Here is a 144,179-nt window from a genome sequence, read left to right on the forward strand (position 1 = left end):
CCCACCCCTCTCTCTGACAGCAGAACCCAGCCCTGCAAAATCAGGTGATTGTGCAAAAGCCAAGTAGAAAACATATGGAAAGAATGAAATCAGGGAACCTTGTAAAAAGACTGTATTTAGAAAGATGAAAAACATGGAGAACAACCTGAGAGGCTTAGCCTGAAGCAAAGGCTACGGGTACTGCCAACCTTTTCCTGTGCAAACTGAAACCCTTGACCAAGATTCGAGGTATGAGGTAGTTGTTAGCAATACTATGGCTAACCAATATCAGATTGGTACACCTGCAATATTTCATTTTAGAAGGCCTGGTTTTAAGAAATAGAGTGAAGTTAGACTTCCAGAACTTCTCGCACTTGACAAATACTAATGAAAATAGTTTGGGTTCCTTAAAATTGTTATTCACATTTTTCTCTCCTGTTCCCATCTCTTCACATTCCCATAAGAAAGTGTGGTCTCCTAGGCCGTGTACCAAGAAGAAGCTTCAGCTCACCCCAGATAAACTCTGTCAGGATATTACCTCTCTGTTCCATTTGCTATTGCTCATTCCCTTTATTTGAAGAGAGGAATTGTGTCTTGCCCCAGTGAGTCTCCTCACCACAGTATAGCAAAAAGGAGCACTACACTTGAGCCAGTGCAGGGTGCCTTGCATCTTTTATGGTGATCACAAGCAAAATAAGAGCTGGCAAAGCCAATGTGGTGTTCATGGCATGGCTGCAAGCACTGCCACCGCAAGTGTCCGTGAATGTTTTGATCTGTGTGCATACCGCAAATATGAGTGAAGAAGTTTCTTTCTTTGAATATAATTGTCGGTCATCCTTCAAAGCATAAAAATGCTTTGGGATGGAGTAAATTGTAAGCATGCAATTAATTGAAGTATTTCTTGCGGCTGACCTGCTCATTGGATTTCATCTGTTCTTATACTGCACATGCTTTTTTATTTTGCTTCCTGTTCTGTGCTTGTTTTATGATGTGTAAATACGTCACAGGAAGGCTATTGTCAAGGGATTCATGAAACTAACATTTTCTAATTAATAAACTAAGATTCAATAGTGGGTTACACCTAATCTTTCTGAGATCCAACTTGGAACTTTTAAAATTGGTAACTGTACATCATCAGTGAATAAAGCTAACAATGATTCATCCTCCTTAAATAAATCATGTTTCTCTTCCATAGGCAAATTTAAGAATTTTGCTTATATAACCAAAACTAAGAGAATTTTTTTATGCAAAAAAGATTAATGTTTGATAAAGTAGCACACATAAATTAAACAAACGAAGTGAACAGAACATATGTTAAAAAAACACAGATAAAACCCCCCAAACTATTAAAATTGAAATACCTTGTTCAGGCCAAAATATATTTCAGCCTTGAAAAGGAATGGGTAGTGTCAACATTAAGCTTTCAGCTAGTGCACCTGAAATGCAGTAAATATGTTTTGCTATTATCTGTACCTGTCTGAACTTGTTGTACTATTCCAGGGCTGCTCTCCACACTAGTATGTCTGATGTCTTTGCTTTAAAACAACCAGCCTGTATTGTGGGAAATAAACAGGTCTGTGGCACACCTACTTAATTTTTTTGTTACGCCTGCGTTATCAGAGAAGGAATGTACACATAGCAACCTCTCCTGTTTTCTGTTAAAGTAGAGTGACTATAGAATTCTTTCTGGATTACTCTGCAATCTGCAAGAACAAGCAATTACAGTAGGTACAAGGTATTACCTATCAAACCCAGTGTACTTATCGTGTAAGCAGTGAGTGCTTACATGATAGCCATGGTCTGTAACTTCGTTATCTAAAACCCTGCTAAATGTTTTAAAGACCCTTTCACAGGGTTCCCCACCAGTATGAAAAAAAAAAAAAATATTGTCAGCAGATTATATGTAACAGCTGTGTTTTTAGCAGGTCTGGGCACTGAAAACTGCCAAAGATAATGGTTTATGAGACCCAAACTAATTCTTCACTTAAAAGCACAGTGGGCATTCTATTACTCAATGCAACTAAAACAAAACCTTTTGCTTCAATAACATAATTGAAAACATCAGAAAAAATAAACAAGTTAGTCATCTAAAATGAATGCAAGCCATCTTTGATCCTCGGTTTGACAGTTCCAGGAGCACGTTTCATTCTGATCTAAATTACACTGGGACATCTAAGTTTTTACACTGTAGTGTTTTTTTCAGCTCATTAAAAATAAACATTAATAATCACTTCCCATGTTGAAAGCTGACTATTTCTTCTTGCTTTATAGCCAAATCCTTACCCATGATAGAACTTTAGCGTTTATGCTGTTGCCCCTTTGTTGAATTAATATTACCTCATTACCTTAATAATAAGTATATTTCTCGAAGGGCATTTAATTCTTTATAGGCTATTCCAGGATTTCTATCGGCCACTTATTCAGCAATCATATTTTTGTACATACACTGAGATAAATCTGATAAATTGAGCTTAATTTTCCGTGTGTGTAAGATACAAAAGAGTTGTTTAACCACAGTGGACAGACACCAGGTGTGCATGAGGGTTCGGGCTCTTGTAAAATTACTTTTCAGCTCTCCTAGGAGTTTTCAGAGCCTCTTCCACTTACATTTGTAACCCTTTAGAGCCGGGACTAAATTCAGTCAATAGTACCCAATTTCTCCACATAGGTGAGCCTGTGATTCCCCTGGCAGTGGTGTGCAAGGAGTTCCTCCCAGGTCACCCTTTGCCCACAGAGTGCCCTGAAACCTCCTTTATTTCCTGTGTCAACCAGGCAAGACGACTTTCTCACTCCTCTCCTAACTCCTACAGATGTGCTCTGGGACTGGTGGAGGATTGGGTACAGGGAGCTGAAAGACATTCAGACAGAAGAAAAAGAGCGGGGACAGTTTATCACATTATCAGCAGCTGATGGAGAGCTTGTTCTTGCCCAAGAAGTTATGTGTTCCCTGTAAAGTACAGGCATATTACTAAGTATAATTAAAAAAAAAAACCATATGTATCTTTGCAATGGCATATGATGCATAAACCACCTATTCTTGAGCCTCCATCTCAAAAAATCTTAAGCTCAGCATCTTCCCTGAGATAACATCTGTCCTTCATTATCTTCACATGCAGGCTTCTCTCTGATGTGTTTGTGAATAGCTCTTTTTTTTCTGTGATAACCCTGACATTACAGGACTCTCACTTATATTAGAAAACAAGGGTTCTTTTTGTTGAATTACTAGTACTGAGTCTTTCAGAGTTATGTTTTTAATGAAAGTTTCCATAGATGGTGGATTTTACTTGGATGGCATTATACTTCCATAAAAACAGTAGGTCTTTATTGTTTCCATATATACCTCTTGCAGTTGTTTTTTGAGCTGGTCACAGGAAAAGCTGATGTCATGTAAAGCTTCTATGAAGGGACCCTTCCAAAATTTTTGGATCATTGTCACAGAAATAGAACAGAGAAGAAAAGTGTCTGAAAGACCAGAGAAATTTTTACTAACTCACCTTTCTCATATTGAGGTACAAGGCTCAGCTTAGCTATTCCTGGTCATGCTTACACTCACATGAGCCACAGAAAAACCAGTGAGTGTAGTGCTCTCTCTAGCCATGGTTAATTTCAGTGCTAGGTTTTAATTTCACCTTTAGTGTCTGCACATAAAACTTCCAGACACCTACATATAGTGAATTCTAGGACAGTGTATAGCACTAGCATAACAGATACAAGTCCTATCAACTTCCTATTCCCTTGATTAAACTGAGGATGAATTGTATCTGTAGTTTCAGTTTAACAGTGTCAGGTGTGTAGGATCTCAGGGTCCATGTATCTGGAGAAGATATGAAGGTGCTACTGTTTTCCAAACTTTCTGAAGATACTAAAACAGCTACATGAAATAATTTTGATGCTATTAGGCAAGGGTAAGAATTTCCCATAGTAACTTAGGGAGATGGGCTGGGTTCATCTCATATGACTTTAGGCATGTAAGTAACAGTCTCTGTGTGTAAGCTGGTTGCCTGGGCTTCTTCTGCAGGCACTAGAAAGAGATAAGAACATCTATGGGGCAATTTATCTCACTTGACTTAACAGGCCTCAGCAGCCTTTGGATCTACATAGCGGCCACAGTTTTGGGAATAAAATTGTGGTAGGCACCTTTAAAAATGTACCCATACCAACTATGTTGCCACAAAGCAAGGGAGTCTGTGCTTAGATATACTTAAAAATCCATCCTTCTCATTGGCATCAGTGGATGGATAGCATGATTCACAACATGATGGAATAAGTGACACGAATGAGGCAAGAAGTGAAAGAAATGTTAAGCATATCTTCTCCCTGTGCTTGAGACTGTTATATATACTTCAGCAGCAGTGTGCATGGTACTTTGCAGGCGTAAGAGAGCTCCCAGGGAATTTACCATCTAAGGTTATTTGTCAGTGCTTTACATGAAACTACTAAACTTGGCAGGATCCATATTCTTTTCTGATATTACGAGGGATAAAATAAGCAGCCAGGGATCCCACAGACTGAGTAATGCTGAAAGAAGGTGTTTTATACTGTAAATCTGGCACCCTCCTCTTCTGTATCTTGAAAGTCGAGACGCATCTGGTCTCAAGATGGCCTGGAGTGGAAGTGGACATCATGGTCATGTATAAAATTCCTCTATCTCAGCTTGAGAACTTGGCTGCTCCCGAGCCACAGGTGGTCCTCTGTTGGGGACACCGCCTCTTGCCAGGAGCCCTTAGCCGAGATGGGAGAAAGGAAAGCTCCAGTTTCCTGTTTTTTTGAACTGAAGTGTCAATGACCATTATTTATTAACTGACAAAGGGGCCTTTTTTTCCTCCCTTTTAATTAGAAACTACAACAACTTGCTTTTCAAAGCTGAAAATACTTGAAATGATCCCAAGTCATATTCCAAAACCACTAGCCTAAAGCTGGCAGTTAGAAGCCTAATGAAATCTGATCGACTGGCTGAGCCCTCCTTTTCCTACACACATACTCACATGCACACACACGCTCCCCTTGCCCCAGCACCACAAAAAAGACCCCAGACAAGACGACCACATTCCTTTTGAACAGCCATCTACATTTGTTATGCAGCGGACAACTTGGGATCTATCCATGAGAGATTACACGTACTGCTTTGAGAAGCAAAACCTCCTTCACGAAACCTCCCAAAGCAGACTAAGAAAAGCACATTCATTTCACAGGCTATTTTTAATTTCATTCCAGGCTCATCACAGGGCTTTATAATCCTCTTCTGTGGGGAATATCTTCATAGTTTGAACTCCTCTTTAGCGGGGTAGATTTAGCATTTGCTGTGGGAGGGGAAAGGCTAAATGAAGCTGCACTGAGTTGCAGCAGCTGCTCTATCACAGGCTCTCTCCTTCCCCGTTTTAGCATGATTGCTATTCTAGCAAAGGCCTCTGCAGCACACACACACACCAGCTCACAAGATGTGAGGTTTGTTTTTTTTAATGGCAGAGTTTGACAGACAGCTTGCTGCTGAGGTTCAGCCAGATACAGCTGGTCAAAGCAATGCTGCTCATTTACATCTGTCTCCCATGCACTGAGTTCTGTCAGGTTTTATTTGTCATGGATGGAGTTAATTGCGAAATGGTCGATACTGAGAGAATATGGAAGATACAACATAAAACAAGCATCTGTTCTATGAGAAAAAATGAAATGCTGACACAAAGCTGGCCTAAAGCTCAAGCAGCTTAAATGGCTGCATAGGCCCCATGTGTTTGAGTGCTCCAGGATTATTTAGTCTGTCCCATCTAGTCCTCCTCCTAGCAAGTTCCTCTGCAATAGCCTGGCCACGGAAACAGCTTCTGAGTCTGTTCTTGCACTGTGGCATCACAAAGGGTGCTTGAAGATTGTGGTAGGACACAGATAAGTCAGACTATGCCACAGGGGTATAAACAGTGGTAAGGTTAGAGCTGGTGTACAGCTGAACGGGTTTGAGGAAGAGGGACTTGTGGGGATGGGGAGTAGGCAGAAGGTGGGGAGGTTGGAGGTGCACCAGCCATGAGAAAACATAGAAAAATACTTTCTAAATGTGCAGTAGGGACTTCTTGAATTTTGCTTAAGGCATGCCCCCATCACCTCAAGCCTATCTGGTGTGGATGGCCTATGCTTCTTTTGAACAGGAATGCCTGTCTGCAGTGTGCTTCCTTAAACTGGGGTCAGATAATCTGTGTGTCATCCAGTTGTTCTTCTTCAGCAGGACCACTGTTAGCTGGTCACAGAGCCCTCATCGTATATATGCCACCAAGGGGAAAATAATTTTAAACTTTTCTGAAGACATTATGATGCCCAGAAGTTTCCACAAGGAAAATATTTTATCTGTCTGAAAGCATGGAAAAAACTCTTCTCTATAGACTTTCAGTCAATGACTGCCTCTAGAAAATGATGGTTTGTAGGAATACATAAAAGTGGCATGTGGCACTTCTCACACAGTATAAAGACCTTTTCCAAAAGCACACTATTTATTAGAAATCATGTTTCATTTCCATTTGCACAAAGTTTTATCATGTGTTGTTATATCTATGCTTGATTATATTATGTTTGATGTCTCTGTCCATGAAAACGAGTTTCAAATGAGAAACTTTCAAGGATACCCATATTCTGTATAGTTGGAGTATACTTTTTCCTATGCTAGCCTTTCTATAGGCACAGAACCATCAATGTCTGCAAAATATTCACAACACACCACACAATGCATATGCCAAGGCATACACTTAGATCCTATTGATTCAACTGAGACTTCAGAATTGTAAGTTAAACACACACTTAACCTCTTTGCAAAATGGTGCCTCAAATACTTTTAAAAGCCTACCTCTTTCACACCAAAGGGTCATAATAATTTGGAGCTAGTGATGCCACTTCTGAGTACTTTGATCTGCGTAGCAAACTCCTCCTTGTTGTCTGCTGCACATCTGTTTATCTTCTCACCCCAGTTGCACTCCATGAAAGCCTATGGGCTCTCTGAAGTCCTACTCATTTAGGTGGGATGCAGCAGAAATGCAGTCCTGACCCATCAGAAAAGTGAAAAACATTGACACTCTTGAGTCAGGAGTTAGAAACTGTACCAGATGTGAAGAGGAACAAATTGCAGCTAATTGCAGAAAACTGCCAGCAGTCCACAGAAAGATGCAGAACTCAAACAGGAAATGCCACAAACTTCAGGAACAGAAAAAATTCCTCTAGCCCATGGTGTCTTTACAGCCTTTCTCTAAACCCAACCTCTAGTCCTTTTAATGTCAGGTTAGCTACCCCTTTGCTTCTTTTGTGTGTATCATTCTTTGCTACTTTTTTTCACAATCCCTTTCCCATCACCCTCCTTACCTCCAACAATATACAAGCAAATAAATAAGCAGTGACTGTGACCTCTCTCTGACTTTGTTCTGCTTTCCATAGAAACATGGTACAGGCTGATGCTTGAGCAGAATTCATTATAATTTTAATCCTCTTGAAACAAATATTTCCCTGTTTTTGTCACCTGGAGCCTTAGGATAAATTTAGGATCAAGAATATGCTGTCTATATTTGTTTGCATTGTTTTTAAGATCTTTATGACTATTTGGTTTTATTTGTATATAGTGTATTGTCCACTACCAAAAAGAGAAGGTGGTGTCTCTGTGGAGTCATACCTATCTGTGGTAAATCATTAATTTTTCTGTGCTTCAGAAGTTTGGAATTCTCTCCCATGTTCAGGGAGTCAAACCCCTTCAGCAGATCAGCTTCACCATTTTCCTGAACAGAAGAGGCAATATTGAACCTGCCTCTATCACTAACTGGTTTTTCCTTTGTCTTTGAAGTATCATCATATGGAAGCCTGTACAAACAAAAGATTTTTTTCTTAATTTCCCCATCTTTTTATGGGAGCAATTCTCCACCCTTTCTGTTCATATCATTTCTCTCACATCAGCAGTTCCAGAATAAGAAAATTTGCCCAGTTTGCCAAAGATACGTGAAACTCTGCCACATCCATAGAAGGGCAGCTTTTTCACATCGATAAAGCACTTGACACGTAGTAGGTAGACCGTGTGAAGGGTGTCACACACCAAAACTGCGTGACCGAGCACAGGACTACAAATATTACTATTCCACAGTATTCACAACTCCATTCTAAATGCAATAGGTAACTAGTTTTGGACATTTTGCCAGGTGTTTTCCCAAGGAACTTATGGATTTGCCTGGAAGAAGTGAACTGGATTGCTAGACTATGTCAATTAGTGCTTTTTGAAATCCTGCATTGGACTCCACATAGTGAGTGTGTGCTTGTGGGTTCCACTGTAAGGTAATGGAAGGCCAGGTCTCAGCTTGTCCAGCTGGAAAATGTCAATATTTATACTTCCTTGTCTACATTAGAAATTCATAACACATTAATTTAGAGCACATTAATGTAGGTGCTCAATGTGTACCAATTTATTTGGGCCCATAAATACAATTTCTTGTTTCTAAGAAATCAGAAGAAGGATTAAACAAATAAAAATGAGTAAGTGTACTTTGAATTTTCCCATGCTTTAATAGTGGAAGAAAGAGCTTTAAATGTGTAGTTATTTCTAGGACTTGTAATACCAAGTCTGAGATCAAGCAATTTAAAAGAACATAAAATTTATTGGAACCATGTTTAGCTTGTTCTTAAAAACCAACATTTTGGCTTATAAGCTCAGATCATTTTCATGGGAAATTAATACCTACTGCTAATAGCTGGATTCAATTTCTAAGAAATTACTCCAGAAGCAATCTTCTGATACACAGTTAAAGATCACTTGTGGATTTATCACATGGCCCAGATTTAAATTTGATCAGGTTCCCTAGTGTCTTCATTTGCATTAGTGAGAGCTAATTCCAGAATTAAGGGGCTTAGTTAGTTGCAAATTTTTGAAGGACAGAGATGATGTTGATTATTGCATGAACAAAGCCTAGGATTTTTGAAGAATTTAGGGGAATTAAAGACCCAGCTTGCGGTGGAATGTAGACACCTAAAGCTCCTAAAGCTTATTTATATTATGACTAAAAGATGTTTTGTTACAGAGTTACCTCCTTCCAGAAATGTCATGCTAGCTATTAGTTAAGTTTTGACCAGAGACCTCTATTGTAAGCAGGAACATGAGAAGTGCATGACCTGTATGTAGCACTGTCTTTCTGGGATCTCCAGCCACAACCCATTAACAAAAATGCCAGGCATGGCAGTATGAAGCATTTACCTGTGCCAGGGAAAAGTTCCTTGTTTCACATCATGCTGTCTTAATAGATTATGGGTATGAGCAGAACAGGGACAGCTGAGAAGAGGCAAACTCAAGGTAATGGTCAGTGGGTGCACATCAGCTTCTGCCACCCCAGTAATGGTGTAATGGTCTCAGCTATTAGAACATGTTAGTGATGTTCTCTCCATCCACCAAGAACTGCCTCAACAAAACCTCAGGAAGAGATGGGAGAAAGAAAAATAGTAGTTTAAACATGGGGGAGAGTATCATAGAAAGGCCTTCAACTATCCTTTTTCATTTGACACGCTGCTGCTGAATCCTCAAGCTTCCTTTTAAAGTGTAGCTTTCAGTTGAAAACATGGCACTGTGCAATCCTGTATTTTGGGTATAGAAGAAAAAAGGTGTACCTTAATGCTTATTTTAGCCAGTTTTTAAAAATCAAGCCGTGGTGTTTCTACCTTACATGTTATTGTCTGCAACAGAGTTCTGCATGCCAGTTTGTGATACCATTCACAGCTCTAAACCACCATTCTCCTCAACTGTGCTGGCTGAGGCACTGGGAGCTGTAAGGTCAATTAGGTGCCAGTATTTGAACTTGGTGGTTGCTAGCAGTGCACATGGATGAACAAGATTAAAAGTACTAAGTAGCTCTTTCAGTTGCTCCCCCGAATCCTGGGTAGCCAAGAAGAGCAACTGCTTGGTGAAGTTCAAGGTCAAGCAATATTTCAGTCAAACATGGTGATCTAAAGTAAAGGGGAAAAATGTCTCTGGCAGGAGAATAAGTTTGGTGATGGGGGACAGGAGTGTGAGATGAGTCTTCCCACTGCCATATAGTGCAGTAATTTTTGGGGTGGACAAGCTGTGCAATGTATTGTTTATTGCATTAATTTTATTGGTGAGGTTTAATAGTGTGTCATATGTAAACTCATGGGATTATTCAGCTCACACTGTCCCATAACAAGGGAACTTTTTTAGCTGTAACTAATAATTACAGAGCTGGAGTTCTGGTCCAGATCACAAAGAAATTATTAATATAACATTCACCAGATGAGGGCAAGCTGACCACCCATCTCCACTCAGTCACAGGCGACGGTCAGAAATCCTCAGACACATCAGCATCGTTATGTCCAAGGTGCAAATGTAGAACTGGGAATAAATGCCACAGTAAAGTTGACTCTGGTTACTTTATGTGCCAGCTCAGGCCAGGTTGCTGTGCCAACCATCACAGTGTATTTTCCCTTGACTTGGATCGCTAGCAGTAGCATCTTATGAACTGGTCTGGTCTGTGTTACTGATTGAAAGAACAAATAGGAACCAACAATGTTTTGGACATATTTTTAAATCATGCTTGGTAAAAACCAAAATGGTTAACATACACACTCTCACTTCAGATTATGTTTCAGATTGAGCTGACACCTCTCTCTTTCCATTTACTTTAAAATCAAGTAATAAATCATTGACATGCTTCAAATGAGCAGCTGGCTAGCCCTATTATTTTCCTCGAGATGAAAAAACCCGCAAAACAAAACCTAATAGCCAAAACAGAACTAGTTTAGTTGCAATACAATAGACTAAGTTTTTGGCTGTAAACCCTACTTGTGGTGTACTATAGTGTTAGTTAAGACAAAAATGAATATGGTTGTTTTAAAGCATATACACACAAAAAAGAGCCCCAAACCTTATTCATTTTGGATGTGTTTGTGCTTATCTAACCATAATGGTTAAAACTATTTTGGCAGTGTAACAGTGCATTATATAGTGCATTGCTTTTTGTTTTGGAAAATGAAAACTGCTAAGATATTGTGGTTTGGAAGCTGTCTTCAGAGTGTGTACGGTGTTTCTCACAGCGTACACTTTCACTGCATTTTTGTTTTGTCAATGGATTACAGACTTCTCATACAGTTAGACTTCTATGTACCTTTTTAAAGCCCCTTAAAAAGTGTAGGCAGAGTCTCAACTGGTTTTATTTGAGTCAATCCTCTGATACCAGGAGAGTTATGTATCATACCATAATAAAATTAATAATAGTGTATTATACCAGCCCAGGAGCTGGGGTTTTTTTATTCATTATTATCAAATTTTTTGATTCCTCACTTAATAACTAAATATATATCCCTCACCTTTCCTTAAAGAAGGTTTCCTATCTATAAAAAGATATCTCTTTCTGAGATTTATTGAATAAATAAAAGAGAATTAAATTCCGCAATCTTTTTTTATTGTGTGTAGTGTCTGATGCCAAGACACATACAGAACCAGTAAACAGAGAGAAAGGTGAATAATACAAAGGAATTCAAGGGGAAATGATGAGAGTGGCAGGGCCCGACTCTGATGGGATTGCAACAGCAACAACAAAACCAGGTTTTATACTAGGAAAGGATTGGAATGTCTATAGCACACGGCTTAGGTTATTTTTTCAGCACGTTGAATATACAGAGAGCTATGATGAGGCATAGTGTCAGGATGGAGCTGGAGCCTAACACTTACTTGGGGTTGGGAACACTTTTGAGTAGTTTTATGCATATGGACACTGGGGCCATCAGAGTTGTACCTGAGTCCTGCTTTGCCTGGAGACCTGGAAGGTGGACTGGGGTTACCACTGGGGTGTTGATGGATTGTATGTGCTGTTCTCACCAGTACTTTCAGCTCTTACAGTTGTGTTTTAATTACTTCTCATGTCTTTAAATCAGGATTTATCTTGCACTCAGTGTGCTGGGTGGTGACGGGGAGACTCCTTGTCTGTTTTGTTCAAAATGAATACAAGTGTGGTGAGATTCCACGGATTACTAGGGGAAAAATAAGATGTTTCCATCCAAAGGTTATAGCGAAGGTACGGACCCTGTCAGGTCTCCATGGGCCAGACCTCTTCATTTCCTGGTGTGGTCCCAGTGGTAATCCCTAACTTGGGATACATAAATTTAGTTTGAGGAATGTTTCACGGATTTCTGTATTTCCTCCCCTTCCCAGATAAAATGGCGAGCTGCCATTTAAGCCCATCTCAGTGCCTTTTTCATCCTCTTTTCCTCCCACTTGTTTATCACTATCAGTGGAACAGTGGCTTGAGCAAGAAATAACTGATAACTTCTAAAAGGAATAAAAAAGTTCTTTGTTCATTTTTATCTCAGGACAGAAAGACTGGTGAAAGTACAAGGAAATAAATGACTAACTTATTAAAGCGCTTGTCAAAGAGAATGGGCTCCCATTCTGTATAGTCCAACGTGTGAGTTGAGAGGAAATGTGGAAATATTTTTCTAGTGGAAAAATACTATCTCCAAGACAGTCATTAAAGTGAACAGAGGCCGAGTGGTGCCCAGGTGCCAGCCTCCTCCTGCCGCAGCCGAGTCTCGCAGGCAGCTTGCCTGGCTGTGCCTGGCAGCGCGCTCACCCCCAAGCACGCTGGGGCAGGCACTCTGGATTATGAGCTCCAGTTATGCCTAGGGTCACATCTGCAGGCACACAGTACATGGAGAGGAGTCTGGCCATGAAGAAAGGCTGGTCCAAGTGCGGTGGAGACATGGCCAGAAATTCAGAGCTTGAGGATTGAGTGAGGATACAGGTTTTAAAGACCACAACACATGGGGAATACAGACTGTGTTTCATATGTTGTTAAGTAAAGCATGTGATTAATAACAAAATCAAGCAGCTATCACAGTGACTGTACACAGAGCGGTTGTTATAACACTATTCCTTTGTTATTGCCTTCTGTCACTCTAGCCATGCACTGATGTATGATAAAGATATGCAGGTGAAATAAATATTAGGGTGCTCTCATCTATGGTATGCCACTGAGGGGAGTAAAATCAATAAAGAAGAGATAAAAAAGGAAATAAGTCTTAGAGGGTGAAGCTATAAATCAACATCGTGTAAAGTGCCAGTCATGTTTATTTGGTGCTTTTACTGCAAAAATACGTAACAGGAGGAATTGGCTTGCATGAGACATAATACCAGGTAGGGCTCACAACCGCACCTTTACCTTTGCTGCCAAGGTCTGCGCCTGCCAACACAACTATGCTCTGTCTTACTAAGGGTCTCCTTTTCTATGTTAATCTATCTGCCAGCACCCTGGCATCTGCACCGGGGCTCCCTGGCAGTGCATGGGGGTCACCAGACACCTGGCAATGGGAGCCAGCCTGGCTGGGAGCCAGGAGAGACGTTGACCTCGCAGCAGCGCTTGCAGGCCATGCTGGTTCATCCCAGCTTTCACAAGAGCATCCTCCTCCCTGTCTCTGCCACCATGGTGCAGCCATATGATTCCCCCCAGATCTGTACCAGATACTAGTCCAGGTGGGGCCCACATACTCCTAACAAATTGGATGCAAACGTATTTCCAACACCTCTTCCAGGGACCGTAGCCTGCCTGCTGGCCTGACTAGGAAAGATAAGTGTAGGTCTAGGCTCAGTTCCCAGATCCTGGAGATAGCTGCTGGGGAAACAAAGGTGCTCTTCTGCAGCTTGGGCAAACACTTTAACCCCGCAAGTGTTGCAAAGGGGCCCCTCCACTCCTGGCAGTATTTAAAGGAAAGTGGCAGTCATGAGTGCATTCAGCATGCTTTGCAAATGCCTCTGTGACCATGCCCCTTCAGGGATTTAGGCAGAGGAATGCCTGGTTCTGCAGCTCCCAGCTGCTCAGCCCTGTCAGAAATGGGCCCGCTCTGGGAATGTGCTGAGATGTGAACCCTGGCACCAGGGAATCACAGCAAAAGAGGAAAGTGTCTCTGGTGTTTAGGTGCCTGCAGGCTTATGTGGCAGCTGTGTGGTGGTATGCAGTGTCTTCATTTTGCATTCACCACCCAAATTCTGCTCGAGACTCCTAGCTTGAATCCAGGGGCTGGTTGCATCCGACCCACTTAGAGTGCGTTAACTGGTGCACAGAATCACCCTTTCCCTTTCTAAAATGGGTCTTTGCCTCTCTGTCTGCTTACATTCCTTTATTTCACCTCTTGTTGACTCTGTCCCTTCAGCTGGCCCCTAAGCTAAGCCTCCTCTTCTGGCTTGCAGGCCTGGTCCCACCCTGGCAGATCCCAGTCCTCCCTGCGAGGACCTTGTCCAAACCTGGCCTTTCCTCCCAGTCTCCCTCCTCAGGGCCTTTCCTGGCTCCAGCCACGCACCACACCTGCGGCTGATCTGCCTCAGATTATTCCCCAAATATCTCCCAGTTTTCTCTAAGGCTGCAGTCAGGATCCCTCCATGATCTCCCACTCCCAGCAACAACTGTTACTCTTCCCCAGACCTGTGGAGCAAGCACTAGTTTCCAGAAGAAAGGGCTGATTTTATGTGGGAACTGCAGATTTTTTTGACCTTTTTTCTTTTTTTTATTAAATGTTTCCTTCCTGAAAGTCTTTTCTGTGAAGGGACTGCAGGTAATGCGCGACAGTGTATTGCATAACATGATGCAATTATGTGTTTGCTCTGGTAAACAAACAGGGCGCAGAACCCAGCCAGTTCCCAGATTTCATACTTTCCCCAAATGTTTTCACAGGAAAGAATTCACATTTCACTTCCTCTGTTGTTGCAAAGGTTCAAAGCATTCATACTTGGCATATGGTTTTATTTTATTTTGAGTTTTATTTATCCTTGTTTTCCCTGAATATAGAAGCCACCGTAACTAAACTGTACTGTAATTCAAATACATGCTTAACTACATAGTAAAACAATGAAAAGCAAATTTAAACAAAAAGTAAATGAACTCAGCACTAAACCACAGCATATTTCCAAATGAAACCGTTACTGCCCCGCAGAATCATTACATTGCCTGCATGGTAGGATAAAATGAAAATTACCTCCGTGAACATTTTTCAGCAAAATTACAATGGAAACCATATAAGTATATTTATATATGTATATAAATATTTATGTATAACATAACATTGGCTAATATCATTTGAACTTTATTCCTCTCTGTAATATCCTTGATTACACAATTGTTACCTTTGATTTATGTCAATAGAAGTGAGAGAAGGACCATGCCCTACCACTTACAGGCAATGATATCATCATGTTCTCAAATGCAATCTCTGTAACAAGCATGATTTTCATTACTTCTTTTTCTTCTCATATTGAGAGCTCTAGTTTATATTTATCTCTGTTGTGATTTTTTTCTTCTTAAAAAATGATTCCTTTGTGGGAAGGAGGAATGAACTGACTCAAACAGCTGTTGAAATTTTCAAAAGTAGAAAAAACATTTATTTTCTATTGTTTCTAATACAGGTTTGCACTAAACAGATAACTTTGTCCAAAATTCATATTTCTGAATTGTTTGGAAACAAACTGTACATGGCACAAAAAAACCCAAACAAGATCAGAACACATAATCCTACATTTTATTCCACCTGAGATTCTAAAAAAAAAAAAGAAAAAGGGCAATCTTCTTTCTGTGAAGGAGAGAATTCCATACATTAGGAAGATAATACTTTTCTAGCTAAAATAGCATTAGACATGAGATTTATTAGTGCAGACAGATGTCAGTCATTCATCCTATTTATTACTTCTTTGAAGCCAAATGCTCTATGTAGGTTAATAGAATTCCTACCAGTCACAAAAAACCATTGTTCCAACTGGAGAAGAAAATGTTGGCAAAAATATGGGAGAGTCATAGTTAATCTCACGGAGAACAATGAGTTCTTCAATTAAAAAAATGGGAGTTTCTGCACTGTAGTAATTTTATATCCCCCATTCAAAATGAAATAATGATCAAACAATTTGCTGTGCAGATGCATTCTCATTGCATTAATTGTGGCAGGGTGAACAAGTTCTAACAATATGGTGATTAAAAATGATCATACTTCAATCCAGAGCTAAAAAAGACTGGAAGGTTTCAGTAGATAAGTACTGCAAGACAGCGTCTTTCATCTTTCTATAGCTGGCTTGAAGCAGCCCAGGTCATTAGTAACCAAAAGTTTTTATTGTCCTCGATAAAGATCTTCTGAAGTCTGTTTTCTAAGTGAAATGAAGCAGCAGTTTCAGTTCCACAGACCAGTAAATCTCCTACTGTCGTTAGGGGCTTTGCAGGCTGTCCCAGCACACCGAGCAGGAGCTTAGCATTCAGGACTGTGCACTTACTTCTCACCCCTAGAAATATTCCCCTGAAGGACAGGTTTGGGAAAGCTTGCTGTGGGAATGTCTGAAGGACAGACAACATTAAAGTCGCCCATGCTAAATTAACATGTAAAAAATACAAATTGTTTCAAATAATTATTCTTTTTTATTTGACCTGTTGAGACCTACTACAGACCTCCAGAGCATCTTCAGAGGCTGCAGGAAATGTGCTGTAAGTCACATGCCGAGTGATCTTAACATGAAACCGGAGAGCGTAGGAAGGCTCTGCTTTATCTTCACCTTCTGCACTATTTCTGTTGGTTGGTCTTTTATAAGTGAGTTATATTAACACTCAGTGAGAACCTTACACTGCTTGTTTCTGAATTTGAACCAGTCATGAAAAAGTCTGCATTAAATTTAGAGAGAAAGCTTTGCCTTTGCTCTGAGTCAATACAAACCTCAGAGCTGCAAGACTTACAGGAAATGATAAGTACGCCTCTGCTTTGCATGTAGGAAAAAAAGGTGGGAGGGAAACTCCCTCTAATTTAATTGTATGAATGATAGTATTTCTCTTTTACCATGTTGCACAGTGCTTGAGGTAGTCTTGTTGAGGACCTGATGTTCTAGCTGTGGAAATGACACCGGGTAGTGAATCTAAGTAGATCTACAAAACTGGTGGCAAAGAGAGGAATGGCTGGTGGGAGGGCAGGAGCAGTGCACATCCCTGTGCAAACAGGCGCAGGACTCTTGCCTGAGTAAAAACAGCCTTCAATGCAGTAGACTGGCTGAAACAATTTTTTAACCTCATCCTGAATTGCTCAGCCCTATCTAGATGCTATTCTTCTTACTGAGACCTTCTCTGTGGGACTGCTCAGGCAATAGCTGAGTTAATGAGCTAAATTTGTGAAACTGGAGCGTATAGTTAATGTCACAGAGATATCTCAGATCAGACTCCTCCTGCCTCTTTGAGTAGTCTAGACAGGTATATAAAATCAATTTGGGGTGAGGGAATTATTTACTGATTGTCCTGGAACTATTCAGTTAAATTTTTGGACAGCAGATTGGACTGCATGCCTGATACTCATTTATTCTCTTCTAGGTTCAGATTCTTTAAGTATCTTCCCAGTTGTCCTGGTTTCAGCTGGGACAGAGTTAATTTTCTTCCTAGTAGCTGGTATAAAGTTGTGTTTTGGATTTAGTATGAGAATAATGTTGATAACACACTGATGTTTTTAGTTGTTGCTAAGTAGTGTTTATACAAAGTCAAGGATTTTTCTGCTTCTCATGTCCTGCCAGCAAGAAGGCTGGAGGGGCACAAGAAGTTGGGAGGGGACACAGCAAGAACAGCTGTCCCAAAGTGGCCAAAAGAGTATTCCATACCATCTGACGTCATGTCCAGGATATAAACTGGGGGGAGTGGGGCTGGGAGGGGCAGATCCCTGCTTGAGGACTGGCTGACCATCAGTCAGCAGGTGGTGAGTAATTGCACTGTGCATCATATATCTTTCTTGGGTTATATTTCACTCTCTTTTCGTTATCTTCATTATTATCATTATTATTATTATTATTATTATTATTATTATTATTATTTCAATTATTAAACTGTTCTTATCTCAACGCACGAGTTTTACTTGTTTTCGATTTTCCTCCCCATCCCACCATGGGCTGGGGGGAGGAGGGAGTGAGTGGCTGTGTGGTGCTTAGTTGCTGGCTGGGGTTAAACCACAACGCCAATCAAAACCAGCTCGTATTCCCAGAGATCTCAGGATTCTTTCAAAGAATCACTGAAAACATCACTGGTGGCAAGGATTGCTTATGACCCTCTGCCCTCCAATTACAGACTGAATATGACCCTGCAGGAATTTCCCATGTGCTGAGAAAACCAAAATGTTCTAGGAGCAGACTGGCAACTTGCCCTCTTGCTTTTATGTCCCTGTCACATCATGTACACTGAGGACCAAAAAGAGGGGAGCACATGAAGTTAACTCTGTAACCGATAATGTCTCTTGCAAGTGTCACAGGCAGGAGCCTTACAGATTTTTTCTTTTGCTCTTGAACAGTGGTAACAGAATATGTTTCACAAGGGGATCTGCTTGACTATTTTCAAAGTACAAAATATATTTTTGGAGAGCTAGAAAAATAATAGTAACAATTCCGGATTCAGGAAATTTAATCTTTTAGAGTATGAGCAAAGCCCCGAAAGTCTTGAAAACCAAAGAGGTTTAAGAAAATAAGCCAAATAGATACATAAGCATTTTTCGAACGTTGCTGCTCATGCTACCAAGAAAGATGAGAAAATCAGACAGCCACTTTGCACACATGAAAATGTCACTCTCTAGTCGGAAATTGCAACTCTGTGAAGACTTTTCGCTCTGAAAGCAGGAGCCTGAAGATGCTTTTCTGTGGTGCCCACAAGTAAGCTTAAGCTTGGGCAAGAATGAATTTGTTTATAAGGAAGCTGACTAGCAGGCAACCAGAGAAATTAAAAGGACACACATTAGAAGTGTTCATTCTGCAAATGAACCCCATTTTGAACTCTAATGGATTCTGTTTTGGCTATAGTGTTTTGTGCAAGCTTGATTTGTAATGTTTTATGTACATGTAATGGTAGGTTAAAGTTACATGTTTATTAAAAGAAAAGCTACAGGGCTTAGCCAATATATGATCATCCTAGATAAAAGCTGATTCATTTTGGCCCAAGGGCAGAATCACTGGAATAAATCCTACTAAGCACTAAAATCAGAGAGAATCAAAGCTACAAATCTGGCATGCAAGAGCTTTAATCTAGAAGCACTATATACATTGTATTATACTTTGGATTTTAATGTACTTATTGCTTGAGGAAAAACCATCTGCTTTATATTACGCCTGCGGTGCAGAGTACATTGATTTCATCACATCTCTGTACAGAATAACAATAAATGGACTGTGAACCATTCATCAAATAACTTATTTAAGAATATAACAATTGGCATAATATTTCAAGGTATGAAAACACAAAGAGAATTAAATAGATTAACTGTAAAAATGCACTTTGAGAGCATGTCTCAGAACTGTCTCGGTCATCTTCCATTTATTTTATTCTCCATTTTGACAGTTGGCTATCTTCAGCTGTCACTGAAGAAATTGATTCAAAACTTTCACTTTGTTCCTATTTTAGAGATACTGTATTATATTGGGAAGACATATTGATCTTCTGCAACATGAAAGCTGCAGGACATGTCCCGTGCCTTTTTTTTTTTTTTTAACAAGAAAGTTATTACTGACAACATTAAGGAAAAATTTAGTAGAACTTCAGATTTTCAAGAATAGATTAAGGCAGAAAACATTTGCTAGGCTTTACAAATAGCTGGGTTCAGAAAAAGTGGAAGTCAGGTTCCTTTCTGGAATAGGACTTCCAGAGCAAAATGCAAAAAACAAAAACACAGCGATTGCAAGTGTTTTGCAAAAGAAGTCGGTAGCATGTTTTGACACAGAAGTAAATCTAACTATCTGGGAACTTTCAGAAAAGCAGAATAAATGTGATGATGAGCATAATGTTACACAAGCTATATCATTGTGCAAACATTATCTACAACATAGAGTGACATACATGGTTATTATGGTCACCAGCCAGCACAAAGAAAGTTCAAAGGATGAGAGAAAGTGGTGGAAGTAAATGCAGTCAACAGCACAGTTTTCCACTGCTTTGATGAAGAATGTGTGGTTGCTCCATGCAGTGCAAGGCAATAGTATTACAACAGGAACTCATCCAGAAAAAATTGTCAGATCAAAGCCTGAAACTTCTGTAGTAGTCAAAACAGTACTGAGCTGGGCCTAAGTGACTGCATGATGTGAGGGGCAAGCACTTAACTGCTGTTGTTCTACCACTGTCTGATCTGGATTCCCCTGCTTTGGAAGATAAATAATGATTGACCGACCATGATTAGGCCAGTAATTAGAAAATTTGTCCTAGCCATCAGAAAAATTCAATGGTGCTTGATAGCTTTGTGTGTGGGATGGTAAGACCAGATTACTTTAACACTGAAGGGCTAGCTCTGGTGACACAGAAGTCTTCCTCAACTGGTATTGGAGAGCCGTTCTGTTTACACTAGACCAGATTCCAATACCTGAATCACTCTCCAGACTTCACTGACTGTAGGTCGAGACCTTTCCTGACAGTAACAACTGAAGTACTGACACCAAACTCACATGTAGATTCTAAAATTAGGCGTCTTCACCTGGTGCTGACTCCCCACCCTTTCACTCTGCTGTTGTTTCTGTTGCACTTTTTCAATGGTATGATTCAAGACAGCTAGCTCTAAGTTACAACCATGCAGACTAGCTGGCATGGATCATTCTGATTCATCCATGAATCTGTAAATCAAAAGAAGTTTCAAACGCTCAGTAAAATGGTCTCAGATGCTGCGGTCTGCATACAGGGAATATGAAAAAAATTTTTTAACTCCACCTTAATTAAAATAAAGGGCCTCATATTTAAGTGGGGAACTAGAAAGTAGTTACATTTTATCACTGGGGTAATCTCCAATGCTTTGGGTCAGCCCCGGTACATGACTCAGTGCTTCACAAGAGAGCAACCAGGACTGCAGGTTCCTCATTTCCATCAGGATTTAGTCATAATTATGGGGGGAGGTGAACGGCTCACTCTGGAATGAAATCTGCTCCTGCAAAGGCATTAAAAGAAAAACGAGCAACTTTTTCTGTGGAAGCCCACTCATTCTTCCTGCTCAGACCAGAAAGGTCTAGCAGCGGTGTGGGGTTGCTCAGTGCCTGCGCCATTTCAGGTTGGTAATACCTGCCCCTTCTCTGGCCTGATTTCATGAGATGGCATTGACAATGTCTGCCTATGCAGTCTTGAAAACCAGAAAGTTTAGAAGTAAACTTAAGCAGTCCTGACTTGAGCAACGATGTGCCAGAGATGGGCTACGCTGACTTCTTTGCAAGAGAAAAAAGGGGATGGGGATAGGCAGCGAGAAGGGAATGACACCAGCACACCTGAACACAGATAAGGATTTTTTTCCATTTTTACCAGTCCTCTCTCACCACTCACCTCTGCTCAAAATCTCCTCTTGCTCAAGCACCACAGCACCCCTGCCCCAGTCCTGCTGTACATGTCTTTATAACCACTGTCTCACATGCTTGGCAACTCAACTTCTACCTGTTTTTGGAAGTTCTGCTGCTGTCTTGTGTGCCCTGACTTTACATGTGCTGGCCCATGACTGTCTGTTACTGCTGCCCAGCAGCTTCTCTGGCTAAGCCTGACTCTGTCAGGAGAGAAAGAACCAAAGTACTTCTGTGAGTACACCAAATGAGCTACATTTCTTTGAATCTATTTGGACATATTTGAAGACAGAAAAAGCAGGAAATGTCTAGTAAAAAATGAAATATAGGTAATAGGACCCAAAACTAGTCTACATTTATATTTACTACTTAACATTTTATTTTTAGCCTGGGACTGAAAATGAGGTTGATGCAGGAGATAATAGAATCATAGAATCATGGAATATCTCAAGTTGGAAGGGACCCATAAGGATCATGTTATACCCTAGACCTTCATTTTTCTGTTTTGTGGACATGCACACTTCTTCAACTGCAGTAGGCAGAGGAAGTGACCATACATTTCTAGTTCCCTTTTTGGTACCTAAAAGAAGACTATGAAACGAAATGAAATTATGCTAGCACTTTGCCTGATGTGACATTGTATATATTCTTTTCTTCCTCAACAAAAGTCAGTGGCTCTCAGCAGACAGCAGAATCCAAATAAATGTAATAAATCATGATAAACATACATTCAAATAGAAGAAGAGGCTTTCACAAAACTAATCAAAGCAATGGGGAAAGACTGCTGAGTGAGTCACAGGGATGAAAGTAAAATTTTATGGTAACATTACATTGAACACAAAGAAGGAGTCTGAAGACCTGATCCTACCTAGCATCTGTCAGGACCCAGATGTCAGAATATATCTGTGATGTTGAGAGTCTGGCACACATGGTCAGTGTGGCTGCATAACTTCAAAGGACAGTCATTCTGTGTGTAGGACCCCAAGAAAAACATGTTGTACAAAAAAACCTTAAGTAAATGACCTTTCTGGCAAAGATCATGTTGGTATTTCAGGTAAATCAGACCGTGTTTAAGAAAAAATGCAGTAAAACCTTAATGAATGCCTCTGCATTTGGCATAAAGCCAAAGAAAAATGCTGTGCCACTGCTTTTCCAAGAAAGTGAAGTTATTATTCACTCCATGGGTGTGGGATAGTTATTATGCACTTCTTTGAAGCAAAATTTTTTCAAAGGCAATTTAAAGCATCAGGTAAATTGCATGTGTTTTAAAAATAAAATACCTCTTTTATTGACAATACACACATTTGGCCAGGAGGAAATCTATAAAAGGAGCAGGTTTATTGGAAGAAGTGACAGCAAGGTTTTCTAAAGATTAGGACTCTATAAAATATGATACTTTTTTTTGTGACTCTCACTGCATCTATTCCAGCAAGCTGATTTCAGTGGGAATTTGGTTCCTGTGTGTACATGTGTGCGTGTGTGTGTGTGTTTATATATATACAGATAAAACTGTCAATTCCCCTATGAGCCCATGGCGAGTGGTAGGAGTTCTAAGCCTCATTCACTTCATGGGGGAGATGCAGATTCTCAGTATACTACCTGGAACCTCTCTGCTCATATTTTAATTTTATTTAGAGTAAAATCTTCTCTTGTATAGGTAGTCTGAATGATTCAATCATTTACAACAGCAATATGAGGGCTTACATTATACGTATGTTCCAGGCGAGCCTTTCCACACAGTTCTCTGAGTTTTTGAGTCACAGATCACTCAGTTTGTAAAACTGTGCAGAACTGTCCACAGAATTTTTGGCCTGGTCAGCAAACTTGTCTTTGGCCTATTACCTCATCTGCAAACAGAAAGACTCTTCAGAATAAGAAATAGGAGATAAGAAGGGAGCAGTGATGGCAGAGCTTCTATTGGAGAAGTGGATCCACCATCAATGAAAAATATCCAGCACTGTTCCAGCTAGCTGATACTACCCAGATACATGCAAAGCATCTGCTTGAGGGATCACAATCAGCTTTAAAAGTCTCTCTTCAGAAATGTTCTTCCTCCCTCACCAGGCCAGAGAGCTGGAGGAAGAAGAATTAGCATAGAAAACTGAGCCGAGTGCCAGCAGTTCCAGCAGAGCTGAAGTGCTGTGCTTACTGTATCTGGTTTTCATGTCTGCCTAAGACAGCCTGGACTGATCGCTGTAACACCCAGTGGTATTGGCAAACCGCCTGCACTGTGTCACTGTAAAAGCTTTCTGGTCAACTTTCTTATCCCCTGTCACAGAGAGGGGAACAGGCAAGATGCCACCAGCAGCAGCAAATGGATGATTCCCAAGGTCTTTTGCTCACAGAACACTTACAAGCAGGATGCAACCTAGCTGAATGTGTTGGAGAAGTTATCAGAATGGTTTTATACTGAAGACCAAGCACCAGAGGCCAGAACTGATGTGCAGAACTGATCATGCAGTCATATGTGGACAAAAGCACTGCATTTTCTTTAGTGAGATAAGATTGGCAGGTTTTTGCATATAAAAATGTAAGTTGCTTCTGCAGTCCAGATGCTTTGGTGATACAATTAAGTTTTTTAAATTTTAAAAAGTTTTATCAGTACAATGTTAACCAGTTATGAGCACAAAAGGACTACAACCTAGTGATCGATTAGAAAGATAAGATGTTACTAAATGCAGTTTTGCCCTCCCATTTTCCAGGTTTGTGAGACAGTAGGTAATTCAAACTGCCTATTAATGTGCTAAAGAAATCCACATGTTGATCATGTCAGAATGTAAAAGGGCTGTAATGCTTTACTAATTTTTTTCCTCCTAAGTGTTCCTCAACAATGTGAGGATGCCTCAATGTGGCAGTGATTCATATGCCTGGTGTAGGCATCAGTCTGTTCTGGCCTACCAGCTGCTGCTCTAAAAGGTTGTGAGATTGCTTATGTAGATGCTTTGGATAGCGTATAGCTAAAATGGCACGATAGGCCTGTGTTTAGGTCCCTGAATATCTTCCAGTGTGTCATTCATTGATGTGGGTAGGAGATTGAATTTATGAGTTCAGAATTTCAAGATTTATTTGTGTAACCACCAGCTATGTATACCCTGAGTAATTAAATGGCTGATCTTGATCTTATACCTTACTCATGCTCTTGATATTCTGTAAAATACAGAAGAAAGCTAGATCTAGCATTGCATCTCATAACAGATCCTTTCCCTTTGCAACAGTGAAGTATTTCAAATAGTCACTCTTCATTCCTCAGAGTTAAGAGTAAAATGGATGATGATATTATCGCTGAGCAAGAAGGAAAAGATGCATACCAGTAAGACTGTGTCAGTAAATTGCTAATACAGGAAAGGTTTCAATTTCTCAGTGAAGGGCAGGGATTACATTCTTTGAAACTACACAGATGCTGAGGAGAGGCTGAGTGGCTGAGGAAAAAGAATAGAAGGAAAAACACAAAAGGTGATTTCTCCACCTGTAGAAAAGATAATATTCCGAAAGGTGTTCTGAAAATAAAGTACAAAAATCTTTCTATTGCCTCAACCACTTCAAATAGTATATCATCACTTATGAAAAATATCTGTCTAATGGACCAAGTACTGGCAGGACTGAAAAGTGGAAAGAGCCCTGTTTTTGTTCTAATGTGATATTTTCTATCTCCTCTGTTTTGGTGCCAAAAAGGTTATAGTGTAGATCAGAAAACTAAGGTTAAAAAAAACAGTCAGTGTTTTCCAAGCTTGATCCATATTCATTTTTAAAATGGGCATAAGAGCTTTTCTGTGTTTTATATGAATGACAATTGTCTCCAGCTTCAGAGGCAGTAACCATTACTGCTGGGATGGGAGCAAAATTAGGAGACCCAGAGGTGAAATTCAGAGCCAGAGACTGCCAGAACTGGTTTAGGTGCATGCGGAGAGTATGGTTATTTTCACAAATATGGTCCTTGTTTTTCTACATGGATAGGCAGAAGTGATCTCTTTCCTGAGGCTTATAGTTTCTAAGTAAGCTAGGCCACTTCTAAACTCACCTGTCAGCTTTAAACAAGCTAATTTTCTTACTTTGCAGACTGAACTAAATCCACTGTGACTGGGCCTCCAGGTGAGGAAGAGCAGTCAGGGTACAAACATGGGCAAGAATGGAGGGGAAGACAGAAAGTCAGTGGGTAAATCTATACTGTGTGATTGTTTGTTTGTTTGTTTTTCCTATAGGCCAAAAGGATTCCATAAAACATTGCCAGAAATATTTAGAAGCAGCAAATATAGGATTTACATGCAATTTTCATAAAGAATTTCAGATAACTTATGCTGCAGTTTGTCAAGTTCCACGAGGTAAAACAATATCATGAGCAAAGATGTATGTTCAGCTGCTATGAGAGCATCTTGATGATAGCTGAGAACACCCACTGCAGGCTGAGATATGACACACAAAGGCTGTCAGCTAGGGAGTAAACACCTTCCCTTTCCAATTTTTCTGGATGGATTTTGAAATGTTTGGGTGAGTCACTTCCAAAGGTTTTGTATGGTTTTCAAAAATACATGAAACCAAAAAGAAAAAGCAATTTGGCAGGCAGCTAGGAGCCCTTTAAAAACACACAGGCGAGCATCCACTCTTGGGCTGTGCACACATGTTTTTCCCATATAATGAAAGGCCCCAGTCATGGACTAAGCAGAGTCATGAATAAAAGATGGAAGAAATCCATTAAGTCATATAGATTGTTCCCAGAGTACAAGCTAGCTCAGTCTAGGTCTGAGTGCCCTACACCATGGCACCTTTAACTAACCCCCAAGGGACCATCACTGGATCTCCTATTATGCCCCCAACCTTCCTTAATATTTAGGTCTATCTTTCTTTCACAATTTTATCTAACAGCTCCCTGCTGCATCCTCTTCTGTCAGAACAGTTCTCCCTTTCCTTTTTGTCTTTATTGTTTGGGTAATGCAGACTGTCACCTCTTTCAAAGTACAAAGAAAACAAAGAATTCTTAGTGATGGAGAAAGAGACACTGGATAGGACATTTGACATGAGTTTGCAATATGCTGTTCAGCAAAACCAAACCAATACAAATCTGGCATGCATAAGGAATTTCCTCATATAAAGAAAGAGGCAAGAGATTTTCCCATGTATGTATGTCTCTAATACGATGAACAATTGATTCAACTAATGTCTCTTTGTCCAGCACTGACATAATAGACTGTATTCAGTTTCAGAAAAAAAACGAAAAACAGCCCCCACCACCAAAACCCCAGCTTGTTAAAATGAAAGGATTTTGGAAACACAATAATAAAAATGGGCTTGTGTTACAAGGGAAAGGATTGAGGATTTTTATTGAAGAACTTGCTTTCTTTTCAAGAAAAAATAGTAGCCAGTCACCTGCTACTTCTGCTGGATTGGTCTATTTCTTTTAACTTGTCTCTTCATACCAATTATTTTATTGCATGCTGTATGGAAATACCAGTTCCTGAATACATACTGTTCAACTACAAAATGACTAAAGGTAATAGTCAAGAAATATTTTGTTCTGTGGCTGTCTGGGAGGCTGTATCTTGAGATACCTACATAAAGAGACCAGTAGGAAGAAATGAAGAGCAGGAAAAGACAGGATGAATGAAAGGAAATCTTTCTCCCAGGGAGAGCTTGTATAAGCTGACCACGGTCTTGAGCGAATCGAATTTGCCACAGTTGCCCTAGTCAGACAGACAAAGCTTTTATACGACAAGAAATCCTGTTCTGTTGGTGAGAGGAGAGGGATGATGTAAGAGGTCTTTGCATCATTCTGTGATTCACTAGTAATATTTCTGTTTACTGATGCAGTTGATAAATCAGGTGATGTACTTCTACAAAAGGCTTTGCTGTGAAATAGCAATTTTGAAGGTTCCTGACTGATAAGCAGAGATTAAACAGTCTGATCACAAGCTATAGAAAGCCATAGGTCATAGCTTGTTTATGCAGCTCCCCAGGAAACACTCCAGCAGAACGATGACAAGACTTTACATGAGCAGGGTAATGAGCACAACATAGCTGCAATTCACAGCACTTGAATATTTTTAGTTTCTGATGTGCCTAAAAAGCAGGCTAGGCATTAAGAATCAGAAAAATCAGGACAGGATGTAATTTATCCTGCAAGGCCAAAAATGTTAGTCTAAAGATGTCTTTAATGTGATCTTAATGGCACTGTACTAACATTCATCTGATATGAATGATTCTTTTTAGGCAGACAAACAAACAAAAAATCTTAAAAGCCACAGTGCCTGCATTGTGGTTACAAATGAGCATGATCCCAGAAGCAGATAAGTAGCTGATTTGCTCCCAAATGTGCAGGATCTCAAAATACATTCATGGTGGGTGAGACTTTTTTAATCTCTAGCCAAGAGTTACTATTTTTCCTCCTTCTGCTACTAGGCAAAATGTGCCTGGACATTTTATAGTGTGCCATAAATTAAAGAACACCAAAGGGACCTTTACTCTTTATTATAGCAATCTACACCAAAACCACAGTCTGATTTTATATTGTAAATAAAACAACATATCTGGTTTCTAATTCCAGCAAGCTGAGCAGCTAGTTGTTAATGTGGCTCTGAAAAAGTATTTCATGCATGATTTAGGAAGCTGAGTGTAGATAATTGTATCTAAAATTATACTACTAAAAATATAGTATGGTAAATGGAAGGTCAATAACTGGCTCTTGAGGGATGGAAGGAGGTCCTTCATCAGTTGTTGCATGCTATTTTTAAAGTAGTGTTTCTCAAATTTTGGGTTACAACTAGGAAGTTATAAAAGGCTTCTAAGAGGTAATGGGTGGAAGAAGTATGTAGAAGTTCTATTCCTCTAACATCGGGGGGAGTGACAAGGGAACATGAGTGGGCTGTAATACCTGGCTGGGTATGTTTATCTTAGCCAGGGAATTGCTACCTACCTCTCACTGCTGGCAGCAGCTTGGTTCCTCCCAGGCAGAAGAATTGACTCAGGGCTGAATGAAGACTGACAGGCCAAAAAGTTGAGAAAGACTGCTTCGAGGGAAGACATGACTCAGAAGCGACTGGCAATGAGAGCACTGAACTATCGCCTTGAGTTTGGCACTGGGGTGAGGTCCCTGTTCCCAGCATGCAGGGGGCAGAGGCGGAAGGGTGATGACAAGGGACAGACCCAAGACAGGTATTCTACTTGCCAACTCTGCTGTAAGACTGACGTCCAAGGCCTAAAAAAAAAAAAAAAAAAAAAAAAAAAAAATCAATCTCTCCACTAAAGGTGAATAAAGGACGATTATGCATATTATGCAAAAATTCCCTGTATGTTGCAAAGTAGGAAAAGCTGTTTAAGCTAACACACATAAACATGTATGTTAGATGTCTGTGTTATTTTCAGTGTTGCTTGCTCTGAGTTGCCATAGTTGGAACCACTCACCAATGTGCCATGGTAGAGAGTGGCTGGCAGAGCAAGGCACGGAGAGCAGTAGAAGTTGCAAAGAACAGTAGCAAAGAAGTGTGGCAAAGCTACAAAAAGCAGGTAACACAAGCAACGTAGCAGCTGTTCAAATTGCGTTGCGTTACCCAACAGGTTTTATCAATTGAGGGCTGCTACTTAAGTGATATTGCAAAGTAGACAAGAGTTGACCCAACAGTTGCCACATCAGAGGAAAACAGACTCTAAAATTGTTTGGTATTTGCTTTAGGCATTAGGTGTTACAAATCATCCTGTTTACCCAACTTATTGGAATTTTCTTCCCCTCCTCCCCCCTAAATAACAACTGTAGAGCGATCTGTTTGCAAGCAGGGAAGTCAGCTCATTTTGAGCATCAAGTAATTCAGATCAGTTACTCCAAGTTCCTGGGTGGGAGCTCGACTGGTGTGTTTGTTGCAATGCTCTACGTTTGAATGCAGTCCTTCCGGCTGCCAGTCAAGCCCTGGCAGAAGGGTTGTACTAGAACCATGAGGCTATTGCATAAAAGGGAGTCACCAGTTTCTCCACAATTGTCTCAGACAAGTCTGGTCTAGGAGCTTACAGTCAGCTCTGGGCCCTGTGAGAGCAGTACGTAGCAATACGGATCTCCCCGCAGTGCCTGTGAAGGAGTTAAGAGCCTTCGCAGCAACCCTGAGACATATTTGTCCTTTGCATCTCCTGTTAGTGACTTCAGCTACTGTGCAGCACTGTGGCAAGAGTCTGGCTACCTTGTTCCCCGAGGAAATGGGCAACTGTTCCAGCAATGAAGCAACCGTTCTTGCTACACAGACTCCCATAGGTTATCTAAACTCCTTGTCTGCCTTTGCCAGCTGGGAGCTACCTGCCAAAGTGATTTGAACAGACTTTCATACTATACTTTGGCCCTTTCTGCAGAAGCTACACAGCTAATGAAGATGCCTGTCTTCATTAGGAAGCAGCAGAGGCTACAAACAACATTGATAGCATCTAAATGATAAGCTCAAATTGGTCTTATTCTGCTAGCATCTATTGGAGCAGGTTGTATGCAAGGTTTATATGACTCTTGAGAGCAGGTAGGCAAGCGTGTCCATTAATACACAAATACCCTACTTTTAAAAATAAGTAACAGCAATGAAAAACGTTCCAGTGGTGCATCCACTCAGATCTGGATCTTTTGCCATGTGTTTCACTTCTGTCTAAAGTTTATCATTAGAGAGCAACTGGCATGCTGCCTTCAAAGCTCTTGGAACTTCCACAAGTTTTGAAGTCACAGCTGAATCAGAAAATCTGTATCTTTCTCATCTGCAGCAAGAAACATTTTAAATGCTTAGTTTAGATATCTGCAAAACAAGGAGGGAATGGAAGAAACTTGATGAATATGACTTCACACATCTATATTTGAGGGGAAAGCAAGAGATTAGAAGCACGTTAATGAGGTTTATCTATGTTCTTTTAACTGATCATTTCCATATTTCTGCTGCTTAACAATAATATTCTTGGTCTGAAGTTCCTAACACTATTGTTTTACCTAGAAAACTGAAGCACTAAGTTAGCAAAACTCTTCTTTCCTTTTATTTATTTTATTAAGAACTATTGAGGGACTGAAAATAGACTTGAGCCATAAAGGTAAGTACGTAAAAATTTATGTGCTGATTATAAGTCTAGGTCTGAAGCTTAACACAGATCCTTCTTTATATTGAATGAGGTGTCACAGGCTCTTATTAGCCTTTCAAGGTTTGATTAGATGCCAGTGTAATTAAAACATTCTTTGGCACATGATCATGTGCCTTCATGATCACAGGCTGCTCTGTGTGCATGCATGTGCTTGTTACATACACAACAATGCTACCACCACCCACCAGGGACTCACAAATGCTATACCATTTTGTCCAGTAATTTTACGGACTTCTGCAAGCAAAAGGACTGTTCTATTTTTTATAATGATTGGCACTACTGTGAAGCCCTGACCAGCTCTTAGCATTGTATTAGAAACTCTACTGGTAGAAAGTCATCCTCCTCTTCTCTACAGTTCCATTTATAACTTGGAAGAGCAATTTGCAGCTTCTGTAGAAATGTCTCAGAGACACTGATGATTATAATGTTGATGACAAGTTGAGAACTTGGAAAATATGTGCCTTAAAAACCATATATGGCAGCATGGACAGCTAAAATCAAAGGGAGTAACCTCTCTGATAAGACCATCCATAGCATATTTCAGCTACAGAGATCCTTCATCTACTGCAGATGTAAAACCAAGTATGAAGGTCAGGCTGGGTTTTTTTTTGTTTTGGGGCTTTTATATTTAAACCTCCATCCAGAACTGATGACACTTCTCCCCTCAAGAAAATGAAAAAGATGCTGGTGAGGAGCAAAACAAGTGCCCTAATTGCTAGGCCACAGACTGCCCTGGGCACCCAACACCTCATACTGAAGAATCCAGTTGTCCTAAGTGCATGTCCTAGTTCCTGACTAATGGATACATCCCTTGCTCTCTCACTCTCTCAGTTATTCACGAACTATTTGTTCCAAGTGGAACAATTTAAAGAGGAGAGTTTGTTTCACTTCAGGATATCCTATAAACCATTTTAGAGACCTTGATTTAATTCACATCCTAACTCCAAATAAGGTAGAAGATGGAGCTAATTTGTGTGTTTTGCTTGCCCATTAGTTCGTTTTGATAGAAGACTTTCTAGCTGCTTTCTGTTGGACAAGTTTGTTCAGTATGTTCTGAAACCACTTACTGGTTTGGGCCCCATAGAGATGCAGGAAACACCTGGTATGCAACTTCTCAAGGGCTTGGTAGCCAAGCAGCTTAGTGTTGCCAGGATCTGAGTGGTTATAGAAGAATCAAGGTAGCTGGCAGCTGAGTAGAGACTCTGAAGATTTACATTTTGCTCTTTAAAAAAGTATGGATGATGATTCAGAAACTAGAAAGAATAAAAATATACTCAGACATCTTTCAAGTACATTAAGGGTGAGATCATCCTTTCTCTTCCTGCACTTCCCTCTCAAAACTTCACTGACTAGTGTCAGAAGGTAAATTCAATAGTTTCTTCTAATTTAGCTCTTACTTTTAATAGCAAGGAACCAAATTCCTCTGGCTCATACCACCTACCAACAGATGCCCACTATTCCATGTTAAGGGAAGTCTTCATGTCCATAGTCAGTAAAAAGGGGAAAATTTGATCAAAATTTTTTCTCTTTTCCTTTGTCATTCTGTGAATACAGGAGGAATTGTTACATTCAATATTATTATTACGCAGTATGAAGGATTCCAATTAGTCCCAACATCCCTCAGGCTTCCTCTTCTGTTTCTATAAATTTTTTTTTTTTTTTTTTTTTTAATAATGAAACTTCTCAAACTTATTTGTACGGATCTCAGACATCCAGACAGTTATGATCACACACAACCTTCAAAACAGTGTAAAAAAACCTGCTGAAGTTATTAATTTCTGAAGATTGCTTACACTTTTATTTGCAGCCAGGCTGGATTCAAGAGAAGATAAGAGCCTGTTGGCTTCAGCATAAATTATAAAAAAACACTGTAACTTTAATGTTGAGGAACCTCTCCCTTTCTCAAAGACTGGCTACATTGGAAACTAAATTGTATATAGCTTTGTTTAATGCTAATAACATTGCCTGCTGGACCTTGACTAGAAAGGTTAGGTTATAAAGAAGAAACCTCATTATCCCATAGACTGATCACACCTTCGATTTCACATCTTTGGTTGAATCTTTGAAAATTTTGCACTTAGCTGCTAATGATTATTATGGTCCTTCTTCACTTGTCAGGAAGATCAACTTCAAGAGATAAGAGGATTTATAAAACATATGTTCACCAAAAAAGTCAATGCAGCAGAACTTGCTTGAGAGGAAGAATGGATGCTTTTCTGGACAGCTGGCTCAGATTCCCTGGTTAAGCAATCTAAGTGAATACTGCTCACTGGAGGTAACAGAAATGAAAGGGGGAAAAGTGAACAGTGGCCCATGCTGGAAATCATTAAATGTTCAGATTATGCAGAGTATACAATGGGTGGAATTTCATTATTAGTTTTAGATGTCAATTTGTATTCTGGACGTCTAAAGCTGTTTTGGTCTAGTATTACTTATTTAGCAATAAAAGTGTCAGCTTGCAGAGAAGGATGCCTAGGCAGAGAGGGAAGAAGGCAGGAAGATAATCTGTCAACTTAATCAATGGACAGAATAAAAATATTAAAAGTGGAATCAGGCTCTTATTCTAGATAGTAACTTTAACTGAACTTACTAAGCTAGTTCTCAGGTGAACAAAATCACCCGAGAACAAAACAGCTCTCAGTTTAAGTGTGTGAGTGGGAAACATGGTTCCTCACTAGGAAAATGCATCTCCAAAAGAGCTATTTGGGAAAGCCTTCCTCTTACCGAGCCTTGAGTAAGATAATGACTTCCACCAACAAACTGCCTGAGCTTATGACGCAGTGGCCTACGGCAGGTTAGGTGCCACCATGGTTGTTAACTTTCATGATGAATTAGAAATAGAAGAGCAATTCCATAAATCAAAGAAAATGGCTTAGCCCAGAAGAAAGTATCTCCCTCCTTCAAACAAAACTGGACAGTGAGGTCTTGCACTTCTGGGAACAGGTTGGTAAGTGGCTTGAAGGTATCCTTTTAACAAATGCAACAGACTACAGAAAAGGATGGTTGTGTTGCTTATATTATTGTCTGATTATTTCCAGATGTTACTTCATAGATTTGCAGTCTTGTTGAATTACTCTTGCATCTTAGCTTGTCTTTTTGTGCTAAGCAAGAAGAGTAAACAAGAGGACCTACATACAGAGTTCATAGCCTAGTACCGATTCAGGATAAGACATGTGTCTTCATACATTATAAGATAATAGTGTAGCTGAAACTATTTAAGTTCTTGCCCATCATGTCACTAAACCAAAGAACTATTGTAAGTTTGGTAAAGTGCATAGGGAATTACAGTGAAACATTTCATTCTGCATTACAACTGATTTTAAAAGATTATCATGCAAAGCCAATACAGCACACAGGAAACAGTAATATCAGTAATTAGAAATAAACTAAAAGAATTATTTTCTTAACTTAAAATCACTATTTATGAAATACCAATAAACAGTAAATAGGTTACCAATGGCCAGCTACAAACCTCAAAGGAGAAAATGCTTCTTATTTTCAGCAGCATCTATGCAGAAATCTATTCCTGCCTTAGTACTGCTCAACTGTGAATTTACTGTCACTAAGCAATGAATATAGAAGCCTTCCAACTGCTAATTGTGGCTTACTATTTACAAAGTTTATTTATAAACTCATTTTCATGCAGGTATAAAATACTAATTCCATGGACAAATACACATTTGTTCACCACTCTAAATTATATACATTGTATTTGCATCTAATATTCAGAGAAGTGCAAAGTCCACAGTGACGTAAATAACAACTTTTGTAAACTATTAGATGACGAGCTCTCAAAAGATATTAGTAACTGTATGATCATGTATTTTTTGTATACTGCTGAAATCAAACATTTTTGCAGTAAAAGAACATACATTTCAGCTACATTCAAGTGATTATTTTATTACCATATATTATGTCTTACAAACTTTATTGGAGATGAGCAAGAGCGCAACAAAACCATACCTTAACGCAAGAGGTATATTGCATGGTATGTGCAGGCATAGCAAAGGAGAGATAAGAACTGGAAAGAAAAACAAGCTAAGAAAACTTGTACAAAAATGGATAGTAATACTGACTAACACTGGGATATAATCTTACTTATAACAGACCTGAAGGGCTAATAGAGATCCAATTCAGAAACATCTGTGCACTGTAGCTACAGTTTGGTGCAGATCAAGAGTGCACTAATACAGTCAATGTTGTACGCATAAGATAATGCACAAAATACGCTGATATGCGTATAAACAACTAATTTGTTTACAGTAAGTAGGGCAGCACAGTTGTAGTACTGCATCCTTGGCACTTAGTGATAGGACAACATGTATTTGGTTTAACTAAATTCATAAACAGGATATATACTGGTTTGTAAGATGTAAAACACACATTATCCCTTTGAACCTTCTGGTTTTACAGCATTTTTCTAATTTTCAAGCTCAAATGCAAACATAATACACTAGCTAGAAATGGAAGACGTTTCAGATATTGGCTTAAAACAAGACCTTCAATAAAAAAAGACAGAATCCATAAATTAATTCAAATGATATTAACTAAATCTGTAACTGATGTCTTGTGCTGAAAACAAGATCTGAAACGTTAAAAAAAACCAAAACAACCTTGTAATAAAACCCACAATGTCTTTATGGGCTTTTCCTGAACAGTAATTGCATCCTTAATGTCCCTTTCATATATGGTAATTTCACTTAAAAGAACTGCTGAAGTTATTAATCTGAAAAGTTGTAACTGAATTAGATGTTTGGCCTAGCATATCATATCACACAGAATGGAAGAAAATATGCTCTTCTTCAAAGAAAGCATGTTTCAGCTATGAAAGGATTCCAATTTTAAGTGATTGTCTTTGTATTAAATAATATTAACATCTGTCTAGAGGGAGCCAATTTACTTTTGCCTGTTTTAAACAAACTGGCTAAATTGCCATTTTATATTATATATAACAAATGCACTAAAATTGTTCTTAACATATAATGATGTAACACTTTAACTGGTTTAAAATATTTTACAAAGACATTTTATTACATATGAACTATATAACACACAAGAGTATGAAATATTTTGAACATATACACATTTCTGTATTTTTCATGTAGATTATTATTTTGCACCAAACATTGGTGTCTGCAATTCTAACAATCCTCTCAGATAAAAACAAAACAAAACCCCAGAGTGTTTTCATGGATGTTGGGTTTTTTCTCCTGAAAATAAAACTTATCACAAGGAGAATTTCTCTAATGACTTTTGTCTTTTCCCAATTTTATATTTTGCACAAAGCTTTTAAAATGTTCAACATACATAGAAAGAATAACCTCTCTGTACGTTGCAGTGCAATTTGCTAGGGATAAAGGTTAAACCAAAACTGACCCTTTCCCATTACGAACATTGAAAACTGCAGTCAAAGTAAACATCAATACCAATTGCTATTGAGATTCCTTTCCCCCTTAAAATGCAATCCTTTTCAATATCCATTTTAATGAAAGTATTTGCATAGAGCAGCCTTGTATTATTTCTAAAGAACATTATGAGCGTTTTAACACAAGATAAGGCACATGTTTTTCAGCATTAATAATCTAAAACTAATCCTGAGGATCTGCTCCTCCCCCTCAGCAAAATCTGCTTTTTTTAATATACCCTGTATTACCTGAAGAAAGCAGAAAAGCAGTACAGAATAAACCAAAACTCTTTAGCCGAACTAAATTCAGAGCATTAGTAACTCCTGTTAATAGTGTAACAAATCCACAGATAAAGAATTAAGTAATTCTCTAAACAAATTATCTTCGGGGAAAAAAAAATACAGCCAGTAGCACTGTAGATGTTAGATAAAAGTTCACATAATATGGATGACATTTATAGTGAGTTTTGCTAAAAATAAGCTCCCATCAGAAACAAGGTAGCTAAATTGTGAGGCACTTAAGGTTGACAAGAAAAGGAGGAATGCAAGGGGTCTGTTTCATAGAAAACCTGAAGTTGCATATCATATCCTTGTATTAAGCCTTCTATTAAAGTGCTAGAAATGGAGATTTAAAACAAAAGGATTTAAATATAAGTGATTAAAGAGCTTAGTATGCATTAAAATTAAGTGCTTTTGATTCTCATGAATTCAGAGCTTTTTAATAGTTTTTAAAAAATAAAGTCTGGAAATAATCCACATGTGAAATCATCTTCCCTGTGCCATTGATGCTATTTGTAAAGTGCCCAATTGTTTTCTAAACGACAAAACCATTTGCCTTATCTTATGTTGTATAGCATGACATAGTCTGTAGTACATATGTAATCCATACTGCAATAACACAGTCAATCTGATGGAAAACAGCACAGGCATATTTATATTCAGAAGTTTCAATTCCACCTGTCACTCTAAAAAGCCAGATCTTGGATTACATATCCACCAGTATATAGTGCAACCAACCTCATATTCTCAAAATGTAATTTAGCTGTTAAAGTCCAATGCTCAAAGATAGAATTATCAAGCTTTTCCTCAGAGCAGCCTGACGCCCAGACAAAATCACAGATGGAGGTCTAGGTCTGAATCACATAAATCCACTAGATGCCAAATCTGAGAAGGATCTGGGTTCTGTCGGATGATGAAGAGGCTGAAGATGTGCGGCAGTCTGTGTATTACTGATCACATCTAACTGAGAGGGATATGCTTCATTTACATTTCCTCCATTGAAACCATTTTGGAACTGGCAGGAAAAAAGACAATATAAATGGTTAGTATGGGAAACCAATTTATTTATGAGTTTGTAAAAATCCTCCTAATGACACAGATTGGATGAAAACATCTTAAAATACAATGAATAGCTTTAAAACTTTTTTTTTTTTTTTAATGATGAATGATGAGAGCAGTTAATTTGCATTAAAGTAGGGTCTGAATCATCAGTGAAACTTCCACTGACTTCAACATGGGTGAGTCCTACTTCTGGCTAGAGTAAAGAAACATAGCTATTACCTAAAGCATAATATAGTTTCCATTTGTAGAAAGTACAGTCTGACTGAGCACTCCTAATTTCCACATCCAGCTGTTACATTTTAAAAGCAACCTATTTACATATTTTCATGTCTGCAATGGGATCCAGACTTTACAGCTCTTCCAGGAATGCACATGCAGTCCCATTAGTAAGCTGAAGTGTACTGCATTCAATGTGCAAGCTGAGCTGTCGCAGGGTGGGCTTTTTTGACAAATGGTCTTCATATTGACAACGCCAAGTAAGAGCAATGAATGGCTTTCATCAGTCTTGACATAATTGTTCATAGGATTATTTTAATCATCTGATGTAATGTTTCCTGTCATGCTATGGAAAAGTCACTTTATCTACAAAATGCTCCATTCAGTCACGGAAAGAAAATACAACAAAGTATTTTAAACATTTCCATCATCTCTTCAGGAGTAGCTTATATTGTTAAGTACTCATTCATTCAAGGTTTGTCCTTAAAAATATATATTATACATTCATTCATTCATCAAAATATGCTGGGTTTTGGAAACTTCTTTGTTTTCCTTCTATGCAAACGCTGAAATTTGACTAATTGTGCATAGTTCTTCTAAGTTTTTAACAAGACTATAGCCATGTGAATTATGTTTTTAATCAAAGTTGCCATACTTTTAAAGACAGCTACAATAACATAAGCTAGAATAACTTCTGACAGAAGCAGACTGTTTCAATATTCTTCATTAACAAGATGAGCATGCTCATTAAAACTTCTAAGAAAGTTCTCAACACAGAATCTAATACTTCGCAAGGTTTCTCCTGCTTAATAAAGGAACATAGACCTTAAACAAGCAATCAAATTATCCAAGGCCTTTCTGCCCTTCTCCATCACTGAAAGTGTTTTTAGACTACATTGGCTATGATCCTACTGCAATTACAAGTTAGACAGAAGGTCAAGGCAGATGACCACAATAGACCCTTCTGGCTTTCTAATCCCCTAGTCTTTTCATGTAGAAATCAATGGGAGTTAGAAGGCTGAGGAAAGGATAGCAATCATGGCTTGTCTAGCAACGTCTGTCCTCTCTCCAGACTCCAACCGCTGATAGGGATGTCAGTGTGCTAAATCCAGCTACAAAGACTGCCCTACTTTGGTTTGGCTCTGTGAACGTGGGCTCAGACGGTAGTATCCTATCTGCTTAGTCGCAAGCTTACTGAAGTTACCAATTAGCAATAAAATCAAACCTTAAGTTTATTATCATAAGCAGTGATACATTCTCCCTATTTACAATAAAGAAATATATATTATTTGCCACCTTGGCTTTGGCATAGGTGATATTTTACAAGGTCACTTCAAGTGCAGCAGCTGTACTTCTGACTTACTAGTTCCCATGGGTTCACGTATTTTAAAGTTCGTAACTCCTCTGATACAAGACTAAATACAATCTCTGTAATATAAGCATATATAAATATAGGGTTATCTTTCTCTGGAGCAATGTTCTTTCTAGGTAAAAAAATGTTTCTACGTTAAAACATTTCTCAGCATAGCAACTTTGGTTTTACATAGAGCCTTACTTTGCGTTCAATCTATAAAAATGTTCATTGGCAGATGTGACTAGAGGTCAAAACTGAGTACAGTCTGATACAAGAGATGATTTTTTTTTCATGTGAGCAGTATATAGCAGTATGGCCCGCAAAAGTCAATGCTATTTGGTTTAGGAACAAGCAGTCTCTTCCCATCCCCCACTGCACCCAGTTGGCATACATAAGTTTTGGACTCACAAGGACTCTGAGATAGCTATCAGCTATGTACGATCACTCTTTTACAAAAGGGGTTGGGGGAATAATCCTTCCTTATCTCATCAAGAAGCGTGTTCCTCTTTTAAGCTCATTTGGACAAATGTTCAGCAGTTCTCTTCTGAGGTAAACAGGAGCTAACGTGCACAAGGGTAACATCAGTTCTACTCCAGGCTTCTGCTGATGCAATGCTATCCAGATCCACACAGCATAGGTGTACCATAGCAAGAGGGGCTGAATTTGCTTCTGAACAACTTAAGTAAGGATAAATTTTCACAAAGTGGCCTTTGTTCATTTTTTCAGGACAAGCAAGCTAAACTCAATATTACCATTGCAGCACAGCATTCCAGTAAATATGAAGTAATAGACATATTCATTTATTGCATTCAGAGATGCCGTCATTCGTTAGTCATTAAACTTTTTACAGATAGATGAGAAGAAAAAGTAAGCATGAAAATAACAAAAAGGGGGCATAACAAAAACAATTAAGGCAACATAACAACAAAATAATCTACAAAATAAATGTATTTGAAACCAACCATTAAAAAGAAAGAAATGGAATTGCTTATGCACCAGCTGTTCAAAACTGATGCACCACACCAGTATAGCTTTTGTGAAAAGAATAGTTCTATACTATTATAGGGATGAACTTGGATGACCCTGGAACTGCTTTGCAACCCTATTATCAAGCACTATGGAGGACTAATAACACTGACCACAGCCAGGCAACATACAGCCAAGCACTGTGCAAGCTTGTGCACTGCAGTTTGCCAAAGTCAATTCACGCTATTTCAGCCCTTGGGCACTCAGGCAGAAGCTATTAATCTTGCTGAACTGTCCTACATTTTTAGCTATATTTCTCCTATTCTGCAATTATATTTTTTCCGCTAGTGAAGCAGTTTTGAAAAGGATATGTTTTTTATTTGCATTAAGCATACCGAAAAACTGGGTATGTTCTACTTGCATTCCTCACCTCTGTCTTGTGTAGGTTAAATGCTTATTAATACTTTAATTCTGTAAATGCTTATACATGTGCATAAGCATTTGTAGGATCAGTACTTTAGAACCTTAACTCATTGAGGCAAAAAAAAAAAAAAAAAAAAGAATTGCAGCTCTGTACTTGAGCAGCATTAACACAAATAACTGGTACAATTTAAAGTACTTCAACAAAGGTTATTCAGAATCAGGAACTACCTTAGTAATTGAATTTTTTTTTACTTCTAAGTTAATTTTACCTATGAAGACCTGCGCTTAAAACCGTAGTCTGTGCCTCTCTTCTCTTCTATGGCTTTTATTGTGCATTCTCCTTCGCACAATGCGAAAAAGGTCCAGCTTACCTACTGTGAATATAATTTTTTCCTGCTCTTTTGTCTTCAGCAGAGAATTTAGAGAACAAGCTGACTTTCACTTAGGGTAATATATAAAAATACTTTTGCAGTATCATTGTGTGTAGAAATGCAATAGTTCATAATGTTTCATGCTATTTATGTGGTATTATAATCTGATACTTTAAGCAATCCTAAAATCATCAGAGAAACTGAGTAGCTAGAGAACGCTAACATTTTAAAAACAAGATATTTTTCTGGATCCTTACAACATATTTCATGAAAATGAATGTGCCAGACAATATTACTGACATTTTTCCACTCCTCTAGAAAAGGTATATAAGCAAATTCCAAGCTTTTGACCAATCTGCTTTTCTTTTGCTCCTACTGGGAAAGTTACTGGTAGGCACAACAGACTAGTTCACTCACTCTTGCTTTAATACTGCCAAAGAGAGCTACCAGGCTGCGGATACATGCACAAAAAAACTTTACCAAATGCAACTGATGAATGAATAAAGCAAGGACATTCACACGCTGCTAACCCATTTCAAACTCAGTGATTCAATTATGATAAACTCTGCATCCTGGTAGCCACCTAAAACATTGAAAACATGATTCAAAATGCAAGCAATGTAGCAATGCTGTTTACCTTACCTTGTCCAACAACGTTTGTTGACTTGCCATCATAGGATCGTATTGCATTTGATCCACGCAGCTGGGCTGTGCTTCTTGTGTGCACTGGTACATAGAAACAGCGCCTGCATAGCATGTTTGAGGAGTTAGCATAACCGACTCAGAGTTTATCCCACACTCATGATTTTCAGGGACTTGCTGCAAACAACTGAGAAAATCCTCCAAGTTGGACGAAGCAGAATAGGTCGGTCTGTCAAAACCTGCTACAGGGAAATCCATTTGAGCAAAATTAGAAAGCTGTGGCATCATCGCTGTGGGTTGCTTGTAAGGAATAAACTCTTGCCTACATGCATAAGGGGAAGTATTTACTTCTGATTTGTAAGAGAACTCAGATGTAGTGGCATGCATGCCAGGGAATACATATTGCTGGGGCTGCTGCTGCGAGCAGCTAAGAGGCATGCTGGTGTCAGAGCTCCAATTTGTGAACATCCCATTGACTTGCATATGTTTCATCTTTTGACAAAGCTGCTGCTGCTGCTGTTGCTGCTGCTGTTGCTGCTCCATGAGCTGTTTCTGGTGCTGATGAAGTTGATGTGGATCTAACTCTTGCTGTACCAAGCAACCGTCATTCTGGACCATGGGCTCCTGCTGGTTACAGCCAGAATATAAGAAATCAGACTTATTTAAGGAATCCTGAACATAAGTCAGGATTTCATCAGTTATGTCGATGTCCCCAATATCATCCACACCAGCTAATTCAGTTTTAAAAAACTCCTCATCCTGCTGAATACACTTTAGGTCTTCAAAGTCAATACCCAGATTTTTCATGATGCCGTACAAATCGCTGGTTTTGTTATCTTGAAAGAGTGCTGCACTGTCTTCAGGAAGTGGAATAGTACTGTCCTGGGAACACTCCATTAGTTCCCGTTTGAGAACGTTGTGATTTCCAGCAGGTAGGAGATTATCTGTCCAGCTGCTGCTAACACCACCACCCAGTTCATCCCTGCTGTCTGCAAAGAAGTTCCGCTCAAAGGAAAGTTTATGTGATGCTGGAGGGCAGAGATACACAGACTCATCTTGCCTTAACATGGCACCTAGGAGGGAGTTTGGATCCACAGAATCATTGTGTAGCGTTGCTTTGGCTCCTTTTCCCGTCGTGCTTTTATTCTTCAGCTGAGAGGGATCCACAAGGCTCGACATAGGGAAAGATACCTCATATAACACAGCCTCACCAGTGGCAAACATGAAGGGCAACTTCATGTTACGCTTCCGTAGATGTTCTGCCCCTTCTTCATCTCTGAAAATAAATCAGATATATAGCATAATACTGCAGTACTAAACAGTTACTGTAATCTTTTTGTCCCCTGGAATTAATATTAAAAAAATGAACTATTCTATTTGTAGGCATTTTTCAAATTCCTGGCTATTCCAGCTCAACTTGGCTGAGTTAAACCAAGAGGCAGATTATGAAATAAGGAGCTTATGACTGTAATACCACCTTTACATATTACATTTGTAATTAAATCTAGATAGCATACACCATTCTCTGTGCATTATGAGCTGAAATGAAAAAAGTGGGCTTTGCTCCATGCATTATGTTTCTCTCGGCATAGCAAGTAAATGAACACTTCAATACTGAAGTATCTCTTTTCCTCCATTTTACAGACTCCTTAGCAAAAATTATTTAACCTATATACGTTAACCTATGTATAATAATGCTGAATTCCATATTATGTAGAATTTAGTTCAGCACCATTAAGGACTTATTTTCTTTATGTTATCTGTTGTTTCTTCTACACAACTGCAGTTGGATTTCTTAACTTTTGCTAACAGGGATACTGAATTAAAATAGGTTGGATGGAATAACTTGGTGCTTGTACTGCTGCTCTTATTCTTTATATGAAATCAAAATATCTAAAGTTTTACACATAAAGGACTATGTCACATAAGTAGTGAAATATCAGAATTCTTTTCAATGTTTGCTAGCAAACTGAAAGAGGTTTTCTTTTTGGAGTTCAGGATTTAAAGGGGGTTTGTTTAAAAATAAAGAATTTCTTTCTGAATATAAACAAGCTCAAAACTTTTCAGTTTTTGAAGTATACTACTTTATGCGATGATGACTTACGTAAGAGGTCTTTGCGTAGCAATGATGTAATCCGGTCTTCCATTTTTGTAGACAAGACGTGCATTTGCCTGTACCCAGGCCCATCGATTTTCTTTGGTTAGAAGCCTAAATACAGTCATTCCACTTTCACCTGTCTTCATCACTAGAGTTAAAGAGTAAGCATACCATTTACTGTCCAGTGAACAAAAATAGGAAAACCTGGCATGTCATGAAATAATCCCATTTGTAGAGCAATTTTACAAATCTCATGTCCTCAATCATCCATTGCTGTGTGGCACTAATGTATTCCTAGTGAAACAGGATGACCCATCACTTTAAGATGTCTACTGTAATTTATTGGTAAAATAAAAGCTAAAACTGCAAGCAATTGTAACACACCCACTACAGATTGGCAACATCCTATACTGAGCTTCATCCATTATTTCTGCAATAACAGAAATTAATACATACTAGAACATGTAAATGACAAAAGCCTAAGTCTCTTTTAGATGTGAAAAGTGACTATTACTTAAGAAATTAGAAAACATATTAGCTCTGAATCCACTTCTTTCACATTTTGACTGGTTAATGCAGAGGTACTTCAAAATCTATTATTTTTCACTCACACTATTACTTCACTAGCAATGCTTGATAAACATACTACATTTTTGTTGTACATTGCTGAAGACACTGCATTTCTAGACAGAAAAACTGAATAAAAAAATATTAGGAAAGTTTAAGAATTCTAACCAAGAATAATCTTTGCTACAAGACTTCTTTTTTATCTTAGCATCAGAAATGGAGCAAAACCAGTTTTAAGACAAAGTTTCAAACCAAAATTTCAAACTGAAGTTTCATTCCATTCTATTCTGGAAATATTTTCTTTCTTATTCTTTACCAAACCAACAAAACTACTGATAGGCAACAGTGACTGAGCTATACCTGAAACTGAAAACCTGCTTAATATAGGTTGAGAACTAATCTACTGAGAGGAGTTATTTAATTGTATATAAGGGGACAAAAGAAAAAACAGTTTTTCAAGAGAATTCAGTAGAAAAGAAGCAGCACCAAAATATCCTGAAGATGCTTCTGTAACTTCCAAAGACAAATGCTACAGCTAACAAAAAAGTAAAGTAGTCCACTAAATAGTTACATATCAGATAGCCGATACTTATTTCCTTAGCTTAAAACATTATATTTCTCTCCTTAAGTTGTTACTTAGACCAAATCAAGCTGCCAAGAATCAAAACCAGAAATGTATAGGACACTAGCATGCTAAATCAGAGATTAATTTCTGTTAAAAATCTTACACTCATATCAAAAGAAAAATGCTTTATTTAACTTCCTAACAGGAAAGCTATCTTTGAAATAGTCCCTTTGCCCAAAGGAAGTTGTAGAAATAGCAGAAGTTGGGTTGAGCAGAGAAGGAAGCGAGAAGAACAAGATGTGACAGAAACTGGACTATATAACCTAAAAGGGTCTAGATAGGAATATTAAATATTTCTTCATCCAGTATAAGTTTTTATATGGAGGGAAAGATCACATGAAATGTATAGTGTTCTTTTTGTTAATGACTAGTTTTTTTTCTTTTTTTTAAAGAGCACTTCATAGTATTTTTTCAGTATGAATAAAACCCATGCTTTGATTTTTCAGCCTTTCTTAGGGAATGAAGCTTACTTCGGACATGATTTTCAGCACAATAAAGCATATCAGCTGCATGAACAAACTGGTATCCTGTTCCTCTCATACACAGCTCTGCTTCAGTGTATCCCAGGACAATCTTTCCTCTGGAACATAAAAACAAAAAATTGCAACCCTGCTGATGAACCAACGCACAGAATGAATGCCAAGCAAGTTAATTATGGCTAGAACATTTCAGACGCAAGTGCTAACTACATTTTGTTGCAATATCGATTGTATGCGGAAGCATGACAGTTCTAATAAAAAATACAGGTAACAAAACAAAATTTTTACTATTCCCCCAAGTTGTCTTCAGTGACTAGGAATGGGTTCGCAAAATTATTAGATCATTTAAAAAAAAAAAAAAGAGTTTGTCTACAGTTCAGCTGGACTCTTAATTCCATACTTTTGAATATATTCACTTACAGCAGGCAGCTCCCATTTGTTGCAATGAAAGACACTATTTAGTCCTATTTCACAGCATTTACCTAGAGGTGCTTGCATGTAGAATTAAGTAGGGGCTTAACTTTAGTTATCTAAAGCTTCTCACCTAAATGAGTATTTTTGGTAGCTTAAAATTCAAAACAGGGCGTATCTCAGAACAACATCCCTTTTACTATTGAGTGGTTTGGGACCCCTGAGTTTGCATTTAAGCTAAGGTATGCCTCAGAGGAGTACTGGCAATAGAGTCATATTTGACCCTGGTAGCTAAAATTAGAGTACTTTACTAGAGGTCAGGGAGATGAAGAACTTAACAGCATTTGTGTGAGCACTATGAGATACATGATAGAATGAAGTAGTCAAAAAGAGACTAAAACAGGATTTGGAACAAAGAAATGGAGATCCAAAGATGGGGGTGGGGGTAAAGTTAGGGATGCGGAACAATTACACAGAAGTGTAAAACGTGACAAAAATTGAAGGTTTCGAGTGAAGCATAATGGAAAAAAAAATCAGAGGAAAGAAAGGCTTGTGTTAACATTTTGTTAACTTTTACTTGTATCAGTTTATAGAACCCAAGAAAAACATTTTAGTTTATCAGTAAACAGAATACCAAACAATTTGACTCTACGTTATCCTATCAGTAGGCATGGAAATCCATATGAGAGATTCCACTGAAAATGAGTCTGAAAGCTGAAAGCATTATCAGTGAAAAATAGGAGGGAGGGAAGAAGGAAGGAAGGAGGCCAGAAGCTCTTCTTTTGATAAAGAAGCATCTTAATGGGCTTCTTGCCATGTTGATGCATAGTTACATTATGCTGATCTAGTAATGCAATAGTGTTTCCATTTTTTACATAGGGAAAAGAATGGTTTGGAAATGGGTAAAAGTCATAGTATAAAAAAGGACTTCATTTGTTTATTCTGGAGTAAATAACATTTCCATTGTATTTTCCATCTATTTGAACTGAAGGAGAAAATATGCATGTAGAAAAAAATGAAACACTTGTTCTATCAGTTCTAAAACCAAATTTCAACCAGATTTAAACATTAAACTTCTTCCCTAATCCCTTAGTACTCTGTCTTTTGGGGGGTTTGTTTTGGTTTTGGGGGTTTTGGCTTTTCTTTGTTTTGGTTTGGTTCTTTAATGATTGAGAGTCAGAAAGCAATATGCCCTTTTAAGGAAGTACGGTATGACAATCCCATTTCTCTTTACTTACTAGCAGGGCTGAAGAGAAAAATCCTGAGTTCCTAAACAATCATCAGTATTGACAGAAACAGTAGCCAGCTTTATATTTCAAACACATACTTGAAACTTATCTCATCAGCAAATTATTAGAATATTAATCAGAATAATTTACACTTACTTTGCATCACAGCCAGTAGGTGTGAAATCCAGTTTGTGTTTAGTTCTGAAGATGAAGTTTTTGGTTCGTATCTCAAGGATAGATGGTGGCTGCAGGGGAGTAGCTACTGCAAACAGAGCAAGCTGAGGAGACAATGTAGCACCATCCTTTCCTTTCTTGTTTTGTCCATGGAGAAACTTTAATCGTCCTTGAAAATTCATAGCCTTAGGATGAAGAAAAAAATTGTTATATGTTGGAGATATTTAAGAGTAAGATATTGCTGTTGTTATTAAAAAAAAAATGTTTGTTTTTTAAGACCCATCAGATTCAAGCTTTGTAGCATGCCACACACAAAACTTAGCTAACAAGTACAGAACACTGTTGTTATACCCCTGAGCATGTCACTCCGAGATCTACTAATAAACTCACTGGAAAAAGAACTAATGGGAAGGTTGTTTTGTAAAACAAACCCCAAATATGTAATAGCAAATGCCAGCTGGATCTTCTAATACTCTAGTGAACGTGGCATTAAACATACGTACAATTAACATAACATTATTTCTCTTCCATTTCTGTCAGTCATTAGTATCAGGTATGCAAATGTGTACAATTGCAAAATCCTATATAATCAACTCTATTTGTAAGAAGTCACCTAGAGGGTGATAAACCTGTATTTATTCTAAAATCTACAGCATTGACAAACAAAAAATAAATGTATTAAAAAGAGCAAGCACAGACTTTCCCAAGTAAAGGAAAACTATGGTTCTGTTAATTATGACTTATTGCATCTCAAGATACCCAACAGAAAATAATCATTTTTATCTGCAAATCACACAGTACTTTACAAAAGCAGATGCTTATTCATATTGCACTGAGGAAACTGAGCCATGAGAAATGGGAGAACTTGCACCTGGTTGTAACAACATGTTGAAGGGGACACATTTGGTGTCTCTAACTGAAACATACTGGTTCAAGCAGCTCAGACATCTACGGAGACTTCAGAAATTAAGTTGCTGTACATATTGTAAGGATAATGCAGATTTCCAACTTGCAAGCATATGTGGAAGTTTTTACATAACTCCATACTCACCAGGAACCCAGATGAATTATCCAGGAGGCATCGTAACCTGCAGATGAAATTCCTTTCCATAAAGGAAGAATTCTCTGGAGGAAGTTGGTCTGGGTTATAATAGGTTGCTGGCTGTGAAAAGCCATTATCTCCTACAGGAAAGGATTATTTATAAGGATTATTTTTAGAAGAACACCTAGTGAAGGCTATCTATAACAAATCATCTTCCGTCTCATAAACAAAGCATTAGGTCATGACCCGAGCAAGAACAATGTAAACTGGAAACATCCTCAGAACCTATACTGATTATAATACTAGGTTAAGTATCAGTTCTTCTGATGGAATTATGTTTTACAGGCTATGGTATTAGAAAACAAACTGGATGCAATTTATTTTTTTTTAAGTGGTGCTTTTTGGTGTTTTGTTTTGGGTTTTTGGTTGGTTGGTTTTTTAATTTATTCATTATGTTTGTCAACAATCTAGATTCTGAATCAGTTGCAGAGAGCAAAGTCCTCAGCAGAAAGCACATTTCTGCAATGGCAGGATCTGCAAAAGGCACAGCAACTATAGGAACTGAGTATTCAAACGCTCAGTAGATGGTATCAGACTGTGAAACTGTTACTTTCCAGACAGCCAGGTGAAAGCTGTAGCAGTAAATAAAAAGAAGCATCTTCAAGGAACCACCACAATAAATCAATGTGAGTACTTTCTCTAATGGATGCAACCCCCCCCCGCCACTAAATAGTGAAAATATTTCTGGGCTGTGCTGATCAAGAAAACACCACAGTTACCTCTCCAGAGGAACCTGGAGCACTTCTGTTTTGTTAATTTTGTGGTTTGGGGGGGGGGGGGGGGTGTTGTTGTTTGGTTGGTTTTTTTTTAATTTTTAAACCAAACAAGACTCCAAAACATGATTGACAACTAGGATAACAACATGATATTCTTCTGCCACTTCAAGACAAGCATTTGCTGCTAAGTGGCATTTAGAAAACAGACTTAAACATTTGGAATATAAAGTAAAACCAGAAGGTAAATCAATAAACTTCTGATAGAATACATATGTTCTGCATGAGACTACATATACAGAGATACCAGAGCATGTCTACTTGCAGCAAATTTAGCAAAATGATATTGTTTGTAATACATACAAAAAACCACAAACTGGTAATTCCTAGGAATTCATACACACAGAAACCTAAGAAAAAACAGTGTAAAATGCTATTTTAGAGTGCTAAACCCTCTGTAATTTAAAAAAACAGTCCATATACTCTGAGAGAACCGATTGCCACACACAGACAGAAGAAGAATACAGATTTTAAGGAAGAACCCATATTGACCTTCCAGACTTGGAGATGAAGCCAGGGAGAGCATGTCACTTAATCACACACCACATTATGTTCTCTGGAACATAATTTTGTCTCTTGGACAGCTGGAAAAACTTACAGATAGGCTAGGTGGTTTGTACAATGGCAAATCAAACGCAAAGGAAAACAAATCATGACCAAAAGCCAGTTCAATTTAATCTCCTATTAATTGAAGGGACTGAACTGGAGTCAAATCAGATTGCTGATGGCTCACCAACAGGCCTTGCAACCTAAGGCCATATAAACCCAACAAGAATGCCAAGTTATTCTGCTTTTCAGATAAAATCAGGAGATACCTTTTTTTTTTTTTTCGTAAAAGAACTGCTATGCAAGGTCCATTTATGCTGAACAAACTTCCAGGTATGGAGAAAAAGAAAAAGGGCCCTAGCTGATAGTGTGTATGAAAAGGGATAACCTGAAATTACAGCCATCTACAGTTCTGCAGATTTTCATACACAGTATGGTGGCCAAAGCCACCATTATGAGCCTATCCCACAGGTACAGAAACTCAGATACTTGTAGTCCAAGATAGTTACCACCTAAATTTGTTATTAGAAAATAAAACATTCCCACACTTGCCATATGGATGGTTCTCAACAGACAAAAGCAAACTTACTTCCTTACTTCCTACCGCTGCAGATTTTTTTTTTAATTGCCTAATTGCTGGTGAGAATTTTCAACACTTCTGAAGCGCTGCTTCTTCACGAGGTGCTGAAATGGGTTAGATGCTCTCTGAAGAAGCAATGATTATGAAGAAAGGCTATCAAAAGAAACAGCTTGCAAATCCCAACTCATCTTTCAAAAATGCCAAATATGACATCCTTGAGAATCCCTGCATATATATTACTTGAGGTCTCCTCAAAAAGGTTAATACACTGCATATATCAACATTAGTGTTTCACAAGTATCAGCACCGAGGAAGCCACTAGAATACTTTTTTTTTTCCCCCAAGCAATCCAAATATTTGTGTTCCTTTTCTATTGCCACAACTTTATTCCTGCAAGACCAGCTACTACTGAGAAAGGTACTGGCTAGCGAGACCAAAAGAAAATTGATATCAACAGTTGGCTACTGTCAGGAAAGAGCTGACTGGAATTGCTGCTGGCCAGGCAGGAGCATACTGAGAACACTGAGTAGTTGAGAGTGCCTTAAAGGCCCTGTGTGTGTTCAGTTGATTCTTTCATGGAGATTAAGTGAGACTATGGGCATCTTCTTGGAGGGGATGTAAGGAAGGACTTCAATCATCAGTAGCAGACTCCATGAAGGGCTCTGATTAAGTCCTCCAACTCAGATAAATCTTCTGGCTGAGGAGTGCCTACCAGCTGTAGCTCTAGTATCCAATAAGCAGTGCAAGACTTTCTGCTGGCATTCTTGGCACTGGTAAGCATGTCCTTCAGCATTTCTGCCACAGGAGCAACTTAGTGTTATTCTTTTGGTAAAAACAGAGCTGGAATTTGAATGTAGGTATCTTATCTGGGTTCTTTCAAGTGTCTGTCAACTTCCCTAGTAAAACAGGCAGTTCCCAAGAGTGAACAAGGCTTTGGTGGAAGAAGGAACACCGTCTGTAGCTCATGAGAGGAGTGGAACAGAACTCAAAACTGGAGGGAATGGGCCTCAAGCCCAAGCCTCCTACATTTGTGAAAGGAATACTGCTGTACTTTCCCAGGTAGACAGGAGGCAGAGAGGTTTTAGTGCCAGGATCTTGGAAAAGTGACTCACTGTAAGAAGGCAGAGTCTTACAGAGCATCTGCAGTCCCTGGAACAAAACCACCAGTTAACACTACAGGGGTTAGAACCTGTATCCCTCATGAAGGTCACACTGGATCTCACCAACACCACGGAGCGATGTGCAAAACATGCTGTGCATAAAGTCCTTTTCTTTCTGTTTAAGCTCAAAACCATACATGGTTGCATAGCAAGTGAACTTTAAAAGATAATCCAGACTTAAGGCCCTGAAGCAGATATTTGGGACTGAAAAATCAATTTTGCAAACTTCTCTGGGAAGATGACAGGACTGGGAGGAATGTCTGGGAAGCACAGTAACAGCCGAGGAAACCAGTGGTCTAGCGGCATACCAGAGTATTGAGTGAGAAACAACCAGTACAGGCTAACTGAAGAAGAATTAGTTCACACACTCAGACTGAAATCTGTGCTTAAGCCTGAGCACAATTATAATATGTCTATAAATATCTACATAATGCCAGCTGAATGTATTAAAAAGGAAATGGATTAAATGAGCAAAAATGGAGGGGATCCTTATTATCATAGCATTATCCTTTGTTATAAATCTGAATTCAGTTTAAAAATCCTCAATGTCCAAAGATCTTACACTACTTGAAGCCCAAAAATAATTATCAGCTTTTAGTAAGCTAGGAACACAAGGTACGAAACAAACAATTGTTTGTAATCCTGCTGAGCACTTCTTGTCATTCAGTCAAATCTGATGCCAAGTCAACCTGGCATTGTACTTTTCAAACACAACCTTTTGTAAATTCACATGCACTTGCTTAAGCACTATAGAACACCATTTCACTCTAAAGCAAACAGTAAGCCACCACATAAAAACCTGGTTTCTGAGTGCCAGCAGCTGTTTGCTATACCAAATTGTCATATTAACTAGTTGTATTGCATGTTTTCAACTGGACTGTGTAGATTGACCCATAGATGATATAACAATGTTGACCACTAAATGAAAAATTGAAATTTACTGAGCTGTGAGCTAAACCAGTAAATATAATTTGCTGATTTTTAGTTCTCTATCGAATCATGGCATTTCCATACTCTGAAATATTAAATATGAAATTGTTAGAGTTTTAAGTCAAGTTGCTTTATGAATGGTAGATTTATTAAAAAATAACATGGATTTTTTCTGGATTAAAAAAATAATCTATAATCAAGTAACTCACAGTAACAGAGAGCTTTACCTACATACTTAAACAACTGTTGTGCAAAATGGAGCATTACAGTTGTCTCAACAGTTTTGTTGTCATTATGAGGCAGGGACATGCTTCCCATATTACACATAACTACCTGTACCTACATAATCTCTGTTCCCATATACAAGCAATGTGTTTCTCCTTAGTTGCTTCTCAATATAGCAGGTCACTTCAGCATCAGTCAATAACATGACAATCTGATGCTCTAACAAGCATCCTACTTGGTCTTAAAGGCTCATCTATTTCATCTTTTATTTCTCTTCCCCTTTTATTCCCAAGAGAACTATGTGGCAGCCTGCATATAACGGTGACAGATGTGAAAGTTTTACTCTTTCACGATCAGGAATAGACTATTCCATATATTAACACCATAACTAACACATTCTTAGTCATGGAATGGATTTACCAGCCTGAAGAGCTTACAGAAGCTGTCATACCCAATTGTCTGCTGGCCTTCCTAAGCTAATAAATTTGGTGTAGTGATCTGTAAGCAGGAGTAGCAGATGTAAAAGAGAGATCATTACTTCAGATAAATCACTTTCTCATTCAAACAGTGATTAAAGATGAGCCATATAATTGAGTGAACACAGAAGAATCAAACTTCCTTGTTTCTTATGTCACCAAAAGAAACTGTCCACTTCTGACTGCCCTGTTTGCAACAAAAACACGCAGGATTACCTGCTTTGCGATTTACCACAGACATGCAAGACATTCAGTCATTTATGCTCCAAATTAAAGTCTTCCAATTTAAAGCATAATTAGTATTTTAATGGTGCTGTGCTATGAATAGCAGTGCTTATTTAAAGTGCAAAAAAATTGTAATTCCCACTGTTGGCCAAACATATCCATAAAATTCAAATAAGTTTAAAAGATGTTCTTCCTTCCTGTGTTCATATAAAAGAATCTAACTTTTTTACATACACAAATTAAAAAAACCCCAACTAATCAGACAGGCAAACACATAAGCTGGCTGCATCCTCACCTTGTACACTCGGTCCAGAATCTGCAGACTGGGCAGGATTTAATGCCCAGTGTAGCTGTCGTTGAAACTCAGGTCTGTCTTCTGTGTGAATCAATTCAAATACACTCTGGTGTATAATATCAGACTATATGCAAAAGGTAAAAAGGTGGGTAAGAAAGAGAATAAGAAACTTATATGACAATATGATATAAGTTGTCTGGTTGACAACACTGCTATGGATATAGCAAAATCCATTTTCCTCAGGGATAAAAACATACATTTGCATGCAAGTGGCAAAGCTTCGCAGAAAAATTTTTAGCAGCACAGAGGAGAATGGCAAAGCTACAACAGCCAGGATCAGTGGTTGAAAGAAATTAAGGGGAAAAAAACCCACCCAAGAAAAGCACCAGTCAACTAAGAGGAGTTAATTCCCTGTTTTCTACATGGATCAAAACCCCAACCATTATACAAACAGAAAACATTTAAAATAAAACATAGATCTAAAGAAATTAAGATGAGCTGGCAAAAGCAGAAGCCTAGCTCAAATTTTGCTTTGAAGAATTTCATAAAAGAATCAGTATTTTCCAGAACAAATTGCCAGAAATGCTATTTTTTGTAACTTTAAGACTTTACTTCTATAGCATGCACTTGATTTATTGGCATTACTATAGAAATTTTATGCCCAATTTGTTTTCCAAGCTTTTTTCTTCATTCCCCAACACTGAAAGAATCTGTAACCCCAGGAATAATAATGTTTTGTTTGAAATATTTTCTTTTACACAAACATTCCCCCATCTCTTATCAGTTAGCTAAAACTGCAGACCAAGCAGGGTTTCCCCCTATTTTTAGACAGCAAATGAATCTATCATCATCCAGTACCCAAAGATATAAATTGATAACTATAACTAAGCTTCTATCATCTTAACATAAAATAATCCCAGGAGTTCTCTAAGAAAGGCAACATGTGCCCGCTGGGTCTTGGTCTTTACTACTTTGGTACCTGGCTTGCAAGCCAAAGGAAGTTAGCTATAAGTGATCTGCACCATAAATTGTAAGTAACAAATGCCTGTTTTGAAATAAATAAGAAAATAAAGTAAATATGAGCAAGAGAACACTAAAATTCTAAAAATATTACAATCACTTAGTTGATACTTAAAACCTCAAGGCATATGGAGTTAATTTCGTATGAAAGGTTTCTATTAAAATAATTCCCTTCCCATTGAATTATGTCTCACTCAGCATCATAAACCGGGTAACACCACAGTATAAATTTCAAACAGTTGTTCCAGTAAAGACTAATTAAGTGTGAAAATTTCCTATCTTGCCTAACTCAACTTTGGAAATTATATTCCTGTTGTGTTTGGCCTGAGGTCCCATTTTAGCTATGTAAGCTGATAGAAAAGTAATATGGTTTCAGAGTAATCCAACCCAAAGTACCTAACTGATATTTTTATTACACAAACTATCAGACCCTAAATATGAACACTGATGCCCTCTGAAATTAAGCAAAACCTCTGCAAAAAAATAGAGGAAAAAATAAACTTACTTGTTGGAACCCCAAGTAGTCTTGGATAGTAGAAGAGACGTAAAAAACCAGAGCATCAGCCGTAACAACTAATACAAAACCATTTAATGCCTGGGGAGGAAACACACCAATCTGTCAGCTTCAGAGACAAAATTCCAGATAATTATTGTGGCTGTAAGTCTACCTATACCCTAGTCTCCCAATAAAATGTGCAGCATGCAAAAACATATCATTATCTAACAGCACAAACAGAAGGATTCTTCATTGCGTCTCTACAGTATGCATGGCACAATGAAGAAAACTGCATCTAATGGGAAAAAAAAATTAAAAAAAAAAAAAAATTGTTCTCCTGGAAAATTCAGGGGAGCAGCCAAACCTTGTTGATGACTTTTAATTACTCTTGATTGTAGGAGATGAAGGACAGCAGTATGAACAACTATAAGTTTCTCTAATATCAACCATAGCTCGCAATGCTTGCTTCAGTACGCCCAGTTGCCCGCAGCACAAGTGGGAGCCATGTCACAAACCCATTCCCAAAATCTGTTCTATTCATAGTGCAGACAGGCCTAAGCGGACAGGAAATCAAGTGATCAAGATCCCCTATATAGTCCAAGAAAACATTTTATAGCATACTTAAAATAGAAAACCTCTGCACAAACAGACTGTTGCAAGTAAACAATGTTTTTGAAGAGATTTCCCCCTTCATGAAGCAGCAGACTAAGTGGCTCCTTACTCAAAGTCACGCAAAGGGCATTTATCTGAACTCCCAATCAATACGGTTCATGGCAATTGTTGTGATAGCAAACAGTACATTTGTGACTTGGCAGCTCATCTGAAAGGTGCTGATTTACTTCTATGGATTTCAGTCAACATTTAACAAAAGGCTGTCTCGAGGGACTGGATTAAGTATATTGTACCACTTAATTTTCTCAGCTGCATTCAAAGTCAAATTTGGCCAGCATACCCAAAACACATTTTTTAAAACTCTTTATTATGCAAAATTATTGTAACATAGAAAAATGTAAAGTAAGTGAAGATATCCTATATCTTATTGTAACAACATAATATATTTTTATTATAAACCAGCACCATTCTTCCACAAACATTAACTCCCATAGCCCCACGCTATGGTAACCACCATAGTTGCTTTGCCATATTTTGCAGAGATATGGTTTTACTACTTCTTTTTCTTTTACTAATACGGTCTAATTAAGTCAAGTTAAATATCTGATTAAATGACTGGTCTTTAAATACTGTGAACCACTCCTATTTATTGTGTAGACATCTCTTATCTATTCTCATAAACAGTTGTGAGCTCTATAAAAACTCCTTATGCAAGTTTAGCAAACTTTACCTGAACACAGTATGAGCTAAAAAAAAATTTAATAATAATGTGAAATTAAATAGCATAGCCAATCCAAGAAATCTTAAGTAGTTACATAGAATCTTTGGTTTTGATGAAGTTCACGGTAATTCCAATGGAGCAGAATGCTGCAATGGCAGGTGCTTGTGTCCTCTGCTGACCTATTCTGCAGGGCATTTCAACTCAAGTGGTTGATAGAAAAAGTCTGCAAGATGCACAGTATCTAATTCTGGCCCACATGTTAAAACTGGTTATTCTGCTCTGTTTCATACAAAGCTATGTACAGCTCCTGTACCTGGAATTCAATCACATTTCACAGTGGCACTGGTACGCAGTTCATCTTAAAACAGGATTGTTACTGCAGAAATCAGATGCCTTCAGTAAGCCAAAAATTCTGTAAAATGCAAGTTTTTTGCCCAAAAATCTAGTGCAACAAACTACTGGAAGTTCCTTAAAACATACAGGTATCCAGGGTATACCAATAAATGGGAGATTGGTTCTGATGGAGGTTTTGGCAAAATGCAATCCTAAAATAACTTTCTTTAAAGGCATAATGAAATGTCTCTGTGAGTTTATTATTTTGGACCATTGGAGATAATATTTGTGCTTCTACAAAAATACTTTCAATATTCCTAGTGCAAAGGCAATTACAAAACTGTTCATTACTGGTGAGAATTAAGATGTTTTAAAAATTTCTTAGAGGTCTTCCTTTGACTTGCACTTCATATCATAAACTTGCTTAGACTGTAATAGATTATGTATCTAAAATAAGAATTTGAAATAATATAAATAATTTTAAAGGAGATATAGCTTAATTTTAGGGAAGGCACATCTATGCATTTGCTCTCTACTTCCACAATATATTGAACTGGTAAGGCAGTTTCTATGTTGGAAATTAAAGACACAATCTTCTGTTTGTTCAGAAACAAGAAAAAATATCTGATGAACAAATAAAAACAAATATAAACAATATGGTATATATTCATAACACCTTTGCAAAAAATAGAGAGAAAAATAAAAAGGAAATGTTCATCATAAGTTATAATTTACAGAAACCTGTGTGACACAAAAGACTTCCAAGCTTAGACAGAAGGGAAGGATTTTACCAAAATCTACATCTTACTGATGCTCAGTATCTTCCAGAAAATTCCCACTTTCATCACTCATCATTTCCTATATTCCCTAAGAAAACTCTATCTGCATATTCATTCTCATAAATTTTTTTTTATATATAAAATATTTACTAAACAAATTCATTTAAGAAAATCAGGTCATTTACTTACTTCCCAAGGGGGGCAGAATTTACAGTAACAAACAAGTATATCACCCATTTGACTTTCATACTGGAAAGCAGTTTGCTATAGCAGTTCCCTCATATAACTTCCATTCAGAAGTCATAAAAAATAACTAGATTTCACATCAAATAGATGCCTCCAATATAAACCATATACTGTACCTTTTTAGATAATTTCTGTTTAAAAGAAAGCTGTTCACCTGCAGTAACTCCATAACAGTTCTTTGTCATACTTTATTAAGGTTAGAAAACTACATACATGTCCTAGTTTTTTAGTCAGTTAGGAAACAATTTTCAACTAGCATTAGTTTACAATAATTGTTTTGTGGGATTCTTAGAACCTGTTTTCTTTTTTACCCTTTAAGAAGTTAAATTAATTGTGTTCTAAGCAAACCATTGGTTCTGACCGATCTAATGATTTGCCACTTCTGATAGATGTATCAGTGTGAAACCTGTGTACAAGACAGATTATCAACATATTTCAAATGGAGCTGCAGGTCACAGTAAAATCTATTTTGTGAAACTAATTAGAACATTGGAATACTTATATTAGTAATTTCTTGAGTTTAATCTGGACCTAGTATTATAACATTATATTTCATATGCTTTGACACTCTAGGACATTAAAACAGACTATAAAACAGACTGTATAACTTTAAAAACCCACTGTTTTTCATTAATACTTTCCATTAGTTCACATTGCTAAAAGTTATGAAAGTATTTTAAAATTTGTCCTGAACCTATACTATGAACTCTGGGTTCTTTCAAAACATTCAGAAAGCAAGATATTCCAGCAAGCCCAAGGTCTTTTAAAGAGAAATTGGTTTTTTGACAATTAGTTACCAATCTACAGTCGATGACTAACCTATCTGAACTTTATGAAGATTGTTTCTTTATATGAATATCTTTATTAACAATAGATGCAAAGAGATGGGAAAAAACAACTCTAAGAAATGACTCAAAATGTTAAGAGGACCTTGTAGTCTAACACCCGCTCTTCAGTATCACTACTACCACCAGAGAAAAGTGCAAGAGCTGTATAATATTAACCTAAAGAAAATGAGGAAAGAATTTGACAATAAGAAAACTTCATTTTTCCAATCTCATCAGTGAATAACTAGTATGTTAAATACAATAGAATCTTTTTTTTTTTTTTTTTTTTTTTTTAATTTAAATCTTGGTATAATACGTCCACTGCAAAACATACCTGCAGTAAGAGTTCTCCTTCCAGGATCTGCATCCCTTCTCCACATTTTGCTGTCCTACTGTTTTCCTGAATGCCATTTCTTTCTGGTCTTGTAGAGTTAGAAGATTTTAATGCAACTAGAAAAAAGAAAGAAAAGACTTGAGTGATCTTTGCAAGGCTCACTAAAAAATTATGTGATGATGTGTTATTTTGTGTAAGAAAAAAAATTATATTTCAAAAATGCTTTTAAAGTCAATCTAATGAAAGATTTCTGTTTCAGTGTCAGACTTTTTCCTTACCTTTAGAGATAACACTCAAATTTGTCATCCGTCTCCTTTCTAAACTATAATACTTTCACAACAGAATCAGTATTATTGAAATCAAACCAAATCTCATTATTTCATTCCTTCTTTTTCTTCTCCTTATTTTCACTATACGGCTTACTTTTAGTTTGTCTCCCTTGTTAATAAAGGACATTTTTGTTTTCATACAACCACCTCCTATAACCTGATAACGTCTCTGCCTTAAGGTATGACAACACCTACACTTATTTTTATCCCATCTAATTTCAGACATCAAACTATGGTACCTCAGATATAAGCTTGCTCTAGACCTAAAGCTCCCTTCAGAGAAAGGAAAGAAAGAAACAGGAACCCTAAATGCATATTACACATTAAAGAAAACGAAGAAAGCCATTTCAAACAAAAAGGGTGGGGTTTTTTTTTCTGCCATAGTTAAATTTTAACCATTAAAACAATTAAGCAAACTTTCCAATTTTAGATAAAATACTATAACCATGAATCACCATTATTCAGGTCACAAATATATCCAATTGAAAGAAAAAAAATTACCCAATAAGGGATGAAGAATCAGACCAAATTGCTTCAAAGTACCTGGAAGAGATACTACCTCCCATCTCTGCACCATGTTTTCTAATAAAAAGGACATCGTCAAGTAAAACTAGATACTCAAAGATTGTCCATATCTCAGAATTTATCTACTTTCCACATAGTTCTAAAAAGAAAAAAAAAAGTCTCTAAAGCTGAAATTAGTCTGAGTGGGTCTGTAGCATCTAAACAGCTTAAAATTACTTGAGTAATTGTAGCTTAAACTTTTACCATAAAGCTAAACACCACCACCTGCTCCCGACCCCAAAATTTCTAAGCTGCAAACCAAGGGAAATTTATAGAAACAACTGCATTTCCATAAAATACCAACAGTTTATCTCATAACAATGAGATATTCACCCTAAATTCCAAATGATTTTTCAATCTGCTGAAAGCTTTCATTTTTCAGCTGCTCAGAACTTTAGTCAAGAAACCTGAAGAACTCCTGTTCACTCACATTTCAACTAGGTTAAATGATATTTTACACTAAGTATATTAACTGAAAGATAAATTATGCCTTTCAGGTTTTTTTAAGCTATTACTGCAGCTAACAACTTTCAAGCCAGACAGTTTTCATTAAAATATCCCTCAAAGGCACCGCAGAGGAAAAACATGTTCTAAAAAGACATTAACTGATTAATCAGTCAGGAATTTATCTGAGGGTTTGCTTTGAAATTAAAACCTTAATACTCTTCTTCCTACCAGATAGTCAAAAAGTCCTGTAATAGGCCACACAGAATTGCAATTGCAAATTCATTTTAAATTCTAACACAGCCTAACCACTGGTATGGCTATATTCCTCCTAACTTTCAAAGTGTGCAATAGGTACACCTGAAGTTACATATTTTGCTGAATTGGAACCTACACCTTTTGCAGAAATCAGAACGTGGATGGAATCAAGCTGTTGTAAACTGAGACAGATGGAAAATTGCTGACAATCTGTATTAAAAAAAATGGAAAATACAGTGGAAATTACAGCTGTATACATCATCAGGTGCATACAACTCCTCAGAAAAAAAACAAACCGAATTTACCTTGTTCTGACAGATAAATCATAGGCCAGCTAGTGCCTACTAGAAGCCACCCAAGTCACTGGAGTTTCTGCCTCAACACCCATAGGTAAGGCGAAGAGATCGCACTGCAGGGGACTTCATGTTCTGAGACTTTGGAGATGCATCGCTACGTGACAGCTCTAAAACACTCATGCTTTTAAAGACTAAGTTGGAAAAAGGTTAACTGTTCCATCTATGGAAAGGAAAATTTTTATCATCCCTCTTCTTCATTAATAACAGGGCATCAAAACTGAAGTGCAGATGTTGCTTAGGTAGGTGTGGTCTTCCACTGATTTCATAAAAATTAAATTCCCTTTATTAAATGAATATTAGATTTTGTTTAGCTGGTACTAGAAAAAGCCAATTTCACAAAAATCAAAAGTCAAATCAGCTAGAAGCACATAGTCGCAACAACAAAATTGGTTTCTTTTTAGGTGGAAGTGATAAAAATATAAATAATAATGTAGGAAAAAACCAGGAAAGATGACCAAATATTTCTATTTAATACTTCTGAGAAAAACAAGTGAGATATTCACATTTCATGATGAAAGTCCTTTTAGTCAAACAGAGCTAAACAGAAGTTACTGAATATGGATATTTTAGATCAAAAAGACAGTGATAACAACAAACAAACAAACAAAAAGTGATAAATTTTAGACAAGATTTTAAAAACAGCTTGTTGAATTTCCTGCTGGGGAGATAGGACAATGGAATGGATGATACAGAATTTTGAATAATAAATATTTAAAAGAAAGTAGTATTAACAAAAATAAAAATCAGTATCCAAACCAAGTGTAAGCTTTAATAAAAAAAATTATAAATGTAACTTGTAAAGTTTACAATGCTAATACAATTAAGGTATGGTAATTACCAGCCCTGTGTGATTAAACTTCTTTATCAATACTCTTCAAGCAAGCATTAAAAAAAAATTGGTAGTAAGAAGTTAAGCAAGAGTAACAGAGACAACACAGGTCCCTGACATTGAGCAACCCCAGCTACCTGGTTGCAAACTTGCAATGTGTGGTTCAATACAGTCAAGTGGAAGGCTACCAGATCCCAATAACAAGTTGCCTTACAGTATGGGAGGGCCATCTTGCGAAGCAGTAATTTTGGAAAGACTTAGTCACAGCACACAATGCTGTGGCATCAGAAATACCAGCTAGAGGTATAGTAACAGATGACGATAAGGAGAACTAAAATGCGCAACTCATCCAAAGGTAATATTACAGTCAACATCACCTAGTTTAAAATCAGCCATGAATTCTGCTACTTCTCGTAGTCTATGTTACTCATGTAGTCAGACAAAAAATCCCAACAGTTCATTGCTTCATAATCTTTGAATCTCTGAATTAAGTACAACTTATTTTAGCCTATACCCTCTTAATTTTCAGCCACAGGAAATTAAAACATGACTACTCCCACAGAGTAAAGAGCAAAAATCTGTATACATACTCTAAAATACATGAAAGACACAAGCAAATTGCTTCTCAGAATTTCCCATTAATAACTTTAAAGCAACAAAAATAAGGCAAAGTTGTTTATACCTGTTTAAAAAAAAAAAAAAAAATTCTGCTACGCAACTTTAGTAAGAGGGCTAGATTGTAAGCACTTGTTTTCCAGGTAGGTTAATGATTGTCACTTAATCCTATGTCCAGCAACAAGCATCATTTCCATTGCCCAGACTTTCCTGATTTGAAGTAAAAGCTAAATCCCAAAGACAACAAAACTAGATAGTGACCTTTAATAGTTTTTTTCTAGACAGAGAACAACATTATAGTTTCTGGTACATTTGTTATACAGTTGTGAAGTGCTTTAGCACCCAAACCAGCAAATGTGAAAGATAGTCAGTTTTACATTATATCTACAAGGACAAGTTAAATAACGATGGTAACATCAGTGTTTACCAGCTTCTTATCTCTGGTTTTAACTGTTACATTCAGGTGATGAGAGATTTATACAGAGATGTAGTGTACTTTATTAGGCTAACAGTATGTCTGGAAAAAAGAAAGTAAGTCTGACATACAACTACTTCTTCAGGTCTGGAATAGAATTCAAGCAATTGAGTCCTAACTATTGCCAAAAGCCATCTTTCATTTTAAAACCATGTAAGCATTCATTGAAAAGTTATTTTCAATACCTACAGACAACAGGTATTACGCAGTCTTTCTTCTTTCCAGGGAATAACATGAGAATGACAGGGAATAGTATGAGAAACTGCTTCGGGATATATCCTAAACTGCATGAGTTATAAGCAGTGTGCTGAATCAACTGATATTACATGATAGATTAATTTCATGAACTATCTGTTGAGATATTCAGAAGTTAATCTAATATGAGGAAAATGATTTAAAAAAATCTATCCACCACCTCATTTAATCTCCATGCTATCCCCCAAGAGAGGCCTTAGACCAGGATGAAAAAGGCCTTTTTCACCTTCAAACACTTGATCTCTAGGGTTTCTACTTGGTAGATATGCTCTCCCCAGCTGCAACCCACAGCAACTGGTGTCCTCTTCCTTCCGGGCTGTCACTCCTGTTCTCAGCAAGAACCTTTGCCATCATTGCCTCACTTGACAGCCAGCTGCTTTGAAGTCCCTTCTCCACTATTTCATCCAGTTCAGCTGGCAAAATCAATGACCATGCAGCCATCTGTAGCTACCAGAGCACTTTCAGCAGGAATCCTGTAAATGGTGATTCCTTACTCTGTTTACCAGAAGTGACAACAGCAGAGAATCGCAAAATTGTCACAGAGCAAGAACAAATACACTCTACTGACATACTCGAGGGGGCACTACCTGTACTAATTGTAGCAAGGTTAATAAAGTAACTGGTGATGCAGAGAATTCAGCATAAGGTATATGTCAGGAACTATCTAGCCAACTTTCTGATGGGCATTCATATAGGAGCCTGATTTAACACACAAATACTTGTCTACTTTACTATTACTTTAAGAAAATAATATTGGCAGTTAAACTTCTTAAAGTAATAGAGAGGCATTCAAAAACTGTTTCAGTTCCCATTTCCATGAAAGAAGGGACACACCTACAATATTTGTACAAATATTCAAAAGGAATATTAGTAAAAATGAAATCTAATAAAAATGCCTTTAACCTGCACGTGACTACTGTCTTATGGAATATTTGGTTGTCTGGCCATAGAACAAGAGATGAGCATTCCTAGCAGCGTATATCAGGACACTGGCAATACTCAACTCAGCCAAACCAAGTTCTATTACACTGTTTTCCTCAAATCTAGAAATGACTTCATTTGAAAAAAAGTGCATTTTTGAAAGCATCAGAAAGAACAAAATACACAAGAAAAAAATAAAGGTAATTTTTTCTGTGTTGAGTGAATAAAGAAGTTTTTCTGACATAAATGAAGAAAATATACCACATCTGCTGGTGCTCAGCTGTGGAGTCTGGAGAGATTATTCTCCACTGAAACCTGAGCATTCCCACACCAAATGTCTCATTATTATTAAAGGAGTGAAGAAATGTATGATTAAACAGACTTTCCATCTCAAAATTCGCCTAAACCAGCCACGTGTTATAAGAGTGCTGAATACAAACCGATTCAGTGATTGCTGGCTGAAAAGCTTCACGGAAACCATACCAAGATACTCTGCAGTTAGAACCTTTTCTCTTTCCTACCTCTTCCCTGAAGAAAAAGCATAGCAACAAGTTTTTGAGGAGTCAGGGTAGCTCACCACAGAGAGGTGAGAGAAAGGAATATCAAGACGCCAAATTTTAACTGGGCCTTTTAACATCATACTGAGATACAACAAGTTACTTAAATCAGGCTGGAGATAATTTTTACTTTTAGGTGAATGATCTGTTCAAGCCTAAAACTGTATTGAAGTTAACACTTGCCTAATACCACAAGTATATCGTTAGCACATCAGTCATGCAGTCCTGGAATTTAATCTTAAAGAGCTTCCCAGAACTGCTTTATATCAAATTTTGGCACAGTTCCCACAATTCAGCTGAACAGGTCAAAGTTTGCAGTCAGAGACAACTTAGACTGTTTCATAACCTTTTCAGTAGAATTATAAATTCAACTAGTCTGTTCTAGACTACTTTAAAAAACAACAGTTCTCATGAGGCGGGTGGTCCTACTCGCTTCAGCAACAAATGCTAGCCTCCAACACAAAGTTCACCAGCCAAAGCAAGACAAGGAGGTCACTACTGAGAAAACAGAGTTTAATATTAAACTCTTGCCTAAATCATTAATATACGCTAAACTGTTTATACTGGCAAAAGATCCATTTGAAGTGGGAGAAAATATTATATATATCCACGTATCTATATGAAACCTTAGCTACTTCCATTACTTAAGATTATATGAAACATTTTGCACCCGCTATCTCTGAGACTATAAAAGGAAAAACATTTATGAAAGTTATTGAGTAACACAAAGAAAAGTATGCAATTAATGATTTTTTAGAAAGATAAAACACACATTGATTGCATATTTTGTAAATAACTACACTTCTACTAGATAGCATAAACTGTACATTTCATTAATAAAACTTGCTAAGGATTGCTCTGTACTTAGAGATACAAGAGAAAATAAATACAATTTAGAATTACCGTAACTGTATCTCTAAAGTTTTAGTTATGTTACACAAAGAGGTAAGATAGACTTCTGTGTAGGCTGCATGTACAAGTAAAACATGCTATATACGGGGAAAAAGTTTTGACTGTATTTTGCATACTTAAGTTTTGCATTTCCTATCCCTTCATATATGAATTCTGAATAATTTTCATGACAGCTTTATATTGTTTATTTATATCCTATTAAAAGCTGAGCAAGTATTTATACTAAAGTACTAAAAAAAAAGAAAAGGAAAGGCAACATATGGTAGACACATCCTTGTTTCTAATATTGACAAGTTTTTAATATTCAAGAGTTCCATGTTTTCATTTTTTAATTCCAATATCTTGGCCTCCAATTATTCTTCCATCTATTAACAATTAAATCTGAAAGCTGTGATATGCAGCAGCCTTTTTATTTCTTACATGTCTGAAGAAGAAACAATTTAAGGGCAGTCTTCCTTGTAAGCTCTATTACAACTTACAATACAGCTTGTAAATTACAGTAAACTGTGGATGAAGGGATGTATAAAAACATGTATTTTCCATTACTATCAGAACACCAAATGTAAATACATTAATAAAAATGTAAAAAATACATCACTATTCTGACACAGTCCAGAGCAATATACATAGAAAACAATTTACAGAACTAGTTATGGAAGTTGAATAACCAGATTTTGTACACATAAGCAAAATGAAGGTGAAATTGTACATTTGGGAGTGACTAGTAACAAAGGATACCTTTTTCCTCTTAAGCATGTGAATGACTGAATATGCCAAATTATGACAATACTGGAATTGCTTTCAAAGAGTATACTTTTAAAGCAGAAAAATACCAATAAAACTTATGCAGGAGCTGCCTATATTTTGATATTTCCATAACAAAAGCCAAACAAAGGTTAAAAAACTAGTAACAACCAACCTTCAACCACAGAGGATATGGTGCTTTGATTCATGAGCGTATTTTCAGCTAACGCTGAGACATATAAACATGTTTACACATTTAGGAAAAGCAACTGAAAGAACCTATGAGCCATGGGAGACAGGTATTTCTTGATTTGGCCTCAAAGAAATTATTCATGGTTCAAGAGAGCAAAAATGCCATGAAGCAGCTATCACAAGAGGATAAATCATACCACCATGAATGCTTTCAAAGAAGTATTAGTAGGTTATGGCTGGTGAGGGAAGAAAAAAAGAGACTGAGAGGGAATAACACTTACCAGAACAAGTTTTAACAAGAGAGGTGGAGGGAAAAAAACCCAAAAAGCCGGAAAAAAATTATTTCCACTAATTAAAAAAGGAGAACAGAACAAGGGTAAAAAGTACGTGGTCAGGTTCTTGGAATTTCCTGGGCTTTTGAGAGTCAGTAACTTAACTGCTGTAGAGATACAGATCTCCTGATGTGTACAAATCTCTAGAAATCAAGAATTTCCAGGCATGTGTCTTATTTACAATGCAGATTTTGTGCCAGTGACTCCAACCAGAACCCCTTGGTTCCACAGACCTGCACTGAACATGACGCAAGTTCTGCGCATGTGCACTCCTCAATTTCCAGTCCTCCAGTACTTTCTAGTTTAACCCAAATTCAGACCAACTAAAATACAAACTCATCAGCTATACAATCAGGCACGGCAGAGAGAGCACAAGTCTACCCAGCTGTGAGAATATTCAAGTATACAAGAAATTTTCTTTAAGGGAAGAAGAAATGTAGGATTTGCCCCAGAATGCTTAGGCTAGAGAGAAAACAGAAAAAGGAAATTTTCATCTCTAAAAGTAGGTGTTTCTGAGGTTTAAAAGTGCCTTAATACAAAAGGTTTCAGTAGAAACTATTAGGAACCTTTAGGGGTTGCCACCAAAGCAACTACTACAAGGCCGTATTTGTTTGCTAGACTAAAGAAAACTATTTATACTCTTGGTATAATCAGGATAAAGAATTTCCAATATTAAGGTTCTATTAAGCATCACCCTTGAACGTTTCACAGACCATGGATAAAAACAGACTTACAAACCAAAAATAAACCAGTGAATATATTGTCAGCATTGGACTGAAATTAGTCAAGGTACAGCTCCAGAACTTCCCAAGGGCCCACTGTACTTACACTTCAGACATGTCTTCATACATATTTTACACTCAACAACAGAAAAGCACAGAAGTGGTACACATTACTTTAACCGCTGCAGGAGTCTAAAATATTCTCTTCGTTGCAATCAATATATAACAAATACACACGAGGAATAAAAACAGTACACAACATTTTTCTCAATGCCAAGTACCATGGTTTTTGAATGTGTGGTATTTCAGATTCACCCAACAAAACCCATCTAATTTTAAAATATCCTTGGGCTTCCCCCACTATATAAATAAGGTCCAAAGTGCAAAATATTATTTTCCATTTATCTGTGATCAAATACTACACTTAAATAATTTAGCACAAAAGCTATTTTTGGCAGAAGGAAGTCTGTTGCTTGCCCTTTCAAAATTGACATGTCTCTGAACTCAGACCAGTGCTACTTGGTTTCCAGGTCTATGGCAAGGATACGTTCCCAATGTTCAGAGTTATAAATCATAAGACGGACAAAAACTTGGCAGGAGTATGACCTTTTTTTCCTACCCAAATTTCAATCAAATGTCACTGGCCAAGACTTAAAAGGAGCTGTGAATTTCCCAGAAATTACATTTCTGGATCACAAGATTATTTATGAGACAGTAAATGAGTTTACTGTTCTACAGGATAAAAACCCAAACAACAAACCCACAACTTTTTTTTTTTTTTTTTTAAATCTTATTTTGCTGCTTGGTAAAATTTACCAACATTAACAACAAACAAAAGCAGAAAAAAAACCTTTCAAAAAGTTTCAAAACCCTTCTTTACACCTTTTGTTGATAAACCACCTTATCCTGGAATACCATAACATATTTTAATTCCCCTTTCTTTAGTCTGGTTTTGATATGTTATACTTGAACACAGTATGTATTTGAATATGTATCTTCTATAGAAGAAGATTTTCATTTAAATTTGTCATTTTTGTCATTAAATGGCATAGCTATAGAAAAGATCATACAAATGCACACATTAGCAACTTTTTAAAATGTCTTGAAGTTACACAAGATGAAAAAACAAGTCAGCAACTTATTTGCCATTTTACAGCATGTAAAGTTATGTGTAAATACTAGTAAATACTAAACAGGAGGAAGAAGAAAACCATAAACCCCTTCTTTCTAGCACCTGAAATATGGGAAAGCCTCTATGAAAAACCTCCAGCTCTCCCTGGTATTATTTTTATACTAGCAGAAAGCCTCTTAGAAGAAATGAACCTTAACCTCGCTCTTCTACAGAAAGCTGAATAGGTAACAGCAGGTAACCAGGACAGGAATTAGATCTTACCAAATGAGTTTATTTGTAATGGGCTAAATGTATAGTGAATTCCTGAGCCAGAATTTGGACAAGACACTGGGTTTCCACTGTTATTTTGGAGAAAGGTCACAAACTTCATGGTTAAATATCCTAAAAGAATGATGTTTTAACTGCAACAGTTTCCAAAAGTGACAGCTGTCTTTCCCCACAGCTTCAGTCATGGCAGCCTTTTAAGACAGCAGAACTACATAAATATTAAAATATACCTTAGATACATTACACTGAGTATTAACATACACTTGCTACTGGACAACTAATTTACTAGTCTTTCAGAAAACTAACTGCTCAATTGAGTGGGAAGTGGATGAAGACAGCCACAGTAAAGAGAAAGCAAAAGGCTAGTTTGATTAGTGCATTACCAGGCACAGCTACCAGTTCTCATAAACAGAACCTTTTTTTTCCCTTAAAAATATTTTAACATATGTTTTTAAGATTCAAAATTTAATCTAGAGTTTTACTTATGATTTAAATAATCAGTCCAGTGAAGGCTCTGTTCCCAATAATTCTAAACACTGAAATGATACGTCCCTTTCATAGCACAAGCTTTTCAGTAAACCAAAAACTACATAAAATTGTCTCAATATTTTCAATACTTCCATTCTACTGTTAATAAACTGCCTCAGAAATCAAGATAGATACTCAAACAGTATTCATTAAGCATCACCACTTAATTGACCCACTGATACACATAAACAAAGCAAGCTCCTGCCTTGAGAAGATTGCCCTGGAGGGCAACCACACAAACCCAAAAGATGAGCGATAGTACCTCAGAATTCTAATACAAGTTTTCAGTTTCTTGTTGTAGTTTCACACTTTAGAACTACGTGACTTGTGTGGACTTGCAGAGTTTTTTTGGTTGGGGGCAGGAGGGTTTGGGTTTTTTTGTTTTCTGTTTGTATTGTGGGGTTTGTTTGTTTTCCAAACTATTTAGAAATACAACTTATTGTGAGACTCTGACAGCACAAAGGACCTTTCTAGAGTTGTGACACTACCTGGCCATGGAGCTGATAAGGTACCCATGATGCATTGTTGCAGCATCTTGTATCTCTGGAGTTGACAATTCTACATCACAATTTAAAAGGGATTTCAATCTGTTTCCACAAAACTTTGTTCCACAGTTCTACAGAAAATATGAGACTTTGCTAGGTGCACAGAAAGAACAGCCCATTTCACCGACTCTGTTTCACACATATTCTTTTCTTGTTTGGGAATTCCATATATTCTTATTTCTAAAGAAACATTGACATTTGAAAGGCTGTAGGTAAGTAATTACCATTTCCTCTCAAAATGCCTTTTGAAGCATATTCAACCTTCACTGCAGCTGAAATGCCATTAGAAAGCTAAGCTGGAAGGTGCAATGTCTTAAAGGAGATAAAGCAACATATTCAGTCAGTAACTGCTGTAAGAATTTAAGACTTGAGAGGGACATCACCACAGTAAATATCAAGCTAAATCTTAAGAATACTTAGTCCCTCCTCTTTTTTTTTTTTTTTTTTTTTTAATTCTAGTAAGGCTTATTTTGCTACTAGAAACCTCCAAATCTCCAGTGTACATTTTATCACGTCCAGCTTATTCCTATGTCCTCCTGTGACACCACCACCCATTAACTTCGACAGCTCTTCTCCCTTCTCAGTGTTACCCTACCCAGTACATTCATAGACAGCCATCATAATGCCTAGCCTTCATTTTGCCATGCTAAACATGACAAACTCGGTCATCTCCAGTGATATACAGTCTCTAGGCCTTCTCTGCACCTGTTCCAATTATATTTGCAAGAACCTAACCTGATTTTACAAATTGAATGACATCTCTCTCAGATCTTCTAGAGAATCTCAGCTGTTTTAAACTGGATTTGATAAATGGAATAACCATGCGTTATGGGAACAGACCAACCCATACTATCTCCAAGACTGCTTCAGGAGACTCCACTGAAATGTTCAGAAGGAAGAAACAAAAGACAACTAGTCCAACTTAATGAACAGTCCTCCCCATCACTGTAAGTTCCGCCAGAAAAGCAGGAACAACAACAACTACGAGTTTATAAAAATACTTTTCATCATTATTTATTAACTGTAGCTATTGAAGTGAAAAACATTCTTAACATTTTAGTAGGTGGTTTGAACAGTTGTTGCCTGGCTCCCAGACTTCTGAAAACAGTTACATAATAGGAAATACTTTTTTAACATGTACAATTGTAATAGAGATTGATATGGCTATAGGCCAGAGTACTGTACAACTCAACTCCAGAAGACCAGATCCATATAAAGGACCTGATACATGAAATTTGGGGTTCTATACCCAATATACTATTTAGAAACCTCACAGTCTAAATACCATATGTACTTTAGTTTCCTAAGTTTCACCATAAGCCCCACCATGTATAGCTGCCATACTTCCCTCTGGATGAGAAAAAGGCTTGGTACCCACTTCACCCTGACCACAAGCATGGTGCAGAAACTAGGTGTTCTCCTGACTCTCCCCCATATGGCATAAATCCAGGTTCTTCTGACAGCTGGTAGCCCACTAATTCTTTTATATATCTGGAGAAAATTACATAGTCCTTTCTAACAGTATCAAGATAACCACCCTCATTCCTGCCTCTGCTACATGTGGTTCCCACTCCTTTCTTCTATTGCAGCAGAAGTAACTCTTAAAGCTGGGGATACAGGTAGTACCTACTCTTCCTGTTGAAAAATTTCTATCATACAGAAAAGAATGAATAAAAGTTTCCCAAGCCTGAAAGTCAAAATCAGAAAGCAGATTCCCAGCTGAGGCACTGACCACAAAGGACAAGATCCATCCCCGATCCAGTCCCTGCTGAAAGGGCCATTCCACTCTTTATGGAATGGATGCTTCGTGGGAAATACATAACCTAGTCCAGAAAATTCAGTTTTGGAAGAACTTTAGATCAAGTAAGGTAATTAAGAGAAATCAGAAGTCACTTAACAGGCAGCATACTGAATTAATCTTGACAGCATATTTCTTACAATGTAAAAAGTGTTTTTTATAGATAAGGCTACAACATCAGTAAGGATATCTGCCCACAGAGTGGACACTGCAATGGAGAATTAGCATTCACTAATTTTGGCCTCCACATAGAAAAGAAAAACAGAAACAAGCTTAAAGCCAAAATTTGATGGCAGCTTTATTTATAATGAATGTAATAATGTGCATACATTTGCTTGTGAACACCTGCATGATATTAAACTTGTTTTTACAGTTACATAGATTGTTCAGGTTCTTACCAAGATAAATGTACTTTGGTTTCTTTGCTTCAAAATTTCAGTTAGAAGTTTGTGCCATGCCTTTATCAAGTATATTCAGATTCATATTAGAGTAAGCACAAATCAACTCATATTTTAATGGTGCCATCTGTCTTTTTCTTTTTTTTTTTTTTTTTAAATCTTCTGCCAATACAGCAGAAGATCAAATGAAATAAAATCTAAACATGAGGTTTCACTTACCCTGCCACATGAAATAATGTTCAAGGTGGCAAAGACAGATCTGTTTGATAATTACGTATTTTGTGCTAAATTGTTCCATATGCTTAGAATATTTGGGATTTAGCCAGGAAGAAAAGGCAAAAGCACTTCTGGTAGTTGAGCAGTTCCTCCCCAAAATGTGCATCAAGTTATCTTTGCACAATTGATTCTTAGGTAAAAAGATTTATATTAACTATTTCTGTTCACTGTGTTCACCAGAAAAAACCCCACACAATTCCAGAAATATATACATTTAGTTTAAAATAGGAGAGAAAATTGTGCAAAAATACTTTGAAATACTCTATTGACAATTTCACTCAATTGACTCCATCTGCTTTACTAGGCCTTTTGAATTAACAACATTTATAAATATATTTCTTTGACAACTGTCATTCATTAATGACAAGATATATTTTTATATAAAACAATCCAGTACAGTTGCAAGTATTCACCATCTGTTTAATCTTTTAATAGAAACTAAGTTTTACTCCCATTTTTAAGACACTTGCTTTAGTTCTAAAATTAATCCATCTAATCGAAGATTAGCTTTGATAAAACAAAATGAGAAACTATTATTAGTTTTAATATGTTAGCAAGGGAAATGCAGAGGACAGATTACAAGATGACACGGAGCTCTCCCCAGGATTCAGACAGTGACTGTTACTGATAGGAACCCCACTTTCTTCCTGCATCCCAGGCCTTTGTGCAGGAGGATTCTGAACTCATGAAGACTGTTTTAATTATTGGTTGTAAACTACATCATATTCTGATAGTAATTTTTTTTTTCAAATATACTGCTGCTATGAAGCATTTTGTAGAAATGAGTACTGATTGATTCTGGGCACAGCTTCATACTATCGCCCTGACCTTACAGTACAAAAGAAACAGCAACATGAGAATTTTTAGCAAAAGCTATATTCATCCCCCTTACTGCTTTGCATGTCACCATTTCTGTAACAAAACTGCCAATCATAATTTGAGGAATTAATTTTACCTTTTCATGTAAGTTTATAAAAGGAAATAAAAGAATGTTTCTATTTCTCCAACAGAGATGAAAACTTCTTAGAAGAGTTTGATAGCACTTGCATACAAACACTTTTTTGATACAGTTTATTAACTCTGAAGTTCAGTTTCAGATACCTGCATTCCAAATGAGTATAAAGTTGAATGATCCTCATTCTTATAGCAAAACACAAGTAATAAGATGGAAACAAATGCAACAGTTCAAAGAATGGAAGGGTTTGATTTGTGAAGGTAAGACAGCCATCAAACACTACCCCAGCTTGCTTTCCCACATGAAAGTGGACATTACTAGCTCTACAACTTGGGTAGCTTTAGCAGGGGACATATTTGCCTTTAAGCTACGACAGTTCACAGCATATGGCGTTCATGTAAAACAAAAACAATAGCGCTTCCTTAATATGGTGAGTAGTAGACCCCTGCAACTCAGCATTCACAGCCACCCATCTTTAGTCATTGCTGCAAAGCTTAACTGCTAATGCGAGACAGAAGGATGAATAAAGTTTAATAGAACATATTCAGTAACATCAAGTGCAGCCTCCCAAATTTGTAAGCCTCCTTGGCATACATTAAATGATATTTGCAAATGTGATGGCCAAATATTAAATGTCACTGCATCCAACATTACATTTACCATCAAAGAGAGCAAAAGACCACTACTATCTTTTCTCTACAAATGTTAATATTCCATAAACAGCTTTTAACTCTCTGACCCAAACATATTCAATTAAAACAACTAAGCTGTGCAAAGCTGCTGGAAAAGTTAGTGATTTATGTTATTTTACCAATTTAGGAAAAGTGAAATGAGCCTGTACCTGTTTTGTGGTACAAGTGTATCAACTACTCAGCAAAAAAAAAAAAAAAAAAAAAAAATTTCACCCTGCTAAAAGCATAACTTCTGACTAGTCTCTCAGGTATGTTTAAACACAAAAGTTCAAGTGCAAAAGTAAATTAAAAAGGCATGTTACTGGTGATGACTATACTAATGTGTGAGCAGAGGAAGGTACCAACCTGTAAAAAGCTAAAATAGCAGGTGGGATAGACACAGTCTATTTTGCACAAAGCATATCCAGAACCTCTGAGATGGAACCGATCTTGTTCAGTCTCATAAAAGACAAACACAAAGTTATCAGCCTACTTCTAGCTTTAGCCACAAAAGATATTTTTAAAAAAGTCGTGTCTATAGTATTAGATTTGTTTTCCTGCTGTTCATGCACGGAAGGTTGTGAAAACTACCAATAGTTGCCGCTCTCCTCAAACATAACTGGCATAATTTAAGGGTGAATTATAAATAAACTAGATGGAGTTCAGTAATGTATTTCTTAAGAAAGGAACTATGGGTGTTTAGTCTAGTTAGTACTGTAGTAATTTACAACTTTCTGCTTTTATGTACCAAATGGCATTTCCATCCTTAGATCCTAGTGCCAAAAAATCTACTATTTCATTCCAAACATTTAGCAGTATTACACTGACTACGCATACAAAAATATATAGCTGCCAGCTTTGCAGGATAAATTCAAGTGACAAAATACTTGACATCCAACCTGTTCCCTGGAAGCAACTTACTCCGCAAGCAGAACAGCAAAAGCTTGTGCTATAAACAATCTATCCTGCTCGTAAAACTAAAAAACCAAATTTGGGTATCACAGCTGATTACAACTTCCATTGTTGCATGGCATAAAAATACAAAAATAATCAGCTTTTATAAAATTATTTATTATTTGCATCTCTTAGTTCCATTTATCTTATGCATGTAAACTCCTTATACAAAGCCTTTAAGTGGGGTGACAATTCATCTTTAAATTCAATTTGAGAAACACACACTCAGAAACGAGACAGCAACATTTATTTTCAGAGAAGTACAAGGAAAAGGTGATGCTGTAGCAATGTTATATTCAAACTTACTGCATCAGCTAACAATTTATCAGGGTGAAATTAATTTTTGAGTTACCAGAAATAACACAAGTATCATTTATGTGTAAATCAGTTAAGGCTATTATCAATGTCTTGAGAGGAAGAGAGTTCAGTTTGTGGCCTTAATATATATCTAAATATGGTAAAAATCCCACAATATGGATTTTTTTATTTCCTAGGTTGATTTTTGACAAAAAGTAGCATTTAGTGAAATGTTTTAGTGCTTTGGTTCCTACTGATTGTAATGATGAAATCACAAACAAAAATATAAAGCTATTAAAATACAGAGCTGATTCCCCAGACATCTTACAGATGCTGCCAAATGAGCTACACCCTCTGTTAAGCATTAAGTTTATAATTAAGGGAGATGAAATCCTCCTGTGTCATATCATGGTGGTTTACACTGAAAGCGATAATCTTGAATGCATATCTTCCCAGAGAACCTTCCACATATCTATACACCTGAAGTATGCCTATGAGCATTTAATGGTATGATTTGCATTTTAAAAGTCCCTCGAACATGGAGTTAAATTTCTTGATGCTAAGAAGGGTCGTAATAGCACCTACTGGGTTCTTCCATCAGAGAAGGTGAACAGAAAGGAGTGAATCTGGTCACAACATACAAAGTCAGTAAACACCTATATAAAGACAGGAATTCCCGCCAGGGAAAGATGATGGAGCCCTGGAAGGATGCCTGTAAGAATCATGTAGCTGTGCAGACAGTGCCATCATGAAACCCTGAGTTAGAAAATCTGAAAATGTCTGAAATATAGCTGTGTTCTCATTGTTGTAACTTGCTAAAGAAAAAAAATAAAATGAGAGCGCGCAATTAAGGCAATTCCTCCAAAAGTCTCTTGTACCTTCCATTTAAATTAATATGGCTCTAATCTGACATTTACTTTCATAAGGCTGTGGGTATGGGGCTGGCTAATGAAGCCAAGGAATCTTCAGAATACTTGAAAGATACCTCAAGTATGAAAATATTTATATACAGTGTAGACTCCCATGTTTTATTTTCATCCTGAAAGGAATGTGACCCACTTTACGAAAGAGAGCAACTCTAGGCTTGGCAGCCATTATCAGATCCGAAGGGAGACAAATCTTTTCCTGTACAATTTCACACAGATAAGATCCCGTAAAGTTTCAAGCAGCACATGACTTTGCACAGCACTGAAGGATTCTGCAAAGGCCATTTTCTCTGAGATGGGTTTAAAGCAGAAGTGTTTTCTGAACAGTTATAACCATCTAATAGTGTATCATTTGAATCTGCCCCCTTCCACCTGATATCGCCTTCCCTCCCTGTTAATTTCCATTTATGTTCCTTAATCAGACAAGTCCTCTTCAAGAGATTATAAAGTAATTTACATATTGGTTTCCCAGGAGAGAAGCAGCAAAAATTAACATGGCTATATTCCCTCCTAGGACATTTAGGAGCTTAAACTGGGAAAATAAGGTGAAGGGCTAAAAATGAGGGAGAGCCTTAGCTGTTTATCACTAAGTTAGTCACCAACAGTCAGGTATGAGACCTCAGTTAGGGGAAGGCACAAAAAGACGTCAGATAATCTGTCCCCACTCCTGCACTTCAGATAGTTTTCATTCTGCCTTTTAATGGAGAGAGACACTATCTATAATATGTAATAGCCCTCCCAAAATCATGTCTTTGTATATAGATGTAGCGACTCGTTTGAGCCACACTGTTCCAGAGACGAGATGCATTTCACAATGCGAGCTGCTCCTCAGCACTGCTGCCTGAGCTGATGAATGGAAACATAAGTAACTGGTAGCACCAGAAACACATCTCCTTTGCCTTAGCAAACAGACTGGAATGGATGTTGTAGGTGACAAAATCACAGAAAAGTAATTTGAAGTTGGGAGGTATGGAATAGAAACACTTGCTAAGGTTCCTCTCAAACCCCATTTTGTGCAAGTTTTTTTTGCCATTCTTCTGTTTTGGTCTAATTCAGGCAGATTCAAATCCTGCAAGAAAAAAATCTTACAAGATTCCTCCAGTGTTCTTGTACACATAACAGGTAGAGCCTGATGTCATATCATTTTCAGAAGTTTGCCTCCTCAGGCACTTCTGTCATTAGTATCTCTAATACTTTCTTCTCTTAAGTTAGGAGACGCAGTGTAAGGCTCACCACATTTTTTACATTATTAGTAATCCAACTCTTTGCTTGATTTATTTTTTCCCATATAGCTTATAAGTTATTACAATATTCCACCATTCTATCTTTTCCAGGTGTCCTTATTGCTTAATGTAAAAAGTTGTTCTTTGTTAGTCTTACTATGCTTTTAAACTTTTCTTTTTTATACACAGATTTTATAGCTTTCTCTCTCTTTTACCAGGTGTCTGTCTTATTTAATTCTCTGACCAAGCATCCTAATGATTTTGTAGAAGTGTCCTCTGCTTTTATCCAGTGTTGGCTCCAATTTTTATTTTTTTTTTTTTTTTCCAAGTCTATATTTTACTGGAAAAGCATTTGCTGAAGAGGTTAAAAATACAACTGATCTATTTCAGGCATTCATCACTTCTTGAAATTTTGCCCCAACTTTTGATTCTGAACATACACTAAGTCACATTTTATGAGCAGGCAGCTCAGATCCATTTGGTGAAGGGTGATCTGCTTGCACACACAGGCCCGCTCTCACAAGTATTTTTTACTTCTTTACAATCAAGGCCTTTTATTGTTTACAAAAGTTAACCTTTACTTGGCCTGTAAGGCAAAACAAGATCAGGGTTGCTTGTTTGTTTTTTTTTTTTTTTTTTTTTTAAGCCTGTTCCTACTACTGCAAGCACTTTCAATTAAGCAAGTACAAGTTGTGTCTGAGAAGGAAACCACCTTGCACAACATAGTACTTCAAAAGTCCAGGCAATTAGCTACTTTTTTTTTTTTTTACCATTTTCTCAATCAATGTTTCTTTCTGTATTACTAATGCAAAAAAGTTAAACAGCAACAGAAACACCATAACTTATCATGAACTGAAACTGCCTAGTAACCTTTTCTTCTGATATGGTTTGAGAAGCAAATGTCTATTCTGCTCTTGAATTCTGAAATGAGTTAAATATTTAAGTACTGGTTTTAAAATGTTTTCAAAATATACAAATCAGACTAAATGCAATTGGAAAGCCTGTTGACAGTGTTCTACTAAACTTTTCCTAATTCAGCTCAAATATACAAATCTCAACATCAGCAGTTTATCCTCAAAAACTTATTGACAGATATCTCTTGACTTTTGAGGTACCAGAAATGTCACAAGTCTGAAAAAAACCCCAACATCCTAGTGCTAGACCCAGTAAAATGGAAAACTAGCATGAGCATCAGCAGTTTAACACCTAAGCTCTTACTGTTTTCCCTTCCCACCCCAACAAATCTACAAATTAAATCCCACTCCTGAAGTCACAGCCGCTACTGTCTATAAAATTTACTGCTACTAAACAGTAAAGTTGTATGAGCAACTGCAGAAAAACTATGACCAAAAGTAATGAATTAAGGTTGGGGTTTTTTTCACATCTATAGAATTAATTACATTTTCAGTACCTTGCATGACATTCTAGTACTCCATGTGAGACATCAGAAGCAGGACAGTTTATGAAGTCAGTTACATGGCAGATGATGTTAACCCTACTGGCTTATACAAAAATGCCTGCTGCATGCTTAAAGCAAAATGCTTTGCAAAATATAAGTTGCAGAGTAATTGAATTCTTTACCCTACAATATCACACCCATGCAGTCGGTGTTTCTTTTAAAAGCATTAAGAGTAGCTATGGCATTCTTAAACATGGCTGAAGTTATGACATTGAAGAAACACACTGGATTTAAAAGCACTGTACAGAACAGAGACATTAGATTTCACTAGATTTCCCTAACATATATACCATAAAAGTATAGAATCCTGTTTTAAAACATTCACATAACCCAAGAACTTGAAGTTTAACCAGATTGTGTATATTTTCTTCAACTTTCATAGACTACTTTCTTTTAAGCCATTCTCAAAATGAAGCTCAGCAAGCCCTGAACTGCTTGTTGAAGCAGATTGGTGTTTCTCTTAAGACCATTAAAAGAGTAAAATAAATTAAAAAATCTGTTAAAAATCTGAAAAACCATTATACACCACTGAATTGCTCACAACACAGATTAAAACCATCTCAAGCTCTGCTACACAGGACAGCTAAACTCAGGATATTTTATGTTCTTATCCTTTTTAATGTTGCTTTTTAAAGAAAGAGTAACAGCATTAAGTGTGGAATGTTAAGTGTTTATGCAGTAGTCTTCCTTAAATGGGGGACATATCTTCAGTTGCCACAAAGTGGTACTTAACACGCTGCTGTTTTCTTAAGTAGAAGGAAAAACCAGCAACCAAGTTGTGTATTTTTTTTTCTTTAAGTGACTGAGTGATGCTGAACTTAGTTCACAGCACGCTAATTAATCACTCCAGAAACACCACACTAAGTCAACATGTGCCTACCTCCAAAAATGAGATTTCCATCACTGCATTTGGAAGACTCAAGTCTTTGTTCACAAACACTTGCACTACCTAAAGCAGATGTTCCCAAACTGTGCTATGCAAGACACTTCAGAGTTATTTTATGTGTGTGGTAGGCATCAGGAACCACTGCTCCTGAGCTGGTGGGCGGGAGAAAAAAAGAAGAGGAAAAGAAAGAAAAGAAAAAAGAAAAAAAAAAAGTCAGAAGCTGTCACAACCACTATGCAATAAAAGTTCATTCCCTTAAAGCCTACAAACATGTGTGTGCTTCTTGCTCAGAATACCCCCATCAGGCTCCCAGACTGGGAAAATGTAAAAGGGAGACAGAACAAGATTTATATGGGAGTTGAAAGGCAAGCAGCCATTTTTGAGAGCAAGAAGTAGGCAGAAGGTTACAGGACCATGAAGTGTCAGATCAGCAACAAACTGTTATGCCTTTGTCCGAGAGAGTCAATGGTATCTATATGCTGTCTGGGAATTCCTGAGCTTCTAATACATCAGTGGTAGTTCTCCTCAACTTAAAGTAGAGCCTGGAGTTGAGGAAAAAAAAAAACCTGAAGAATGACTGTACGTGGCATAGCTATGACGCAGCAGACTAGCAATTAGAGTGCAGCACTTTTATGGCTAGCCAGTTGTACTTATTCACCTGATGCCAGAATTTTAGTTCAGGATTATTATTTTTTTTTAAACACACATAGGGAATGTAACTTTACTTTTGCTTTTATCATTTACTTTAAAAGAGAAGAGTAAATCTCAGGAAACATGCAGTTGTTCAAATTTTTCAACTCTCACTTGGGCTTTGAAGCTTAACAACCACATACCAAACCGTATACTGCTTGTGGTTTCAAGACTCAGAGGCAATGAACTCTTGTTCCATAACTATCACAGAGACGACAGTCACCTGCTGAATCACCGAAACCATATCCTGGCACAGCCGCGTTTCCTCTGAAGTATTTCCCATTCAATTGCTTGTCTGGGTACATCTTCCTTGCTTCTACAGAAAAAAGTCAGCGAGAGGTGCATGCTTGTAAATTGTAACTTACCATCAGACCTATTAATATGATACTGCTTTAGCCACAAAAAGGGGAGAAAAAAAGCTTGCTAAATTTTTTTGAGATGAGGGATGAAAAGTCAAAAAAGAAAGTGAAGTGATTTACTTCCTTGTGGAATGAGATCTATGGGAAGTTGAACCTAGATGCACGGAGGTACCTACCAATCATATTTTTGCTTTTTTGAACCTTTGCTTCCTAAAACAGAGTTTTCTTTTCCTATAACTTGATTTTTCCATGCATTAGAACAACACAGAACGTTTACATGCATATAGCTAACCAGACATTACCTATTCCTTAAAAATCATCAACTATATTGTTATGCTTTTGATTTGTAGAAGAGACAGGTTAATACCAAGTAGAAAATGACAGTTAATACCATAGAACTTTTTTAATTAAACCACTAATTCTGAAACAAACGGTTAAACCCTTCACTAAAAAAAATAAAAATTGTAATTACTGAAATAACTGTTCTCTCAGTTTTATACATCAATAGTCATTTTTTATTCTAAAGCCTAGGAATCTAAAGTGATTTTTAAATTCCTTTTACAGTTCACAGTTATTTTCTTACCTATCAGTTTCAGTGAGGAACTCATCTCACTCAAACTTGGACCTGGTACTCAATGATTAACTCAAATCCATTTTGGTTGTTGGTTTTTTTTTCCCTACTGAAACAATGCCTTAACTTTGGCTTCACCCAACTGATGGCTCAACAGCAACGTCATACAATTTTGGGGAATTTCTCTATGATTTTAACTGAAAAAAAGAAACAGTCAATTACATTCCATGTATGAAACAGGACAGTTTAATTATTCTACTAGTAAAGTGCGATGTTGAGTTTTGTCACTGTTACATTAAAAAGTTATGGAGGTGGGTTTGGAAGGTTTCTTTACAAGACCATTCAAGTCCAACCGTTGGTATATAAGGGTATTAATGAATAAACACTTTCTAACAGAAATATCTCTATTTAAATTGAGGAAAAAAACCATACATTCCACCAAAAGAGATGAAGTTGCCTTTTTTATGCCAGCTCAAGGCTCTCCAGCAGTTTAAAAGAAGTCTTTCTGCAATGACTGAAGCATGGTAAGGGAGTCAAGTGGGCTTTTGGAGGGTTGCTTCCTTTCCAGCCCAAGACTATCTTTTCTCTACTTGGGAGATGGGACTTATTCCCAGTTTATTTCACTGACAAGGCCCATGGACGTATCCACATGAATGTCCCCAGTCTGAAAGGCAAGTCTATCCCTTGCAAAAACCTCTAGTCATCCCCTGCACTTCACAGGTTGCCACTGAGGTCACCACAGTCAGACCTCAATTGTACTACACAGAGGGGAAAGAGGAATGGATCAATTGGGACGGAACTGGAGAGGTGCTCCGGGGAGACCCTAACTCACCAGCTTGGTGATATGAAAACAATGAGAGTCAACACTGAAGACCTTGTTAACGTCAAGTGAAACAATATCCACTGCTCTCCCATTGTCCACAAAACCAGGCATCCTTCATAGAAGGCAGTCAGGTTTGTCAGGCATGATTTGCCCATAGTCTACAGATTAATAAGACTACTATTCTCACAGGGTAAAAGCTGAGAAAGAATTTCTTCACTTAACTAAGGCAATAGCCATTTCAGAGTAGTACATCCATGTCACAAGAACACTGAGGGATTCAGGGTAGCTGACGCTCCTTCCTAACACTGAAGGTAGATAACTGCAAGCATTCCAGCAGAGGGCCCGCAGACAGCTAATACAGCTTGAGACACGCAGAGGAAGGGGGGACGCTTTAGAAACACACAGGCTGATACATTCCTAAAAAACTCTTACAGCCACAGGGCTCAAACCCTTCCTGCAAGAGAGTATAAGCCTTGTGTCCTACCTTCAAATGCTGATGGGGTGCCTGAATAGGGGCAACTTTTTTTCCTTCCACATCACTATGTAACTCATCAGAATTTATGCCACCTGATTAACATACTGACTAGGAATTCATATTTGCATTGCTATCCTTCTGAAGTATCAGCTACAGAACACAAAATTATATGTATATGTATTAGGCTCCAACTGTCTACAAAGTTTCCCATTAAATAGGTCAAGAAACTGTATTAACAAAAGCCTTCAGTATCAGTGTACTGTATAATACCAGATGCATTTCAACATCCTTTAGTGTGATCAAATCAACAGCCTGGTGTCTGGTAAGAGACTACATATAGCATCATACAGACCATGATGGTATCAAAGCAAAATTAAGAGCAGTTGTGAGGACGAGAAGGAAAGACTGGGATTGTTTGTTCTAGGCATGTCTCTTACCATTGTCTGATAAAAGCATGCCAAAAAACAAATGGTATAAGCAAGGTGGAGACTGGGGGCTACCCTTATCTTTTCCTCCAAACATGCAAAATATTTAAGTGGCACAGTGGAGAAAAAAAAAAAAAAAAAAAATCAATAAAGGAAAGATATCACCCTTTAGTTTGTAACTCTGATGTAGACACCAAGAGGCAAAAATTAATTCACTGAAACTGAATACTTCAATACCAAAAGCTAGTGTCTCATGCTGGCCCACAGGAATTATACCTCTGAAGATGTGACAATGGAGTCTGATGGGGGAGTCAGAATATTTGACCAGCCAGGCCATGGACTTGCTCCAGTAAATTTATGCAATCAGTTAGAATTTGTCTTGAGGGGCCAAGTATGTATGTCTTTCAGCTTATTAGATGTTACATGATGCCATGCATAAAGTGTGCAGTACTGAGCAATTCAAAAGGCACATGGGCTGAATTTCAAGAGGCAATTATTCAGTGGAAAAAAATGAGCATCTCTTTGTTCAATTAAAACCAGAGTTTAGCATGCATCACTGAGGGCAACTAATTCCTATTTGTACGTCCCCTTTAATGTTCACAGCTGGCAAACAGCAAACCTACATTTTCTTAAGGCTGTTTCAGATAAACTGTAAGAACTAGAATAGAGTTATTTCATTTAAGTTTCTAGAATAACTATGGTAAGTATTATCATTAACATAACACCTTGTTAAAACATACAGCTTGGATAGTCCATCACTGCACTGAAGCACAGGAACTCCCAGGAGGCTTTTCCCAGGAAACATTTATCAATAAATCATCTGAAACTCTGAAGAGCACTTTTGAAATTGGTTATGTCTTTTACCTTTTTCAGATTCTCTTAAAAAGAAATAATAAATTAATCCATTACAACAACCAAGCTCTGGTAACTAGAATTAGCTTCTATTTATCTAGCTAGATTTCGAAAATGATTCACAAAGCAATCATTCTTTAACTACTTAGTGCCCTATCAAAGCATGGATGGAGCAGGAACTCCTTTAACAGAGCTAAAGTTTTTGTTTACTCAGGAAAAATAAACAGTGTTATAACTGGCTAGAACTGTAAACATCTACAGAGATCAATCATACAAGCAAGTCTTATTTCCTTATCAGAATACAGATAAAGTCAAACAGGAAAAGCTAGGGCATTTCTCCTATCAGCAAGCATCACAGGAGGAAAACTGATGAGTCATAAAGGCACACACAGCATTAAAAGCTATTCCAGTATTAACAGATTATTTGTACACATTTTTAAAGTGTATTCATACTGAAGTCTGAAATTACCAGGACATATTTTTAAGGTCATAGTCAAGCAAACTATACTTGTACAAATTCAAATGGATGAATCACGAAGCCCATGGAAGACAAATGTTGAGAGCCTGGTGCTACCTCTAATTACACTTCTCCACTCAAACTGTCTTTGGAGGAAGGATCAACAGTTACTGCGGTTTACACAACAAAAACAAAAAGCTCCAAATCTCATTATCTTTAGGTGCTACAGATAGCAATAAACACATTAACAAAGATTACAAGATTTGGAATACACAGTGTCACAGAAACAGCAGTACTTCCTGAGGCCAGCCTTTTTATCTTGCTACCAATTCTGGGTTTGAATGTCATACTAACCCAAACAATGTCAATCTCCAGAACACTTACATGATCAGCATAAGATAAATTATATTCTAGGCTCTGATCTTGCAAACAAAAGAGCATTCACTGCGACAGGTATCCAGAGCAAAACCCAGAACACCACGCTTAAAACTTATCTCCTTATTAACAAGGGCTATAGAGAAAAGACAAATGCTCTGCATACCAGGACAGGGTTTCCAAGAAATTTTACAACAGCTTTGTGGAATATAAGAGGCTCCTACACTGACTTTCCATGTGCCTTTGATTAAATAATACATATAGTGCAGAGAAGAAGAGATCACCTTTTCTTCCTCTTCCTTGCAAACGGAGTTCTAAGGGCTAACATTAACCACTGAAATACTACAGGAAAACAAAATCTGAAGAACACATAACTATCAGTATTTGTACCCTGCTTCTCCTCTTTATCCTAGAAATATATTGACATATTAAGTTCTTGCTTTGTGATATAAACAGAATTTTCAATTGTAGATGTTTGGTTTAGAGTATATTAAATGGCAGTTATATCCATCTATAGGGGTATAGGGCTGCCTAGCTGCATGACGTGCCTAGTGACACAGCACTCCTAAAAATAAAATGTTTCTGAGCAAGCTAAGAATGAGCAGGTAACAGTGAAAACATACACATTTTGAGATTTAAGGTGATGTCACGGCTACATGGCTCTAATCATCATTTTTGAGGATCAGAATTTAGGACTTCAAAGCCTAAATCCCTACTTATGTTCTGTTACGTAAAATACAGGCTAAAATAGCCTGTAGCAGACAGCCACAAATGCTCAGTATGAATCTTGGGGGATTGAGGGCGGGGGGTGGGGGGGAATATTTAGGGGAGAAAAAAAAAAAAAAAAAAAAAAAAGAAGAAAAAAGACAAGTACAGCAGTGTGGAAGAATAAGCCTGGATTAGGAAATAACCTGAATGGTACGATAGTCTAATACTGAAATAACCATACAATTCCAAGATTCTTACATTATTATTACATTTTGTAATAATTTTAGATTAGGGCTGGGGGAAGACAGTACAAAAGGAAACATAGTTGGTTTGTTTGGGGTTTTTTTCAATTTTTTTTCTTCCTCCAACTCTCAGATAAGATTCAAAGCAGCTCTTTCAAAAATGTGAAAATGAATTCATACGCACGGTAGAAATACTGAATACAGAAAAGAAAATTAGACAAAGAACAATATAACTTTGAAGGCTGGAAACCAAGCAAATTTAAATCTGAGTAATATTTTAACAGGATGATATACCTGTTAGAAGAATCACCAAGAGATGTGGTGGATTGTCCATTTAACTTCTTCACATCAAAATCGGATGGTGTTCTACAAAACCCACAAACAATCTCTCTCAAACTATGGACTGTTTTCTACCTCGGGAGTACAAAAATGGCTCAAGACTGAGTCACAAATCGAATAACACTAGTCAAGCCCACCAGAAGCTGCTGGCAACAGTAAATTCCTATATGGCATCAAGACAAACACTTGAAGCAGCAAGCGCAGCCTGACTCCACCACTCTACCCTTTAGCTTTTCCTGATGTGGGAGTCAGGTGTGTCTATGTATGCAGCAGGAGGAGCAGGGAAAAAGGGTAACATGAAAAGGAAGTCACACTTTCAAAAAATATGAGGAAAGCTGCATTAGACAAACAAGGCAGGTAAATATAGTAACACTCTGAAATAAAAGCAAGTCAGGCCAGATCTGCTGTATTATCCTGGCCTTAACAGGTTGAGTTTTAATCAGTTGTTTTGTACTTTAAGGTTTCTGTTCCAGACCACCACGTAACACCTGGCAGAAAGACTAACTGTATCTGCTAGAATGCAGATATGTTGCAGCCTTTCTCAATGTCACAGAATAAATAGATTGTCTCCCACTTTGCCCGTCTTTCCCATCTGTACATCTTATCGTCAGCTATACTCTCCAGAGCAGGAACCACATGCAGTCTGTTCTCTCCAATACACAGTATGATAGAGCAGCGGGCATCACAGGAAAAATACATTGTATCAAAGAAAATATTTTATGTGGTGACAATGGGTGCGTTGAAAATTTAAGCAATGTTATGCCAAGGAATGTGTGTTAATTATATTACAAAGTAAAATTAGGCAATGCAAACTTACTGGAAAAAATTCTTAATTATTTTGTTATTGCTGTGCTTGCCAGAATCACTTGCATACAACATAAGAAACCAATTCTAAACTAATTTTGAGCAGAAACTTTCTTCTGTAATTGCAGAACACTGTCCAATAAGCAAGAGGGAAAAACACCCACATACTTTAAACCACAGGAATTCTTACTGAAATGGATGAAACGATAATTAATAAGCAACATGCTAATTTTTGTTTCTAATGTACCGATACACACACATAGCACAGCTACTTCATTTTAGATTCTGAAAGCCTCTCCTTAATTCTCAGTATACCCTTAAAAAGAAAAATCATGCCCCTAACATTAAAAATAGCGATCAATCATACAAACTCTACTTTTATCCCTTTAATCTAACCGCTTCACCAAAACTCTGAGAAGACTCATTATAAATGTTCTCCCTTACTGCAGTAAAGTACTCAAATGATTATCAATTCATCATATAAGGACCAAAGCTGGAGGCAAAAGGGCTTTTTCCTTTAGTGTGCATGGGGAACACAGGCTATGCCTAAATGATCGTCCAGTTGTGCTCCAGATACTGAACTCACACTAACCTGCACCCACACAAAGAACTGTTGTCCCGTATTCCACTTTATATTTTTCACCGCTGAATGCACACATGCATGGGCACTTAACATCAAAATGGAGTGAAATAATACCAGGACATCATATAAAGTCCTTCTTTAGTGACTGTCAGCAGACACCTGCCTGATTTATCTTGGTCTCTTAAAAATAAAAAGCTTGCCTTAAGCCACTTTCAGAAAGTATCTTACACGCACAAAATAAATACTCCAGCGGTGATTTACGCTAACCTGCTTGACTTTGAGGACTGCTAATCCACTTCAGTACAGGCAGGTAGCACCACACAGCTGAGAAGCAACACCACCTTAAATCACTTCTTAGCTTTGACTCACCACGCAAGAACTTTGACTTTATAAAGAAACAGACTTGACACACATTATTTTAAGCCACTACTGAAATTTCCTTCTTGACTACAAGGTCAAATTTGTACATATAAGAGTATGCCAGAGTGCTTACATGAGGATACAGAAAGCCTTCTGACACTACTGTGGTCTTGAGACTAACCTGACCACACAGAACTAGTGTATCTGAAGTGTAGTGATACAGAAAGATCACTTAGCAGCACAATAACTTCACTAACAAACTACAACAATCAAACACAACTGCTTAACAGAATAAAATCACCAACAGAAGAAAGAGGTTTTGAGGTTGCAGAAGAGGGAAAATTAAAAAAAAAACCAAAATACATCTATTTCCTACAACCTGAAATATGGTTAGCAAAAACAAGTCTACCATGTTTCAGTCGACACTATGGAAAAACTCATCTGCCTTTAGCTCTGGAGACAATTCTGTACCATCTTAATGACTGGAGGCAGGGGAAGATGCTTTTTGGTTTGTTGGGTTTTGTTTGTTTGTTTTTTAATATATACACTTAGCTTTTAACATAAGAACAAAAAAACCCTGTCAACTTCTAACTGAGGTACATTTATTCAAATTGATGTAACTTCTTGAGATGTCTTTCACAAAACAGTTCTTCCCCCCTCCTCCCCGACTTCCACCTTCACAAAACAGACATTCACTCTGGATTATTTAAACTTGGAAAAATGCAAGTGTTTTCTTTGAAAAAATATCTATTGTTACAGCAAAAACTTGGGTTTCCTTTCAAGCAAGATCATATGATTACGCGTTTATATTTTACTTTCCGCAGGAATTTACACACCCCCCATTTGCATCCTGTTATTCATTTAGCGTTTCCCTTTACTTCAGCATGCTGCGTTAATAAAGTGGACCTGTTGGCTCAGTCCAGGCACTCAAGGTGACAATCAGTACTCACTCTTGCATTTGTCAGATTTTTTCTATAGGGTTTTCCATGTATTTTTAACTGTACAAAACATTCCTTCAAAAAAGCAGTTCTGTGGGAAGCAGTGCATAGGCAGATCGTGAAACTCTAACCTAGGGGTTTTCAGGGTATTTTTGTTAATTCTGTACTTCAAAGCACTAATTTCTCTTTTGGAGGCTAAGTTTCAACTGAAATAGATACCATGTTATTTAAGTGCATTAAAATAGTATAGATCTTATTTTCAATACTGGATCTGTCATAGTCATAGATTGGTTACTCTTATCTTCACTTTAGTCATTGATGTTAGCCTTTAAACACCTTCAGATACATACTGATTACTAACATGATTTGTAGTCCTACAGTTCAAAGACCTGAAAAGAAGTAGCAAAAAGCCTTTTTCTGCTAAAAAAGGTTGACAGCTTCTACTGAAGCTATTCTACCTGAAGGTATAAATTAAATTTGTTTCATCTTGCACTGTTCAAAATGTCTTGCACAAGATAAGCAACATCAAATTATTTATCTTTTACCAGGCATTTTTATTTTATGGAGACTATAGGAAAAATATTCTGCTGTAATGCACCTACTATATGCACTTACTTGGTGCTTGAAAAGTCCTTTCCTACGAGGCAAATCAAAATTTTGCTACTTATTCATTATAACAAAATAAATAGCCTATATTTTACAGCTGTGGCCCACTATGGTAACATTAGCTGCCTATGTTTGTCTGATGTGGATACCATCCTAATACTATGCTGTTGAGTTGAAAACACAGGTTAAGTTTGCTTCAGTTCTGGATCCACAGTAGTTAAATTGCAACCTGAAACGCGAATATAACTTCTCTGCCACTAACGCACATCTAATTCATCACAAACAGGTGAAAGCTACCTTCATGTTCAAATTAGAAACAAGCAACTGATGTAAATTTTGGTGTGAAGTGATTATGGCTGTCTTTACAGCTAAAGCCATGAATTTTTTTCCTGTACAGAAATCATAGCCTTAAACACCTTTATTCCAGGACCCTCAAGTGCAAATTGTCAGGGGGGGAAGAAACAAAAATCAAGCACTTCCATTGCATGAGAAATTGAAATTTACTATTATCACTCCATCCCAAGTAAGGCAAAAAAACTTGCAATCTTGTATTTGTTTCAGAATATATATATATATTTTTTAAAAAAAAAAAGTTTCATTGAGACTAGAATATCCTCTTCAACTCACCAAGAGAGCACAGCCAGCCAAATCATTTGTTTTATGGCAGTCAACCTGAGATAACGTCTCACAAAGACTTTGATGAAACTTATGTGCCAAAAGAACTCTTCTATTTCATGGGAGCAAATATTTTCATTTGAAAAAACACTGCTAGAAATATTTGACCAACTCTAGCCTTGAGTAGATTCCATGTCCTGAACAAATACAGAAAACAAGACACTTGCATATATTCGTCGAGCAATAAAACACAGGATATAAATTTATGAGCATTACTAAACTGAAGCCACTAGACACAATAAATGAAAATAAATATCCAGTATTCCTGCAGGAAAAAGTGGAACTATCTTAGGCAGTTAGGTTCCTTCAGTCCTTTCATCCATGGTATGGAGTCACTATCAAGAGGCTGAAACACTAAATCTTAAACTGATGAGGACAGAGGTTATTTTAATGTCTAAAAAAGTAAAAAAAAAAAAAAAAAAAATTCAATTTAATATCAACTCCATTGCAAGCAAGATTCCTTAGCTACAGATGATCAATATAATTCCATCTTCAGCATAATATTGTAAAACTTCACTGACTCATAAAAAAAAGGACAATTATTTAAATACAAGGTCCCTGCTTTATTTCAGCAATGAAAAGGCCCAGGCTATTTCTGCCTTTGAAGAAACTGGCATGAAGCCAGCCATCGCACCTCACCCTACACAACAGCTCAGGTAGTAAAGGAAAAGGGTAAGATTCCTTGGCCAGCTCTGAGATGAGAACATATGCTTCTGGCCCGATTACTACTCCAAGCACTGCTGTATTAGCCTTGCCAGGGCTGGGGTCAGTGACAACCTGCCCACACAACTGGAGAACCTTAGCTGTTGTCTTAATGCCCCATGCCCTGCATTAATCAGGGCTTGAACACAGGAAAGACTTTGCCTCTATTTCTTTACAAGTCACCTTTCCAATAAACTATAGGAAGAGGCACTAGCAATTACTTTATATCAAAACGAAGTCATTTTTGATGCATCATTAAGCAAAACATACAACTGATGGGAACTCATACGACATGTTTTCAACAGCGACAGTTTTATGAAGGCAATTTTCAGAGAGGAAAAAAAGAAATCTCTTAAGTATCTTTGAAAGTCTAAGGAAAAGGACTGGAACACTCATTAAGGGCAATATTACTTCCAAATGCAAAGCTTTGAAAGACTAGTGATTTAAGTGAAATGTAAGTAGTTACATTTGGTTTTCAAGAAACTGGAAAGCTTACTTTATAGAGGTACATTGTATATACCCATGCAACTGGATGTTCCATTAAAATACAGCTAAATTTAACAGTTTTAAGTACTTAAACAGTTGAAATCAACATACAGTATGAACAGAATTTTAGCAGCAGTCCAAAACCAAATAAATTCCCAACCCTTACCATCAAAAAAACTTTTGGCTCTCAGGTAACTGACGCTAAGCCTAAGCACAGACAGCTTATCCAATTTGGCGATAACATCTTGAGGGAAAGGCAGAAGACTAGCCAAGCGGTCCAACTCCGCATTCAGGCGGTCCCTGTGTCTCTTGGATGGATTGGACTTGACTCCTTCAGCTGGGGATGGCTTTACTCTGTGGCAAAAAACCAAACACAATATAAACGTAAGCTCCTTCCCAAAATGAAGGTAAATATTTGCCAATGTTACAAATTGTCTTTTAAACTTTAACAAGCAAAATGTTTTTCACAAGTGACTTCTGTTTCCCACTGGAAAAAGAAATAATTAATCTAAGATGGTTTAACCCCCCCACACCCAACATACACACTGTTAAATGAAGCAGAGCTACAATAGCCATTTGAACACATAACAAACATTTGAAACCTTTGAGATTCAGCGTTTTTATAAAAAGCTTCCTACACTTTCATTCAATTGTCACTTGAATTCTTCCAAATATTCGTATTACAAATAATTCAACAACTTTCAGTAATATTTGTGTACAAAATTTTTCACAGGTGTCCTTAATTTCTGTCAATGGTTGGAACAGGCTATTGTCAACTGAATACAACAGAAGTTTTAGTAACTTGCTAGACAACGAGGCATCCAAAACTGAACAAGAAAACAAGAGATACAGCTCAGTCAGCAGGTAAAAACCTTCGTGGCTGAACACTACTGAGCTCATCCTTCAAAGTCACCTCTCAGCTGAAGGCATTTCTTTTGAGTACACCATGATGAAGGCATGCCTTTGTACCTTACAAACTACAATTTAAAAAGCTTTCTGTTATGAATTACATAATGAAGTTTTCGTAAACTTGCTATTTTCCATTCATATGCACCCTGAGTTCCAATTCCAGATACTTGGATACTCACACCTTCCCACGTATGCAGAAGCCTAGGAACAGGTTTAAACCCCTACTCATTTGAATTATAATTAGTCATTACAAGCCAATACTGAAACCAAATAATTTATCTGCACAAGCCATAGTAGATTTTATGATATTTATTAAACAGTTTTCTAATTGAAGAGTGATTCCTTCTCACTTTTCCAGTATTGCAGTTCTACTTGAGATCTGCAGCAGTTATCAATTTGTGCTGCTCTTATAGGAACGTTGGTTCTGCAAGATCTATCACTTGCGAAAATACTAAGCGTAAAGACTTTCAGCAGTTAATTTCTTCAGTATTTCATTTAGTCTGCTTCCAAGTTCATCTTTATATCAATTTTACAATGAGAAATTGCAAAAGCTCCAATAGTTATTCTTGCCACTGCTCAAAGTAAACCACACGGAAAAATTATTTCATCTTGTATTTCCAGTCAAATAAGTAGTGATCAAGTGGACATTGCTATTTTTAGCTTGTTTTTACTTTATGTTTCAATTATACTTCTTGTTAGTTTAAATCCAAGCCCTTCTTTTTACAGGCATTGTTTATTCAAGTGTCACTTGTCAAAAACTTGCACTTAAGTCTGGCTGCCTGTTCCCTAGCACTACAGCTGCCCTTTTGCACACTAAAGGAGGCATGCTCCTTATGTGGAGCCTGGAAACTTGAAGATGCCATAATAGAAAATGTTGTTAACACACAGAAATATATCAGCAGCAACTCCCCAGATGGATAAAGTTAAGCTTGCTGCAGGATAAAGATTGTCTAGGACACAGTTCTAGTAGACCTTTATCCTAAAAACACTGGAAGAGTGGAGAAAACAGATGAATCAAGAAATATGAAAATTCTCTCTCTTGGAAAAAATCATAGGTTCATCATCAACTGCAAGGAATGACAAACTAAATATTTGGTTAGATGTGGACTTCGGTCACAAGCCCTGACTTTGAGACCTGCAGCTCACCACATCCTCAAGTGAATATTGAACTTAAAATAATTTAGTAAATCTTTCGTCACATTCTCTTATTCTGGCAGACTATTCACATGTACAAGCCATATGATTAACACAACTTAAATACAACCCTAACAAAATAAAGTTCAAAATCACCAAAATTACCAGTAACATTAAAAGTTACTTAATAAATATTTTTTATATATTAAACTGCCATAAATATAGAGACAGAATAATAAATTCTAAACTTCAGGCAGATAACAGCTGTGTAACAATCAGTGAACAGCTCACTACTATCAAACCAAACAGGTCTGCTTCTGAAAAGTGGAGGTCCCAATGGAAACAGTTCAAAATATGCAATCTTTTCCAAATAAATCAGCACTAAATACCACACTTTTCTATTTTCACAACTGTCCTCAGCTTTGCTTAAAACTTCTGTAAGTAACTTGACAAGTTAGTTGAAACTATATGCAACTGTGCAGTTATCTCATCAAGCTGTTAGTTAGATCTAATTGTTTTTGCTTTGCTTTCTAAGGATTTCTTTCTTTCTTCTAACTAGTTCAAAGCATAAGGATTTTCTAAGTGTAGTATATGACATTTCTGAATATTAAGTTACCAGTATTTGCAGCATAAATCTTACCACGCTCTCTCCCTCTGAATCAAACATTGATTTTCCCTAATCGTCCCCTTCGTCACCGAACTAAAATCCATTATATAAAAATGGATCCTTCAGTGACGAAGGGAATAAGGGTAGAAATGCCAGGGGCATAAGTAGCAAGCTAAACCATTTTACATCCACTTATGTAAACCCTTGATGCTAAAGACAGCCCCAGCTGCATTGCAGAAAATTATCTTCAAGGAAAATTACTTGCTATGTCAAGATTAAATCCATGCACGTGTTTTATTTAAAAGAAAGAAGAAAAAAAAAAGGACTAAAGGAGGGAATGGACTTTAAGCTGATCTTTCAGTTCTTGATCTTTTACCTTTCACAGGAAATTTGAATTCCCTAATCAAAGGCCAGAGGTCTCTGTACACTTAGTGTCTCCGAACTGAGCTAAAATCCTTATCCAATGGCTGCAAGACAAGCAAGCAGTCTTAATTCTTGTTTTAACAATTCTAAAGGATTTTCCATCATAACATTAGCTGACTACTATTTTCACAGGTCTGCTACAGGCTATTTAATCAGAAGTTTTCATTACACATGCTTACCATGTGCGCATTCACAGACATTATCAACACAAAATTATTAAAAAGAAAGTGCACAAGTACCTGAGTCTTAATTATTATCAAAAGGCCAAAATAAGTTTCAATATTTACATGCTAATTTGTATTTTTTAAAGAGAAATGGACGTAGCTCTTTGAGAAAATTAAAAGAAAGCACAAATTTATTTTGTTCAAAATACGACAACAAAAACTTTGAAAAAAAGGAAAAAACCCAACAACCAAGCACTGAAAATCATGATACCTTATTAGCAAGACTGAAGTGTGAAATAAAGTCAGGAGATAAAAGAACGTGCAAGAAGAGCATTAAAGATACAGCAACATGCTAAAAAAACTAATTCTGTTAAAAAACCTAATTAGAAGTTCATCAGAACTCTTTTATTGCTTAAAAAAAAAGCACATGAAGAAGAGCATATATTTCACCTAGCTAATGGATTTAATCTTTCCAACTACATATATTCTTCATCTCATATTTAACAGTACATGCAATAACATGTTATTCTTATGTATATTATTTAATTCAATGAAGGTCAGATATATGAAATGCAAAAATTACCACTAAGCAAGTATTACAATAGGTGACATGCTCCAAAATTCTCTATTTACTTTAGCAACTGGAAAATACTTCTAAGCATTTACTCTTATTTCCCACACCAAATTTACAGTTACTGAAAATTCAGCTGACAATTCCTTTGGAAGCAACAGATATGACACAGACTATCGACCTCTTTGGTCAAAAGTTGTTGTCAACCTATCTTGAAAGGGCATGAGACCCTTTCCAGCGGCTCCTTTAGCAGGCAGTGAAATCAGCAAAGATTTAGGCCACTGAAGGGATAAAGTTGTTTTTACTAAAAAAACCTCAATCAGCAGCACGGTACTCGTCTGATGCTGGGCAACTGTTTGTCCTCCAGCAGTAAGCAGAGTTTTAGTTTGCTCAGGTTGTTTTGGTGTATGAAGGACTCCACCAGAGCAATAGAGACAGCCAGAATACCAACCAAGAATGAAAGCTCCACACTCAGTTTTAACATATTTCATAACTGTTTAAGATGACAAACCAAGGCTATTTGGAAAGAGAAAAAAAAAAAAAAAAAAAAGGTATGTTCCTATCCACCAACCATGTTACCGACATTTGTCTATCACCATTTGCTGCAGATTCTCTTTCTAAAAAGTATACTTCTGCAAGAAGCATTGACCAAAACCCAACCAAACCCAAAATATACAGGTACCCCAAGACTGGCAAGGTTATCATTTATGTATAAGAAGTTTACTCTACATATGATTTATTACCTCCATTTCAAATAAGGGGTGCAAACTGCTGTTTGTAGCAGACACTGCTTTACACAAAGGAATCTTCTAATGATTATTTTTCTTTTCTGATGAACTTTCATTTTGAAAGCTTGTTCTAGCACTTCTTGTTTGCCTTGAAAGAATACATAAGTAGTTTCCTTTTTTAAATTAAAGTATCTTTGCACTGCTTTCTGAAATTACTATGTCTACTCATAATTAAGGATCGACCAGTCAAACATTTTCTCTGGAGCACTTAATATCATAAATACATTTAAGCTAACACAGAACAAGACCATATCATAACTTCTTATTTAGTCTGCTAAAGAAAGATGCCATTATGCTTTTTGCACCTGCATAGTATGAAACATTTAGACCTCCTCACCCCGCTCCTTGTCTATTACATTTATCCAGTTATATAAAACAATTCCTATTGAAACACTGAAAAAAGAAAAACAAGGCAAATCAGAGCTCGTAGGCAGAAAAATATAAAAACTACAGGGTGGAGCTACATTTATATAATATCGTTCACCTAATGTTAGAATCTATCTACAGTAAACCCCACTTCCATAAAAATTGCATTTTATCCTTCCTACTACAATACTAGTACATTAATTCAGCAGTTCAGTTGATAATCACTAGAGAAAAGGAATTCAAGACTTAGAAAAACAAAAAGCAGAAGCCACCCATTGCTCCCCAAGCTTCAGTGGGAAGTAAAACACCCCACAGACCTGCTGCCACCAGGGGGACCCGCAGTGTACAAACATTAAATGGGGAGGAAATTTAAAGACTCCAAGGTTTTAAGAAAGTGATTTCTGGAGCATATTACATGCAATTGGAGTGCACATGGTTTAGCGGGCTTTTTTTTTTTTTTTTTTCCCTCCAGATGACAAGATAACAAGATGAACTGCAGGAACAGTTGCCTATTAAGTTCCCCCATGATTGCTTTTCTTTTTCAGCTGTGATACTGTAATTCCCTACTGAATCAAAAAAGCACATTTCAACACTCGGCACTGTCAGGCAACAGCCCGAGATTCCCTCTCAAGTTCAGTTCTTTACATGGCACATAGTAAAAACGGGGAGTTGCAGGGGGAAAGTTTCATAAACTGGTTTTGAGTTACCACCATGGCTTTATGAGTTATTTGCACCTGAAGCAAGAAGTATTTCTTCTACTTAATTTTTTTCCATGGCAACTATGGCATTATATAAATAGCTTCTTCCGTTTCTATAAATTAGCTGCCTATTGCCACAGGTTACCAATCATCACACTCCATTCAGAGTTACATATATGGCAAATAAAATATTAGAAGAACTATCTACAGAAACACTCTCTTCTATAAAAGATACTAGTCCCAACAATGTATCACCTTTTTTTTTTTTTTTTTTTTAAAAAGTGCTGTGAATTCTACTGGAGGGAGGAAATACAACTTCAAACAGATTAAAATCACAGTAGTGTCAAACCATTATTAACCAGCAGCAAGTACATCTTCACTCCTTCCCCCAATCAGTTACAAAAGCTTATTGCCTCTCTCACTTTTTTTGGCCTAAAGGTATGGTCTGTAATTAGTTATGTGAGAAATTGGAGCCCTCTGACCCACTAGGAGTGTTTTGTAAGGTTGGTCTAACAGAAGAAGCAACCAAAGATCATAGCCATTTTGAGGAGAAAAGAAACACATAAGCATCACATGCAATATAAATTTGTCTTGCATAAAAATAATTTCTAGTAACCCAAGCAGGGTGGGTTTATAATCAGCCTCTACTACAATTTATGGCTAAGCAAGCTATTTTAATATGAATACTTTTATTTTTAAGAAGAAACACTTACTCTCCCTTTGGTCCTAAAGGGCAAAGTCTCTCAATAAGTAAATGGTTCCCATTAGTAATAAAAAAAATGATTAGTTGAACTTGAAGCCGAGAAGCTCAGCCAACTTACGTAAAGAGGAGATAGATGGAAAAGGATTCCTTGCATAGATACTACAGCCATGTAAAAACGACGGTTTCACATCCTCTAACCAAGGCTAACCAGAATTTAATATTAAGCCAGACGTTAAGCGATCTTACCAGCAAGGCTGAACACCTCGCCCTTTCACAGAACTTAAGAATTATTTGCCTTTAGCTACTAATAGTCTACAAACACCGCCAATACATTTTTATTTCTTCATGAAAAAACACACATTTAATTCTTAAAATCCAGATCTACAGCGTGAATTTAATTAGGTACCTCTACATTTTTATTTGGAAATGAATGGTAAAAAAAGCAAATACTGCTATTTTTGTAATGAAAGCATCTTCTAGCAAGGGAATTTTTAATTAAAAAAAAATAGCATTTTTAGACTTTAAATTGTAGGGTGAAAACCCAGCTATGTACATGCATTCATTCTAACAACTCCAACCATAAAGAAGCAAGCACTTAAGCTAATTCCCCTCCCCCCAAGACAGTTGTCTGCTATAAATCTAAAAACATATAATTCACAACAGAATTTCATTAAATATTTGTCATTCTCTCCTTTAATGCTTTTGTAGTCTTGGCAGTTATTTTATATCTACAGAAGTACCTCGCAGAAATATATGGGGATTTTTTGAGCTTTGCTTATTTTTCTTGCAACTCGGCAGTTTAGCTTTGCTACTTTTTATGACCTATAGATTCTTGACTTTCAGTTGAAACTGCAAGTTAAGCATCTCCTCCAGCCTGAAAAATCACTCTCACGAGACCAGCCTTTTAGTGGAGCACGCAAAGCCTAGGACTCAAACCTACAGCAGGTGCATAATATGAAATTGCTCAGGTACTAAACTGTTCCCAGAGTTTTAAGAAGATAAACTAATAAACAAAAAGCCACTATATGGCCAGACTTTTTTTTTCTTGCTTGCTTGCTTTTTGCCTCTTTCGACCCGTCTGCAGCACTTGGGTTTGTTTGGAGCTGAACAAATAAAAACATCTAATGTAATACCGGAGGGTTAAAGCTGGTTCAGCCCTCCCAGATAGACTAAAAATAGCCCTAAACGGCGGGAATCGGCCGAGCCTTTCCCGGCTTCGACCCCGCGCTCCCCGCAGAGACACCTGAGCGCGCCGGCAGCCGCGCAGCGGTGCGGTGCGGAGCGGTGCGGTCCGGGCGCGGCGGGAGCGCGGCAGCCATGGCGCAGGGGGCTCGCCCGGGACGGCGAGGCACCCACCCGCGGGACCCGCTCCGGTGGGGCGAGCACAGCCTCCGCTCGGGAGCCGTCAGTCACCTCAGATGCCTCCCAATCTAGGTCAGCTGGCTGCTCCGCGCTGCGCTTCCACCGCCTCGATCCTCCGCGGCCCGACACGCTTTTTTTTTTTTTTTAAGGAAAAAAAAGAAAAGCTAAAACCAATAAAAATCCTGCCGGCACCCCTAGGCACCCCCTCTCCCGGGCGCCCCTGCACCGCACCGCGCCACCGGCCGCCCCCGCCGGGCCTCCACGGCGCGGTGCGCGGCAGGACGGCGAGCCGCCGGGAAGCCGGTCTCTCCCTCCCTGCCTCTCTCCCCTCCCGCCCCGCGGGGCCGCTTACATTTTCTGCACAGGTTTCCGCCGCTTCCGACTGGCGTAGGTGACATTGGGGTTCATCCTGCCGCGGGTCCAGCGCCCCGCGCCGCAGGCTCCACCGGCCGGGGGCCGCCGCCCTCCTGCCCGCCTCGCCCCGGCTGTCGGGAGGGGGCGAGCCCCACCGGCGCCGCAACCTTCGCCTCGCCTCGCCTCGCTTCGCCCGCGGGCCCCGGCCCTGCTGCCCGCGGCCGACCCGGAGCGCGCTCGGTCGGTCGGTCGCTCGCAGCGGCGGTGGCGCCTTCCCCGGCCGGGCGAGGACGGGAGGCGGAGGCGCTACGGGGCGGGGATCCCAGGTGATCGGCGGCGGCTACACCCACTCGCCGCCCCCGGAGGGCACAGGTGTGGGGGCGGCCGGGGCTTTCCAGCGCCGCTCGCTCCGCGTCTCCCCGCCGAGGCGACGCCGTCTCCCGGCCGGCTCCCTCTGCGGCGGCGGGAGGGTGCGCGGCGGCCTCTGCACCCCGGCGCGGCCGCCGTCTGCTGGCCGAGCGCCTGTCAGTGTGCGCGGCGCCGGGCCCCGCCGCCCCGCCCCGCGCCCGCTCCTCCCGCCGCCGCCGCCGCGCTCCCCCGGCCGGGTCCCGCCCCGCCCGGCTGACAGCCGCCGCCACCGCCCCCTCGCCGAGGAGGCCCCTCGCGGCGGAGGGAGGAGGGGGCGGCCGTGCCGCCATGTTGGGAAGGTCAGGCCAGGAGAGGAGAGGGAGGACCGGCGCGGCGGCGGAGGGGGCGCCCGCCCGGGGGGACCGCGACGGAAGGGCGCGGGGACGGGTTCGGAGAAGGAGAACCCCCAAGCCTGTGGCGGCCGGGGAGGGGTGCGCGGGGTGCCTCCGCGTCAAGTGAGAAGGGAGGTCAGCTCCAAGCGCCCGTGTAGCCCCAATAACGAAAAATAACCGGGGGGGGGGGGGGGGGAATGGCAGCATTCAGTTTCGAAAGACAAACGACACTACCTCAGCGGCACGGTGAGGCCTGTGTCTGTCACCTCCCCGCAGGCCTGCCGCCTCCCCCGCTTCCCGCCTCCCCCGGGCTGAAACCGTCGCGGCCGCAGATCGCCTAGCAGAGAAACCAGAAACAGTACGCGGCCGCCCAAAATAGGGTTGGGGGGAGCCCTGGGTGGGAGTACCCGCGGGGGGCGAGAAGGGGGAAGGCACGGGGCTCCAAGGCTGACAAGGACAGCGGGACACCTGGGGAAAGAAAGGAAGTCGCTGGGGGCAAGGTTGCCACTCGCTAAGCACCGGGAGGACCGACGGGGCTTACTGGGCGAGGACGTGGTTCATACCGCATTAGGGGATAAATCCCCGAGTTATGACACCGGCATTTTAAGCTAAACACGTATTTTAAAGGAGAGGAGCAGCATCGCAAAAAGTAAGAGGTGCTGCCAAACTGCTGACAAATAAAACCATCCAAGAGCAGCCCCGGTGCCGTTCCGACCCGCCGCCGCGTCTGCCGCCCGTTTTCTTCCCCCGTTTCCTTTCGCAGCTGCAGCTGCAGCAGCAGCAGCAGCAGAGCTCTTCCCCCGGAATAACCGCAATAAATTTTGTCTCGACGCTAAACTTGGGAGCCTGGGAGTCGCCCTGTGTAAACACAAGTTGTACGCGGTCACGGCCGAGACGAGAGCCGGGGAGAGCTCCCCTCCCTCCCCCGCCGAGGCACCCGCGTCCCGCGGGGCACGGCCGAGCCCGGCCGCCGGAGCGCGACCGCAGCTGCGGGCTCAGTCCCGGTCCCGCCGTTCGGTGCCCGGCTGCCGGGAGGCTGAGGCAGTGTCCGTGGTGCTGGCGTCTGTCTGCCCGTCCGCGGGGGCTGGCCGGGCTGTCGGCACTGCACCAGCGGCTGGGAGCTCGCACCTTCCCTCGCTGGGTACTGAAGCCCCGCTCGTGCGAGCGTTTCTGCTCCGCTCCGCTCCGCCCTGCTGACGGAGGTGACTAGCGGCGGCCCAGGTATTACCCTACGGCCGAAACCTGGGGTTGTGCAAAGCTCGGCCCCAGCCAACCGGCGGGCTGAGAGCGGCGCCCGCCCCGCAGCACAGCGGCTGCCCCCGGGGCCGGGGCCGGGGCCGGGGCCGGGGCAGCGCTCCGGCGCCGGCAGCCGCTGCCTCCCGCGGGACGCGGAGTCCGCGCCCGGGCCTCCTCCTCCGCCGGCGCTCGCAGCTGGGATTAGGCAGCATAACGCGGGCTTGTTTACCAGCTTAATTGCACGGGTTTAATTGCCTGGGAAGCCATCCCAGATGCAAAGTACGCTGAAGACACAATATGCAGGTAAAATTAATTTGACTAAACCTTAAGCATGCTAGTATGCTTGTTAGTAAGCCAGGAGTTGATCACATGATGCTTCGAAAAACAGGTCTTCAGCAAACAACATTTTTGGAAAAACATAGTAAAAGAGCCATACGCCTTACGAGGTCAGTGCCTTGCAGTCACGTTCCTGCCACATTCCTGGCCAAACACCTGTGTAGAGGATGTCAACTATTTGCTAGCTTCTGTCTCTCCTCAGTCCCTTTCCTCTTCGCTCATCTTCTCTCTTCACAAGATCTTACCACCATCCTGGAAAAAAAGGTAGGCAATACTGTACACCACGTCTTCCTTCTCTCTTCCAGCCCCTTTCTTCTTTCAGTTTTAGGGCTGAAACTGGAAATGAATGTATTTTCTTCACTCCAAACACATTCATCTATTGAAGCACTCCGTTTTTTTCAGCCTAAACTTCCCAGTCCCTTTCAGTACTCTTTTCACCCGTAGCCTCTCCCTGCTCACTGATTTCTTCCTCTGTCAACACAAGTGTGCTGTGATCACTCCATACACAACATAAATTGCTGCTCTGCTTTCATTTTCTTCAGCTACATTATCTTAGTGTTGAAAGCTTACAGGCATTGTTTAAGGCGCCTCTTCTTCTAATTTTTAATTTAATTGCTTCCAGTCTGTCTTTTACTTCCTCAATGAGATTGAACAAAGTCTCTAGCAACTTCTTATTCTTCACTGGACCTCAAGATCTCAACTGTTTCTTGACCTTTTGTGCTACCCAGATACTGTCAGAGACACCCATGCTTATGCTGTCTCATCTGCCAGCTCCAAATCTACTGGGAGCTACATGAAGAAGGAAGTAGGCTTTAGCCTTCCATGGTGAACTTCATTTCATCTCCCAGTTCCCTTCTGGGGCCATAGGAACTTGCATGGCACCGGTGAGGTTACTCTTGAACTCCCTAATTGGGAAATAGAGAGTAAGGAAAATTCATGCTTCTAGGCAGAAACCACATCTTGTAATCCACTGACCGCTGTTGGAAATCCACTCCTACGGGTCAGCCACCTATTTAATAACAAATATGAGATTTCAGATGTTCAGCGCACAGAGAATCACAGAATTCATGGAGAACTTCCTCGTGTGTCACTGGGGCCTTTTAGACACAGTTACCTAAAAATGTCTATATCACATTATCCGCAGCTTCTGCAAATCTGTCCTCACCTGATGTTCCTACTGTCTCTTTGCCTAATCTATTGTCTCAGTTTTTTTTTTTTTCTATTTGATAATTTGGGTACAGTAGAGATCTTGCCTCATATTCAGTGTAAAACAAGCAAAACGTATACAACCATGATTCAGCAATCTTAGAGCCTTCTTTACAGCTTAAGTTTTTTGTTGGGCTTTTCTTCTTTTTATTCTTTTTTAAAGTAATGTTTTGTCAGGTTTAACAACATGTTTGGTCTTGCAAAAGATGACTGTGGCTGATGTCATGTAGACAATTAAAAGGTTTTAACTCCTGTGCAGATCACTTTCGTGTGTATTGTACAGCTCTAACTAGTCTCTTCTCATTTTATCTCTAGGCTACTACCCAGGTGGCTTACTAGGTCTAAAGATCACATCTTCCCTTAATAAATTCTCTCAAACCGTTAGCGATCACTTTTCTCCTCATTGCTCAAATCCAGCACTTTTGCCTTTATAGTCATGAATCGTGATGCCATCCAGTGATGAGATTTTTAAGAAAAATGTGTTTGTGCATCTAGTGAACCATGCCTTTCCCTAGCCCTGGCATGTATGAGGTGCTATGTTAATGAACACATTCTTCTGTATCCAGTATGCTTTGTGGCTATCATCCTCTGAAGCTTCTAGAGCTCTCACTTGTCAGCAGTCACATCTGCTGCCCTAACTCCAAAATGCTATATTCTTTTGCTCCACGCACCTGTTCTGCCCTGTTTCTGCTTCTCCTGCCCTGCACAGTCCCCTCCTCAGCTCTGTCTCCTGGCCCCTCACTCATTTCACAAGGTGGGAGATGTTTGGAAGGAGGGTCTTTTAATAAACAGACAGAAATTCCCAAGTGGGCTGGAGTTTCACAGGATCACCACGAGACCAACAGAAGTCTTGTCATTTGGGAGGAATTTGTAAGAATTATAAGCTTGTTATCTTAGGATCATCTCTGACTCATTTCTAGCCTTTATCCTACTCTTTCTGTCCATGGCCAAAATTTTACTTCCCTCAGCTTAATTCTGTGTGCTGACTTGTTCTAGCCATTTCCAGTGCAAATAACACAGAAGAAATCTGCTTTGGTTTTCTGTGATTTCTTTTCTGCCTCTCTGGAGACGAGAAGAAGAGGAAAGAGGATTGTGATTTAAAATTGTGATTTATGCAGGTCAGATTTTGGGGATATACAGTACTACCGCTGATTTAGGTGTTATTTTCCATGCACCTTTGCTCTGCTAAGAAAGAATATCTATGGTAACTCAGATGACTCTCTTCGTACTCATTTCAGGGAACTAATCATCTAGGGAAGTTGAATTAGAGTCAGTGAATAGCCTATATACTGACTCTTTAGTGTCTGGGAAGGTCACACAAACATTTTACTGTGAGGAACCAGGAATACTGAGGGAAATTCTGCCCCACTTTTTAAAACTTAAACAGAAATAATTATATCTAGAAAAAAGAAACTCGGTAATGGGACTAATAGTACACTGCTTTATGACAACTTTTCTTACAGAAGCCTCATTTGCAGGTACTAGTTGAACAGTATACAGTTTTAATGAGCATTAGATTGATAAGAAACTTTTTTTTCCCCTGCTATTTGTATTTTTGTAAACATAGGACAGAACCAGCACATTCTTTTTCTCTTCTCCCAGCCCTACATCTGGCTCCCCACTCCTACTACCCTTGCAGGTGCTTCTGCTATGCCAGTGTTTAAAATTACACCCAGTTTTCTATTGAATATTTAACCTGGGAAGCATTTCCAGAAGTTGAAGAGCCATATAAAGGATGAAAAATATGGAACATAATTAATATTTGGGCAAGTAGACTATGATCCTCACATAATGTTTAGTGCTGAAAGGTCTTTGTTAGTAATGGTATTTTAATTATTTTAAATTCATTGAATTGCACTAATCCAATGAAAACTGTAGTCTTAATTGTTCCAACAGGGGCCAGAGAAAAATCCCAAGTAGACAAAAAAAACATTTAGAGACAGGGTTCAAGATTTTTCCACTTTGAGAAAATCTGAGAAATTAATAATCATCATCTGTGAGGCAGGATCATGATTCTTCTCAGATCCTATGATATGTAAAATGAAAAGCATGTTTCACCTGTAAGCACAGGAATAAAGGAACAATTTCATTATAGAGTAAGTATGAAAATCAGCACATTGCTTACTATTCTCAGGTTTTCTCTCCTATACGGAAATGAGCAGAAGAGAACAAGTTTATACAGAAACTGCCTCAGTTCAAGAGAATTCTCTTTTTTTAATCTAAACCAAAAAAGTTCTGAAGAGCTATACAGATACAGCAAACAAATTAACCTTGCCTGCCTAAAACATTCAGCAACCCTTTCCCCCCCCACGCATTAAAAGTAAATTTTATTATATAGCTAAAATAATCTTACATTATCATTCCCAATGAGCTTCATGCTTTTGTCCTGAAAAGTAAAGAGCCACTCATTATTTTAATCCAACGTAATCCACTCTTAATCAAGTACTGAGAGCTATAAAGTAACCAGTGGTAACAAGTCATCCCTTCCTGAGGGCAAGTCAGGAGGACCTGGTAGAGCTTCTTAACCAAGACACCAGTAGTCAGACACCTGTATGACCAATTGCCACTCCTTCCTTCTCCCCTCCTTCCTTGTTGAAGGGGTAAATTTATGTTTGTTACCTGAATATACAAGGAGTTATGTCTGCAACTACAAATCCATTTAAAGAAAAATACTGTTTCTGCATATATTTTACGATGTTTGTGACAGTCAAACTATCAGGATCAACAGATACCTTCTGTATCCAGACCCAGGATCCCTCCCTGCCACCGACGCTCACCGGCACACAACGAATCAGATCTATGCTATTATATTTGCTTAGTTTCCAAACTAAGGTGGCTGCATGCAGACTGCAAATGGCCACCCACCTGTGCTAACCTCTCAACTGCCCCTGGAAATAAAGTGGGAACATGCCAAAAGTGTGTAAAGGATGATTCTAACCATTTAAAACTACCGCTGATTGAGTTTTAATGTCCAGGAAGTTCCATGGCACACATTAAATTTACTAGTACAGATATAACCTTAGAGGATATTTCCAATGCTTTTGGCCATAAATGTTACAAACAGCCTACAATTATTAGTACGCAGAAGCAGGAAAGTTTTGGTCACAACAGTAAATCACCATGACAATCAGCAAATGTGGGCAGCATATGATCCAACTGCACCAACATATGATCTTGCTGCACCAAGACCTTCTGTGCTGTTATACACAGAACAAATACATAAAGAGCAGATCGTTTTACTTCTGCTTTAAAAACATTACTGAACTATATTTATTAACAGGGCTTTGTTGCTAAATTGGCTTATAATATTAACAAAACCTGTGGTTTGAGAGGGCCTGAAACAAGCTTACAATTATGATGGCTAACTCAGTAGGCTGCAAGTTCTCTTTCTGCTCTCATTAAGAGGAAAGGGTATACACACAGTAAGACTAATGAGTAAAAAAAATGATCTAAATTAGAAGTGACAATGCAGTTGCCATGCCAGAGTTTGATTTCTGTGCCAACAAACCTGAGCTAATTTTAATAAATATAGCTAGTTGTCATGAATTTTAATTTAACCTTATAAAACCTTTCCATGACTAAGACAAGCTACAGGTATTGTATTAATGGCAATTGTTTTCTTTCCCTTTTTAATGGGACTTCCTATCAAATCTAGTAGGTATACATAGAGAAGAATATGAAAAAATAGCAAATAGATACACAGATGTCTGAATGCCAAAGGCCAAGGCTAAAACCAATACGAAATCTGTATAATTACACAGAGAGTTTCCAAGAACATAACATGTAATTAATAATAAACAGGAACAAACAAACAAACAAGAATGACCAAACACAGTGATTTTAATACCTACTCAGGAAATAGACTGCTTGAGAACAAAAATGTGGTATGTGTTAGTTTCACTCAAACTATTTTCATTGACATGATACAAAATACAGTTGTTCATTGAATCCATAGTTCTCAAAGGCGTAGTGAGCTGTACCTGTGTCACGCCTGATGGCTAATTGCCCTACCCATCATTTACAGCCTTCTGTCACAGGGAGACTACAGCCTCCCAGGGTAACCTGTCCAGGGCTTACTCCTAGAGAGTGTTTCTCAATGAGCAACTGTCATTTTTATAGATTTTGTAATTTAGACCTGTAACATCTTTTCCCAAACAGAGTGACTACAACTTGCCGTCATCCCAACAGTAAATTTTCTTTGGATCAGTTGTGACTGAGACACCTGAGGAAGTGAAGAGAGGAGAGAGGACATCAAGTGTGTTAGGGCAGGAAAGTACCACATTACGTAGAGCAAACAGTAACATGGAGAAAGGGTAACAGGAGCAGGTATCTTTGCTATTGGAAACGCTTGAACAACTTTTATTCTACAAACAGCACTCATGGCATGTTATTTCTTCTCAGCATTACAGGAGAACATGCATGTACTGAAAACTGCCCACAAACCATTTGATATATTGTTTGCTTTATCCTTTCTTTTTTTTCCACATTTACCCTGTTAAGTGTCCTAACCAGACTGTGTTTACATGTATCCTTAAGCAAGCCACAACTGTTGCTAGCTACATATCATCTTTATAGTCCCATTATCTCCAGTTCTCCGAATTCAGTCTGGCCCACAGAGTAACTTGTAGTATTTAACACTTGCTGGTAACGAGTCCTCTGAAAACCTTCCAATCAATGTGCCCTGCATGCAAGATAAATGTTTAGCTCCTCAGTTATAGTGACTTACTTACCTGTTTTCACAACTAGCTGTGTAGCATCAGCTTCAATGTAGAGCCTCAGCTGCTGTCTAAAAGTAAGGTTTTAACAATCTCAGCTATGCAGAAGCTGCCTCTTAAATGTTTGTATATTATAGATATAGAAAAAAACAGACCAATGTCTAGAGTGTTCTTTTCCAGTTCAGAATGTTCTTTAAATATTTTTCTATTTACACTGTCACTGAAGATACTGAATTAGAAGACTATCTGTCCAGTGAAAAAAGCTGTTCTTCTGTTTCTTTTAAAGGAAGTTGCCTTATTTATAATTTGTATTCTATACTATATAAGTAACTTTGTAATGTCCCTGACAAATAATATATTGAAGTGGGAAAAAAGCTATCACATGCATTCTTTGTAATAAAAGATCTTTTAAAAAAGAAGTGTTTATTTTCAGTGTATGTCTTTAATCTTCTAGAAAACAGTAGATAAAAACAGCTTCAAAATCTCCACAGTGCCAGTTTTTATGACTGTCAGTGCTCTTAGCAGTTCTAGTGATCTCAGTACAATAGTGTCCAGAGCTGTTTCTTCAGTGTTTCACACAAATATTCTTACTGCGTCCCTATAGCTACAATAGATTGCATCACCAAGATACCACAAAGCTTTAGAAGTTTATAAGTTCCCCTAAATAGTCAATGGAGCTGCTATCTCGTCTATCTGCCAGAGATTAAAAGTTGCTCATTTCAGAGGTACAAAATATTGCTGGTTTATTTCTGAGGGCATATATCTGGAGCCAGTTTGCAGCTTCTGTCATAAGGAATGCTTACTAAAAGAGATATCCCAGAGGCAACAAGACTCCAGCAAACATGAATTTTTTATCCAGGATTTCTCTTAGAAGAACTCCCTGACTCTATACTTGGTAAGTTTGGATCTGAGCTCTTTCGGATTACAAAATTAAGGGTGAGGTTTCTCTAGTAATGGGCAGCATTATAGATGGTCCTTCAAAAGTAGTTGATAATCCTTTCAAGGAACACATGACAATATTTTGAAGTAGAGTGGGATTTGAAAAGAAACCGAACAATAAGCACAGAAATTGGGTGAGGTGGTCTCATCTATGTTAAGAAAAGAACGAACAGCTGCAAGCTGGTCTACCTGAACCTTTCAGGCTTAAGGTGGCCTGTGGTCTGCATAATGGCCCAAGAATGGTGTGATTTATTTTAAACGTGTTTCCAAAGATGGAAGAAATAATTTCTGATCTTGTTGGTACCTCGACCCTAAAAGAATCAGGAGTTACAGCTGAAGGTTACTTCAGTTATTGAAGTTATCTTATTGAATGAAATGCACAACCTAGTAAACACTCCTACTAAAAATATAAATAGTTGTAACAATATGCAGTGAATTGAGTTTATGTTTCATCCAGTTCCCTAATTCCATCAGATCAGAAAATCTGGCAAATAGTTTTGTGCATGTTAAGTAATAAAAGAACACCATGTTGTTCTTGGTGCAATTGTGCATTTGTTATCTGCTAAAAATAATTAAGCATCTCTATACAATCTTGAGACATTTAATAAAAAAGTCTTGTGGCATTTTATTAGCGCCACAGACCTTTTAAAGTCTTACTCTCTAAAAGTGGGATTCATACAGTACATTCCTAGAAATGCAACCAGAATTGAACAGGAAGATAAAACTGAGGAAAAGGAAAGAGAATAAGCACAGCATAGAAGGAAATCTGGAAATAACAATAAGCCAATATTGAAAACTGGCAATGGCTAAGGAGAAACTTGTGACCAAAAAGAAAACATTTAAAAAAATCTGAAAAAAGGAGATGAAAGAGAAAATCACAGAGTTCCACTAGTAGCTCACAGAACCATGGAAGCTCTTAGTTCCTAATAGTTCATTTAAGAAAGTCACTGTAGGATCTAGTGATCAATAGCTTATTACATTAAAAAGACCTTTCTTAGAGTTTTTCATGGCAGTAGTTACAGTGGCAGAGCGCCATACAAGGAATTCTACAAATTTAACAGTGTATGTATGTCTGAGCTGCAGTATCTGGATCATTGCCCACGTCTAGGGCCTACTTAATTTCCAAGGTAGATGTTGCCTTTTACACCCATGTTCTCAAATCAGCCAGTCCAAGAAATGGACAAAGAAAGGCAAAGATATGGGAATAATCTTTAGCTTGTTCCCACAGAGTCTTCTTGTGGCTTTCTAGCTCCGCAGAGCATCTTGTGAATTTACAATAATTCTTCCTCAGTGAAGCCCTCAGGGGAGGGCATACACAGGGAAACCTCCACCTCCCCCCCCACGCAGTCCTTCTGCAGTAAACTGAAGAAAGAAAGCCTTTCTAAAAGGAGACCTGAAAACAAATTTACTTTGGGATATTAGTCTTCCTGCAGGAACCTCTCTGCAGCCACAATTGTTTCAGCAGTCCAAGTTCCAGAATGTTATGGCTAGATAATGTTTGTTCAAGATGTATTGCTACTTTTGTATAAAATATTTAGGTCATTCCCATAACATTCTTAATATGTCGCAAATATGTATTTCGTGGTCTCCATTGTTTAAGGCCAAAGTTTGAACTAAAGTCATGACAACATTTATAATGGACACAATGAGGCAGTTATTTTGATCAGGGCAGAACCTGGCAATTACCTTGTGTGTGTTTTCCCCTTGTTTTCCTCCCCTTTGTAGCTACACAGATGAGAGAAACACAGCTCAGTGGGGTTTTTTTTGCCCTTCATCTCAAATTTTTCTATTGTAGGCAGAGCAGAATAAAGAAAACTGCCAGTTTGGGATTTCTGGCCTAAAGTGTTACAGTTCCTGATGGTTGGAAATATGGTTACCTTAAAATCATGGCTGCGCGTCACCTGAACTGCTTTTATTAGATGAAAATAACATTAAGTACAAGAATTTCAGGTATGTTCGTGCCATTCTATTCCTGCTACGGTCATTGATGCTCTGACTTTGCTGAGTTTGTTCCTTTAGCATCTATGTACAGTCTACCCACAAGCAGCTGAATAGTTGCTACCGTAACATAATTTCACACAGACATAATTAATGACATTAAACTTGATGATGATGCTGTAGATAGCTTAGGCTTGTGGTGGCTAGAATGACCTACTGTGATCTTCTCCAAGTTTATTACAACTGCAGTCCATAAGCAGCACAAGCTGCATGATATGTATATATGCATCAAACTATCCTACAAAGATTTATATATGCCTAACATACAGTCAGAAAAACAATAATTTCTAACATCAAGCTATATTCAGACTTAGAGCAGAATTTTCTACAAATGAACAAACGATTCTGTTTTAAGCCACAGTGTGTCACAGGGGAGGGAAAGGAGAGAATATGATATCCTTTTTGCTGTTGAATTACTGTTATTAACACTAGGCACTTAATGGAGTTTCTTGGTATTCGCATGGTGTAAGAACAGCCAATATTGTTAATATTTGATATATTGCACTCAGTTAATTGAGCCTCTTTCACACTGATAATATATTTGCATGTATCCAAACAGCAGAGATACTACATGTTTTCAGAAATACTTGATAAGAATGACATAACTTACAGAATAAGCTTTAAATAGTACTCTGTATGCTAAATCACCTGTGCCTTCTTTCTGAAATAAAACATTACTTTTGAGTAGCTAGGTCACTTCCATCTATAAAAAGCACAGAAATCACACTGTTTAGTCTGGTAGTATTTCCCAATCCCTTCAATCTATTTAGCTTAACAGATGTAGAGAGGTACACAGATGGAAAGAAATCAGTCCTTTTCAAGCTTGTCATTCAAGAAAATAATCAGGACAGCAAGCTGCTGACATTATTCCTGTCTTCTGTTGTAACTGAAACTATTGCAATGGTGATATAGGAAGAAAAAGCATATTAATTTCTAGAAAACTATGGCTTCCATGTGGGTTACCTAATATCCAGCCTATCTTATTCCCAGAAATCACTCCAGTTTAAAAGAAGTGGCTCTCCTCATCAACTCTGAGCAGTATGCTGTTTTGCAAGGTCTGCTGAAATTAGTGGTTCATCCAAACTGCAGGTGCTGTTAGTCCCTGAGCCTGGGTGCAGGTGCTGGCTGCATCCTATGGTGGGATGAGGTGAGCTGCAACTGAATCTCATTTTCTCTCTTCCTCTTCCCTTATTTCCTATACTCCATGTTACACTGGAAGAAGAAACACCAATAGGAAGGAAAGTCAGTGCATCCAGGTAGCTGAACTGCAGGATTAATTACAAACTACTCCAGCTCGGTAGTCTAAATGCAATCCAGGGAGAGATAATACTGAATATAAAGTTAACAGAAGCTAACCAATGATGAGTACTTTTGCAATTTCATCATACTTTTCTAAGGAGTGATAGGATTCAGAAAAGAAAAACCAGTGGTGCTCTTTGGTTTGATGAGCAGCCACCTGTACTGCCAGATGTACAGATCCTCAGGCTTTTGTACCTTTCAAGTTGGTATTCTGCAATCCAGTCACTCCGACCAGCAATCAGGTAACAGTCTTAAAAATTCACCATGGCTCACTCAGGAATTTCAGCTGGGATTTGGACCCTACAGGACTTTCCTTGGGGGAACTTGTCACGGCATGTTTGCGCTGACAGAGGGCTTTAGAAACAGAGTAATTTATATTACTTTTTGCAAGGTAAAAAGCCTTTAGGAAAAGTAATAAATAAATAAATCCTCTTTGTGAGCAAATCCCACCACTGAAAAGAAAACAAACAAAAAATCACCTTGTTGTTTTGAACAGATATCAATGGCACATTTTTGATAGTTTCTCCTTTCTCTTCACACTTCCTCCTATTTGAAGGATTCTTGAAATTTTTGGTTTCCCCTGATCTGAGGATTACTGACTTATCCCTGTTGTATTCCTCCCAAGCACTTATGCCAATATACCCAATGTGGAAGCACTTTTCTCTATAGCTTTGAAGAAGTATGGGGAGTTGTACCAGTACCATTATTTTACCTTCCTTTCTCACTTTTTTAGCCTTTCCTTTATTGCTTTCTTTCATCTAACTCTTAGCTGTTGAACAGGCAGGCAACAATACAAAGCTAAATACATTAGTCATTGAAAGTATCTCCATCACCCTTCATCAGAATCTGTTTTGTTTCTTCTGCAGCTGTACACTGCACAAAGACACATTCATGGAACCACACACAACTTTGGTTATTTTGAAGGCAGGGGGAAAACAAGCAAAACAAAAGCAAAACAAGCAAAAGATCCAGAAAGAGAAATTTCCTCTTTAATTGCTTTCTTACCAAAATTAAACTAAATTCTTCAAGAATGAATGCTTAAGGTGTCTAAATTAAATACATGGAAAGTTATTTTAGATATAATTAAAATAAATACTTTTATTTTTTAACAGTTCTTATGGCAATGCTTACATGAAGTTTAACCTACTGTGACTCTTACTGTGTTAGTAAACAAATACAGAGGCTGAAATTAGAAGATATCAATAATACTGACTTGGAAACACAATGGAAATTTACAGGTGTAGCGTGTAAGTTGAGACCTATTCTTATAATGTAGACTCTTTTTTTTTTTTTTTTTCTAGAGACAAAAAAAAGTGGGAGAGAATCAGAAAAATGATTGATTTGGGTTGAACTGAAACAACAATAATTCAGACTTCCTAGAAAAATGAACACTTCTTTATCTCCAAGTTTCTTTTCCAAAAGAAAATTCCTTCATTTAGGCATGGGTTAAGGTTACCAGCCTTTGGAGTAAACATTTTAAAAAGCACTGCAATCTTTTTTTTTCAATGTCAGTTGAAACAAAGTCAGGATTAGTGCTCAGTTGATTTGCTGAAATAAGTGAAGCTCATACACATAATAAATAAACTACTTGGATCCAGCTCTATTCAAAATGGATGCAAATTTTCTTTTTGCTATGGGTTTATACAGTACCATGCACAATGAATCCAACACAATTCAGGCTCAGATTTTGAATGGACTCGCAGGCACACTTTCCTTGTGTTTCCTATTCCATTTGAAGCTAACAAGTTGAAATAAATAGGCATCAGTTTCTATTCTGCATAACAATTAATAAATAGATTTGAATTATCCTGAGAAGTTGAGTCTTGAAAAGTCAGAATTAAATTGAACATCCTGCCTGAAATCTGACAAATACGGAATACTTTACATTCCTTAACATACCATATTACAAATACAAATAACACAATTAACACACAATACAGGTAATAACAAAATGAAAACCAAAACCCAGTACCAATATATTGATGCCCAACTGCCAAATTGCTCCCGAAGAGCTATTGGTATTGGGCGGAAAACAATGCAAAGCAGGAGAAGAGTTCCCAGGGAAATATTTTTAAGGAATTGTTACTCTTAAGTGGTTATGCTGCAAGCAAGCGTATGGATAATAATAACAATACTAATTTAAATAACTAATAAATGAACCTGTTCACTTTCATTCCATATTTTCAGCTTGGAGGGAAACAAAGTCAACCTCCTCTTTCAGTTCCCCCTATAGGACCTCGAGGAATCAGGTGTTTCAAGTTCAATAGAGGCAGTGAGAAAGCATGGGATTTTAGGGGTTGTAAGCAACTTCAGAGGGCAACCACAATATGAAATCCACATTTGTCCTATCAAACACCATAGCAAGCATTTAAAAACTTCTATAGGAGTGAGCTAAGATTAGTAAATCCATATAGCCTTAGTCTTAAGGTGAATTTTTGATGGCTCTGAGATTTCAGCATAAATACTGCAAACAGCCCTATTATTAACAGGTGCTTGTTCACCTCAGTTTGTGAAGAAGGAAAGAGATTATTATTAATATCAGTGTAAATCCATGTTATATGTATGGTACAACTAGCTAGTTACAAAAAAAGTTACAACAATGAAGAGACAGAAAAGTCCTAAAATATAGTGCTGATATGTAATCCTCAGAATCAGGCTATATGGTAGGAATGGGCCAATAAATATTAATATAAATAAATAAAGAAATAGATAGTAATAAATAAATAAAGTATCATGACAATAAAATGGAAAGAGTAGCCTGGAAACAGCACACAAACAGTTTCCAAAATCAAGCAGAACTGATCTAAAGCTTGGAGGCAATGAAGTAGAAGAGAGGTTAATCTGATCATGCAGCAATCCTTATGACCCCTTTATGTTGATAGGATCATTCCTCTTAAGAGGAATTAAAACTTACGAAGGAATAAATATGCTAAATTGTGCTGAGATGAAAATGCTTATCAAATTATATTTTGCTGAAAATAGCTGTGCTGTTGTCGTGGTTTAACCCCAGCCAGCAACTAAGCACCATGCAGCCGCTCACTCACTTCCCCCCTACCCAGTGGGATGGGGGAGAGAATCGGAAAAAAAAAAAAAAGTAAAACTCGTGGGTTGAGATAAAAACAGTTTAATAGAACAGAAAGGAAGAAACTAATAATGCTAATAATAACGATAATAAAATTGCAATAATAATAATAATAATAAAAGGATTGGAAGATACAAGTGATGCACAATGCAATTGCTCACTACCCACCAACCGATGCCCAGTTAGTTCCCGAGCAGCGATTCCCCCCAGGCCAATTGCACCCAGTTTATATACTAGATGTGACGTCACATGGTATGGAATATTCATTTGGCCAGTTTGGGTCAGCTGCCCTGGCTGTGTCCCCTCCCAAGTTCTTGTGCCCCTCCAGCCTTCTTGCTGGCTGGGCATGAGAAGCTGAAAAATCCTTGACTTGGTCTAAACACTACTTAGCAACAACTGAAAACATCAGTGTGTTATCAACATTCTTCTCATACTGAACCCAAAACATAGCACTATACCAGCTACTAGAAAGAAAATTAACTCTATCCCAGCTGAAACCAGGACAGCTGTGAAGGCTGCCCATGAGACATCACTTGCCACCACTGCATCACTACCCGCTTCTGAAGGCAAGGTGCTGATTTTGAATAACCTGCTTTTGCAGGAATCTATTGATTTGCCCAGTGTGTTGCCTCACTGCTTCAGCAGTCTTCTCTCTTCTTCAGCGTTTAGCAGACCACCACAAGGCACCTAGGTTTTCCATTTGCTTAAATTAAAAATAATGCTAGTGAAATATCAACCAGCTTCCATTCATGACTTGTCTAAGTTTGCTGGACTGAAATGAGTAGATGGTACTTAATTTTTGTATCACAATTCATACACAGACCTGGAGATTTCAAGAAAATTTAAATTGAGATGCCTATAATTTAACATTTTGAAAGAAATCCAACAAATCCAGAATTTCTGATACAAATTGTGAACACAACATTGTGTGTAGTGTGTATAAACACTGAAATAAGGTTAGAAAGCTCAATCAACTTTCATGCTTTGAGTCATCTGAAGTCAAATAACGTTTTCACAAGAACAGCAAATGGACCAAATAAAAGGGAAAATAGATTTAAAGAAAGTAGTTAAGCAAATTTTTTTCTTTAATTACAATATATTACTGTTAACAATGTTCACTTCAAGCTTTTAGCTCATTACAGCTATGTCTTCCTTTGGACACAACTAATCAAATTGCCTCAGCATAATTTAATTCTTTTGGGCGTAATAAGCTTAATGCTTTATATAGCAGTGCTAAACCTAACAACTGTACTGAGTCCTGTAGACACGAAGAGTAATTCGTCATCGTATAAACCATCCTGTGCAAATACCCCAGTTTAGACAAAGCTGTAAACTACTTCAGGCAAGATTTCAAAGGTGTCAGTACATGGCATGACATAAAACTATTTGTGCAAGAGACTTTTCCAGGCACTAAAAATATATTTACAGAGCTTGGATACACTTGTTTTTTCCCTTTTGCAAGACTCCATAGCATAGCACAGTATGCACTGCACTCTACACGCACTAAATGCTCAGATGCAGTTTCAGGAATATTTCAATTAAAATAAGTTATCAATGACTTGAAAATAAAAACCCTCAAACAGTTCCTTATGCTCTTCCCACCTGTGAAAATTTCTCAGTAATAATGCTTTCTGGAAGGGAGATGGGGGAAGGAAGACAGCTCATGGATGCTTTTTATCATAATGCTGAAGGCTCTATCTGTAGCTGGTATGCAGTATATAAAAAGATGAAGTATCGGTAGTTCGGTTTCAACCTTTTTTGGTTTGGTTTCAACCTTCAATCTTTTTTGTTAAACCCAAGGTGACTTCTGAGTATATTGACAAATCTCCTGTGAAAAAGCAGCCAGCTTTTTATTTAAAAGGTAGAAATATCTTATATGTATAAATGTGTTTTTAAAACCTTGTTTAACCATAAGGATAAGTATTTGCATTGATATCATACGGTTAAATTAACCATTTCTTTTGGAGTATAGCTACTATTATTAAGATACATGCACAACATCTTTTGAATCTGGATTTCTTTTCCTGAAAGGTTTTCTTAAATTTCCTTAAATTAAGAGTCCCATCTCCTCTCCTACTATAGAAGATCAGTTCCAGTAGGACTATTTCAAATATCAGTAACAAAATTTGCTGCCGATGCTAGGTAGCCATGGTACTTTGGATTATCGGAGATGAAGGTATATTTTTTATTCCAGTGCACCTTCTGCAGGATTTGTTTTCTTTTTTTTTTTCTTTTCTTCTTTTTTTTTTCTTTAAAAATAAATTTTAAAAAGCTGCTTTCTTTGTCTTATACAATAGAAAACACCAGAGCTGTGAACAGACCTGAACATTTCAGGATTTTGTGTCATGATGTAATTGTATAGTTTTGTGTGTGCCTGTGAATTATTCTGCAGAAAAGCGAAACCCGTTTGTATGGTTTTCATGGTTATGCAACTTGGTGAACTGACATTTGAAAAATACATTTGACTCATACTGCCTCCTATTTTGGGGAGAACTTCTGGAGACTCACGGTTCACAAGAGAAGAAACCTATGCAGACCTTTTGAGTTGACTAGGTGGTGTGACCAAGTTCAACCACTTCCTATCTCCAAATAAGACAGCAGTTGTCTCTCCTTTTAGTGCCTTTATAGTGACTGGACAATAAATCTAATTTACAGGGGAAATATTGAGCTTAAAGGTTGTTCCAGACAGAGCAGCAGAGAGATTGATCCCTCTTTGCATTAGACAGTTGGGAAGATATTGAATGAAGGCATGATCAAGGATATAGTCCTAAGGCCAACGTGAGGCTGTAAGGGTGATGTCATGCGTAAGGGTGTCAGCTCTCTTGAGGATTAAAGTCAAAGCAAAGGCTTCCACAATCCTGGGGAATTACCTCTTCTTCAAAGGGAAAATTTTGCCTGTCCCACTTTAGTATCCATCATAATACTTCTGTATTTCATCTAAAGAGACTGTAATGTCAGACAATGCTGCTAATTGTTGTAAGATTTCTGTTCTCTTTACTGCTTTACTTAGCAAGGGAGAGTGGAAAAAGAAAAACAGAGTGTGACTACAAATAGTTATTCCTTCATTCAACTTGATACATTTGCTCATTTTATTATTTTTACCAAAACAAGGGAAATCAAGCAAAGATATATTAAAAAAAAAAAAAAAAAAAAAAAAAGAGGAAGAATAGTGAGGTAAAGTGTTTCCTGGACTTTGTCAGACTTCTTTATTCTCAGAATTTCTTTGTCTTTTTTCACACAGAATCCACAAAGAAACACACTGGCAGTGCTGACAAGTGCACTCAGTTCAGGTTTACTTCCCTTTTCCCCTTAACATAATAAAAATGGTAACAACGATAACAAAGATGTTCCAGTCGACTAGCTTCACAAGAAATTCGGCAAACATCTGTGGCTGCTGTGTACAAAATAAAACAGTGAACAATACACTTTTATATTATAGTCTTTTCCTAACTTTGATAAAATTTCTACTGTAGCTTAGGTGGATCAAGAAGGCCTTTTTCTTTTGTGCAGCAATATGAAACAGTTATTTAGAAAGATGGGAAAAGATGGAAGACTGAGACCTAAACCTACTATTCAAACACTCTCAGGATCTGTGCACATTCAAATCCAGATATGAAAATCCCTGTATGTCTACGTACCATAACCTAAACACTTGCACCAAAGAAGCTGGTATGCAAAACAAAATCTGATGGCTAAGGCCTATCTGTATTTAATTATCATTATTACAGTTTTGAGAATCTAAAACGTTAATCTTTTTGCTTTGCAGGAGACCTTTCTAAAGCTCTGAGTGAGGACAGCACTTCCACTCAGGAATACTGATCATATCCACATTTACCTTTGGGAAAAAAGAAGAATAATAAAAAAAAACCCCAACAGCCACATTTGGACCTATACTTTCCTAAATGGGGATGGATTTCAGAAGACTCAAGAGTTTCTCCAGCAGATACAATGTCTCGATTAGTGTGTCATTTAACTTGTCTGTCATGCCAGGGAATGTGTAAAACAGGCAATTTATTTCTTTAACCACCATGCAAGAGCATTCGGTCTTTTGATAAGAAACAATACAAAGAGGAAGCTGAATTCTCTTTCTCCTCATCTGTGTCCAGAACAACTGGATGTTGTTAATCTTGCAGGGCTGGCAGTGAGAAGACTGGACATCTGTAACCATCCCGTTAGCACTGAGGAAGCTAGGCCCTAAAGCAGAATAGCTAGCATAGAAACTAAAGGAATTTTATTTGATCGTAGTAGTTAGAAACAGGAAGGGCTGATTATAGATTAGAGAAACCAACTCTATGCTAGTGTACAGTATAGTCATCAGACAGAGGTTGTAGCAGATAAAAAAATAAGGTATCTGAGATACTCTAAAATATATTTAATACAGGAAGAGTATCTCCTGTAAAATGAACTGAAATGCAGAAAGGAAAATGAACAATGGTTGTTTTGACAACCTGTACTTTGATCCTTACTTTAGGGATTATTCAATGATTTACCCAGCACAGGTGTGTATGTAAATCACCTATGGGGTTTCTGTGTGTGATTTACATTGTGTAAATATTGTCAAATACAATATCCTGGCCTTTATTTTGTGCTTCTGTGGTGTTCCTGTGACTGGAACAGTGGGAGGGATGACCGAATCCCTAGAGTCTTGCTGTAATCATCACTTCTCCAGAGAAAGCAGGTCCCTGCAAATCAGAAGTGTTCACTCCACTCATGTGCTTTCCCACAAAATCCTTCAGATGGGAGGCTTAAAGTAAGCCCTTAAAGGGATCAGGTTGTGCTCCTGGGGAGTAGTTGCTTTTATGTTCTCTTCTTTCTCTGAGAAAAGGATCAGCAAAACATCTGCTCTAGGGTACAAGGTAGTTAGAAAAAGAGGCTTTTGATAGGTCTAAAGAAGAATGAGGGAGAAGACGAATCCTAGAAAATGGATAAGCAGTATTAACCTGCTGCTTGAATGTAGTTTTGTAAACTACCGAAGATATTTCTGTCATATCTACCATTATTACATACAAAAATATCATAAAATGTAGCTTACTGTAAAGGAAGAAAGTAAAAAGTCTAGGATTTACCATAGTCTGAGAAACCTTAAATCTTCCTTCTTATGTAATTCTTGAGAGGTCAGAATAAACATAGAGTGCTATGGAATTAGCTAGAACGGGATCATGTAATTGAAGACAGTATTGTAATAGGTATATACAAGTGCAGCGTAAGACTGCTGGTATCTTTTCCTGCACTATAAAGCTTGTCTTCTAGACTCAGTAGTGTGTAGCATTTTACACTAAGCAGTCCTATCTTCATACGTTTCAGTTCTATAACACATAAAACTTGGGATAGCCCTCAAACTGTCAGCTGTAAGACACCTCAACTATGGAGCAACTTTGCAACTGTGATGTAGTTTTATGCATGTTTTCATCTTCTGAGAAAAAATGCCAAGAGGCATAATAGGGTAGGCAAGCAAAATTAATTCCCATGGAATATGCCTATAGTGTCACATATGTTTAAATAATGTCTGGGAAAAAAATGCTAAAAGAATGTTACTTAGGATGTAGAAGCAGCTGTTGAAATGTAGCTCTCAGAGATTATGAAAGTGACACTTCAGTTCTGCAGCAAGTTCTGGGTTCCACAATTACCTACCGCTACTGAGTTTTGGTTTCTCACCCTTAGAAGTTCCAGCAAAAATACATGAGGAAGAGAATATATCGAGATTTTTTTCAAAAGTTTTGTGACAGTAGTCACTGATGTCTGGGACTGTTTCCAGTAACAACTGCCCTGAGGAAACAGCACAATCAGCAGCTAGGAAGTCCAAAAATTAGAAATTAGGTTGGCATAGAAATCAGTAATTTTGAGGAAAGGAGCCAAGTGAAGAGCATTTTATGCATCTGTCATTTGGAGAATAACTGCTCTGTATGGCACAGAATGATATTGTGGGCAAAGATTTGAAACAAACTGGAAACAAGTGGCTTAAAACCAAGCCTTCTGGGGACTGAGAAAGATTCTGTGTTGATAACAATGTGGAAAAGCTAAAAAATGAGACTCCTGGGAAAAGGGTGAACAACAAAAGAGGCATTGCTAGGGATATGAACAGAACCTAGCATCATTTTCCAAAGCCTTAGTATGCAGATAAGCCAAAACCACATCTTAGTAAAGATAACAACTGAGATTATTAATATATTATTATTACAAGTAGGAAAAAAAAAGTTATTTTTAATTTGCTAGAAATATGAATGTTAACCTGTCAGTTCTTAAAATGAGCCATTTTCAGTGTGAGTAGGAAACATGGAACTGGGATCTACAATACTAAAGTGACTCTGAATAATGATTTAATGTAGGGCTTTGTCTAGTGTTATATGAAAGAAGGCTGTGAATAAACTAATCTTCTTTAAGCCCTAATGGGATTAAGGCGGCAACATGATGCAATTTGATTAATCTTTCCAATAAGAAGTTGAATGCATTTGGTTTTCACTGCCATAAAAGAATCACGCTTTTCTAAGTGTTTTTTAGTTTGATGGGGTATCCAATATAACATGATGTGGATCAGCTTAAAGGCAGTTGTGTTTGATTATTTTCCTCTCTTCGTTTATTATGTTCCTACTGTTATTTTAAATAAAAGGATCTCTGCAATGCTGAGGAGAACAGATTCAAAAGCTGTAATTAACAAACTGTAGACATGGGCGACTCTAAATGTATACAAATACAAAGGAAGTCTTGAGCCAAATCTGAGCATGATGAGTAAATTATTCTAAGAACCATTACTTAAGTATCATCAGCAATGCCAGACTGCAAGGAACAAATTGTAAATTGAAAACATGACCTTATATTTTCCCTAATTGCAGGCACTGAAAATGTACAGAGCCTGACCTGCTTTTAGCTGTGAGCTCCTAAATCTCTGTTAAGAGAACCTTTGACCTGGGGCACCAGACTAGGTCCACGATTCCCTTTTGTAAATCCTGTAGCCACATTGGTTTTGGGTTTCTTCCCCGCCACACTGCACAGGGTGATGCACATGTAACTGTGGCCTACCAAATAAGCCTGCAAGACTCCTTTGGCCTTTAGCAAGAGCAAGTTCTCTGCCCTCTTGCCTTCCAGTTCTTTCATCAGCTTAGCCTCTGATTTTAGCGTTAGCCTTTTAACCAAATGATCACTCATGTTTTCTTTGTCTGGTCAGCTTCTCATGGAAAGGTCTCCTACATTCATCAGCAGGCACTGAACATTAGCACATTAACATTCTCCTGCATGTTTGTACTGAATAGGTCTTTATGTTCATCTCAGAAGTCCACCTATCTGACAAAAAGAGAAGGTGGTATTTCTATTTTGTCAGACTACAAGTCAGTGGCTTCATGTATACAAGAAACATAAAGATCAAAACAAAAGGCAAGTGTGGGGAGACGGTCTTCTTCAGACATTCTCCAAATCCACAGCTTCTGTACAGGATGAAGGGCCTCCAAGCTACCTTTGAAATGTAAACATTTACTAGTGGCAAAGAAAGAATGAATTTTGCCTTGGGACATTGCAGTGTAAGAGCCAGGTCAAAGGATTCAGAGAGCAGAGCTTTTTGCTGCTTTCAAGTTGTCAGATTTAGCTTGCACCAGAAGCCACTGTGGTCCCCAGTGAAAGTCAAGAGGCTGTTTACACCTCACAGAGAGAAGAAACTACCCTTAGTCGATGTCTGTGAGATGTTTCCAGCAGCCAGAATCCTCCCTAGTCCAGACACCTGGTTTACCTCCCCCAGGGCCCGGGGAAGCTCCCTCTGCTGGGGACTTCACGGGCGTCCCGAGGGAGAACTTCAGACCTCCCTTCCCAAGCCAGAGAAGCCTGCCTCAGTACCGAGGAAAGTCTTCCCTCGTCTCTTGGCAGAGCCAGGGATCAGGAATAGCTCCCAGTACTCCCAGTTTAGCCAGACTTGGCAAGAAAGAGCAGCGTTTGTCTCTAAAATTTCCTTCTTTAAAGCTATGTTTAAAAAACCGTGCACTGTCAGTGAGCAGAGGGAGGGGGGCAGAGTGGTTATTATTGTTAATTTAAAATTTATACTTGAGTGGATATACAGCGAGCAGAAAACATTAGTCTTTTAAGGCAGATTTGCATTCAGTGCTGCCATGTTGACACTGAGGTCTGCTGTACTGCCGCAAAGCAGTTTGTTTTGGTGTTGGCATTTCAATTTGGCATTCTTGGTAGGCAATAAAAGGGTGGCTGACACCCCCACACACCTTTCCCTTCTATACAACCCCTGCCATTGCACAGTGTGTATTTGCCTGGATATATTTCAGACCAAAGCAGCCTAGTAATGCTTTAAGGTTTACTCTCCTGATACGTTCATCCATCTAATTTAGATAGGGGTTGTAGCCTTACTATTTTTGGCAGTTAAATACTCAGGTGTATCGGCTCAGAAGTGCAAATTCCTGCCATTTCTTGACATTTATACCACAGAGATGTTAAACCACTTGAGAGACAAGATGTTACTATATTTGTTAATCAGATAAAATGACAGAAATCCAACCATGACTGAAAAATCATGTTTTCGTTCTAATACCAAGTTCTCACTGATACAGCCAAATAGAGAAACACAGATCTGAAACTACACCTGTTGCTTCCGCAGCTGACAAAATCTTCAGTGCAATTTCTCCTCCCACTATATCTTTCTGTATTCCTGTGGCTTTTTAAATCCATAGACTCACACACCCACATAGAGCAACTAAATGAATCATTTTCCTTCACGACTTCCCCCAAGTCTACCAAAAAAACCCCAGACTGTTAGCAGTCATGTGGATAAAAATGAGAGACAATCAAGGAAACACGACTTCTCAAAATGTCACCAATGCCATAAATTCCATAAGGGGCTTTGAATGAGGTCACAATTGCATATAGAGACAGCGTATGTTCTGCTGATCAGACTGTCAGTTCCCTATCCAAGGGAGGCTCCCTCTTAAGAGCATCTGATCACTTCCAAGCAAGAGCAATCCCATTGAGGTAACAGGCATATATGTTTGTAAAGTTTAGCTCAGCTTATTAAAATGTCAGACAACAGGGGAACACCCACTTCACTCCATGACTGCTTTCTTCAAGCATCTCAAATGAAAAGCGTTCTTTTAGTGCTGGCTGATATCAAGAAAACATATATGACACTCCTACAAACTGTGCAAAAGTGTGCTCCATTTCAAACTGTGAAAAAGAAAGAAATCAAAAGAAAAATAGTTAGGGAAAATCATGGCACAACACCACTGGGTAAAGTTTTAACCAATGATGAAATAATCTTTCTTAGGTTCATAGCTGAATATATCAATCTTTGAATACCATGCTGCTTAACAAACATAATACATATTTCTGCTTTTCAGTAGTAGGAAGCAGCCAAAGAAAAAAATCAGTCTAGGAGGAGATAAGACATCTGTTACATTAACTACTTAGCTGTGGGAATACATTTTCACATGTTTTAAAGAACCAGCTAGGATATATGAGCACATATTTTATTTCCTGTACTCTCTAAAATCTGGAATGCATTTTGCAGTTTAATTTTAAAAATTAAGAAATGAAGTTGAGCTTTCCTGTGGACTAGTGAGCATACTATGTGTTACCCCTATGCATAACATTGATTTTAAAAACTTATTCAAATATGAGTAAAGAGCTATTTTCAGCCACTCTCTTTTTCTGTCTTTTCTTGTGAAAGAAGTGTGACTTCTTGTGTTGCAAAACTTTATCATGATGTTGGGGAAAAAATTATTTTCAATTGTATTTCTTATGGTATATGGAACAGGGACAACATGTGTGTCTGAGTTTTTTGGGGGCAAGTTGTGAAGAGGATCTGTGAAATTTTTGTTAAATGTGTGAGGCTGAAGAAATAGGAAAAAGAGAAGGCTAAGTATGAAATTATGTATGTACATTGACTGGGTGAGTACTTAGTTATCTAGAGTGAAGTCTGTTGCAAACATTGTGGCATTATCCCTCTGTTTTTGACAATTGCAGTGGAGTTGCTTGGGATTCCTAACAAAGCAGATGAAATGCTAGCCTTAGTGACTACTGGGGATTACTTATACACAGGGAAATTTGTAACTGTGCTAGGAGCTAGCACACTATTTTCTTCTGAGAATTCACTCAGGCTAGATCACGTGAAGTTGAAGGGGGCCACTTAAATACAAGGATGAATTTCACAGAGATCTGCCCTTGTATGGTTTAGACTTAGAAAATGCATAGACACAGCAGAAGGGTCAATTTATACAGTACTGACTGTTAGTGACTGGGACGACCACAATCTCCTGTAAGTAGCTCATCTTGTTATTGCCTTTGGTCAAGGCTGCAGAGAGATATTTTACCCTTAGAGATGGTTAGGAAATGGTTAAGCATCTGCCAGCTGGTTTTCTAATGAAGCATTTGTGGCAGGAAGATAATGGTCTTTAAACACAAATTTTTGCTTTTCCCCTGTCTTTCTTTTCACTTTCACTATGCAAGAAGCACATTTCTTTGTCATTATATGCCTTTTGATTAAATAAGTAAACTAAATAGCTTAATATCTATTTAACAGCTTAAATAGCTACAGCCAATAAAGGCATACGATACCAGAAAACTCTGACAGATTTTTCTAGACTATAACCACTTCAGAAAAACAAACCTCTCCCTTCCTTCATTACAGTCTGCATACCTGGTGCTTTCCTTAATGCAGTTAAACATATCATCAAAACCACAACACTCAGGTTTCATTGGAACAAATTATAATCTTAAAGCAATTTTTTATGCTTTCTACCCTCCCATGCAATAGCCAGGCGATCTATTTATATCTGTGCCATTAAAATAAAGTATCAATAATTTAGAGGAAACACTGTACGTCCCCAAAGACTGTATGTGTATGCAGAAGAAGAAATCTACTGGTAAGGAGTATTATAGTTATGCTGGCGTTCTGGAACGAGTTTCTAGTTTTCTCTTTGCCAGAGTAACAACCTTCTTCAGCACCACCGCAGTCAGGATTTCTAGCAGGATGAGTGCACTCGAGCAGTACCTCTTGACCATGGTGAAAGCTGGAGGCTCATCTTTCTCTGTAAAACAGGTGTTACACAGAAAGCAGCGGTACAAGCTCCTACATGGTGCTTGCACTTTTTGTGGGTGAACAGGTAGCTCATTCTTCCCTGTTTGCCCACATTTGCCTGCTGACATGACAGCTAAAAAAAACCATTGGAGGTGTAGTTTTATCTGTAGGTCTGTCAGTGGTGTACTGCACTGAAAACAGGAGTGAAATATAACCTGTTTCTTATGTGATAGCAATTGTTAAGCAAAATCCTTCTGGCAACTCAAAATTAGTACTGAAATAGAGAATAAAAACATTTTGGAGGTATTTCTGATTCTTTCTAAAGTCTGGCAAAGCCCTTAACTGAGAAAGCAATAGAAGCTGTTCGAGCAGCTGATGATATCAAATGCTGTGACACACACAAAAAAGCCACAAGTTTTGTCTTTTTAAAATTCTTCCTCACACAACTGCTAAAAATGCTAGACAACAGCATATTAATGATTTCATTACCTATGTTTGCACTAAATACAAACATTTTGAAGTAGCTGAAGATATGCAAATATACGCTAATCCAATTAAGGCAGCCTGAATTTCAAAATCCTCACTAGTTGCCTGTCCCTCACGAAGTATTAGGTTTTTTTACGGACATGGTTTAGTGGTGGACTTGGCAGTGTTACATTTACGGTTGGACTTGATGATCTTAAAGGTCTTTTCCAACCTAAATGATTCTATGATTCTAGGAAAATTTTCACACTAAAACTTTGTGGAATTCCGGTTCCCTTCCATGTTACAATACACAATGACAGCGTTGTCTCGGCCACAGAGGGAGTCCAGGAAGCCCATCTGTATCCACCACTCTGTAGCGTGAACGGTAATACCATTTCTCCAGAAAGGCAGTGCTGAACTGTGGTACTAATTCTACTGACTGCAAAGGAAATGTTTCATTTTTATGTATGTACAGAGCAAGGAAGAGCTTTCTGTCTCTCTCCAGGTGGCATGAGTACACTTCTAGGCAATCTGCAAGTGGTGCAGGCCTGGACTGCTTTGAGATTGGAAATACGAGATGGGGCTCCAATTTGGTGAGAAAGAGGTTGCATTTCTTATCTAAGAGAATTGCCCAAGCCATCAAGTATTGAGGAGGAGAAGGTGGCTACTTGGTAGACATCATGGAACACGTAACAGAAAGGTTGGGGATCTCCTACTCCTTCTAGGAGCTGTCCTCTGTTGCGAAAGGGGGTAGAGAAACACAGGGACGCAGAAGTGTGGATTTCTGGTCTAGACGTATGAGCTCTATTTGGAAGCCTGGGAGATACCACCAGCAATAGGTAGCTCCTGTCAATGAGTACTCATGTTGTAACATGTTAGACAGTTCCCATTACAGCCCAGTAAACTGCAACTGAATAAGAAAAACTCTCTGCTCTTAGGACTTAACGCTGGATTTCCAGTTGAACAAGTGTTTCTTGGTGTTGTAAGAAGCCTTTGCTCTATGTAATAGAAATGATTATATTTTACGGAATAATAATTTTGATAATATCATTTTAAGTAATAGAAATAGTCTGTCCTGCAACAACAGTAATGTATACATCTACAACCTGGAAATTATGCAAATCATACATGTGCAAATATTACATGAAACCTTTCTTTCTAAATAGAAAAAATTTTTGATCATACCATTAGTGGGTGATGTGCCAACTTGACTGTAACTGTGAATAGTGTTGTCACATGTCTTGTGATGAGCCTGTTCTTACTGGAGGAAGTTATAAAGAATACATATTTCATCCACAAACTATCTACATTTCAGCAGATGTTTTCTCACAGCAGAAATTTTGGAAACAAAAGCCAGTCTTTTTAACCACAAGATATGAATCACACTGCAGTAGCATAGAAACCAAGGTTTTAATATGATGCACATTCAGAAATAACAAATAAAGAACAAAGATAGCAGTCTATCATGATAACTAATTCTGAAGAATTTCTACAGGAAATCTTGTTTGCTCTATGAACAAATTAAACCTTACAGTTTACTTACGAATGAGACTGATTAAATTCTTCTGTCTCTGAGTAAAAGGGTTTTGAACCATTAATTATTCTTTTTTGACAGGTAGTTCTAGTTTATATTTAGTCTCATATTCTAAATTATGTCTCACTGAGTTTTATGGAAGTGAGATGCTACTTGCACTTAAATTTTAAAATTGAATACTTTGGAATATACAGCATTTAAAAATAAAGCTAATTTCCATTTCTTGAATCCTTCCATCACTTTTTGCCATACCGTTTTCTAGATTCTTATTCTACTCTTCTTGTAGCACTACAGTTTCATCATTCCAGGACTGGGGAGTCACAACCAGCTTCTATTCTGACCATCTGGTATCGGTGGATTAAAAAATAATAAAAAATCTGAGTTTCTGGGCATCTTTTCTTTTAAATAAGGTTTGTTACATCCCAGTTGCTAATTCTGCAAATGGATGTAGCCTTGCAGGGAGGGCTCTAACTCAGGCCAGCTGTATCTGCTCTGCAATACAACACAGATAGATAGCAAAGGCAGCACCAGCATCAGTGCAGTATGGTGTGCTGGAGAGATGCTGGATCTGCCAGTGCTGTGCTGTGACGTGTTGCTTTCCCAGAGTGCCTAGAGCTGGCTCCAGTAGAATACTGTGCTGGGTGTACTGCACCTTGCTCCAATATTTCTCCCCTTCCTTTGTACTTGCATTTTGTTTAACACTTCCCTTTCTTCCCCTTCACTGATACGCTCATTCTGCTGTCCTTCTCCAACACAAAGTACTTTTTCTCAGTACTAGTAGTAGTTACTCAATAATAGCTTTTTAAAATTTCATCATACAGTCTGTGTTGTAACTGTGGTATAGATGGGTGAGGAAAGAGAGGAGAGAGTCGTAGCACTCAAGGGAGAAGGTGCACACCCAGTAGCTACACAAGTTTGGCATGCCTTGCCTTCATGAAGGAGTTGTAAACCTGATCCACTTGTGAGTTATCATTTTACCTCCCATGGACCGCTAAAGTCTAACACATCACAACGTCCTACAGACATCAGTTTAAGGTTAGAAAAGACAGATCAGCATGTTGCAGAAAGTAAATGCATAGAAGTAAAAAAATCCAAGTGTTGAAAAATGTATGGTTTTTGTTAGAAATCAGCAGAGGTGCATGCAAATAAAATTCATCCACCCTATCAGAATTATTAGAAAAAGCTCTGTTCTGGATCTATAGTTTGGTCTCATCACAAGTTTTGAGATTTTGGCCTGTGGAATAGAGGGTGGTTTGGCAGAACAAAGAATCTGTTTACTCCCCTTTTCCCAGCTCTTGTTAAGTAAATCTGAATTATCCTGCATTTAACAATTAGGAATGACATAATAAGCATGTATGTATTTAACAAAATCCTAATTAAAAATAAAAACATGAAGTTAATACTTACATCCTTTATTGTTCTTACATGCTGCAGGGCAGAAATCAAGCAAAGAAATAAAACTGAATGCAACAGACCTCTGCCTTCAGCTAAAATTGGGATTATTAATGCATGCAGACAGGTCAACTACTGTTTGTGGTTTCACATCAGTTTCTTCTGTTTTACTTCCATATTTTTGAGAGCTTCCCTTAGGTAAGGAACACATCTGTTTATGTCTGAAAACAATAGATACGCTCATGCTGGAATGTGGAGGAGGTTTCTCCTCACAAAACAAGCACAGCACTCTCCTGGCAGGCTTGCCAGAGGGCACAACATAACTAAGAATATGAACTGCTCCACTTACCATCTCTATACAAACACAAGATTTCTCTCCAGACATGCCCTTGATGATACCAGGAGAATGTATCTGAAGCTAACACTGGAATATTCCCATTTAATTCCTGACACTGGGATAACCTATCTATCAAACTCACAAAAGCAAGTTACTTCCAGTGTAGTATTATTCAGATTATTACAGTGCAAAACCCAATAATAATAAAAGGCCCAATGTGCCATATCAGCAAGAAACTTATGCATGAACAGAGCAAAATGCTGGCCACCCTACAGTCAGAGAGTTTTTGTTCTCATTTTTAATGAAATTAATATTTAACCTTAAATGTCCACAATTATTCATGCAATTAAAGATGTAGTCTAATGAAATGAAATCAGGTTTGCATTAACGTTTAAAAAAAAAATTTGGCTAGGCTTTAAAGAATCAATCATGAAAAGGTTACATGTACACTACTAGTACGAGATCAGTGTTAGAGATAGTGCTTTGGCAACGATACTTCCTTCAAGCTATGGTGAGAAGAGAAAAACACATTTTTAGTGCAGTCATTAAGTTAACATCTTTCATAATTAATAAAGAATCATGAGTCACTTTCTGGGAACAGCATTAAAGGAACTTCAGGACATAGTATTTGAAGAAAGAGAATTTGGGAGTTCCTGTGATATTGTGGAACTGCATTTTTTAATAATTCAGGCAAGTGATTTTAAGCAACTTTGGAGGGGGGATGGTGATTTCTTTCAGTAAAAATTAATCACAGAAGTAAGGGATGCTGGAATCTGACAGTCAAAATGAAACATTACCAAATAATGAAAGTAACTAGCAATATCGTTCTGAGATATAAGCAAACCACAGGTTTCTGGCAAGTGTTTTCTCAAGAAAACTTGGAGTAATTACAGCAATATAAGACACAGAGTGATCAGATTTTCTCCTGTTTAAACGATGAAGACTTAATGGTTTAGCAGGTGATACTGGTTAGAAAATTACTACTTTTATATTCACGCATGTTTATATGTATATTTACATATGTTTATAGCATTTGTTTAAGATTTCAAGTAACACAGTTATTAAGAAACCAACAGTGATGAAATCATCCTGTCTAATTCATATGCTCATTTCAGATGTAGCTTCAGCAAAAGGTTGGGGTTGTAGTCCTTACTTCCAGGACTAGTTTTGATTTTATTCAGTGATGATCTGATATAAATGCATACATAGTCCTGGCCATGGCATTTTAGTTGTGTCCCTTAGCAGGATACTTCAACCACTAGACTAGGCTCTCTTTTACCTGCCTTCCTTTTCACCCCATGGCACCTCCGTTCTCGGCAGCACAGATGAATCAGCTTTAACCACCAGAGTGGCACCTCACTTGGGCTACTACTCAGCCTTGTGGTTAGGACACAGATACTGGACCTCAGGTTCAGTTCCCTCCAGTTTGAGGTGTCCAGTACTACCTACTTCTTACATCAGTATCAACCTCCATCAGACTTAACTGCACACTTGAGCATATCAAACTTCTCAGATTTTCCTGCAAGACTGATGAAGCAGCTTCCCACCCACAGGAACGCCAAAGAGGAGATCGGTGTCTGTCTCTCTCCAGGACAGCCACTGTAAGCAAATGTTCTCAAAAGCTGAAAATGTTGGGGGTGGGGGAAAGATCTGAAAATTCTGAAACATTCTGAAACTTTAAGTCTAAGAACGTCATATTCAAGGCCTGGCAGTCCCTGAAATGGATGAAGTAAAATTAAAGTCCCCAGATCTTCTTTTGGGCATCATTCAGGCAGATTCTGCTCTACTTTATTATGAAATTCCTTATTTAATCATGTCTGATAAGAAGGCTAGTCCTGTTTGTATCAAGGAAGAAGAACTAGATCCTAAGCCATATTTTCATGCTTCTCTAATTTACTTGAGCATTACTTCCTAATATTGCTTCAAAAGAAGAGAAACACAGATTAGTATGTTCCCTTCATTCTTCTCCAGCCAAATTAAAATTCTTCACTCAGACTTGTTCATCCATCAGAAGGTTAATAGTAAAAACAGTACTTTTAATAAAAGCACATTTAATAAATGGTGCATTTTATTTAATAAAAACTAAAGAATTTTATACAGTAGGGGAGAAAGTTTAAAGGTAAATGTAAAAGAAGGCATAACTTATCTTCTCATCTTCCTTTTCCATTCCGCTCTTTTAAAAGTCTTTCTTCCTGAAATTGTTATCTTTGTCTCACATTCCAACTCTATTACACAAACACTCTTACTAAGTCTTTTTTTTTCTCTAGTAATCTTTTTCCCCCCCTCTAGCAGAAAGATGAAAGGCAGGTAATTTGTCTGCAGAGTCTCCAGAATGATGAGAATCAGGAGATTCTGTGCACAGAGGAAGCTCTGTGCGCACACGACTAAAGAAAACATCACAGAAATGTGTTTCTCCGTGACACAAATACCATTTGGAACAAGTCATTGATCAGGTCATATATTTAAGATATTGTGATGAGAAAGTACGAGTCTGTATTTTACATTAAAGGAGAATGTTGCCACTGAAGGTAAAAAAATAGCAAAATGTTTTATTTTGCTTGGGAATAAGAACCCAAAAATAAAGATCATGTCTTTACAATCTTCCAGAATAGAAGTAATCAATCCTCATCCTTAAGAGGAAGCTTTATGAATATATTTTGTTTTAATTAGCTATTTTGTAAAGATATTCTTCCTAATTTAGGAAGAAAATTTGAAACTTTTGTCCTCAGAGATAAAAATTTATATTTTTGAAAGCTGAACACATCCACACACTGCTTTATTGAGCCTGTTACAAAGTTTGAGGTGCAAGTTGTAATAGACACAACTGTGCTTTTGTCTTTTTATAGAATTTCAGCCCAAAGTGTGGAAATAACTGAAGTCAGTTTACTGCTGCAGGTGAATTAAATAGGTCCTGACATGAGCAACAGAAACAGACGAACCAAATGACATTCAAGAATATATCCTTTTATCTAAAATAAGTAGTCCACCTGCTTTTTGCTTCTGTTGTTTTAAGACTGACTCTTTACCTGAAGAGAAGTTTTCTTCCCTGAAGGGGAAATATAAAGAATGGGAACCGATAACAAAAGACAACAGGCTTTACAAATGTGTCCAAGGGACACAAGTGCACAGTGCCTCAGGGGGGAAATGAAAAAAAGAATAAATTCTTTCCAGATTTTTCTAAATTGTCATCAATGACAGTCTCTCAGTATGAGGTGACATTGTTTTAACTTAATCTCTCCCCCAACAAACCTCCAAACCCCTCTGATTTAAGAAAAAAATCTTTCCAGTTCCTCTGTTTTCTTTCATATCTCAGAAGGGAACCTGAGGTATAACTCAACAGGTAGGTAAAAAGAAAATTAGCAGAAACTAAAGTTTACCATTTCACTATGCAAACCAGTCTGAGACTTTCAGTGAAGCTCCTGGTGAAGCCCAGGATGTTCCCACTGACAGCTCAGTGCAGGCACCAGCCGGGCCCAGCTGCTGCCCACCTTTTTTTTGCCTTTGTGCTCTTTCACTCCAGAGACAACCAGTCAATGCAGGTAATTCTGTTCACATTGAAATAACTCAGGTTAAAGCATGGCCTAAATAACTGTGCCTATTCTGTTTCACAGGATTGAAGGAAATGCCATTCCTCCTCTTTTTTTTTTTTCTCTGTCATTTCTTTTAATTTTAGCATGTCAGGCAACATAACATCTGCACAGTATAATCAACAGTTGACTTCTCAGAGATCACCTCCACTCCTTCCTACAGCTCTTCTTCCAGCCACGTCTCCTTCCCCAGTCTCTCTTCTTACACCCTAAACTCCCACTGCTGCCAGCATGCCCTATAGTTTTTCAAAGGCTCAGTGGAATATTGCGGTGTCATTCAAGGGTTACATTCACTATACAAAACTAAACCTTATTAGCTATTTCCCTGAGAAATCCTGTGACAGGTATGCGAAATACAGTTGTCTCAGATATGTGGGTTGATTTATTACATTCACAACTTTTCAAAACATAAACATACTTCAAAAAGTGTTGGCTAAGCTTATTTGTCTTCTTTCTTCAGTGAATAATATTAAAAAATGAAGATAAGGCAGATGACCCCTGCTTTGGTTTATGACATGAGTGATCTAAAGCGGTCTTTGCTCCCCCTCCCTAAAGAACAGAATCTACTATTGTCAAGCATTTAAAAGATGAGAGTAGATACTCACAAGTACAACATAACACTGACAGAATTGGACCAGGTTTCTTTCCCTTATGCATGTCACAGGCTAAAGGCTCTCCTACAAAGACCTGCTTTGCCTCTGCTGCTGTGCAGTACTTTGACATGCTAGTGTAATTACACTGTGTGCCTGACTCTCATCTGGTCATTAGTTGGACAAAGTAAAAGAGCTTGAAAATGAAGGTGTAAGGATCAGCCTGTGAAACAGGTAACTCCATAGTTTCAGATGAAGAATCTTAGTTAAAAAGTTTGCATGTTGATCTGGGAGGAAAGTAGAAAGCAGAAAGAAGAAAGAAACTCTTCTGCAGGTGAGTTTCTCTGTCATCAAAGTGTAGGTCTTAATTTAAGGACATATATTATAATACTATTTGGTAGTGCCTGAGGGCCTGTAAAGAACAAAGCCCTGCATCATTCCATCTAGCATCTATACAAATAGAGACACGGGTTTCCTGTAAAGCTTATCAAGCAAAAAGAAAAGGGAATACCCAAGGTAGAGGAAGTGGTAAAATAATTATATATTTGAGCTGTGTGAAGACAGCACTTTCATGTTAGTTTCCTTATTGATTAGAAAGGACTAAAGTAAATAGAAAAAAAGAGTATGGAAGGATGTTGAAGGAAAGAGGGTAAGAATCAAAGTGTAAAATGAAGCTGAGGAAAAACCAGGATAGTAAAGAGCCAGTCATCACAGGACAGAGTAAGTGTAGCCAAATCCGGGAACATCATCTGAATTGCAAAGCACCTGATTTGGTTTTCATGGATATGTCTGAAAGCTGGGCACTCTGCTACACACTCCCTGTGATTTTCCCTAAAACTTCAAGTACGAAGAGGAAGGGCACCTTGTACATCTCAATGGCTCCAGAGCTGGAGCCTCTTCTGCACTGGATTGCTCACTGGTGATGCTGGGCACAGGGGCTGTGCTTGCCTCCATGGGACCCTTCTGAATACAGGAGGTTCCAGGTATCAAGAATATAAAAAAAAGTGATGGAAGTCAAACACACAGCAGACATGCATCCTATATCTACAAACAAACAAATTTAGAAGGTAAAGATACGACAGAGCCTGGGTAAAACAAATTACACTATTATTTCCTGCTGTGCCGTTCTTTTTGTTTTTTTCATACTATTTTATTTATGTTGCTGTTTCAACCCAGAAGGATTCTCTGAACACAATACTTAAATAAGAAATAGATAGTGCACAGCAAACAAGCTGACATCCGGTGTACAGTTGCCTGAAAATTCATGCAGTGAGATGATCACATACATCATAATGTGTTGCTGACTCATTGCTAGACAAGAGAAAATAATTTCTCATCTGCAAAGAGAAAGAATAATAATCTTGAAGTCAGAGCAAATGATCTCCACCTGTGACACTGATGAAATATTGAGATGAAGCTGGCCAGGTGAAACTCTAGAGGTTGCAACTGTAAAATAAAAACATCTGTCTGGAAAAGGCTGTATATTCAGACATAGGACTTTGTTTGAAGAAGAAAAACAAAAGGCCAGTGTTCAGTTATGATTTCTGTAGTGGAATATAATGAGTCAAATAACCAGAGTGTATGTTGTAGCTGAAAAAAAACCAACAGAGAGACAAAAAAGAGACGTCTTCTGTCTGAGTCTGGCATCCTTGAGAAACAAGAAGTTCCTTTTCTGAATAAGTTTCTTTTCTTAATAACTTCCTAAACTCCCAAGGTATACTTTTTATTTTGCTCCTTAACTAAGGAAGTAGAAGCCAAAAAAAAAAAAAAAAAAGAAAAAATATTGCACAATATCGCAAAGGGAAGAGTATGCCTGTTTTGGAGATGTATCAGATTAGTTTGTAAAAGCAGAAACTTTGTACTTGTGAAATTTAAATGTCAGTATAAGCACTTACTGTATTTGAAAACATGTAAATGCTAAATATGTATGTTTGGGTTTGTCCATCAAAACTTAAAAGATTTTTTCTCACCATATATCCAGAGTCAGTGAAACTTCACTTTGGTACATATTGGGGCAACCATGCGCTCCCCAACTTTGTTTAGATGGGCTACCAGCATGGTGAGATAGATGGTGCCAATCACTCCCACTAACTGTGTGCAGCTTCAGCAAAAATCTTTATGGTGAATCAGTCTCCTAACTCAGAATCTCATTTTAGTGTTGCCTTGCCAGAGTTTTATTTACCTTGCCCCAGGAAGGGGGAGTCCACCAACACAGGCCCTTCTTTTCCTGTCCAATCAATAGACAGAGGGAGACATCTTTGGAAACCAGGAGAGGAAAACCCAGCCCATCTACCATAGATGCTTTCCATCTCTTTGGATGCCCAGGCAATTTATGCAATCTTCTCTAATTTTAGATAGATATCTAGCCCTTCTACTGCGGGTATAAGGAACTAAAAAAATGTTACACAAATCAATGTTTTCATGGGCCAACTGGCCTAGTTTTCTTTTGACAAGGCTAAATCTATCTTCTAATGTGACTCGGCCAGTGTGAAACAGTTCTTAGACCTTAAATACATTGGCAAAATTAGCACCTAGGATACTGCTGTTGATAGAAATAGAGATGAAGACTGCAGCATAAACAGGCATTCACTTTTTTATCAGGGTTCTGCTCTGTGAAGATTTAGTAACTGTAGCACATGGAAGAATTACCTGCATTTGGGAGACCTAAGCTCAGCAGTACATGAAAAGCACCTGATGAAGCCGCATTGGTGTAATCTCCAGGGTGGCCAAAGTCCACGATGTACATAAAGCTATGCTGAGTAGCTGGCGGTGTATATCAAGAATCAGCGAAAGCATAGTCAGCTGACCATAGTCAGTCTTCCTTGCTTAACCTTTGAGTCAACACAACTGCACTTATGTCCAGCAATTTCAAGCCAAGAGATGTCTGGGCCTTTACCAATACAGAATTATGGGCTTCATTTTTCCTTATGGTTATGGAGGCTCTATTTTAAAGTCTGATACAACAAAAATCAGAGCGGATAAGAACCTTGTATGAAATCAAGGTCAGAGTCAGTCTTGGTCTGATTGGGCCACTAGTTTATCATGTTCTCATGATAATTCTGCTGACAACAGCACAAACTGTCCTGATGTGGATTACATTATTCTTTTGACTGCAGAACCTCAACATTCATGTACACATTTACAGGCGGCAGAAATTTTTGGAAGCTTTTGGCTTCAATTTTCACCTCGGGATCTGCAGAGAGATTTATTCACCACCATGCAATGTAATACATATGGAAGAAGAAGGTACTTAGCTCCAGTAAAGACATCAAAAGCCTCTCATTTTCTTACAAACATTGATTTCCAAGTTGGCAGGATGCATGTACAATTTCATAAGACAGAAAGGAGTAATAGTTAAGAACATTTTGTCCTTGCTTTGAAAGCTTTTGCTGGAAGCAAAGTTTTATGATTGAATTCAACTTAGAAAGAAAAGGGTATGGAATGACCCAACAAGATCTTTCACAGCTGAATCTGCTTCTGTAATCTAAAACATGCACAAGAAAAGTCAAAAGTCAAGAAAAGTAGTGGTGGTGGTGTTCCCAAGATAATAGCCTATGCACTAATTTAAACTTACTCTTTATTGTGCCCTGGGATGGCAGCCAGAACCAGTTTTGAATTTGTTAATTTTCTTTTAACCAGAGTTAAACATTTCACAAGGGGGTGGTTAGAGCTTAGATGATAAAAAAGATAAATCAGTTGGACACGAAGCATGATGCTTCTCTTCTGAGGAAATTTCTCTTGGGAGAAACGCAAGCTTTAATACAGAGCATATAATGTTGTGAGTCTATAAGGCACGCTTCATTTTCATTATAGTCATTATGCTGCCAGTATGTCATAGCCCTAGACAATCCTAAAGCCCTTTTCTATCAGCATCATTTGCTTATTGTAACTCAACTATTCTATAACCCTCAGGAGCATTGGAATGTACACAACAACCATCACGGAGGCCTGAATAGATTATATTACTAGACTATTGCTAATTCAATGCAATCACTTAATAACAGAAAACAAAACTCCAGCTAATACAGTTGGCAATAAATATCCAAATGTTGCTGTAAATATTCACATCTAGAAATGTTCAGATGGAAAACCTTCAGAATAAATTTCTTCACTTGCTGTACTAAAATTTTGCCAGGCTCCTTCTGCTCCTGCCTACTCAATGAGTGCAGTTTGTCATATAGTACTGAACAGAGAAAGCCAGTGGAGGGTAAAGCTTCTGACAGGGTGGATCTAGTTGCTGTCCAATTCCAACTGGTGTGTCAAGGCACCAGAGCCTAGACCTTCACCTGGTCCAGGTCCTGTTGAATGAACTCCCACAGGAATTAAAAATCAATACATAATAAACTTTATATGTATCTTTATAGTAAATCTTTTAATTTGTGTAATTAAATGCATTCAAAAGTGACAGTCTGAACTCTGGTATTGCTTTTGCAACTTCTGTTTAAAACAATTTCAAACTAATACAGATGATAATGACTATACATGCACATAATGAACCCATGTATGTACATGTATACACACACAGACACACACTCTCTCTCTAAGGAGATAATCCTGTTGTTCCCCTTAACAGCCTGCTATTTCTTACTTTAACTTGTGGCATCATGTCTTAAGTTTGGGGGAGCTCCCAGTTACTCAAATTAGCATATATTATCACTTTATTTTGATTAGTTATCAAAACCCATGTATTTATTTACAGTAAAAGATACTGTAGTTCATTTTCGAGCACAGTGTGTAGTACAGCATGTGCTTACAGGGCATGAGTTCTTGTAAATTTTGTGAGTGAAATCCAGACCTCCCTGAACTATGCTGAACTTCGTGGTTCTGCTGCTGGCCACTGAGAGTTCATACTTCTACCCTCATCCTCTCTCTTGCTGTACAAAGAACCTGGACACCCTTTAACTCTAAATGTCATTAGCTGAAAGAAACAGTAAGTGCTGGTTGTTGAAGCTTCCTGTTTTCACCGTGTTAGGAGATCTAGTAACGATGTAACTCTTACCACACACTTGTGCATGCTGTGAAGTGTTCACCTTCTTCCGTCATCTTAAAACTATCACAACTTTAGAATCTGGAAATAAAAGCCAAAAATCAGAAGGAGAACTCTCTTAATGATTCATTGGTGATTCAGCGTATGTCATTTACCCTCTATTTGTTACCAAGGGAACTTGACACCCACTTCCTACCACATAATCGCTACAACCAAAACAGTGTCAAGCCACAGTATTACTTTGCTGCTGTTTATGACTGATAAATGCCAACTTCTTGTAAAAAATAACTGTGTAAAATAGGCTTTCTTAATATCATTAAGTTCTATGGCGTAGAGCTATCAGTGGCCAGCTAGAAATTACACCAGAAAAGAACGGTATGATCTGCAGCGTCCAATCTGTCTTCTGCAAAACTGTTAAATTGGTTCTGCAAAGTGATTTAAACTATAGTACAACCTGAATCTTGAATTGTGTAAGGGGGTTGACGAGTTTTTATTGAAATATTTTCTTGACTTCTGAAACCATTTCAACAAGAAATAAGCTAAAATTGGTGGTACTCAAAAGTGGTTTTCTGGTTTGTAAAAAATATTCTGGGTTTTTTGGTTTTATATTTTTAATGTGATTTACATCCAAAATAGATTAAATCAATTTTTTTCATCATTTTCAATGAATTGTAAACTTCTCTTATCTTATTCAATGCCAGTGAGACTGGTGTTCTTGTTGCCACATATGTCTGTTCTGAGGATAGGGAAATGAAATGGCATCCAATATACTTTAACTGATTTTTTTTTTTTAGGCTCAAACAACTGCTCTCCAAAGAAAACATCTTGCTGGTCCTATACTTTCTGACTTTAAAATCAGTTTAGCTGAAATGATTTCAAAATTCTTTAGAAAGTCCCACATATACTTCAGACTGACCTGTAGAATTACTCAGTGATCTCCTTTGCCTTCTTCAGACAGGTCTCTGTCTTTCACTGTAGAAGAAAAAGAAAGGTTGAAGAAAAGGAGTTTCTTAATAAACAATAAAAAAAGTTTATTTTGTGTACCATAGTATTTACCTTATAGTATTGCAAGATTTCTTGGGTGGTTTGCCTATTAGAGATCCTATTCTCACTGAGGGCTGAGCTTTGCAAATTGCTGGATAGTTCTGCATTGGGAGCATTTCCTTGTCACACACAGAAAATTGGTCTTGAAATCTCTTTTTGTATCAGCACAGAATGAATTCAAGAAAAGCATGGAAGAGAGAGAAAGCTCTGCACCCTACTGGGAAGGGCACTTATTCCAGACTTGGAGTTTAGAAATTCTACACTGAAAGTCCATACTTTTCAATTCAGAGAGACCAGAGACAAAATCTTTGCTTCAAGCCAATCAGAAAAGTAATTTAAACCTATGTCTTCTACCAACAGAGTACAACCTACTCCCCAGGCTAATCTATGCTCCGAGGCATACCTTCACTAGAAATTCTTCTTCTCCTCAACCATTTTTTCATTTCTCTTTGCCAAACCAAAACTTTTTGGTTTTCACTAAGTTGGGTTTTGGCAGAAAGAAGTCTTGGCACACCCAATTCAGTGTTAAACATGGTGGCTTTGGTCCAGCAAAGCACTTACATTCTTAACTCTAAGCAAAGACTTAGCTCTCGTTGTTCCAGTTACTTGAAATTATATAGAGTGTTCATTCAACATCAGGGCTGGAATAAGATAGGAACTTAATAAGAATATATTCTAATGCAAACACCCTGCTATGGTTCAAAATAACCATTAATAACATGTTCTAGGAGTTCATTAACGTTACAGTGTTTTGATTTAATTTGTCAAAAACAATTAGAAAATGACTGGAAAAATATTTTTTGAACTTTCTATTTATAGTTTGTCTCGTTTCTCAAGAGCTACAGATTAAAAGTTCCCTAAATTACTATCAAAGCCTAGTACTCGTGGAAAGAATAATTCTGTAGTACAAGAAGTATGGAGATGGAGTATAAACCCATTTTATATATGTTCTTTTTTTAATACCATATTGTACAGTATCTTTTTGCAATATGAAAAGTAAATATACCTAAACATATGGGTATTTAGAAGAGCTAAAATTGAATTTTAATAAGAAGCTGTACACATTTGTAACTGTTAAATATATGAAAATACAAATATGAGGACCATGTGAGGACCAGTGATATTTATTTCTGTCTTCCCAAAAGTGTGTGAATAAAATTTGCTTGCAATCATATCTATGCTTATACATATATATACATACATAGCTAGGAAGAAATTTCAGCAAAAGGTTTCAATGCCTACATTCAGTGTTTTTAATCAGAGAAAATATGACTCTCCTATCTTTTCTGAAATTTAAATTCACTTGAGATAAAAAGCATAATAAACAAGAATAACAACAATGGTGGGTATATCGATAATAAGCAAGAATAGATAGATAATAAACAAAAAAAATTCTTTTAAGTTTAACATTTGTTGTTAGACTCTCTGCAGTGTGAGAAAAAGTTAGAAGACGATCAGGTTATATTCTTCAGGGCACAATATAGTCTCTTTCTGGGGCCAGAAATTTTTATTTACTGGGTTTTTCACTGCAATGCATAGTTGGTTAGGTAAGGGCCAATGACTGAAGCTCAAGTCCACTTCCAAGGCACTGACGCAGAACATCTCGCTCCCCACAATTTGTCTTTCCATGGTCTACTGCACACACTAGTATATTCCTTTAACTTATCAGGAAACCGAGGCAAAGAGAGGTTATTTGCCCAGCCCCAGAGTAGATTAAAAGAACCCGTGGGAAGAATGGAGAGCCAGTGGCTCTCAGCCAGCCTTTGGCTGCCATGTCCAGGACCCTGGGGCTTCTGCTAGGTGGGTGCTGACAACCAGAGGAGAGTGTGTGGCACACCAGCAAGGGCCTTATGTGATAGACCTGGAGGCAAGGTTGGAGCAGAGCCCTGTGTCTTTAGTGACTTGGAGAGAAATGCAGTGAGGAAATATAGACTTCAAAGACCCATTACACTGCCAAACAAGCAAAAAGGAATCTAATTATAACTATGAATGTGGCCAGCAGGGTGAGTGGCCCAGCTGGAAGCCAAGCTCTCTTTGCTTCATGTTCAAGTTCCCCTAAGTCAAATGTTAAGCATATTTTAGATGGTAACTGTTTCTTAACACAATTTTAAGTTTTAACTAGTTCACGTGAAATCAACAATAAAACTTCTATTGACTTCAGTGAGCCCAGGACTTGTCTGTAATCCAGGACCTGAGAACATTTCTTACATTAGATAGGGACTGCATTTGATCTCAGGTTACTTGTAAACTTTTCTTGTTGATTTCTTCTGAAGGAAGGGATTTGCACCCATAGAAAAAAGAATAATACTGTGTCTAGTCATTCTGGGAGAACAGATTGCACTCTTCTAAGCCTTCTCAATAATATTTTCATGCCCAGAAGGGAAGCTGAATAGCACACCCCTGTTGTGAAACTTTCATTCACTTACCTCTAGAAAGAAAGCCTTGGGGTTTTTTTTTCCACTTTCCAAGCATTAAGTATCGTAAGCTCAACTTAAAAATACAAAATAATGTATTTCTTGTAGTCTGAGCTAAGGAAAATTTTCTGAGAAAATTTATAGATACAACATTAATGATGTGACATTTGTCTCAATACTGTAAGCTGCTCGTAAGCTGCTCCTATGTTTAAGAGATTTTAAGCATGTGGTTGACATTAAAGTGCCGTTATTATCTTGTAATACCCTCCTCTACACCCAACTTTTTTTGGTGGTCAGGCTGGGTAAAGTTTATTAAAATTTTAATACATATTCTTTTCTTTTCTACAGAAATACCTGGTGGCTGCAGTCAGACATAGCAGCCCTTCATCTGACCTTTTTTCTTGAAAGAAGGGGTCTATCCTTGGTCCCTCAGCATCTTCTCAAATCCTCTTTTGCAGGAACAGTTAGTTTTAGATCCTACTTATGCAGCCTTGTCAATTCAACAACAATCTGCACCACCACTGAAAAGAGGAGGGCTGATGCCCTTCTATGTGCCAGCTCTAGTCTTCAGGTGGCTGCTCCAGGAACTAGATTAGGGATCTGGTCTGCCTGAAAAGTGATCTGGTGAAAGCAAAGACAAAACAAATCCAGCAACCTGCACTGTGGCTGGGTGAAAGTAGCTGTACAGCTGCAATCATAGCAGAGTTGGTGTTGACTGAAATGCAGGGCAGCCTTGAAGCTTTCCTAAAATAGTCTGAGGTCCAATCTGCCACCCAGTCAGAAAACACCTCTGGCTTCAGCCTTGCACAGAGCACCGCAACAGGGGCCCAAATGGAATGGATGGCTTTTTGTCTGGATTGCTAGGTGGATAGCTGTCTGTCTCAGCATGGAAGCACATGATATTGTTGTTGGAGGCATTCAGGTTGCTACCTACTACAGATCTCCACTTTTACACATATCAGAAATGTTTGCTAACTTTGAAATGTTTCAGATGATTGTGAATAACACCCTTTTCTCTCCCTGCTCCATTTTCACCCCCAAAAGGAAAAGAAAAACAAAAAAATAGCCAGGGAGTTTCAAGGTTTCCCAAGAAAAAGTTACATTGTATTGTGCGTTGTTATGTAATCACGGTTGAAATTAATGGGGTTTTTTTCTTGGGTTACTAAATCTATGCTTTGAACTCCTAGTGTTGGTATGCATTAAAGTCAGAAAAATATCAAAAGTTCAATGCTTGAAGGCATGTCTCCCTTTTTAGGCAGTGCTCAGGTCTTGAACTTTGGAAGAAAAAAATCTCTATTTTCCTAATACTGCTGTGACTACATCTGCAGCTGTCAGGAGATCTATATCCAATAGCCTAAAAGGCATTCCGAGATGAGTTAGATTCAATTTTTAATGTGAAAGAAATAGCTTAGTCCATTTTATTAATTCCATTTCACCTCCATACACATTCTCCTTTTCTCTTATATAACCAAAAAGACTGTCGGCACTATCTGCAACATCATTTCTGACACAGCATATGGACTCTTGTTATAGAACAGTGTGTGGAATATATTTTCTTTGTATTTCTTTAGTGTCTTAGGCCAGAGCTCACTAAAATGATTCAAAAACATCCACCAAAGCAACACATACTGGAACAAAGAGATATTTATGGGCTGCTTTACTCAATGCTAGATGATAGAAAAATGTAAAAAAAAAAATCAGTAGCTATAAGCCACTTAATGTTTTGATCCAAGCATTATTTTTTCCTGGATGTGGCTGAAATCACTGCTTTTGCAGAATGTACCATGTGTTGTAAACATAACAATATATACTTTTTTCTGCATGCCACACTTATTCATTCTAGAAGACAGCTATAAGAAGCCACTGTTTTGTTTTCAAATAATCTTTTCCAAGGAAACTTTTTTTTTTTTTAAACTTAGAAATCTATTTTAAGAAGAAATCTGTTGGGTTTTTCTCAGTTTTTCTGCCCTTTTTTATAAAAAGATATGTTATCAGGGAATCTTCAGTTATCATAAGTGATGAGTACATGAGTTTTATACCTTATCTGAAAAAGGCCTTCTCCAATAATGTAAAGACTCTCAGCACTATAATACTGAGGGAGGGGGTTAAGTCATTCTCGGAGTAAAATGCTTTTCACAGAGGGTGACTGTCAAACATTTTGCAGTCATTTATTTTTTCCTGATGTCACCCTGCTTTATATTAAACTAATAAAATGCTTATTTGGTGGTGATACATGATCTCAGCATAATGTAGCTGGATACAGACCAGCCGCTTTGATTGCTAACAGAATTGTCATGTGAATGTGGCTTGGCCACGTGCAGTTGCTGATTGAATGGTTGGATACTCTGACAGTGTGGCCAATAGATCTGATTGATTCTTTTAGACTGAAACCTTTAGTTGAAAAAATGAGGGCTTGCCAGTAGTGAAATTTTTTACCAGAAAGATTTTTATCTTTCCAGAAATATTTAGATTTTTTATCTCATATTTTAATTTTATATAATATTTTTAAGTCCAATGTAAAATTACATTTACTTTTAACAATAGGTAAAACAATGCCTTGAGTTGCATTTTA

The 144,179-nt window shown here is 38.0% G+C and overlaps 1 protein-coding gene across 1 annotated transcript; it reads right to left on the bottom strand.

Moving 5' to 3' along the window:
* Positions 1-33,949: 33,949 nt before the first annotated feature.
* Positions 33,950-99,264, bottom strand: AHR (aryl hydrocarbon receptor). The gene is made up of 11 exons (XM_030008347.2): positions 98,700-99,264; positions 90,789-90,976; positions 58,333-58,448; positions 54,490-54,579; positions 52,965-53,088; positions 47,704-47,834; positions 46,635-46,837; positions 44,830-44,939; positions 43,174-43,315; positions 41,070-42,345; positions 33,950-37,050 (listed from the first exon to the last, which is right to left on the bottom strand). Exons 1-11 carry the CDS (start codon positions 98,753-98,755, stop codon positions 36,895-36,897), a joined length of 2,592 nt encoding a protein of 863 aa, XP_029864207.1. The 5' UTR covers positions 98,756-99,264; the 3' UTR covers positions 33,950-36,894.
* Between the last annotated feature and the right edge of the window lie 44,915 nt (positions 99,265-144,179).

This window comes from Aquila chrysaetos, chromosome 3 (genome assembly GCF_900496995.4).
Source record: "Aquila chrysaetos chrysaetos chromosome 3, bAquChr1.4, whole genome shotgun sequence".
Lineage (NCBI taxonomy): Eukaryota > Metazoa > Chordata > Aves > Accipitriformes > Accipitridae > Aquila > Aquila chrysaetos.

What these genes read in the sequence shown, in the direction of transcription:
- AHR (XM_030008347.2), bottom strand. Translation starts at nt 98,755, where the DNA reads ATGAACCCCAATGTCACCTACGCCAGTCGGAAGCGGCGGAAACCTGTG. An exon ending in AAGGAGAACTCTTACTGCAG is followed by an intron (nt 54,580 to 58,332) that starts GTATGTTTTGCA and finishes TTTCCTCCCCAG; the next exon opens with GCATTAAATGGTTTTGTATT. An exon ending in TGCTGAAAATCATGTCCGAA is followed by an intron (nt 43,316 to 44,829) that starts GTAAGCTTCATT and finishes CTTTAACTCTAG; the next exon opens with TGATGAAGACAGGTGAAAGT.